General features: G+C 39.2%; 4 protein-coding genes across 5 annotated transcripts; 2 read left to right on the top strand and 2 right to left on the bottom strand.

Moving 5' to 3' along the window:
- Window positions 1–29,382: 29,382 nt before the first annotated feature.
- LOC124277269 lies at window positions 29,383–31,254 on the top strand. Its single transcript, XM_046712919.1, has 3 exons — window positions 29,383–29,996; window positions 30,325–30,846; window positions 31,089–31,254. Exons 1-3 carry the CDS (start codon window positions 29,383–29,385, stop codon window positions 31,252–31,254), a joined length of 1,302 nt encoding a protein of 433 aa, XP_046568875.1.
- Window positions 31,255–45,745: 14,491 nt separating this feature from the next.
- LOC124277234 (beta-glucuronidase-like) lies at window positions 45,746–54,621 on the bottom strand. 2 transcript variants are annotated; one of them, XM_046712882.1, is made up of 12 exons: window positions 54,402–54,621; window positions 53,919–54,095; window positions 53,606–53,781; window positions 51,348–51,490; window positions 50,776–50,972; window positions 50,039–50,179; window positions 49,733–49,908; window positions 48,930–49,079; window positions 48,151–48,235; window positions 47,142–47,318; window positions 46,321–46,456; window positions 45,746–45,959 (listed from the first exon to the last, which is right to left on the bottom strand). In XM_046712882.1, exons 1-12 carry the CDS (start codon window positions 54,591–54,593, stop codon window positions 45,841–45,843), a joined length of 1,869 nt encoding a protein of 622 aa, XP_046568838.1. In that variant the 5' UTR covers window positions 54,594–54,621; the 3' UTR covers window positions 45,746–45,840. The 2 variants fall into 2 exon arrangements, with proteins under 2 accessions (XP_046568838.1, XP_046568839.1); XM_046712883.1 differs by having other exon boundaries at window positions 50,776–50,969.
- A 35,733-nt stretch (window positions 54,622–90,354) lies between these two features.
- LOC124277268 (serine/threonine-protein phosphatase 6 regulatory ankyrin repeat subunit B-like) lies at window positions 90,355–98,585 on the bottom strand (the record flags this gene model as incomplete). The annotated part of the gene is made up of 6 exons (XM_046712917.1): window positions 90,355–90,939; window positions 90,972–91,385; window positions 92,770–93,031; window positions 93,063–93,134; window positions 98,033–98,137; window positions 98,169–98,585. Coding segments are annotated over 6 exons (1,314 nt in total), but the record flags the coding sequence as incomplete, so codon positions are not given.
- Window positions 98,586–102,206: 3,621 nt separating this feature from the next.
- On the top strand, window positions 102,207–143,891 carry LOC124277328 (ras-related protein Rab6-like). The gene is given in 7 exon segments (XM_046712983.1): window positions 102,207–102,395; window positions 110,080–110,138; window positions 131,387–131,440; window positions 133,670–133,775; window positions 134,018–134,129; window positions 135,026–135,154; window positions 142,315–143,891. Coding segments are annotated over 7 exon segments (621 nt in total). The 5' UTR covers window positions 102,207–102,325; the 3' UTR covers window positions 142,406–143,891.
- Window positions 143,892–144,179: the final 288 nt, after the last annotated feature.

Raw genomic sequence — 144,179 nt, 5'->3', positions numbered from 1 at the left:
CTGTTGTATGTGTCTTCTCACCACAGTGAGCACACACAACAGACAATGTGCAAGTACTAACACCATGACCAAACTTCTGGCATTTAAAACACCTTAAAGGTATGTAGGTGTCAACATTAATGTTACAATATCCTGCCTTTACTGATTTGGGAGCATTTGGAGAGGAAAACGAAAACAGGTACGTGTTAGTCTGAATGGTTTCCTGGTTTTTACGTGTTGTAAAACGCTTAACGTATGTGACCCCTTGATCTTTCATTTCTGAAACAATATCAAGTTCAGACATGTCGGCAAACAATCGATCTCTATCTCTGATGATTCCTTTGCTGGTGTTCAGTGTTCTATGAGGAGATACTGATATTGGAATGCCGACGAATGTTTCAGTAGTCATCAGGGCCTCCTAAGGTGATCGTAAGTCACTAAGGTAACCTTAGTGCAATGTTAGGGAATGGGAGTTAAGGTTAACCTTAGTAAAGGTTGCTTCGTGAAAGGAGTCCCAGGTTAGTAGCCTGCTGTCTTTTGCTGCACTCAACGAGTAATGCACCTGAACGTAAACGTTTGATATTTTTAATGTCACCGGCAATGCCTTGTATGCCTTTCTGTATTGCAAAAGGGTTCAATTTTAATCCTGTGCTATCTTGAGTCTCAATCACGAGAAAACGTGGCCAGTAATCAATGGATGTGGACAGTCGTTGGTCGTTACCATCTGGATCAGTGTCAAGTGGACGTACGCGTTTTGTTTTTTTAAGGGGGGTTTCGTATGCCATGGTTAGTTTTTAATGGTTTATCATCCGAGCTCCCCACCCACCACGGAGTATCACAAGGACAATGCTAAAACAAGCGGGTCTCCGACTTGCAGCACCAAGGATACCCGGATGAAATACTCCAGCAGAAAAATTAAAAGATTAATGATTCCACCAGATTGGCCCATGAGCCACTGCCTTCTGGGCATACGACTCTAGGAAAAACATACATGAAATTGGGCATTTGAAATTCGAAAATTCAAAGTTCAAAAATTTGCCAAGACTTAAAAATAATCACCTAATAATTCTCAATTTTTGTGCAACATTTTACAGTTGTAGAGCAGGGCTTGGCGTGACCAGCCGATTGATAGAACCGGGCCAGTTCTACCACCCGTCTAGGTGAAGTAAGGGGCAAAGGAACGCTGTTCCTGGAACCAGGACTCCCGTCCTCCACCGACACAGGGGCGCAACCCACGGCAAACGGATTGGTGGACCAAATATACCCCCGGGTCCACAACGGGGGGTTGAAGAGCGCTTAGCGTTACCCAGCACCCACCACGAGGAGGTGTCTCTTTAACGGGTGCCGCCTACGTATCGAAAGCTAGATGATTTCCCTACAAAATGAGCTATAAATTGTCACAATCGGATCATTATTTCAAAAGTTTTACGCCACAACTCACCGAAAACAGCTACATCCACAATTCCAAGCCAAAATCATGGATCAGCCAAGACAGCGAAAACTCACCTTTTAAATTCGTTTATTAATTCCGGCCACGTAGACAGCACCTATGTAGGGCTAGATTCGATCGGCGGCCATATTGCACGGGTCTAAAAACTGATTGCAACATCTACATATCATTTCTTCGACAGTAAGCAGGCATTTTCTACAAAATCATCGGCAATCTTACTCACTTGTCGGCCATAGATGACCTTGACATTCAAGTGACCTGAGCAGATCCGCACAAACTGACTTGGGCCCTCCGATTGGTGGAAAATAAATATCCTGTAAGATTTTGTCTGTTCGCTAATGGGCGCGAAATATGAACTTTGTAATATTCCTTCTATTTTGGATGATGTACGGAACAGTAAATAGGTACGAATAATTTTAGAGGTTATAAATATGCATTTAATATTGATTCATTTTTCGGAAATTATATTTATAAATATTTAACCTCTAAAATATTTTTACCAATTTACTGCTCATGTCACTTGAATGTCAAGGTCATATATGGCCGACAAGTGAATATGATTGCCGATGATTTTGGAGAAAATGCCTGCTTACTGTCGAGCATCACCCCTGTATTAAAATGACAACAAACATCTTTTTTTAAGGTTGTAGGTTCTTTTAATTTCCACTTTTATACTAAGTTGTAGTACATATGTAAGGATACCGATATCTTGTTTTTTCCATTAGCGTCGTACACACGGACACACGCACGTGCAAACACATATCACTTACAACTTACGTGCGCACCCTTGAAGTCCGGGTTAGAATGAACCTTCGATAACCCATGCTTGTCGTAAGAGGCGGCTAACGGGATCGGGTGGTCAGGCTCGCTGGCTTGGTTGACACATGTCATCGGTTCCCAATTGCGTAGATCGATGCTCATGTTGTTGATCACTGCATTGTCTGGTCCAGACTCGATTATTTACAGACCGCCGCCATATAGTTGAAATATTGCTGAGTACGGCATAAAACTAAACTCACTCACTCACTTACGTGTGTTTGTTGTCAACAAGGTCACAGCGGTTGCACGAAGGCAGTGGTTTGTGTATGTTTTGTCAAGACCTGCATTTCTACTGATGTCTTTCATGAACATTGCAAGAGAATGTTTGCCTACCGGACGAGTGTTGTTTCAGAGAGGGTCAGATCGTTTTGGCTGCTGGAAGAAAGCATTGTGATTGGGATTCAGGTGTGAAACATATTTTGCGAATGAGGATACTGGGCAGAACCGTGTGTTTGTGGCATATATTCTCTTGTTAGGCTCAACTTCATCTTTCAGGTCACCACGGTGATTTTTTGTGATTTCGGAATGTGTTATTTCAATATACTAGTACTGATTTTCATCCGTGGCGACTCTGAACGATGAAGCGACAAGTTCACGTTGGTTCTCCTTACCACGACGAGCGAAACCCAGTGTCAAATCAAACCAAACCTTCCGAAGTAGACCAAGAGGGCTATTTGTGTCGAAACTTTCACGGATTATATCAAGTTCACGTGATGGGATTGCGGCGTGATGTTTTGTGTTGTCAAGTCCTTCTTTTGTAGTTTTCTGACCATGGACAAAAATATATTGTTTGCTGTGTGAAAATCTTTATGTTGGAGGATATTTATGTTGCGTTCATAAGGAGACGCCCTTATGTGCCTGTGAATAGCAGCCCTGAGACCGACAAAGGTGGATTTGGAATACATCTGGCCATGGACGTTCCGAACTTCGGCGTAGAACAGCCTCAATCTCTCATTCAGCTCGGAACTTGTCAGGAACTCAAATTCTCTCCCATATCCACGGAAATCCAGCCATTCTGAAAATCAAATTGCCTCTATTTGAGCTCTCTGACTTGTTGACGCTTGTTTGATGAGACATTTACAGCCGATGCTTTCTTTTGAGAAGCTATTGCTTGAAAATAAATTCTTACATTTCCAAGTCAGGCAGGCGGTGAAATACAAAATTCCTGGGAATTTATAAAGAATGTGCAGATTTACAAGCGTCGACCAATCAGAGGCCTTGCTTCGACCACACCTCCGTCTTCTGCGGACCTATCGTCATCCATTTGTCTCTAGATCGTTTAGTTGAGGGTTTGTTCACGCAGACTCTGTTATCCAGCGCTGTTGGTGCTGATGACGACATTGAGAACATCCTCTTGCGCAGATGGGGAATGCCCAGTAGATTGTCACGTTGCAGGGCGGTCACTCTCGGTATTCCAGTTCTGGGACTGTCACATGTCTGGTCAGTCTGGTTGACGGCTCTCATTAGTCTGATGATGGTCTGTCCAGTACAACAGAACGATCTATCAATATGACTGTTCGAACCCACCTCTATGACATTCCAATGGCTCGTTGTCGCTCCGCTGATGGTATTTTAATGTGTGTCTATAACAGGTATACCACTAACATTCTCAGTCGTCTGTGTTGTATACTGTAACATACACGTGCCACGCTACAAAATCATAATTTTCATGATATCCCTCTCACAACACTGCAAAGGATATCTGTGATGCTTTGGCAACACGTACAAAATGCTCATGACTGGTAAGTCACAATCAAAACACTTTTCCAAATTTCTGTTTTGGGAAATACAATGATCAAAAACCACCAAGTGTGTACTTTCTTTTGAACGTCAGTTTGTACATTAAAATATGTTGGGAGAAGCAGCAGAGTAACATTTACATCAGGTGATTGATAACAAAGCTGTATGGCGACCGCCTGTAAATAATCGAGTCTGAACCAGACAACCCAGTGATCAACAGCATGAGTATCGATCTACACAAATGGGATAAGATGACATGTGTCAACCAAGTCAGCGAGCCTGACCACCCGATCCCTTTAGTCGCCTCTTTCGACAAGCATGGGTTGCTGAAGACCAATTCTAACCAAGATCTTCGAGTGATTAAGTCCCAATAACAAACAACACAAAGGAATGAAGTCACACGCACAGTAAGGATTACGGATTAGGTTGTTTAATGTTGTCATAAGCTTGACTGGGTATTAATGAAAAGTTCATTATTGATATGATCTTCAAATGAACAGGGGGAGGTAAAACTCTTGTTCTCTGTTGATCTGTTTGTGATGGTGAATGTATATGTCTTGCCTGGTTTTCCTCACCAACTTCTAGAATGCTAATGAAACAGATACCTAGGCAGAGTTGACCAAACAGCGGAATTTCTTAGTGATTTGGGATTTAATCTACTTGAAGCTCACTCTAGGAAAATACCAAATTTAATGCCCTGTGGTTATTGCTGTTCACAGTTTTGCCTAGACCAGGCATATAATCCCGACATGTGGATCTAACATTGACTAAATTTAAAAATCAGAAACAAATGACTTGTAGTATGAACACGAATTTTTAATCAGTTAAGAAGTAAATACATGTATCGTACATACAAAATCTATATTTACAGATTGCTTCTGCCACTGCCTTTGTATAGAGAACAAAATCTTCTAGATTACCAGATAACAGCTTTATTGTAAGAGCGGAAGCAACCGCCATACTGACAACTCTTAAACATAGAATCATTCCATAACATATGCTATTTTCAGGCTAACTTTCGTCCCTTCAGGCTATTAGAAATATGTCATGTACGCATCAACTTTTAATCGAAATATTTGAATTACATAATGTTCTTGCTACTGGCCGATACGACATCGTCTTCTCTGTTGGCCATGATGGATTTCTTGAAACACAATAGCTTATCCTGCTATTTAGACAGCATTCACCAAATATGTGACGCCACTTCTGATATCAGAGATCTAATGCAAAATAAGTGGGACACCCGAATAGGTATCAATAAACTATATGCAATAAAACCAACTATCGGTTACACCTGCTTGGACTGTCAGTCCAGATTTGAAGAGGTCATGTTAAGATGATTCCGGTCACAGCAAATATACTCATGAATATTTATTGAAACGTTCGGATCCTCCGTTTTGCATCACTTGTGAAGAAAGAAACACCGTCAATGTTTTCCATTACAAGGGATAATGTTACAGTGTCAAAGCTGTACAGGACCATTATAATAAAATTAATATTAATTAATTTTTGTTTTAAAGAAATAGATATCAGTAATAACATTCTATGGAGGATGGTTGAAGTAAAATTATTGTTCCCCTAATATTTTACATAAGGTCATGTTATTCAAAGTATGTTTATATCTACCACTTTTTAATAGTGGAATATGTATTCTTTTAATGTTCGGCTTAATTTGTCAATAATCGCCCAAACCTGAAGAGAAGGTGCAGATCTAGCCTGGTCCCATGTAGGTAGAAAAGGTCGTTCCTTTTGTCCTTAGTAAGGGGGATCTACCTTCATATGCTGGCGATCTATAGCCCGTTTATATAGTGTATTGTTCTCGTCACTTTATGGCTCAAGTATTGCCGATGTGAAGTTATATAAAACCTCACTCGCTAATGCTGACATACTGCCAAAGCAGTGTTTTAATTCCGCAGATTTTACCATGTAAACATGACAAGGTGAGTGAGTGAGTTTAGTTTTACGCCGCACTCAGCAATATTGCGACCACCTATTAAGACTATATGATAGTGATCGTAATATTAATGATAAAGTCAGAATCGTTAATCGAGTCATCTCTTGGCAGACATATTTCTTAGTGATGTGGAAAGGGCTTTCGTCGCTTCTTATTATTGTTATAGGGACTAATTCAGGACAACTATCGTCCAAATGTTTAAAAAGTCCAAAACTATGTTGTCAAGACATGTGAGACTTTATTGTAATATATATATGACACTAACCTGTATTCTTAATCACTACTGTACATCCTTATCACTACCGCATTGTACATTGACTTGTCAGCCCATTAATTAATCAGGATATACAATGTGTTATTGTTGATAAGTGCAACCAGGTATGGATGATCATAGGCCAGTACATTATTACCTTCTTATGTCGATACTACTATGTATATTTGCATGTGAACAGTGTGCTCCAAATTACTTCTGAAGAATGAAGTCAGATTAGAGATATTCTTGGGCCGCTCGTGGTGGTCACGCTAGATACTGAAGTCAAGAGTCTGAATGGACTGCAAACGTAACGTTATGTCTTCAAATTGTCTTGCGTTATTTATTGATGTGTCAAAATATTGTACACATAATATATGTTTTTGATCCGCTTATTATGTCCATTTCTGTAATGATTTGATTACAGTGCCTATCTAATTTTGAATTCGTACTGACGTTTTCTTTGCTGCTGAGTATATATGTATATGGGTGTGGGTGTGCGCGCGCGCGTGTGTGTGTGTGGCATAGATACATGTTAGAGACATGAATCATGAATGTGGAAATACTTTGTACCTCTAGGTGGTGATGCTTTGCTCTGAGGTCTTCGTACTTTAAGTGTAAGAAATGATGCCATTCACATTTTAATACTCACATTGGAAAAGCGTCCGAAGATCCAGCGTTCACAAAGACTTGGTCTTATCTGCAAATATGTCGAGCAAAGATGTATAACAGCAGTAGCATATGTAACACATAACAAATGAAAACGACAGGAGAACACACTTACGCCCTTGAAGGACACTCCGTTGCCTAATAAATTCACTCCGCTACAAGCAACCCTGATCATGTTCCTGCACTGCATTACTTTGCATAGCTTTTCTTTACATCAGTCAGGTTCCCCTTAAGGATTGTAGGGGAGAATACAATAGTTCCCCAGTAACCTGCACATGTCACATGCATCAAGTTTCGATTGCATATATGTACCTGACAAGTAGTTTAGCACCCCTAAATATGTTGATTGAAACGTTGTGTACTTGGTGGAAAATGTCTCCCCAACGCTCATTGTGGAACATGTCCAGAAGCAAACTCACGAATTTTGTCGGCATCAAAACGGATGGGTTTCAATGTTCAATCTTTTTTCAGCCACTATGGTACGAAGACGATGATCTGATGGCTGGAGATGGCAAAGCAATTGGTCGGGAAATGAATGTCCACCGCGCTGTTGTCAGTCGTTGGGTCAGAAAATACAATGAAAACACTGAGGTGACGGATCGCTCACGTTCTGGACGACCCAGGGTGATTACAATTGCGGTTGTTGCAGGATACGCTCACTTTTTTCACGAACACCTGCTATCATCACTGTTTCATAGTGATTCATAAACATATGCTGTCATCATATCGCATGGTGACAAAGGTTTATGGAAATGTATATTGAAGGGCATGTCTGGCCTGATGTGGACATCCAAACGGATCGAGTGACACATACTACCTTCAGCTTGGCAGTCCCCGACTGTTTTCTCCAGTGGGTTTCACGTATATGATGGGTATTCGCTTGATGTTGATGTTCGCAGGAGTTTGAATCCACTACCACTATGCATAATTCGCATGTATAGTTGTTTTGCATGCGGTGTGCACATTGGACATTTATTGTGGCGCACTTTTCATTTTCATGAACATGACTGTAGCTGGTTCACAGGGACATGTGTGTCTTCAACCATTTCCGATTTGGTGGAGCTGGTGATTTGCGAAATGCCGTCTTTAGCGACCTCTGACATTTTACGTCTCAGTAGCAATAACAATGATGTAAAACATTCTGTTCTCAACCTAGATATACTACAAACAAAAAGTATGGGAACATCCTAAAATCTGATAGTCATATATATACTTAAGCGTGGTGAGGTTATTTATACCCTCAAGTAAATGCAACTTTTTGTGTGCTTAATGGGCACTTTTAACGACATGTTGGAACATGCAGTGAAGACTACAATGTATGTGGAAGACAAGGTCATCTGCATATCATTGTTGTCATATAAGGTAGCGGAAGTGACCTCATGAGCTATATTTATCTCCCTGGGAATACCAAAAGTTGTAATTCATAAAAGAACACAAAACGTTAAATGATCCATGTTCACCGAAAACGATTTTGCAAACTCTAACAAAACTGAAATTTAGAAACGATTTCATTAAACTTGTACACATAATTATTTATTCTTATTATCACATTATGTGGAATACTATTTTGCATTGAAATATGGTTGAAATCATGCCTAAATTTCAACATTAAACCATACAAACAAATATTAAGAAATTCATGATGAAAAAGATATATTCTTTTGTGAAAATTAATTTTCTGAAATACTGTTTTCTTCAAATATATTAACAAGGATTCTAGTAAACCTAAAAGAAGATTGAATTTTTCTGCCGAGGTAAGAAGACAATATGATCCCAGTAATTTGCAACGTGCATTTGCTGCTGTCTGTTTATCATGCTGGACGTCAGAATCAAGTCTCCGGGACAGGACCAGTGGGTGTGTTCCACGAAGAGGGAAAAAAGTTAATTGATCATGGTAAATACACGTCTTCCACAGGCTATGCTAACTGCACACTTTGCTTCCAGTCAAGGAAAAAACCCACCAAGTGACAAACCTTTAAGTGAAAATTGGTTTTATGGTTTCACAATTGGTTTTACGGTTTCATGGGACTAGAAAGCTGTAACGTCAAGAAGGTCCTCAAGACTAACCATCATTGGAGGAGGTAATCACACACACACACACACACACACACACACATTTTGTATTTTCTGGAAAGAGATGGAACGACGAGTTCAGCCAGGTTTACCTGGTTCCCTTTTTCGCCTTGCAATCCGATTTTTGCAATATTGCACAGGTTCTGCGACAAATTCGTTTTGAACTGAACTCCTTGAATAAAAAGTTTGTCAGTGTGTACCAAAAACTGAAAGATGATTATGACACTTTGAAGGGTGAAACGCAGTAAAACGCACAGCTCAATACATATGAATTACTGATGGACAATCAAGAAGCTGAATATCAACGTAACAACATTGTGATTCATGGAGTGAAGGACTTGTCTACTGAAAGCTAGACCAAAACAGAAAAAGTTGAGAGACATTTTCTTGACAATACCATCGAGCTCGACAACGCTCAATTGGTACAGATTGAACGTGCACATCGTCTGAAATCGAGTAAAGTGGTGAAACCAATCATCGTGAAGTTTAGTCTTTTGGTATGACGCGGTCGGGGATCGAGCGAAACCGCGACCTTCCGCTCTCCAGGCGGACGCTCTAACCACTACACCACGGAGGCGGTCTGATGATTGAAGTGCTGTTTTGGGAAACATGAGCTGAGCTCATAGTCCAATATGTCAGAGAATGTCAGCGCTCTGCAATTCGCCCTGATGTTGCTGGTTTCGGGGAGTGGTTGTCCAACAGTATCGACAAGAACTTTGTATTCCTGGCTGATGTCATTTTCACATATGTCATGGCATTGTTTTTGCCATGACATAGTCAGTCCTTCAGCAGGTTCTCAGACTTGTTCTTTGGCCTTAACATGACCCAGTTCCAAGAGCTGTGCCTTCGATATCACCACATCCTGCGTTCTTACCCTGACGTCATCCAATCCTTCCTCAAGCACAGCCTGTCCTACTCCGCCAGTGGAGTAAATGACCGCGGAAAAGGAGGAGAATTCATCCTTGAGGCAAAGAACAGAAGGATTCAGATGTGGATGCCCCCTGGTCTTCCATCGGCTCAGCACTGGCAACGGATCTATCGAAACCTCGACACACTTGATTCGGTAAGTATTTCAAAATAACAAAAAACAACATTTTATCAAGTTCTATGTTTACTACAAAAGAAAGGAATTTTGGACAGAGGTTTCAGGTGTCTGCCTTTCACAACGAAGCCAAGGCAGCTGAAATGGGCCCAGTAGCTGCACTCCTAGACGTCACATCCTACCCATGGTCGCTTTTCCTTGTCCCCTTCCCCATCTCTTTCAATGCACCTATCACAGTCACCTTGCCTGAAGGATGACACAGCTGTGTGTCTGTGTCATCCTCTCGGTGACGGTAACCGTGCACCGAGTGGGGAAGGGAACTGATATCACGGGTAGTGGCAGTCTCTGGCACTAATGTTAGCAATCATTACATACATTGTGTCCAGACACGCTTCATCTATAAACGTATTGTTTTGAAATAGTCATGGATGAATTCCTTCGACACAGAGGTATACCTACGGCAACACTTGATGTCTTGCAACGAGAAAAGGTGCGTATGCATGTAATCTATTGGAAGCGGTGATGTAATGGGTTGTGTGGCGATCGAATCAAGCCAGAATGATTTAATCCACATTGGCTCAGTCCACCACGTTATATTAGTATTATTATTTAAATTGAGACATCACTGAAATCTGTTTTGAGTACCATTTTATGACTGTTTGTTTTACAGATTGATGCCCCCTGTATTGCGATTATGACAGATGATCAGCTTTCAACGTATATCCCCCAGTATGGCGACCGACTGGCACTACAAGCTTTCCTTAACAGGGAAAAGAAAGGTGCCAAACCCGAAAAAGCAGGGAATAAACGAAAACAAAGCTTACTTCAGAGACTGAGAAAGTAACTTAAACAAAAAGCAGAATCCGACAGTTCAGAAGACGAAGGCCAAACAGTGAGTTTGCAATTTGGAAACCAGAATGCAACAAAGACATCCAGGCAAACTGGTATTGGATTATCAAAATTTGAAGTGAAAAGAAAGGAGTACAAGCAGGTACGGGTCGTCTCTGGTGGAAGCGTGAGAGAAATTGTCATGTCAACAACATCAACGCGAAATGAAAATCTTCATGGGGCCAAGTCTCTTTCCTTCCCCAAAGGATATTCTGACAAGTTCGGAGCAGAACAGGAATACGAATTCGATGGCTTTGATTACAAACTCGTATCAATGCCATCCTATGTTGATATGTCAAATCTGTCAAAGGTGAAGTCTACCTGGGCATGAAACAGAAAGAGAACACTGGTGGAAAATCAGAAGATTCTGCACAACAGATTGCACAAGAGACTGTACTGAAGACATCATCTGTCACTGCTTCTTCCCATACTCCAACAATTGAAGAATAGGATGATGAAGACTTGCCAATGCCACCATTCAATACTTCAAGAACAAAACCGGTATTATCCACATCATCAGCAACTGTTGTGTCCTCAACATTGAAAGAACCAGAAAACATTGATGTGCTGGATACCATTGATGATCGAGACATATCTCCTTCTGAAGATGGTACTGCACAAGTATTACTGTTCTTTGATGCAACTTATCGGGATATGTTTCTTCCAGATATTCCAGATACAGCAGACGACCTACATTCCAGAGACACACTTATTGAGGAGATGGACAGGCAGCATCCCACCATAGAACATAATATACGTGTTCACAGAAGTCATGTATTCCAAAAGCTGAAACAGAATTTCAAAGAAAATACATACGGCCTCAACAAGGATCTGTTTAGTTTCGAAATGATTCTCCCGAACGGTAAGAGCGAAATTGCTGAGGACAGTGGTGGTGTCGTGCGCGAATTCTGGTCGGTTTTGTTTATGATAATTGGTGTTTGGGCAGAGAAATGAAGGTTCCATTCATCAGACATGACTTCAGTGATTCAGATTGGAAGACCATTGCAAGCGGCCTTTATCTTGCCTGGAAAACACAGAGATACTTCCCCATATATCTGTTAAAAGCCTTCATATCTTGCTGCCTCTTTGGCACTGACATCTTCTCAGATACGAAGAACAATCTTGTGACACAGTATCTGTCATACCTGCCACTCAGTGAATGGAGGGCAATGTTGATGACCAAATCCAAGAGGACATCATCGACATAATCTCAACACACGATGGACGGGTCATCCCAACTGGATTTACATCATCCCTTCAGCTGTCAGCAATTTAGATACATCTAGCCATACATAAAAATTACACATATTCTACGATTTAAAAGAAGGAATGTTTAAGTTTACCTTGAATGTTTTGGGACTTACGTACCCTCTCAGGAGGACAAACACTTTACAGTACTTTAACCCCCCTCGAGGATACAGCCACTAACAATCTTAGTTACTAATTAAACCTTCCGTTCATAAATTATTTATGTCTTTACAAATCATTCAACAAATCTAATTCTTTTAAAAATGCAACAATTAATTGAGAACTGATACTATTAAAAAGATCCTTCATAGTTCGTGATTTAAAATAGTTATCCCTTGTGAGGGAATATTCAACACAGTCAAGCAAGACATGCTTGACCGTGAATCTTTCATCACAAGGGATGCAAAACGGAGGATCCTCACCTTTTAATAGGTATCCATGAGTATATCCTGTGTGGCCAGTACGACATCGTCGCATGATGACCTCTACAAATCTGGACTGACAACCCAAGTAGGTGTAACCAATATAATGTTTTATTGCATGTAATTTATTGATACCAACGGATGTAGGTTCTAATGCTAGCTTTGTAATCAGAGTATGGACTAAGAAGTGGTGTCACAGATTTGTTGAGTGCTGCCCTAGCAGCAAGATCGGCCATTGTGTTCCCAGAAATGCCAACATGGCTGGGTAACCAACAAAAGACGATGTCGCATTGGCCAGTAGCAAGATCATTATACAATTCAATAATTTCTATTAAAAGTGGATGTTTACGGGAAGGGTTTTTAATGGCCTGAAGGCACGAAAGCGAATCGGAAAAGGTTATGTATTGTTTATATTTACGGTGTTTATTAATATTATCTAAGAGCTGTTAATATGGCGTTAGCTTCTGCTGTGTGAAAATATAGCTGTTATTTGGCAATCGGGAATATATTGTTCTGGATCCAATGACAGTGGCACAAGCAACCGCGCCACCATCCTTGGACCCATCTGTAAATAAGGATTTATATGTATTATATTTACTTTTAAATTGATTATATTTTGTTTATATTGTAAGTCATTTTTTTTTTTTTTCTAAATTTAGTGAGTGTTAGGTCGAGTTGTGGCCTAACCAATTGCCAAGGAGAAGAAAGAAGACGGGAAGGAGATATACTTTCCAGCTCAATGCCGGCAGCAGTAATGAATGGCTTAATCCTGAGCCCAAGAGGCGGAACAAGAGAAGATTTCTTGTTGTACAAATCCTCATAAAGAGGATTAAAGATACAGTGAAATGCAGGATTAGACTCGTTAGAATATAGTTTGGTAATATATTGTAATGATAATTATATACGGCGTTGGGTAAGAGATGGTTCATCTGCCTCGACGTAGAGACTGTCAACAGGAGATGTTCTGAATGACCCAAGACAAAGTCTCAGACCTTGGTGGTGGACAGAATCTAATAGTTTTAGGTTGCTTTTGCAGGCTCCACCATATACGATGGAGACATAATGAAGCTTCGAGCGGACAAGTGATCAGTATAGGTGTAGTAGGGTAGTTTGGTCGCCTCCCCACTTTGAATTAGAAACGACTTTCAATAAATCGAGTGCTTTCAGGCATTCAGTTTTTAGGGATTTGATATGCGGAAGAGAGGTTAAATGTGAGTCGCAAATCAGACCCAAGAACTTGGCCTCCTTTACAACCTTGATGGGAGTGTCATTTAAAAACAGTTCTGGGTCTTTATGTGGTTTATATTTACGGCAGAAATGTATGCACTTAGTCTTTGACTTAGAACATTTAAAGCCGTTTTCAAGACACCATTTACTTATTTTATTTAAACACAACTGCAGTTGTTGTTCAATAGTATGCATATTCTTACCGCGACAAGAAATATGAAAATCATCCACAAAAAGCGATCCATCGACTGAATCATTTAAAACTTTGGATAAGCTATTTATCTTAATACTAAATAATGTTACAGACAAAATACTTCCTTGTGGAACACCCTGATCCTGATTGTAATGGTCAGACAGGGTTGAACCCACTCGGACTTCAAATTGCCTGTCTGTAAAAAACTGTGATATAAAAAGGTAAACGACACCTCAAACTTAAGTCATGTAAATCCTTCAAAATGACATGCTTCCAGGTGGTATCGTATGCTTTCTCGAGATCAAAGAATATCGATACATCATGTTCTTTATTGACTATAGCATTTTTAACAAAGGATTCTAAACGTACCAAATGATCAATGGTACTACGATTTTTCCTGAAACCACATTGAATATTTGTTATAAGGTTATTGGTTTCAAGATAGCAAGTTAATCTATTGTTAACCATCCGTCCAATGGTTTTACAGACACAACACGTTAAAGAGATTGGTCTGTAATTTGATGGGTCAGTATGATCCTGGCCAGGTTTTGGTAATGGGACAACTATGACATTACGCCACGAAGTTGGGAACTTCCCTGAAGTCCATATTTGATCAAAAATTTCTAAAAGAATTTCTAAACATGATTCAGGCAAATGCTTCAGGAGCTGATAGTGTATATTATCAGCCCCTGTTGCTGTATCATGAGCATGCTCAAGGGCGGTATGGAGCTCATGTAACGAAAATAATTCGTTATAGTTTTCACCATTGTCTGAGTTAAAATTTATTCTTTTCTTCTGTTGTTTCTGATACTTTTGAAACTCAGGGACAAAATTTGATGAGAATGAATGCTTGGCAAGAGTTTCACCAAGTTTAATTGCAATGTCAGTTTTATTAGTTAAGATATTATCACCATCCTTAAGATGATGAACAGTAGATTTGGAACCTTTTCCCTTTATTCTTTGGATCATGTTCCACACCTTTGACATAGGTGTACGTGAATTTATTTTGGAAACATAATTTCGGCAAGACTGACGCTTATTTTGTTTAAAAGCACGTTTTACCTTGGCATTAGAAATTTTGACTTTGTCTAGATTATGAACAGTAGAATGTCGGCGAAATTATTTTTCGGCTTTCTTCCAACATTTTTAGGCCTGTTTACATTCATTATTGAACCATGGTTTACGAATATGTAGAATTGCAGAGGACTGTGGAATTGTTTTGTTAGCAATGTCATTTAGTATATCCGAAAAAGACTGGATAGGACCTTCACTGTTCCGAAAAGGATCATGCTTCAAGTGTTCAACACACAGAGTCTCATATAATGACCAATCAGCCCTGGCGAAGTTCCTTCTTGATAATGGTGGATCATCACCAGGGTTGATTTTTTTGAGAATGGTGGGGAAGTGATCACTCCCACACAGGTCATCATGGACCATCCATTCTAATTCATTATATAAAATGGAGTCAGCAAGCGATAAATCCAGGGAAGAATATGTTCCTGTAGCTGAATGCAAATAAGTCGCTGAATCATCATTGAAAATACATAAATCGTTATCAGAAATGAATTCCTCATTGATTTTACCTTCATTATTAGTATGGAACTTCCCCAAAGCGGATTGTGTCCGTTCAGGTCAACCATGATAACACATGGCTTTCGAAGCTGATTATATAGATTTTAAAGATCCGACTGTCGTATGTCAGAAGGAGGGATATACAAGCTGCACAGAGTCAATGCAATGTGCAAGGTCATTCGGACAGCTACAGTCTGAAGATTGGTATTAAGTGGGACGGAGCTATGTATAATACAATGCTGTACTAAAATAGAAGCGCCTCCAGTTGCTTTATCTCCTGGAGGAGAAAAGGAATGATAATCGCTGTACTGTAGTAAAGTAAAGGTATCTGTAGCATTTAGATATGTCTCTTGGAGACATATTGCCTATGGCTGTAGATCTTGGATCAGTAGTGTATCTCATTGAAGTTATTTTTCAGCCCTCTGCAATTCCATTGCATTAAAGTAGACAACTGAGTCATGGCGGCTGAATTGGTGATCTCTCTCGTGAATGTGAGGAGGATAAGCTCCTGTCCTGTGAGGACGGAGTAACCTCCATATCCAGAGGTCCAAATGAGTTTTCAAGAGGTACTTCTGGAGGTGAAGTGACAAGTTGTGATTTGGCTCTATTAATCTTCTTCCCTTTCTTCTTTCTGAGTTATCCACGGCTGGTTCCGAAACAGAAATTTGTGATGGTGTCTCAGATTCAGTATCATCTGTCTGAGACTCAGACTTAGAATGATTGACAGGGGCTATAGGTTTAAGAATTGAAGCCGATGAAGTAGGTTTTGATGACTTGACCCAAGTAAAATTAGTCTGACAGCCAGTAGAGGACACTGCTGCAGAACGAGTGACTGCAGCAGCGTAGGTAAAGTTTGGAGGAGTTGAAACTTGATTTGTTAAAAGTTTTTTGGCATCCAGGTATGAAACATTTTTCTCACACTTGAGTTTCATAATTTGAGATTCTCGTTGCCACATATGGCATGAGTTAGATGAAGCAGGATGTGCGCCATCACAGTAGGCGCACTTGTATTCTTTTTCACAATCAGAACCGTCGTGGCGGTCACCACAACGATGACATACCACGGAGTTACGGCAAGACTGAGATCCATGGTCAAAATGCTGACATTCATAACATCTGAGTGGACTTGGTACATAGACATCCACTCCGATATTGAAGTAACCTGCTTTGATCGATGTTGGAAGCGATGAACGAGAAAAGGTTAGGAGGTACGTGTTGGTTTGTGTAGTGATGCCCTTATTCTTAAAGGTGAAACGTTTCACTGCTGAAACGCCTTGATCCTGTAATTCTAAGGCAATGTCCTCCTCAGACATATCAGTGAGTCAACGTGCCCTATCGCGGATGATGCCACGACAAGAGTTCAACGTTCTGTGTATGGAGACAGTAACCTCTATATTTGTAAATGTTTTGATAGTCTCCGTAAACATTCCACCAAAAGTGAGCCACTACGGAGCAAATAACATTTTTCACATCTCCGCAAATACCAGAAATAACCTTTGAAATGGCAAAAGTATTGAGTTTAATGGGAAGAAAATCTGCAGCTTCTATCACCAGAAACCGAGCCCATGAGTCAAGACGTCTTTTTCTTTTCGTGACAAAATGAACCAGCTTGTTGTGCCATGATGAAAGGAAAATAATTCAGCATCCCTGCTCCCCACCCACCATGGAGTTTCAACAAGGACGGTGTCAAATAGCGTTGGACATCCTAGATGCCGACACCAGGGATTCAGGGATGTTATAGTCCAGTGAGTATGATACAAATAGCAACATTTGTATACCAAATTAAATACCAGGGTGGTTCTTACCATGACGAGAAATTGGATACATATTGAATTTGGCGGTCAACATCACCAGTTTGGCCCATGAGCCACCGCCTTCTGGCATAGGACTCTAGGCAAATGTGTAACATGTAATTTAAAATTATAACATTCATAATGAGCATTCCAAAACTGCACATTAATTTCAATATGAATGTTTCCATGCACAGAGCATGGCGTGACCAGCCGATTGATAGAACCGGGCCAGTTCTACCACCCGTCTAGGTGAAGTAAGGGGCGAAGTGGTGTGTTGGGCAAAAAAACAGGGTTCCATGCTCCCAGTGCCCTCAACCACCAGACTCCCGTCCTTCACCGACACAGGGGCGCAACCCACGGCAAACAGGTTGGTGGACCAAATATACCCCCGGGTCCACACGGGGTTTGAAGAGCGCTTAGCGTTACCCAGCACCCACCACGAGGAGGTGGCTCTTCACGGGTGCCGAATTTCATTCTGAAGCGATCAGATAATCAGTTATTGGTTAGTTATAAATAACCTGAATTAAAGTGGTACAATTAAGATAAAACATATAGTGTCAAAAAAACCATAAACGTGGTAAAAATAAACGTGTAAATGAAACAAAACTGCATCAGGTTTTAGCAAGGATGTCTCCTGTAAAGTATCCATCATGTTTGAGGTGAGTGAAAAGATCCATCCAGGACTGAATGCAATGCTTTCTCAATATGCCCCACCATGATTCTATCCTTTGGTTTGTTGTACTTGACCCATACCCGTAACTCAGTCTACCAGCGTATCTATCCACATGATCGTTCCTCAGAAAGTACTGCATCCGCTCAACAGTTGTATTTTCTGTGCCAGCATTAGAGCGTACTCTCTCTGGGCATCATTGATATGTAGATACAGCTTCAACGAAACAACTTGCTACCAGCTTGGATTGTTATTCGTGTTCCATGCATGTAGCCATATGATGTTACGTGAAAATCCATCTATGCATCCATGAATGCAAATTCCGTATGGCTTCAATTTGTTGTACCCATCGATATGCCAAACAGCATTAGGTCCCAATGAAAAGTACTTTCGGCGCTCCAGTCTCCTTTAGCTGCGACATTTCACACCCTGAGGGTCAAAAAGTACCAAGCAATATTACAGCTTCTTTGTCAACAGTCAAACCATTTTCACTACACCTTTGATGCTTCCATTAATAGCCATGTAACTTACCAGAGGTTTCACATTCAGACAGGATGAAGAGAGCGACATCAACCACTTTTGATTTTCCTTTTCTTCGATAGAGTTTCATTTTTGCAAGTTTTCTTTTCAGTGTGCGTTCACTTATCAAAATCTTGTGATCATGAGCCAGAAAATAAAGAATGTCCTTATTGCTCAACCCTAAGCATACGTATGTCCGAATAGTGTTAACGCACATCTCCATATTTTGATCTTTATATAGTTGTTACAATACTGCCGTTGGCTCAATTTATACCATTTAAGTGGAGATTTCCAGTTACTAAGTGGAAATTGCAAGAAACCTAAGTGGAAATTTCCACATACTAGTGGAAATTTCCAGTTATAAAGTAGAAATTTCCAGTTATTAAGTGGTTACCCGTAAAGGTCCGGGTTAGAATGTTCCTTCAGTAACCCATGCTTGTCGTAAGAGGCGACTAACGGGATCGGGTGGTCAGGCTCGCTGACTTGGTTGACACATGTCATCGGTTCCCAATTGCGCATTACGATGCTCATGCTGTTGATCACTTGATTGTCTGGTCCAGACTCGATTATTTGGAGACCGCCGCCATATAGCTGGAATTTTGCTGAGTGCGGCATAAAACTAAACTCACTCACTCACTCAATTTGTAAGTGGAAATCTCCAGTGAATAGGGATATGAAAAAAAATTGCGTACATTTCCCGCGCGTGCATTACAAGAATTGATTGAATAACCACCCCATTATCAGCACCATGTTACCGATGCATTATGGCAACAATTCAAACGACTGTTCAATAAATCAAATATTAAAATATCAGTTATTTCGCTATGATAAATACAATCAAAGTGCCACATTATTAGTTTCCACTGCTCTTGCTCTTTGGACGCCATGTTTACACTTGCTGACTCCTCGTCTGACTGGGTGTAAAATCGTGTTACCCGCGATGTGCTTTGCACGAGCCGTTCTTTAAGGCAAGTGTTGTCTAATCGAACGCACCTAAGGTGAGCAGGGGAGAGTTTATAGAAACCGGACGAGGTATTTGGATTGTTTGGATGAGTTGGTTGCGAGGTACAGGATGTGAATCCAGGACGTATACAGGCTGTCCCTGGTCCGAGCTTTGGGATCACGTCCGCAGGTCGTAGTCCCTCTTCATTCTCCTAACCGAGGTTTGAAGCCTTTCTCGAGCCGTGGCGTGAGCGCTCTCCATAGCTGCTCTCAGACCAGCGACATACTCACTGGTACCCCCTTCTTGTGATGTAGGCTTAGGTCCGCCGAACATCAGATCTGCGGGGCCATTTGACTTCGTGTAGCAGGGATCGATTTCGCTATTTGCAAACTGCACCAGTGCATGTGAAAATTGCTGAGTGCAGCCTATTTTGTATTTCAGGTAGCACCCAGTACAGGTTACTTTTTTCTGATAAAATAAGACTCTGTCACAAATCCGTTTAGAACGTGAAAGTTTACAAAAGCATCGTCGATTTGATCACTTAATGTTACTTCCGTTTCAACCAGAACGAGTTATTTATCGGTCACAGTTCAAAATGTAAAGAGAACCAAACCGGTTTCAGTAGCGATCCAGTTTGTAAAGCTAAACAGAAAATTTAGAAAGGCCCTCGAACCGGTTTGAAATATTCGTTTTCAATAAGTAAACTCCGGATTTTTCGGAAATATAAAGGTCAGCCAATCAGAGTACGAAACGTAAAAGTTCATCTTGAATATTTATCGTTCGGCTGCATTCGGCTAGTGGCGCGAATAGGTTATCCACTCAAACGTCTTTTGATCGGCTATGACGCTTTATTTGTCTGTCTCTGTGTCTCGCTAGCAGACGAAGTGAAACTTGAAGACGTTGATCGATTGTGACAAGCGTGTTTCGGCCTGAGTATCGTCATGGCAAATCGAAAACAGGCTTCATGGCAAAAGACGCTGCGGCAAGCACTAGTATAAGCGCTGATACCCGCGAAACTGTCACTGTATTACCCCAAACTGTTGATGATTCGAGTACAAAATCGAGTGACGCTAGTGCAGAAAAACGTCCAAGTTCTGAATCAAAAGATGAAAAGATACCTGATGTCAAAGAAGAGTATTCTTTTTGCGATTCTTGGAAAGAGGGTAGAGAATGGATGTTCTATTGTGAAACGGTGTATTGTACATTTTGTCAGAAACATGACAAAAGTGGTCGACATAATGCGTTCAGATCGGGTTGTTTTTCAATGAGGCTTCAAGAGATTAAAATTCACGAAACCAGTGAGTTACATAAGCGCTCTGTACACTCTGAATTAGCCACTATTTGCAGTACATCAAAACTACCACTATAACAAGCCGTTATGAATATTGACTGTAAAAATACAGAAATATTTATGAGATTATTTAGAGATGAATGAGAAATCCTACACAGATATTCCACAGATCGTTGACCTCTTGAAATCGCCGGGTTCGGATGTAGGTATTCTACAGACATAAAAGCTAGAGAATTTATCATATGTATCAACGAAACAATTTTAAAAGATATTATTTCTGAACTGAAAAGTGCTGAGTTCTTCTCTGTTCTATGTAATGGTACAACAGATGTGAGTACAAGTGAATAAGAAATAATGTTTATTCGCTATGTTCATGAAGGCAGACCCAAATCAGTATGTATGTGTGTGTTTCATCAGTAGCCAGATGCAGGTCACATCAAGGAAGCACTAGTAGACATGTTTACTTCTAAACTTAGCTATGGAGCTACTGAGTGGCAATCAAGTCTTGTTGGAGTGTACTTTGATGGTGCATCAGTAATGATATGCTGCCGAAGTGGAGTTGCAGTTACCGACTGAAAACATTTGCACCACATTTGCTTGCTATACATTCCTGCGCCCACAGACTGGAACTGGTGGTTAAAGATGCGGCAAAGTCATCCGCATATACGTCTGTAATTGACAATGTACTGTATGACATATATAGCTTCTACAAGTACTCTGCAAACAGGTGGGAGGGGTTGTAAGTTGCTGCTGAGGCCTTGGGTGTTATACTGTTGCGTCCTGTGTAAGTGTCAGGTGTGAGATGGCTACCCCACCATGAGCGAGCCATCAAAGCTGTGCATCAGTCATATGATGCTCTTGTCACTCACCTGGAAAATGAAGCCAAAATTGGAAATAAAGACAATCAGGATAATCACGGAAAATGCTGATAAAACCTGAAAACAATCAAATTTGTGATGTTTCTGAAATTTTACAATGTGGTTTTGAATATGCTTGCAAAGTTGAGTTTGGTATTCCAAACTGATGGTTCTGGTCTTCACAACATTCATGATGCAGTAGAGGCGACATATATCACTGTCCCTAACAAGATGTCTACTGATCCAGAATGTTTGAAAGCAACTATGATGAAAGGAGTCATTGTCACTGAAAATACAAACAAAATGAGTACAGTTTCAAGGGCCATGGGTTAGGGGTTCCAGACCAAGAAGGAAATCGGTCAAGAAAGAAAGTTGTACCTGAGGATGAGGTTGAAAGTGCAGTGTTTGAAGCTGAAAGAATTGTCACCAATGTTAAGGAAAACATTGCTTCCAGGTTTGATTTGAAAGATAAGGTTTCTGCAAATGCCCTTGTTTTGTATCCAGACTATTGGCCTAATGAACCTGATTCATTAGATGTGTGTGGTGATGAGGATATCAAAGAACTTTTCAATCACTATGAAGAACCCCTTAAAAGTAAAGGTTACTGCTTTGAAAATGTACTCAATCAATGGACATCTGCAAAAATTCAGATACTCAAATTTGCACCAGAACTTGGCTACCTTAGTATGTTGGAAAAATTAACTGTTTCAAACTCTATGAACAAGCAGCATAGAGACTTGCTAGCACTTGTCAGAATAATCCTCTCTTTACCTGTGAATACTGCAATTTGTGAGAGGGGATTTTCTTTGCTTAAGAAAAAGACTGACTGGAGATCAAAACTGACCACCAATAGCCTCACAGATCTATATCAAATAAATGGACCAAGTGTACAGGACTTTGACCCAGGAGAAGCAGTGGCACTCTGGATGGGAAAGACAAAACGCTACAGCAGACATGCCTACAAGAAAACAGTGACGAAGATCAAGAATGACCCTGAGAGTGACTTTGCATGGTCCAGTGATGAGTCAGAGAACACAGAGGAACCGCAATCTGAAATGGAGTAAACAGAATTATATTTCAAATTAGTGTAAGTTTGGTTAATAAATTACTTCATATGATTTGTTTTTGGTTAATTTTACAAGTGATGAGAAACAAGTAAAACTATAGTGCAACGAATGTTTTGTGCAACCGCGTTAATCATTAAGGTTGCACAAGGTGCAATCTATTAACTAAAACGAAATCGACCCTGTGTAGCCTCCGACCTCAAAGCGCAGTCCCAGGTAGTCTGTGATTTGGAAAAATAGAGTCAGTACTCCGAATATCGTAAACGTTTGGCCACCGAGTTCACCTGTAACGCATTGTACACATATACTACGTCATGACGCATGCTGTTTAAAAGGTTATCCAATCATCGTGCCTGCCCATTAAACCGGGCTTGTGCCACTGTCATTGGTTCCAAAAGAACATCTTCTCGATTACCAAATAACAGCCCTATTTTCACAGCAGAAGCAAACGCCATATCAACAGATCTTAAATATATTTTAAAACATTCTAAATATAAACAATATATCCTATTTTCTTGCCTTCGGGCTATTTAAAATCTTTCTTGCAAACATCCACTTCTTTAATCGATATAATTGAATTATATAATGATCTTGCTACTGGCGAATACGACATTGTCCTCTGTTGGTTACCCAGCCATGTTGAAATCTCTGGGAACACAATGGCCGATTTTGCTGCTAAGGCAGCACTCAACAAATCTGTGACATCACTTCTCATTCCATACTCCGACTACAAAGCAACCATTATATCGTACATCCGTGATACGATGCAAAAGAAGTGGGACACTCAGGTAGGTACTAATAAATTACATGCAATTAAACCAACTATCGGTTACACCTACTTGGGTTGTCAGTCCAGATTTGAAGAAGTGATCAAGCGACGATGTCTCATTGGCCACAGCAGGTATACTCATGTGTATTTGTTAAAAGGCGAAGATCCTTCATTCTGCATTCTGTGATGAAAAAAATCACGGTCAAGCATGTCTTGCTGGACTGTATTGATTTTGCCATCACAAGGGAAAAATATTTTGATGTAAAAACAATGAAGGATCCTTTTAATCATGTTGCTCCTCATTTTATCCTTGGATTTTTAAAAGAAATTGAATTAATTGATAAATTTTGATATTGTGTAGATAGTTGAATTTTAATATTAGTAGAGTTTAAGTTGCAACGCAGATGGTCAGAGGCTGTATCCTCGAAGGGGGTTAAAGCAATGTCCTCCTGAGAGGGTACGTAAGTCTCAATGCATTCACAGTCAATTTCGACCTACAAAATTATTCGTAGAATAATTGTTGTTTTAAATAATGGCTAAATTTCACTACAATCACCAGTGGCTGAAGGGATGGTGTAAATCCAGCTAGGGTCAATGCAGGTAGCCAAAGTACTGTAAGTCCCCATGGTCCCTAGCATGGTGATCAGCCTTCAGTTGCTGGCGATGTATAGCCCATTTTTACATTGTATTGTCCAAAAATAGTTTTCTACTTTTAAAGATATATGCTAGCGAGTTGTAACTCATTTTGTGATAATCTAGTATTTTTACTGTCTTTCGTTGACAGGGTTTTATATATTATAGGTATGTATTATGAATTTAGAACTAGTTTTAGTCACGATATGGCTGAAATATTGCCAATGTGACTTTAAATTTTAACTCACTCACTCACTCACTCATTAAACCGGTTGTGTATTCCGTTTTCCGTTTTAACCACACGTTTAGTCAAAGGATGCTACCCTTGATCATTTAAATTCGTACACAGTGACTTCAATACCGTGTTCTATTTCTATGGTGGCATAATTCACGCGCGGGAAATGGGATAGATGTCATTATTTTGGCTCGAGTAATATAGATTTAAAGTTAATTTTTGTTCATGCATTTACAGAAACAATGTCAAATAGATTCACTAATTTTAAATTAGAAGTAAATATCAGCGTGATATAGAAATTGATTATATTTTCTCTTTCTAAAAATGGTTGACTGTGAAACAACAAATAGCAAAGCCATTTCTCTCATGCTACAAGTATTTGACAAATGCAAAAGGCAAATGATTGCCCGATTTTCAGGTTTGATTGGTGGCTTTCCTAAATATCTTTTATGTTTAGAAATATCCACTTCCTGCAAAATTCTGTTAAAAGTCCAAGTTTAGGATGACGCTCGAAATCCTTCTCTGAATAAAAGTGTCACTGTGTCCTTCCAAAAACTGTTTACAGACAATACCTTGTCTCTCCTACACAGCGTTTCATGTTCTAAAACATGATTCATAAATACCGCATCTTCCTCATCATCTTCACTAATGTCATCCTCTAACATCTTCCTCATCATCTTCACTAATGTCATCCTGTAACATTGTATTGACGAGGCTCCCATTGCCATTTGTTCGGCTATCTTGCGTCACTATGTAAACAACACTTGACATTCGATTTACGCGACTCGACCAGTACTTACCGGTCCATACACGATCAATAAAATTGACAATATAATTGAATCAGTATGATTTGCACTTTTACCTATTGCCCAGCAATTATACAATAATACTGCACAATAATGTGTGCATTTGATAGATAACTCTCCTGCTGAAAACGTGGATTCAATTATTGCTCTGGCTAAAGCAATAATTGAAGAACCTTCAAGAAAAATATCCATAACGCTGCGTTTTCTTGCAACAGGGAACTCATTTTATGATATTATGGTTATCAGCGCCATCTCACCACAGTCAATCATTGGACAAATTGTGATAGAAACCTGTGAAGCTATCACCATCTGTTAAAGGACGCGGTTGGCGAGCTGGCTAAGGCGCCAGGCTAGTGATCCAGCGAGGTTGAGGTGTAGGGCTCGAGCCCACCTGTGACCGGGCGTAAAAACCTTGGTGTCAACTTTGTGAGCAGACTCTTTCAGTGTTGTCACAATCCCTAGTGTACAGTACACAACCCTGTGCACTTAAAAGAACCCCCGAATCCGTTGGTATATGACCAGATGGTGGCCACATGAATAGGTGCAAACACCTAGTTGCGGGTACAGCAACGTGCAGTAAAACTTGGACAAAGTACTGTGACCATGTGTCCCAGTCCACCCTGCTGTGAATGGGTACCTCGTAAGGATGAGAACGCCACAATAAGTTGTATACTCCCCAGGGAGTTGAGATTGATAATACGATGTGCCGTTGAGATTGACATCCCAGTGATCGAGGGAAAAAATACCAGCGCCTTGAGCATGCACTAGTTGCCTGGATATGTGCGCTATATAAATTTCTTATATAAAAAAAATCTGTCTCAAGTCATACATACAGGTAACACGTATGTTGCTTTGAATTTGCAACCTACGTAAACAGGAAAGTATGAATAAATGAAAACGTCAAACATTTTTAAGTGAAATACATTTGGAGTACTTGAAAATTGGACCAGGACATTTTAAAAGTAGCGTATCAGTTTGGTTTTGTTGAGGAACAAGTGTCATTTGATATACTGATCATGGCTGGAAATTTGAAAAGTTGGCATTGATTTGGTTCTTCCGCGGGCTGATAATTTGCAACATTGTTAGAGCCTGCTGAATATAAGCTGTAGGGTGAGCTGGTTCTACTGTAGTGGGGATTTGGGTTGGTGACATTTATCTGCATCCGTGTTGTCCAGTCACTGTTTACAAGTCGTACCGTGACTTGAGGCTACTAAACTTCTCGAACGATGACCATCCATTCTATTTGGCAACAAACACCCAGTTTGGGGTACGAACCGGGAATACTTGGTTTAAACGTCAACCAGTTGGCAGAAATAAACTGGGATCACTAATGAAAACAAGAAAAGCAGGGCTTTCTTATGACAAACGGTTGACAAACAATAGCGCCAGGAAGCGAATGATTCAAACTTTGTCCAACAAAGGTGTTCCAGCTCATCAGATAATGCAAGTGTCGGGGTACACAAACGTTTAATCCATCAACAGTTATTCCACACTGAATGAAAAAAACAACACCAAAACATCTGTCTTCCAACTGTGATTCTACGTTCACGCCATCAACAGTTATTCCACACTGAATGAAAAAAAACACACCAAAACATCTGTCTTCCAACTGTGATTTTACGCCACGTGACACAGGCCTGTCTCTCCCTTGTCTACAAAATGCACCGAAATGTCAGTCGAATCAGTCATGTCCCAAATGAATTCAGTTTCCCATGATACCCATGCAGTTTATACCCTTTCGTCTGGTCCAATGTACGGTGTAGTCTTCAAGTAGACTATTTCAAATAATTCTCCTTTCAACCAACCACCTGCACCGAAAAGGCGTATTTTGCCTTTTGTCGACTCGGACTCGGACTAAAGTTAGAGTTATCGTTCCTGACAAGGACAATGTTAAAAATGGCAGTGGATGTCGAGTCCATTACTTGCTATAGTCTATCCTTCCTGCGATTGATATATCTGGGCTGTTAAAACAAACTAACTGTACAATAGTCTTTGAAACTTGAACGTGTATGAAGTTGCATGCAGCAACCGAAAATGGATCAATATAATGTAAACAAAACATTCCGGAAGTCACTTTAACCGGAATGACAAGGGTGCAACACCTCCTACAGCTGTCAAAATGTGATGCAAGTCACAAAACCCTGATTAGAGCATACAGTGAAATGCATAGCTTTCGGCTCGAGAAGAAAACTCTTTGGAGACATGATTGATAACGTAAACATCGCAGGTGGGAATGGCCTTGGACCACCCGGACCGAGATAACGATCGGCGACTGTCAAAGCATACCCAGCCGTCTCCATTGTTCGACGTTCTGCTTTTTTCGACGGTCGTCTTTATCGCGATATTGTACGAGAGCACGAACGAGGTCAGATGTCACCGGAGTTGTAAACATCAACATCGGACCTCTGCAGCTCTCACACTGACTCGCTTGAAATATGGAAACCCGTAAGGTATTTACCCAAAAAAATACTCACCAAATAGCATTTTTTTCCACGATCACTTATGTGCAAAAATTAGAGCTGGGACGGGTAACCCGGGTACCCGGCACGGGTGGGTAATGATTTGGACCCGGGTACCCGTCACGTTACCCGGATCCGCTTTGATCACGTGACTAATAAAAGAAGACCTAATTGAATGTGTTTGTAATTATTATATATATCTACAACGAGATTGTTGTCTTATGTTTGAGATTGTGGACTAAACTAGCACTAGGTATCAACTGTCGACAACTAAGCATGTTGCGTGTAACATAGGTTGCAAGTACGCCAAGTAGTTCATTGTTTACATGTAAAAGACTCAAGAACGCAGACGTCCCCCTCAAATAGAGTCTGAACAAACCGCGAAGGTAGGCCTATTGTTACCGATTAGGTAACTCGGTTACCAAACTGTACGATGCATTACTTTGGCCAGTTATATTATAATAGGCATTTCAATCTATGGAACAGAGGACTATTCTTCAATCAACGCAATGCAAAACCGTGCTATGAGATTTTACCTAGGTCTCGGCTATTGAACTCGAGGCTAATGAAGAAGTTATTGGTGACATGGGATGGAACCCTGCCAGTAAGTGTACGACAAGATATATGCTTGATTCGTTACTGGAGGAGAATGATGAATATGGCCCAAGAACGTATAGAGCCCTATGTTTTTAATTGGGAAAATAATCAAGCCCGGAACAGACACAAGCCTTGGCACTTAGCTTTTTACCGGCGAATGAACACATTGGGCACCACCAAAGAAGCTCTTTTCTACATCATCATCATTGTAAGAGACTGTGAAGAACTATCGTTACAAGCTTTTATAAAACAAGTAAAAATTCATCACACCTGGAGAACGCAAAACGGGGATCGGGGAAACACAAACTCTGGCACCACAGAAAAACTGGCATTCGTGTTTTTGCAAGGATTAAAGATTTTTTAAATATTGTTTTTGAGATGACCCCCGACTCGAAATGCTTCACAGTACAATACATGTTGTATTCTGAAGCATTTCGAGTCGGGGGTCATCTCACATTTTATACATTTATAAAAATTCTTTAATCCTCGCATAGACACGACGGCCACAGGCCCCCACTGCGGGTCAGACAATCGATAAACTAGGCCCCGGTTTAGTATCAACACCCCCTACTATATAATACATAAAGGTTCATCACAGAAATACGGTGACATGATCGAAAACCGGACAATTACGCACATGTCAATGAATATATCGTATTTTAAAGGTCTCACAAGTATCAAAAGCTTTTGTCCATATCTCCGATGTATGTAGGAGGCATATACATCCGCTTTCCGTGGGGATGCATTTGATAGGTTTTATTAAATCGCCAAAGACTGAGTTGCTGTGCCGGAAGTGTACAAAACTAGGTCGTCAGCGCAATCAAATTGGTTAATAAAATGACAACAAATGCACGTGCGAAAATGAGAGGGAAACTCAAACGTCTATCATCCAAGATGTCACTATCTGATGTTTTATCTTGGTAAGAATAATTTTAAAAACGAGTACAAATATTTTTTAAAGAAACACATTCATTCAGTGTAATGTCTTCGCCAATCAGATTGCCGGAGGTAGTGAAGTCAAGTGCTGACGAACTAGTTTTGTATACTTCCGGCACAGCAACTCGGTCTTTGGCGATTTAATAAAACCTATCAAATGCATCCCCACGGAAAGCGCATGTATATGCCTCCTACATATAGTCCTTTCCAATAAGTTCTTATCTCCCCTTCCATGTGTTATCTCCCTTTATCAAGGACACTTCCAGAGATGTTTTCAGTTCAAAATGGCGTCGATAGCAGAGAAACAAGGCGGGAAAACTCAAGACGTGAATCTGAATTTTGATAAACTGAATGTGCGTGAACTTAAGACCTACTTACGGAATCACGGAGAACACGTTTCAGGGAATAAGTCTGACTTAATTTTGCGTGCCAAAGGTGTACGTGATCTTGGCAAACGATCGATTGAAGATGTCAATACATACGACGTGGTCAGCGTGAGACAAAGACGATTTGAGAAGTTTCTGTCACCTCTCGGGGAACTTTTACCAGACCCACTACGCTTGAAAAATGGCTGGGATAGCAGGGTTGAGCTTATGCCATCATTTAGTTCAAGTGATCTGTATAATTATTTGGTTTTGAGCAAGCAGCGGACACTAGACACTGACCCAAACAACGCTAAACGCCAGTTGAAAGCTAAAGTGTACTATGAAGATAGACACGTTCATTCAGTCCGATATCACCACATATCCGCGGACTGTTCTCATTGTTATGTCAATGCCAAAGTGATTCCTTCCATACCAACTCAGAATATGAAACAGAAACCAGATTATGATGTGTGGGTGTCCTTGTCAAAGGTTACAGGCCGGGTACATGCTGCTGGTTGCAACTGCACTGCCGGGTAAGTAGATCTAATAAATTACCGATAATCATATTATCTGGCAGATCTAAAGTATGAATTCCATTTACTGAAAACAAACTATACTTGTGTATATACGATTGTGATGAATGTTCTGGACTTGATTCAACTTTGAATGTATAACCAAATAACGTTTGAGCGTTTGTTGTCGGCATATGTAATACAGATGTGTTCCATTTATGTGTGCGGGACCGTATCCAAGTAAAGCGTATGCCTACAGTGTATTGTTTTACCTCATTTGATATGGAATTAGGGTTTTTTTTGTGTACATTTTCAATTTGACATTCAGTGAACAATTTATCTGTTTCAGTGAAGGAGAATCTTGCAACCATGTCGCTGCTGTCCTGTATGCTTTGGTTGACATCTCAGAAAAGAAACTTGAGGGCTTACATGCATCTACTTCACAGGAATGCAAATGGAACCAGCCACGAAAACGTAAATTGAGTCCTGTTAAATCACAAGATATGACATTCACAAAACACAAGTGGATAGAACATAAAAAGACAACAACTATAAGGCAAGATGCTACTAATGCTCCTGATAAATCGATGGTTAAACCCATAAATGTGGACAGATTTGCTCCAAAACTCTGTGAACATTTTCCACATGCAGGGTGGTTACTGACTCAAGAGTCTGTTGTCAATATGACTGAGGAATCCCATGTATCAGTACCTCCCCTCCATTCAGTTGATTTCAACTATGCAGACACCTGTGATTTGAAAAATGAAGATTGTATCAGGTATTTTTCAGAGTATTTCAGTGCCTTGTCCATCTCAAAAGAAGACTGTGTAACAATTGAGAAGAACACACGTGGACAAGCCAACAATAACATGTGGAGCTCAGCAAGGGGAAGGGCGATTAACCTCTTCCAATTTTGGCCTTGTCTGTAAACTGAAAACATCTACATGCCTTGATAATGCTGTAAAGACCATTTTTGCATATTCACCATTTGATAATGATGCTCTGAGATGGGGACGTACTCATGAGTCGGCTGCAAGGAGAAAATATGCAAATCTGATGAAGAAACATGATGTGAATGCAAAGGTTGTTACATGTGGTTTCATGGTGCATCAGGACTTTCCTCATCTTGGATCCAGTCCTGATGGTGTTGTTCACATTGGAAATGAAACTGGACTTCTTGAAATTAAGTGTCCTTACAAGTGGCGGCTTTCCACAGTACAACAGGCAGCGGGAGATCCTCAATTCTGTTCTTCGCTCAAGGAAGGAGAAATTAAATTGAAAGTTGGCCACACATACTATTACCAAATACAAGGACAAATGGCTCTATCCCAAATGAACTGGTGTGATTTTTTCATATGGACTCTGAAGGATTGTCATGTGGAAAGAATACACTTTGATTCAAGATTCTGGGAGGGCTGCCTCTCTCTACTCAATGACTTTTATATTAAAGCCATTCTGCCAGAGCTTTTCACAACTCGTGTGAAACGAGGAAAGAGTTTGCATCCTGTGTAAGGACATGAACGACTTTAAATGTACACATACACTATGTCCATTATATCATGTTAAAACCAGAGTACTGTGGTTGGTTTAGATTCTTTCCTTAAAACTACATGTATAGTGACTATTCACTTCAAACATTTTCATTCAAGCTTGACAAAATGTATGAATTGATAACACATACTATTCAAAGTTTCGTTCACTGAGTGGTTTTATGTAAATTTTACTACTTATGTGAATTTTAGTTCTTAAGCTATTTCACATTTCAATAATAATGTAAACATTTTCCTGTCTTTTCCCCCAGGTCTTTGTTTGTGAAATACTTCATATCATTACTTGCAATGTCACTCAGTGAAATGATTACCATTACAAATGTTGAAGTAAGGGCTTTATGACATTAAAACGTATCTGTTATAAGTGAATCTGTGTTTCATTTCTATTACCAACTGTTAATTTTAGTTATTGACAGTTGTAGAATTCAACTGTTCAATCCCTGGCTTGGAAAGCCTAATCAATTAAGGGTTGTTACTTCAGTGTACATGCTGTTTCCCAGATGCTGGCACTGAAAGTGATGAAGAAATAACTTGTTTCCTAAGTAAGCTTAATGTGTCTTAGGTCAGTGTGAGTGAGTTATATATGTATGTTCAAGTGTCTCAGTGACTGACTGAGCTATTATTACTATTATTAATTAGATGGAAGTCCGACCTGATAAAAGCAGAAAGGCACACACAAGACCTATGGGTGCATGAAATGTTTACAACAGAAAAGTTCTGTCCTAATACAGTAAGTAAGTGAGGGAAGGGTGCAATGCTAAAAGCAGCCAATAATTCATCGGTATAAGCCAGAGCTCTCAATTTTCACATAGTACCAGGTGTGTCCTGTCGTAAATGTCAAATCAGAGATAACTGAAATGCTGTTGAAAAATGTAAAAGTCAGTTTTATTTGGACCAATACATGAATCACATAGTATGATTGAATAGTTTAACCAGGAGACATTGGTAAGAATAACATGAACCGGACTAGTTACATAATCATGATTATAGATGCAAACTAATATTCCAGTGTTTAAATTAGAATTCCTTTGGACCACATGTTATGGTCTGAATCAGACAGCTGATGGTTGAGTTTGGGTGATATACCTTAATAATAATAATAATAATAACTCATTTACATAGCACCTAGTATCCATCTCACTAGTTGCTCACTGGGCGCTGTAATGTGAATCTGCTTATTACATTGCCCCAGATAACCCAAGCTGCCTGTGAGGCGCTAGAAGGTTAATAGTCACATGACTTATCTCACCACCGGGTACCCATTTTTTGCTGGGTTAACAGACGCAATTTTGAACAAACTCACTTCCATAAGGTGAGACCACATGTGCCACAGGTGCTTCTTTGTGGGGAAGGACTAATGTCATAGAAACTCTCAGGACTCAACTTCCAAACACCATCATTCATCCAAGGACTCTGCACTTAACCTTGATTAACTTCAACTGATTTGTGACCTCAGTTATATACACAGGACCACACTACCTTGCGCTGGATTTGGAAATACAAAGCACACAGCTCAACAGTGCAAATTTCTCAGTATTATTACTTCTTGCCAACAAGTGGAGGCTGAAGGTTTGTCAAGTGAACACACACTTTCCAAATTTTTGTGACTTTCTTTGCCAAAGTAATTGGAATGACCCCCTGTACAATCCTGAAATTCTTCACACGTTTAATTGCCATTTCAACGTAAATTCTTAAATTTGCAATGCGTCTTGTTTCTTCCACTTCTCTTCGTAAAAACCTTTTTGTCTTAAAAGGTGGATGTGTAATTTCACTCCTAAGGGGAGTAGTCAGATCCGAAATGGGAAATCCTTTATCAGCCATTATGGAATCCCCAGGTTCACACAGATGTAGCAAACCACACAATTTGGTAATCTGTTTATCACTGGTACTGCCACACCAAAGGTCAGATACAAACGTTATTACCCCAGCAGGACTAATACCAATCAACGATTTGTAAGTCATATGCGACTTATAATTGGAGTAAAGGAGGGTCCTATTTGTCAGGGACTGTGGTGTTTCGGTAAATATTTCTGTACAGTCAATGATAACTCTATGCTCTATGGCATCATCCATCTCATCAAATAAGGCTTTAAACACTCCTGGGTTAGGGATTCCTGTGTAAAATGAGAATTTTTCACTGCAGGAGACATCTTCATATGTTAGCACAGGCTTGTTACACTGAATTTCCACACTAACCATTTTGGGCTTTGATATCGGAATTTCGATAGCATCATTCAATGTTTGTGTTGAAACAGTCATATAGAAACTATCCAAGATATCTGTCTGAGTGGATGCATCAATACCTACAGGATGAAAATCAGTCTGTTCACACTTGTTTACAAGCTGACTTGTGATATGATCTTCAATCTGTCCACAATAGTCATGCATGACGACTGAAGCTTCCACCCTTGATCCCGAGGACTTCAAATTAATCTGCTGATGGTCTGACACAGAATGCTCATTCCCGTTTCCACAGTCACCTGTTGGTTTGGCTGCCTCCCTTGGTATGGTACTCTCATTAGAGCCGTGTTCAAACTGAAAATTTCATAAATAAAAAAGTTCACAATGACTGAGCCACACATCCTTACGAATGGTGTCCATTCCCATGACTAGCCAAAAAATTGGGAAAGTGTTCCGCATGTACCCCACTTTTTTACCTAGTACATATTTGCTCCAGGAGTCCTTCCACGGTGTATTATTCCAACACTGAAATAAGTTCACTGACTGTTTTTATACCTGTTCTAGTTCACTGAATTTATATTTAGGGTGAGGTATGCCTGTTAGTTCGTAATTTGGTTTTTCATGGGGGTGGGGGGGTACGGGCGGAGCTCTTTCCGAAAATTGTGATGAATCTCCTTTCAGATCAGTCATGATCATTGCCAAATACATGTAGTTATATTCTCTGTCCGAAGGTTGACACTAAACATTATATAAAAAAATGGTAAGATTACAGAATACCGGATACCTTCCGCCATCTTTGAAAGCACGCGAGTTTACTTTTGGTTAGGGTTAGGGTTAGGGTAAGGTTTAGGGTTAGAATACCGGATACCTAGTCAACAACAGCTCCTTCGGGTGCCTGTCACCAAACTTAAAACTTTCGGCTCCAGATCCTTTTCTGTCTCAGCCGCTACTCTGTGGAACTCTCTACCCGAATCACTGAAGTTGATTCCATCTCTTGAAACTTTTAAATCCAGTCTTAAATCCTACCTTTTCAAGGACTATACGTAAAAGATACATAACTCATACCATTGTGGAGAACTCAACTGCCTCTGTTTCCATCGTTTGAGGCAATGCGCTTTGAGCATACCTTCATGGCGTGGATATAGCGCAATATAAGTGCCATTATTATTATTATTATTATACCTTCCGCCATCTTTGAAAGCACGCGAGTTTACTTTTGGTTAGGGTTAGGGTAAAGTTTAGGGTTAGGGTAGGGGTTAGGGTAAGGTTTAGGGTTAGGGTAAGGGTTAGGGTTAAGGATTAGGGTAAGGTTTAGGTTTAGGGTGACGTCACACTAAACAATATGGCTGGTAGGTATCCGGTATTCTGTAAGTGTACCAAAAAAATATAGAGAAATGAATGTTTCTCAAGTGTCTGAAAACACGAAAATTGAGAACGTGTGTGTAATGTTTATGTTGACTTTACCTGGTATGTGTTAAACGTCTTTCTCCCGAAAATGGATGGTATTAAGTTCCGTCTGAAATGTCCATCCCTGAAGTGCTCAGAACAAAGACGTTGGGTGGTCTTGTGTTTGTAATTTTTTTTCACCAATTTGAGCCGCCGAATCCAAGCTTTCTTCAATAATTCATTTGCTGGAAATCTATGTAGTGTCACTACCCGTCCTTCTATCTCCTTTCCTCCATAGTTGGAGCAGACGGTGCAGTAATGTCGCTGTTTCGTGTTCGTTCCGTTCATTTTCAAAAAAAAACATCTCCGGAAGTGAACGTCAAGCGCCGTTCTATCTCTTCTTGCGAAAGAGTTCTCAAGGGGGTATAATAAAGCAGGGGGAGATAAGAACTTATTGGAAAGGTCTATATCGGAGATATGGACAAAAGCTTTTTGATACTTGTGAGACCTTTAAAATACGATATATTCATTGACATGTGCGTAATTGTCCGGTTTTCGATCATGTCACCGTATTTCTGTGATGAACCTTTATGTATTATATAGTAGGGGGTGTTGATACTAAACCGGGGCCTAGTTTATCGATTTTCTGACCCGCAGTGGGGGCCTGTGACGAGGGCCTGTGCTACAGAATCCATAAATCAATATTCGATATAACAGAGGCCTATGTTTTAACACCTCCCAGTCTCACAGACGTGCCCTCGTTTTGTTCAGGACGGGTACAGCGCCTCCGCGTATAGAAACCGGCCGTTATGAAGGAATCGAACCTACAGAGATATGTTTTCACTGCCCAAATCGAGTTGAATCGGAACAGTATTTTATTGAAATGTCCACTTTACGACGATTTAAGAGAAGACCTTTTAACATCAGAAAAGTTTTCATGCCACGTTTTACCCTCTTATCGGAACCTGAGAAGTCATCACTCCTTTTAAGCTTTCAAGATCTTATAAACGTACGTGCCAAAAACTGCTTTAAAACCCTTATAAGACGCCGGCAAAGTTTATTTAAATAAGTTTAACATCTCATGTTAAAATTTTTTATATATATTTTTTTAAGTTCAATTGTCAGTTTATCTACTCATATGCTTCCAATATATTGCTCTGTGATATATAATTATTAACCGTCTCTCATAACTCCATTTATAATATTTACTGTATATCTGAAACTGTGACTTTAATCGACGCTGTCAGTGCTACCGAAAACTCCATTCCACCGTATTTCATCTTTCCCGGTCAGCGTATGACAGAGGAGTTGTTGGCCGGAGTGTCCCCGGGTGTTGATGGGACTGTGTCTGAGACGGGTTGGTCCAACACGGACATTTTCAAGACTTTTCGTGACACATGTTGCAGGCGGCGATGCAGATTCACCTCTACTTGTTGTATATGATGGCATAAGATTCACGTCTCTCTCGGACTTATCCAATGGGCAAAGAAACACCACATTGTTTTGTTTGTTTTGCCGCCAGACACCAGTCACGTATTACATTCGGAAACGAGATAATTACGTTTACATACGGACTTTGTGAATGTTAATAGCATGCGAGCGCTATGTCTGACACAGTTCTTGACGCATGAATTTTCGAGAAAACGTTTACTTATGAAGGGAAAATAAGTAAGCATATATTTTATTCATGAAATAAAAGTAAGTCTATTTGCTTTATCTTTTAAATGCCATATCATTGAACTTAATAACAGCTATCTAAACGTTATTTGATCATGTCAGTGCGCCTGAACATCGTTCATTCACGACTGACGTGTGTCTTAGTGACGGGTGACGATGTTGTGTTGAAACGCATTGTTATATAATGAGATTTTAATTTTAGCCACTTTATGAATATTTTACGAGCGCTTCAGTAATCATAACATGACTAATCTTGATTTGCAAGTTATGGAGGTAATTTTTCCGATGTAAAGACTTTCTGCTGTATGTGAAAATAGACACTCATTATTATATTTTATAATATAATCTGACATGAATATATTTTGTTATATTTACATCAGTCAGCAGACAACCATTGTCACAATGATAATTGAGTGAGTAAGTGAGTTAAAATTTTACATCGCATCGGCAATATTACAGCCATATAGCGATGAAAACAAGGTAATCAATTTTAAATATTTATCGACAAAGGACAGTGAAAACAACTAGACAACAGAGATATATTTAAAACTAGTAACTAAATCTAAAATACTTTAACAATAGAGGAAGATACAATATAAAAACAGACTATACATCGCCAACAACTGAAGGTAGATCACCATACTAGGGACCACAATGATAATTAGTCTCATTTTTGTTTAGAAATAGTTTCTGTGTGTGCAGGAAATGATTACGTAATGCGTGATGTGTAGAAAATGGTGACGTCATGAGATGATGTGTGAAATGATGGCAGTCGAAATAAACTCAGAAGAACCAAGATCGAAGAATATATCTGTTTTTATTTTGAAGAAGAAGTATGAATCGATCCCAGTACTCACGTAAGGCTGTGTACATGTATATCGCTCGCTTTAACACTTTCGCAAAAGCCTGTCAATTTTTGGGGAAGTCAACTGTTAAAAGTTGGGAAATCTAAAAGACAACCATCCCACGAATACATCTAGGAAAAGTTTTCTGTCATGAAACTCAACAGGTTTGAAGATTATTCAACATTTTGTTCTGTAGAAGGCGTGTTACAGTCACGTCAATGGTCCCAGTAGAGTACAGCAGTTCCAAGAAGGATAACTCTAGTCGGAATCCGAGTCAATGGGAAGAATACGCCTCTTTGGAGCAGATGGTCGACTGACAGAGGAGTCATTCGAGATGTTGAAGTGGAATACATTCGCGGATCCAGATGGTGTGTGGGGGTGTTTGGGTTTCACACACAAACACACACACACACCCTTTGAAAATGACTAAAGACAACAAGTTTTGCGATTACACCCCCACCCCATTTACGGCATAGAATGTGGCATCATGGTGGCAGTCTGAGGCTCAGGATGAGTGGGCAGAGTGGTGGAGTTACAAGGGTTTGACAACAATTTATTGATGGACTGATGTTGTTACTCATTAATTGAAGAGTAACTGTTTATTGATTGACCATTTTTGTGCCCGGAATATTGTGCCTGGTTCTATGACATGGACGCCGTGGCAGAGTCACTTGTCACACTTTCAGGTAACACCTTTAGTCGGTATCTTGCTGATTCTATTTCTCCGAATTCAGTTTTAACAACAAACAAATGTTATATATACAACATGTTTAGCATCAAGTGGAAATTGATGCTTATATTTTTTGACAATATGGGATAACGTTGAACACATAACATGTTTAACATGTGGTGGAAGTTGGTGTTTGTGCTTTTGACAATGTATAGAAAATATTATACATATATGTGTGTATTTCAATGTCTGGAGGGCATCATGTATAAAACACGTAAAACATGAAGTGGAAATTTAAAAAATTTAAAAAATGAGACAAAAACCGTCCACAACCAATGCCAGCTTTGGTTTTTCTCCCACAAAAAGCAGCCATGACATTGTATCGGAGATAGATAGATCTATAGTGAGAATGAATCAAACTAACCCAGTTTCTCTCTTTGGATTCAAACACTGAGTAAAGAAAGTATTCAACTTTACACAAGGTTGGATGTCTCTGATGGGGGGACTCCTGTCCAACTATCAGATACGCATTTGTTTGCCCACCATTCCAGAAGTTGTCAAAGTAGATGTCTTGGAGGTTTCAAGCCTGTTGTATGATGTATGGTATTCCATAATAGAAAAATAAGCTCTCGATTTATGTCTTTAAAAAAAGAGGTTGTAGGAATTCAAGGGCGGTAAAATTCTTCTCACTCCTGTTAGGTCACCGTCAACTAGGTCATTGGCCTTGATCTGGGTTAGCCTAATAGCGGCCATGTTTGTTTGCAAACAATTGTTTTGGGGTTTTTTAAGGTTATTTATTTGGAAAAGACTACTATTTATAACGCAATTTTATTGCAAAATAATAATGTCTAATAAAAAGAGTATTCACATTCCTTAACTTTTATGTTTTATTTTTAAATCTCTTAATGTGTGAGTACAGCACGTTCTAATGGGAGACACCGCCAAAATTTTCACGCTAGGTGGCGCGGGTGTACTAGAGGTTAAAGCGCTAAACCGGAAGTCAGCTTTTATAGTCTCTCGTATCGGTAACTAGGTTGACAGTGGTGCAAACATGTTCCAGGTTACAAAAATAATATTGGGGGACACAAATACCCCTCAGACCCTGACCTGCGACAGAAATGGCGCGTTGCCGTAAGAAGATTTGATGTGTGGACGAAGAACCTTTGGAAACCAGGTACAATCGATGTCATCTGACGGGCCCACATTGCCGATGGTGATTTCGTGGATACATTATTAGGTTCGTAAAATACGGTGTTATTTTTGTTAAGAATGACACACTATTACCTTGTATTTTGCCCCAAATATATATGTTTGTTACGTAAACATGTTCGTTCAGCTGAGAATAATGATGAAAGAGTTACAGAAATAGAATACAAAGGAATGATATTTAGATGTGATATCTTGAAAATTATTGTATATTATGATTTAAAACTAGGTGCAGATCTATATCTGAACATAATTGCTGTATTTCAAAGGAGCATGTTTATAGAAGCATGTTTGATCAGTGTTTTCAGTGAATTCAAATTAAAAAAAATTGTATCAAGATTATGTTCTCAACTTTAGAGCAAATTACACACAAATCATACAAGTGTCTTCAACCATTGTTTATTTATTCCATTTTCTCAAATTAATTTCATTATGATTATTGCATGGTTTTTTGTTTAATATTTGTTCTTGTTGCTTTGTGTTTTATTGATCTTTTTAAGGACCCATAAAAACGATGACAAGCCTGAAGCTTCCGACTGAAGAATCACTCAAGGAAGCCTTGGAAACTAAGTTTTATATAATTTAATATTATTAGTAAATTCTAGAAGTAATGTTCAGAGAAATTGGAGGTACATCTACATATAATTTTTACATCAATTTAACTTTAGTTTCAATGCCTTTTGATATAAGTAGTAAGATTATAGTTAGTACGAAGTTCAATTTATAGTTTCCTACTGAGTGTTTAGAGTTAAAAACCAATGCCATTTGTGTTTTAAATTCAATAAAATTGTTACCTTTCATGTTTTGGTATCTTATGTTAAATCTGGTGAACGAAGTCGTCTTCCCTTATACATCGTGCATACCATCTCGACCAAATAGAGCACATCAACTCAAGGAAGAATAAGCTGACCAAGCTATATGGGATGAATCGGAAGAGGTGGTAATGGGTACCAGAGAGGATATTGATATTAGCACAGATAACTTGGATGAGCCTGTAGAAATATGCCGAAATATGCCGAAGTAACTCTCAGTCTGCTCAGTGCACTTTGTTAGGACATTCTTCAATAGAAGCATATATCAATAATCCCAAAGCTGTTTTGTACTATTCTGGTTTTCGTGATTATGAGCACTTTATGTTTTTTCTTTCACTCGCTTGGTCCAGTAGTTTTCAAACTGAACTATCGTTGTGAAATGTTGCATCCAAAAGACCAGTTGTTTCTAACATTAATGAAATTAAGACAGGCCAAAGATGACGTCGAATTAAGCTTTCTGTTTGGCATATCATCATCCACTGTTTCTCAGATCGGATTAACATGGATCAATGTATTATATTTCAAACTGAAAGAACTACAGATATGGCCAACAAGAGCAACAGTTGATGATCACATGCCAACAGATTTCGGTAAGAAATTCACAAACACCAGAGTCATTTGGATGCAACAGAGATTCCTATCAAAAAGCCATCGCATGTAGATGCCCAGAGCATGACATGGTCCAGCTATAAACATCAGAACACATTAAAAACCATGATTGGCTGCACACCCAGAGGGGCAGTTTCATTTATTAGTGAATCATATGAGGGGTCAGCAAGTGACAGACAGATAGTGGAGCAGTCTGCTTTGCTGGACCCATCACATGGTATGTTTGAGAAACAGGATAGCATTATGGCCGACAGGGGCATTATGGTTCAAGATTTTTTTGCAGCAAGTCGAGTTTGTATAGACAGCGAGCCAAGAAGCTACCTCAAACCCCCCAGGCGGCGACAGACTTGAAACAGACAGAGTGGACAAAGACCGAGACTGGTGATGATTTTGTACTTACAGACAGTGAGGTGGATGGAAACAGAATTTCCTGTCTTTGGAACCAGTTCAGATTTTGCCAGACTTTGTGTAAGCGAGACTGTTTCGATGAATGGAACCTTGAAGATCTTCCCTAAGATGTTTTACCAACTCAATGTTATCCACTCACATCATTCATACGGAAGTTTGCCTGAATTGTTCAGCTTACTTCCGGACAAGAAAACCAGTATCAAGACCTTGATTGTGGATTTCGAAACTACCGTGCACAATGTGGTTAGAGACGTAGGGATGTATACTAGCCACATAAAGAAACTGTGCACACAGAACGTTCCTTCAGATTTGGAATACAACACAGAAAAGACGAAATGATGTAGACACTTTATAAGCAAAAGTATCGGGCCACAACAACATGTCAAAAGAACATGAACAATATCCGTAACGATGACGTCAGAAGTTCAAAATTGAGTAGGGGGTCACACGTCGAAGTCACAAGTCAAAAACGGGTATGACCATCATGCGTGTGAAGCACAGCAGTGCATCGACGACGCATATAGGCTACCAAATGAGCATTGAAGGCCTAGGGAATGGTTTGGGACGTGGTCACTGCCTTCTGGAACCTGTGTCTGAGATGAGGCACCCGAATCCATCTGTCCTGTCATGGCGTCGTTACTCGGGGACACCCAGAACGTGGGTGGTCGGCGACGTCATTACTGTTTCCAGAACGCCTGACCAATGCAGATATCGTATTACGATGGCATTGGAAATGTGCTGCCACCTGTTGTTGGCTCATGCCTGCTCGAACCATTCCAATGGCTTCATGACGTTGAGCAGATGTTCATCTTGGCATGATGTGCATGTGACTTCTCATGTGAATTTGTGAACGTTTGAATGACCAAAGATTTTCTAGTATTTTTACTGTCCATCGTCAACAGGTTTTAATCTTCAAAATGTTTTCACTTTTTATTGTATAAATTGTTTTCGTCACGATATGGCTGAGATATTGCCGATGAGACGTTAAATATTAACTCACTCGCTCACTCTACTTCTAATATATCTACATTTTCTTTCAAACTTATAACATTTAGATGAATTATTTTCAGATCAGTATGGATAAGAGGTCCCAGGTGGGGATGTACGTCCCCACGGCACAATAAAAGGGTTGAGATAAAGATACTCACTGCAGCTTTCGACAGTGACAGCAATTTCTGAGTTTCACATGTTGTCATCAATGACGTCACGTCGCCTCGCACCTGCATGAGCGTTTGATTGTCTCCAATACGTGCTATGTTCACACCTTTATGTATGTATAAAGACGCTGTCTGCCTATCTTTATATTTTCTGTGTGCACAGTTTCTTTATGTGGCCAGTATATATTCCCTTTTTTGGTCAGGCTCTATTCCGCAACTTCAACAAATCCTTCCTGGACACGTGGATCAGTGGACAATTTCCCCTCAACATCTGGAATTACTACATACGTGGTTTCTACTTTTTATTGTATGGCTTGTTTTCGCCACGATATGGCTGCAATATTGCCGATGTGACGTTAAATATTAACTCACTCACTCATTCACTCACTACATACGTGAGACATCCAAAACTAATAACAGTTGTGAGGGCTGCAACAGCCGTTTGTTCAGAAGAGCAGTGAAGACTCTCTTGAACATTTTTGAATTGATCATTCTCTTCAAGTCTGAACACTCTAATAAACAAGTACATGTGATGCAGCTTGAATCCAAGCGTCGGCGAGTGGAGGAAACCTCTGCCAGACTTTTTAATCTTGGACTTGAGTTTATGATCTGTGAAAGAGCGTTGGCATCATCTTTCTGCTTGTGGCAGTGTGCTGGCTGGTGTGATTGAACATTAGAAATACTGTGCAAATGTTTTGCGAATAAAATAATCATCACCAATAATATTCTTTGTTATTCTGGTCTCTTCATCACTCTACATAGGAGTTGATTAAATCAATTTAGACTCATTCACGAGGTGTCAAAGGGCTAATTATGAGGTGCGAGTCATAAACTGCCAACACCGGGACAACTGTTCTAGCTCGTTAACCAGGTGTGAAAATTGTCTGCCAAAAGTGGGACAACTGTTCTAGCTCGTTAATCAGGTGTGAAAATTGACTGCCAAAAGTGGGACAACTGTTCTAGCTCATTAACCAGGTGTGAAAATTGACTGCCAAAAGTGGGACAACTGTTCTAGCTCGTTAACCAGGTGTGAAAATTGACTGCCAAAAGTGGGACTGCCAAAAGAGAGGATAAATCGTGCCTATATACGCATATCTAAGGAACAAAGGTATATTTCCATTGTTCAGTGTGTGAACATCTCGACAATGGCATAATATTTGAGGTATGGTTTCAGTTTTGTGCCGCTGTTCAACACGCAACTGAAGAGCGCATCATGGACATTAGCTAGTCTATATGGAAAACATGAAAACCCAAATAAATACAAATTTGAATATAATTTTTGGCTGGCCTTAGAATTCAATTGTCGTTTCTCTTTTTTATAAAAAAACGTATCGTACTGGCTCCCAGATCTTTCAGCGTGACGTCAATGTACAGACTGACTCCAGCTTGACCAATCCGAATGTGACGTCAAATAGACGAACAGAGCGTTTTAAATGGCGGTATATACCGGCTCCGAGCTTTAGTGCAAGGTGGCGCGCAAAGGGAGCTGGGAACCAGTTTACATAAGCGGACGAGGTAAAACGTAGTCACAGGTGATAGTAAGGTTACGTTTGTGGCGTCATCATGTTTTTGACGTCATAGTTATTAACAATAGTGGTGGACGTATGTGCACTATGATATATTTATATAGATTTTTTTTTTAAAACCACAGAGCCAATTTCACTCCTACATGTTCCTTTCTTCAGGGAGTAGATGACAGTTGTGACGTTCTGATGTCACAATCGCAGTGATATAACAATGATATGACGTCACAATAGGGCAAGCTGTAGGATGGACACATGTAATAGAATTGATCAATTATTTCATCAAACATTAAGTTGTGGTCTTAATATTTTAATGAAATATTCTTCTTTGATCCGTCGCAAAATTATATTTACACACACACACAGAGGGACATTATATATACATATATGTATATATAGAGAGAGAGAGAGAAAGAGAGATAACAGACAGGATATATATCAAACTCAAGTTTGTGCAGAAGCTCCGATATCCCGATGCATACCTCTAACGTCATACAAGTTCCTCATTCAACATTTGTGTCTCTTTTTAAGTGATAGACGTCTAGCTACCAAAAAGGGCACAGGATATATATACTCTTCACCAAAAGAAACTTGACATGCTGTTTTGGAGTTTACTTACTGAGTGGATATAACTGATTCAAACATGACATCATTGCTGAGTTACAATAAAATCATCACTTTACAAATTTCCAAAACATGATTATCCAGGAAGTGTTTGGTAAAACCACAGAGGGCTAATAAAGCCACTTTGTCGGAGTAAAAAGTCAGTATCTAGTGTGACCACCATGAGCATTGATAACAGCTTGGCAGCCGAATGCCGAATGCTGTCTTGAGGAATGTTTTGATACACTTGCTGAAGTGCTGTGTGCAGTTCTTCTAGTGTCTGAGGTGGTGGATTACGCTGGCGCAAGCGTCGATCAAGAGTATCCCATAGATGTTCAATGGGGGACAAATCCGGTGATCAAGAAGGCCAAGGAAACAACTGAACATTGTTTTGCTGGAAGAAGACCAGTCAAACACGTGCAACGTGAGGTCGAGCATTGTCATGCTCCAAAGATCACGTTGATGTAGGGAACGACGTGACGTTGAACTGGTCTTCTGACAAAAAGTCTGGCTTTTCATAGGCAATTGCGCACTGTCGTAGATTCGGAGCAGTCCAGGGATTTGGATTGTTGTGGATGATGCGGCCGTGGTGTTTGAACGAAAATGTCTCAAGCAGATGTAGCGATCCTGGGCGGCGGTAGTAACTCCAGGTCGACCTGACCTGGGTCTGACGTTAACAATCCCAGTATTTTTGTATCGGGTCCATAGGTTTGAGATGGTATGTCTGGACACGCGATGTCCGTCTTTATAAACGGCCTATGGCGTTGTGTCGTTGAGCATCTGTATAGTGGCTTAAAGCAATGCATGTGGAGTACCATTGATGTGGCTTTTTAAAGCCTACAGTCATAGGCTTCAGCACAGGGTGATACACAATTTCGTGTAGGGTGCGCGTTAGCGATTCACTACAGACGTGAGTGTAACGTTACGCTTTTGTAAAAGGTTTCTTTTTTCAAACGTTTTGTCGTCGGCAACCATTCCCCCACATGCTGGGATTCAGCATGGATTGGTTTGTGTCAAATATTTTCCTAAAATCCAAATTTGTCCTATGTCAAGTTTCTTTTTTTTTTTGAAGAGTATATATATATAGAGAGAGAGAGTTTTATAACCAATCATCTGATGTGGCTATTAGTATTCACATGATTATTTTGCGTTGGTTGTTACAGTCACAATGTTACTAAAAATCATAGAAATTAACCCATGTACATGTATTCTTATATTGTCTGTCCATGCATTTGAAGTCAGTGAGCTGTTCTGTTTATCAAGGCTTGGTACCTCTGACGGAGGAGGAAGGCAGCAGGTTTGGGTTGACGTTGACGGGTGAGAACTCCCTTCTTGTTGCCCACTACCCGCTTGACACCTGAAACCCATGACTGTAATATAACCTTAATACCGACCTCGATCACGACTATCGAAGTCAAGTCTTACAGGACAAAATGTCTTCGATTTTACGTCACATTAAGGATTATTTCAGCCATATAGGTCTCCGACTTGGTTGACATGTCAACGGATCCCATTTGCATAGATCGATGCTACGCTGTTGCCTGGTCTCGACTCGATTATTTACAGTACAGGTCGCTGTGCGGCGTTAAACAACAAACAAACAAACAAACAAAAACTACTGTTAAAGAAAACCCTACTCCATAATGAATTCTTTCTGTCCAAAGCCCCAAATAAATTAAGGTGTGAAGTGTACCTACAGTTACATTAAGACCACTTACCCTGAGCCGTTATGAAGTCAGAAAACGTCCACACCATTTCTCCAACTAAATCTTTTCCAATCCTTGAGTCAAACTGCTTGTGGTATTCGGCCATGAAGTCCACTTGGTATTCTTCTGTAAATGCAGACGATGGATCCTGAAAGTACAATTTAGAGACAGTGACAGTGGTATTCATTGTGTATCAATGTCCCAAGTGTAATATATTGTGTATGTGGATAGTCATGAGGTGGTGTGCTGTATTTGGGAAGTTCTGGAATATACTACAGGGTAACTAAGGATATATAACAACTTCTTAATTTACAACGAAGAGCGACGTTTCGGTGCAGACTCACACGCAGTTAGCAAGCAAGTGTATGGGCAATTCCAACCTATTCCTACCCAGTGAGTTGGAACCTGCAGCAGAACCTGCTCCATATTCAGTGACACTGGCTTGTCCTACTCACTCTGTGCAACCCAGCAACAGACCCAGCTCCATATTCAGTGACACTGGCTTGCCCTACTCACTCTGTGCAACCCAGCAACAGACCCAGCTCCCTATTCAGTGACACTGGCTTGTCCTACTCACTCTGTGCAACCCAGCAACAGACCCAGCTCCCTATTCAGTGACACTGGCTTGTCCTACTCACTCTGTGCAACCCAGCAACAGACCCTGCTCCCTATTCAGTGACAAACAGTGGCTTGTTCTACTTACTCTGTGCAACCCAGCAACGGACCCTGCTCCCTATTCAGTGACAAACGCTGGCTTGTTCTACTTACTCTGTGCAACCCAGCAACGGACCCTGCACCATATTAAGTGGCAGACTCTGGTTTGTTCTACTTACTCTGTGCAAGCCAGCAACAGACCCTGCTCCATATTCAGTGACAAACAGTGGCTTGTTGTACTTGCTTCTCCATCCGTCCATGTCACTTGCCATTTGGACCTGAATGACCTCTGTGTGACCCGTGTCAGTGTACCAAGCATAGTAGCGGTTGAAACAAATGATGTCTACAAACTGGACCTAGACGAAGATGTAATACATTAAATTCCGCATGGCGCTATATGAAAAACACCGCAGTAACACTTGCAAGATGACCCCGTAACATGACACAGGTACTAGTATATACTCCCGCAGTAAACACAGCCCCGTTAGACAGGCCTGTATCGAGCAGGGCGTTAGGACATATGCTTCTACTGAAAACGACCTAATGACAATTCCATGAATCAGGCCTGACCGACTCTGTGTCACATTTAGTATCAGCGCCAACTACCGGCTATGGCACAGTCATATATGCCCCAAACCTCAATGTGCGTGCATCTGAGAATTATGTGAAATAAAATGGGTGTTTTTTAGTGTAAGACTTCAAATACAAAGTACACCATATAACTGATACGTTATTTTTTTCTGTCATGTGGTGTCACAGGAGCTGTTAGCAGCCATGGTCAAGGGTCAAGTTGGGTCAATATAAGGACTGACTGAGTTTTACGCCGCTTTTAGCAACATTCTAGCAATATCACGACAGGGACATTGTATATCTACACATTGTACACATATGGGGAATCGAACCCTCTCCTTCGGCGTGACGAGCGAACACTTTCGCCACTAGGCTACCTCACCGCCCTAACCACCTTATATTGACAGGCGGTTGGCTAGCCTAGTGGTTAAGGCGTTCGCTCGTCACGCCGAAGACCCGGGTTCGATTCCCCACATGTGTACAATGTGTTAAGCCCATTTCTGGTGTTCCCCGCCGTGATATTGCTGGAATATTGCTAAAAGCGGCGTAAAACCAAAATCACTCACTCACTATAGGGTGGTTACGTACACTAATAGTACATTTGAATATTTCACTCACTGCCTTATCATCAATGTAGTTTTTGTTCGACACAAAAGAGACAGGTCTTGTAGGGTCAAGGCTTCTTGTATGTCCAATAACTGACCTGAAGAGAATATATCAGAATATCGTGACGGTACTATATGCATGAGATCAGATCTAGAGCTAACAGGGAAAGGGCGTTATTACTATCTCTCACCAACGGGCACATTACATTTTGAAGTGTTTACCTGAATTTTTAAAGCATACACAACAAACAGGATTAACACAATCGGAGAATGGAGTGAGTGAGTGAGTTTAGTTTTACGCAATATTCCAGCAATATCGCGGCGGAGGACACCAGAAATGGGCTTCACACATTGTACCCATGTGGGGAATCGACCCAGGTCTTCGGCGTGACGAGCGAACGCTTTAACCACTAGGCTACCCCACCGCCCCTTGGAGAATGGAGGGGTCCTGAGGGGTCATCGGATTTAAACAACACATTCTTGAAACGTTCAGTACAATTCCATCCATTAAATTCAGTAGTTTCTGATATAACCTGTCCATAATGTTGACAAGTCAAAAAGCTAGAAGCAAGAGTCATAGCTCTGTGCATAATGAATCTAAACCACCAATTATTCAACTCTTTTTGAGAACGTGACCACTAACATTATGAGTAAACTATGTCTAATTTAAATAGACTTTGAGAAAATGTGTTACCATCGAGAAGTGGAATGACAGAAGGACGGACGAGTTCCGTATCCACATCGTGGCGGGGATAATATTTTACAGCTAGTTAGATATACAATGTCACTCACTTGAAATATGGTATAGAAATGCCCTTGTCACTTCCTGGCTCATTAGCGACAGACCACATCATGACGGCAGGACGGTTCTTGTCCCGTCTCACAAGCTCATCCATCACTTCGAGATGATGGAACAGAGATGTGTTGCTGAAGTTTTCATCCCTGAAATAACAATGGAGTGAATGTTGTTTAACGACGCCGAACTCGGCCGGTTAGATTAACTTCCTAGTACTACACTTGTGAGATGTGTGTAAATCTCATCATCAGGTATACAGTGTGTAGTGTGTCAGGTTATACAGCGGCGCCACGGGGACTCCAGTTTATAACATGAGACACGGATGTCTGTTTAAAACAGATGAGGACGACCCTCATGAGTACATGCACTCTCATTATACTCACTCACTGTTATTGAAGGGAGAGGATTCCCCTCCATGTATTCCGTGTCACAGTCCTAGGACACTAGAGCACCTTTTGTTGGAATGTGTGGATTTTTATACAGTTCAAACTAATTCTTAACTTTTCAATACCGTTTCTAATTATTCTATTTTAGCGTATTTGAATGCGTATGTACATTTTAGAATTTATGAATGACAATCTATACTGTTTACTGTGATAATTGACTGCAGGTTTTGTTATCCTTGTCTCACATTTATTCTATATTTATTTCCAGAGGAAAATATTTAGTTTTTCTAGCCTCGAATAGCTGCAAAATGACTCACTCATTCACCTTGTGGTCAAAGGTTTTCAATCCCCATGAGTATATCCCTTGTGAAAGGTTTTCCGTCAAGCCTATGTTGCTCCAGTGTAGGACTTACTGTGTGATGCCGATACCTGGACTCTCGTCAATGACCATGATTCCTTCCTGGTCAGCCTGGTCCATGATCTCCTCCGCATATGGATAAACGGACGTACGGAAGCAGTTGACTCCCAGCCACTTGAACATGTTGAAATCCTTTGCAATGGTGGCATAGTCAAGACCTCTGCCCCTAATCTAGAAATATACACACTCCCAATGAGAGGTACAATAATATAGCTGACACTTTGCTAATTGAGGTGTTCAGAAATATATTTCAAGCGTTTTTCGCGTCATGAATCTGCATCAATATTATAACTCTGCTTACATCTGCGTCCTCGTGTTTTCCGATTCCATGGCAGTAGAACGGCCTGTTGTTGATGAGCACCTGGGAGTCTGTCACTTGTATGGTGCGGATACCAACTGGCAGCCGATACACATCCGTTCCTGCTTTAGAGGTCAAGGTCATCTGAGAATGAAGACGTTCCAAACCTTAACAATAGTTACAGCGCCATTTCTAATTACAGATACTCGTGACTTGTACCCACGAGCGAATATCATTGGGCTTTTGTTTTTTTGTGTGCTGCTAATCAGGACTAAGAACGGGTTTGTACTGCTAACCCACTGAGATACCATGTCGCACTGATACCCAGCTCAGATACAACTTCCAAAACAGCAAATTCTTGTTTTATCCCTTTGATTCGGGAGTACCATGTTGGGAAATAGCAATTAACTTATTTGGGTCTGGTTAGCCGGGGATCGAACTAATGACAGTCCGCTCTACTGACGTTCCGTCAGAGCTGTATCCACTAAACCATGGATGTAGTTCAACCTGCTCCGGGCGTATATTGGAACGCATATTCCGAAAGAGCAGATTTTAAGATGGGTCACCAGTGTGTATGGGTAACATATATTAGCCCATTTGGAGGCATGGGCGGGACACATCATGCGTGTAGTACCAGCATGTAGTAAAGGTCATAAGAGAACATTGCTTGTATGGATAGTGTGAATGCGGCCTCATGGTGTATGGGTACGAGAGATAGGCATTTACCGTAGGTAACCTACCTTTAATGTGTAGAGATAGGCAGGAGAGTTTGGCATCATGGTGTAGGGGTACCAGAGGTTGGCATTAGCCACGGTCACAGTGCCGGTGAAGTTGGTAGATGTTCCGACGACGTTGCCGTCCTTGTCCTCAACATCCACCTTGATACTGCTACCCTGGGCAGAACCACCAACGTCGATCTGGTACTGCATAATACCTGCTACATCCACGTTATATGTAAAGGCACATTTTGGGAAAGCATTATGAGACTTGGCTACATACAATTGTAATAAAATATCCACTTTGCCACTTTTCTAAATACTTTGAATTCCATCGTCTATATATCAAAAGTGATCAAACGCAGATATACGTACATTGACTGTCAGCATGTATTGAGGATAAGTGTGCACTCCTCTTCGAAATAAATACGTTTCAGAAAAATACCTCTTTTGGGCATCAAGGTAATGCAACCATGCTAGCCTCTGAATTTTAACCATTAACATCTCGTGTTAAGGAAACGCCCGTGAGTATTAAAATAAAGTAAAAAAGACAACCCGCAGGTGAGATTCTCTATTGTAATTAACCTTCAACAAACCTTTCCCGTTACTGATATTAGTTGTAACAGTCACATCATCTATGTAGGTGGTTGGGGTCGTGTACAAACGGACATGGCGATGAATACCAGCATAGTTGAAAAAGTCCATCTGGAGATTCTGGACAAAGTACCCATCTGGATATCTGCAATATTTCAGACGGAGAAGCTACCCATGAATGGTGGCTATTGTGCATACCATGACAACAAAACAAGTAATTACCATGCATGTTAACATATATTACAGGTAACACATACAAATGTTGTAAATCCTCTTTGTACAACAATAGTTTTTCAATACTCAAAACAGATCTGCTAAACCATTGTTCTCCAGGCAACATTGAGAGACCAACATCTTTGTGTCTGATTGGAAGTGGATGATGTATAGTGATGCGATACCCACCTCTCTGTGTCTGCCTGGTACTGGATGGTGTGTATACAGATAGATACCACCAGGTGTCTGATTGGAAGTGGATGATGTATAGTGATACCTACCTGTTTGTGTCGGCCTGGTACTGGATGGTGTGTATACAGATAGATACCACCAGGTGTCTGATTGGAAGTGGATGATGTATAGTGATACCCACCACTTTGTGTCTGCCTGGTACTGGATGGTGTGTATAGAGATAGATACCACCAGGATGGTGGATGTATATAGATAGATACCACCAGTGTGTCTGGATTGGAAGTGGATGATGATGTATAGGTGATGCGATACCCACCTCTTCGTGTCGGCCTGGTACTGGATGGTGTGTATACAGATAGATACCACCAGGTGTCTGATTGGAAGTGGATGATGTATAGTGATGCGATACCCACCTCTTCGTGTCGGCCTGGTACTGGATGGTGTGTATACAGATAGATACCACCAGGTGTCTGATTGGAAGTGGATGATGTATAGTGATGCGATACCCACCTCTTCGTGTCGGCCTGGTACTGGATGGTGTGTATACAGATAGATACCACCAGGTGTCTGATTGGAAGTGGATGATGTATAGTGATGCGATACCCACCTCTTCGTGTCGGCCTGGTACTGGATGGTGTGTATACAGATAGATACCACCAGGTGTCTGATTGGAAGTGGATGATGTATAGTGATGCGATACCCACCTCTCTTTGTGTCGGCCTGGTACTGGATGGTGTGTATACAGATAGATACCACCAGGTGTCTGATTGGAAGTGGATGATGTATAGTGATGCGATACCCACCACTTTGTGTCGGCCTGGTACTGGATGGTGTGTATACAGATAGATACCACCAGGTGTCTGATTGGAAGTGGATGATGTATAGTGATGCGATACCCACCACTTTGTGTCGGCCTGGTACTGGATGGTGTGTATACAGATAGATACCACCAGGTGTCTGATTGGAAGTGGATGATGTATAGTGATACCCACCTCTTCGTGTCGGCCTGGTACTGGATGGTGTGTATACAGATAGATACCACCAGATAGATACCACCAGGTGTCTGATTGGAAGTGGATGATGTATAGTGATGCGATACCCACCTCTTTGTGTCGGCCTGGTACTGGATGGTGTGTATACAGATAGATACCACCAGGTGTCTGATTGGGAAGTGGATGATGTATAGTGATACCCACCTCTCTGTGTCGGCCTGGTACTGGATGGTGTGTATACAGATAGATACCACCAGGTGTCTGATTGGAAGTGGATGATGTATAGTGATACCCACCTCTTCGTGTCGGCCTGGTACTGGATGGTGTGTATACAGATAGATACCACCAGGTGTCTGATTGGAAGTGGATGATGTATAGTGATACCCACCTCTCTGTGTCGGCCTGGTACTGGATGGTGTGTATACAGATAGATACCACCAGGTGTCTGATTGGAAGTGGATGATGTATAGTGATGCGATACCCACCTCTTTGTGTCGGCCTGGTACTGGATGGTGTGTATACAGATAGATACCACCAGGTGTCTGATTGGAAGTGGATGATGTATAGTGATACCCACCTCTCTGTGTCGGCCTGGTACTGGATGGTGTGTATACAGATAGATACCACCAGGTGTCTGATTGGAAGTGGATGATGTATAGTGATGCGATACCCACCACTTTGTGTCGGCCTGGTACTGGATGGTGTGTATACAGATAGATACCACCAGGTGTCTGATTGGAAGTGGATGATGTATAGTGATGCGATACCCACCACTTTGTGTCGGCCTGGTACTGGATGGTGTGTATACAGATAGATACCACCAGGTGTCTGATTGGAAGTGGATGATGTATAGTGATACCTACCTCTCTGTGTCGGCCTGGTACTGGATGGTGCCCGGAGGTAGAGTGTGTTGAGTAAGAGTGTTGTTCACGGCCACAGTCAGCAAATTGCTCCCACCAAAATGTAGATACTTGTTGATTTCAGCCTCGAATGGAAGATGGCCTCCGTTATGTTGAACCACCTCCTGAGCGTTGACCCACTGGAGGTATTAAGTAGCTAAATTGAATAACCATGTATGCACCTTGATAAAACAATGAACGGAACACAACATGACAACGTCAACTTCACAGACAGAAATATATAACTTTCTTTCAACGCTGCCATTCATTTACCTACCACAATAGCGTAGTAGTTAGCGCTGCCAAAGCGGAGAACCACTCTCCGGTTCTGCCAGTCTTGAGGCACGAAGAAATCACGATCGTACCACACCCATCCAACAAAGTCCCGCAGAGAGATGTCCTGGGTCACATCGTTGTAGCTGGAGGGGACAGGCATCGGAATCACGGGACCAGTCTAGGCAATAACAAAACGCCTTAAATACAAGCGGCGAAACTATTCCATGATCATATCTGATGTCGCAGTGTGTGAGCGCATCCTGCTCAAAAGGTGGTGCAAGTGGTGTTAACAGTTATGTTTATAAATTTGTCTCTATCATATACTTTGTACAGTCACGATGTGGCTGAAATACTGTCGATATGACTTTATAATCAAAGTTACTTGCCCCATTTCTTACCCAGAATCTACACGGGTCACACAATATTGCAAGGGCTGCCAACTGACCCTAGCGGATTACCCTTTAAGAATTGTTCTTGCACTCACTTTAGCTAAAGGTTGTTTGAACCAAGCCGCCTTCAGTCCAGCATTTCTGGTAGGGGACATGTCAGCACGGAAGTTCCACATTCCATCCAGGTTCCTGACCTCCCGACTCTCAGAGTCCCGGGGATAGAGCATCCCCACCCCCACAACGCCCGTGACACACAGAAACACTACGACACACACGCCTGCCCACATAGTGTCACTCCGGATCGAACATAATACATGGGCCTACTCACAGATTAGATGACTTGGCTGATGGTTGATAAGATACATAATCAACATACTGTACCGTATACTTAGCTTGGCGATTATCTGTGTTGTGTATATGGATGTCAAGGACAGTATCCAAGGGCAAATTATGTCTGATACGAGTACCTGTTTTCGGAGCACAATTCACTCCAACAATCTTGTATGTAACTGATCGATGTTTTCCTTGTCGAAACCCTTAATGTCACGTGAATGTCAACAGAAATGAGTCGAATATTCGAAGAAGAATACACTGAATAGCTGCCTACAGTTACTGAAACACAACTGTCAGACTTGAAATAATATTTTAATAAATATACTAACAATGAACAACAATACTGAAATAGACTTATGCTGTATATGTTCCTGGTGGCCGCCAAGAAAAAGCGAAACATTTCTCACTGTGTTGCCCGTCGTTAAACGAAAGGTACTAAATTGAAGTTATTTTGCCCCAGGTGGTGAATGTGTGAGTGAACATAATAATGATTATTGACACATTTATCTAATAATTATTGTAACTGCCGCGTTTATGTAATAATGCGCATGCGCGAGTCCAGCAGGTTGCCTTCCACTTGGCTCCGCCTAATCTTTGAAATATGTTCTGCATTTACAACGTTCTGAAGCATTATTACTCCTAAAATGTGGAGGAGGATGAAGACAGTGTGAAAATACTAAACGACAAGGTGGAGCAAGAGAAGAAACGCAAACGTGAATGGTCGACACCCAGCGATGACAACATTCAAGGTGGCGCGCTGCACGAGAAACTCGCCGACATGCAGGTCGAACTGAGTGAGGTGACAAACAGCCTAACTAAGGTAAATGAAACCTGGGACCAATGATAGAATTTTCACCATCAACTCTCATAATTGCGCTTTTAAACGTGTATCTATTGCAAAATGTACCAATTAAAGGTCACATGCAACGTAAAACACAACTTTGCAGATTCTGATACCTTTCGGTATGGACTTACCGAAACAAATCATCAAAAATGCAAATTCAACTTATACAGTTGGAAAATAACGTGATGAAAAAACCAATCAAACGATTCACAAATTTTCCCCCAGCGCTTGTGGGGAAAAGTGGTTTCAACAGCTGGGCTGCGCTGCGCTGCGCTGGGCTGTGCTCATAAGCACATGCGCAGTGAAATAGGTTCGCGCAGCTTGGAAGCGGGTTGTCCGATAAATACTCGGTGAAGGCTTTGGTGTGAGCTATTTTCCTAATGTTTTGTTGATATTTCACTGGCGCGAGCTTTTTATATGTTATGACAGCAGATTACCGATTTAACTGTTTATATAATTTCATATTGCACTTTTGATTTGCGATTGTACGCTTATAATTTTGTTTATATGTTTTTTCATAGTCAGCAATGTATGTTATATGTCATGAATAAGTGATGTTTTTGTTGCATGTGACCTTTAATAATGCCATCGTAACCTGCTGTTTTATTACACTTCAACTTACTAATTGACACATGTACTTCAACCGCAGTAATGTCACGCTCTAACTCGTCAACCCAGTGCTGGACCATATCATTGTCAGATTGCCTAATCACCTCGACCTGGAGCAATATCAGGATTCAACAACTTCTACAGTACAATCAGAAATTATTGAGAATTTAAATATTGTACATTTATTAATTTTTTTCACTCATTACTCACGTATTAAATGTGAATATTAGCAGAACATAACTCCAGATTCAAAGACAGGTGAAAGTTAATATTTTGTCAAGTCACCATGGGCAGCAATGCACGCTTCAATGCGGCGGGGCATACTACTGATCAAAGAAGTTAGAAAGTCGTGGTCCATGCTGTCCCAATATCCTCTTTCATTTCAGCAATATTTGTCAGATTTTTCTTATTGACACTTTCCTTCATAAGTCCCCAAAACATTTTCTATTGGATTTAGGTCAGGGCTATAGCTTGGCCAATCTAATAATGTCATATTTTGGGTACGAAACCAGGCCTGTGAATGCTTTGAACGATGTTTTGGGTCGTTGTCCTGCTGGAAAATCCAAACATGTCCATCGAACACGTGAGCAGATGGAAGTAAATGTCCCTCGAGAATATATGTGTACCGCTCACTGTTCATATTCCCTTCAAATACACAGAGGGACGTTGCCCCTAACACAGATATGCCACCCCACACGTTAAATTTCGGACTGTACTTTGGGCGCTGATTCAGGTTTTTCAGTTTGTTTGGTCCAGAATTTCAGTGTATTAGGAAACAGCCACACAGAACTTTCATCTGAGAAAATCACATTGTCCCAGTTAAAATTTCTATGCCGTAAGCACCAGTTCAACCTTCGCTCCTTTTGTTCAGGTTTCATGATCGGTGGTGGAATTCCTCGACTTTTCTGCCAACCCGTTGCATGCATCTCAGTTCTAATTGTCTCCTTACAGACAGCCACAGTTCCTCTATCAATCATATCCAGCCTTATGTTTTCTAAACTCCTTTGTTTGTTTTTAGAAACAAGAATACCAAGCCGCCTCCTGTCACCGACAGTCAATTTTCTGGGCCTACCTGCGCCTCCCTGGTGCTCAACGCCATATCCATTTGCAATATTTTTCAAAACACGTTAAACAGTGGACAAAGGGATGCCTGTTCTACTTGAAATCACTTTAGCTGATCTGATGTCCTTGTTATAATACTCTAAAATCAACTTACTTTTCTCTAACTCATCCATACTGAGGATCACTGAAAATGTCGTCAGCTAGCAAGTAAACAAAGGGGGATAACTCTTCACAAACTAATGAAAAAGGATTAACGGAGTTGTCTCTCTTGAATAAAACCAAGAACTTGATAACTGGTCAAGGTTGTTTATACTAGAAATCCAATTAAACATATTCCTAAAATTCTCAATAATTTCTGGTCATACTATAGTAGTTACACTATCTAAAAACGAGAGGTTTGTCCAGAGAGACGATGGGCGAGCCGGTATTGATTGACAGCTGAATATGCCGTGGGCATAGCCCGAGACACAATATTCAGCTGTCGATCAACAAAGGCTCGCCCATCGTCTATTTTGGACAGACCTCGAGTGATTGGATAGCATAACTGCTTCTACCATGCCCACATTGCGTGCTTTCAAAATCTGTGCGGGATGTTTGAATTTGAAATCATTCTGTGTCACACGGCCGCGATGTCAAGTCCCGAGTGGTATAGACCTTACATGGTCACATATAATGGATGAAGTTGACAATAATAGACTGGAATGGGATGATACAATCGAAGACACATTTTACTCGCAAGCTGCTGAGGTTATGGAAACTCAGTCGGCCGTGTTAAATGGGTTGACTCAATTGTCAGTATCGAACACAGACGAAGGTGCAACGTTTCCTGAACGTTAAAACTATACACTTTACTCAGGTCATGCAAAATTATGATGTAGGCACGAGCTCTCGTTTTAGAATGAAGTAACTACTACAAGGTTTACATTCGATTGAGTCTGTTTTATGTGCGTGGGAACAGTAGGTGTGGCTTGCTAACCTGTAGTGAGCCAATCAGAGAGCCGCGGTCAAAAGGAGACTGTTTCATGTGTGTGGAAACAGTAGGCGTGGCTTGCTAACCTGTAGTGAGCCGATCAGATAGCCGCGGTCAAAGGGAGACTGTTTCATGTGTGTGGGAACAGTAGGCGTGGCTTGCTAACCTGTAGTGAGCCAATCAGATAGCCGCGGTCAAAGGTTACTTCAAGCCGTGGTGTAACTTTTAGATAGACCACGGGTAAGATCAAAGGGACCGCCGCCAGGGCATGGTTACACAATGCTCAAGGTAAGTACATGTACATGTATAAAGGTAATGACAAGAAGACAAAGTCATCAATATCCCCCGCAATGGCAAAATACTCTTCATGATTATGTCTACGAGTTATGATTATGTCAAATATTTAGGTGTGTATATAGAAATGTGGAAGGAGAGTATTAAAAGGTTTTTTAAAGTTCTGCTCCAGAAAGCAGCACTATCACCAATTTCAGGCTAAGTCAAACTTGTTGCCATGGGAATGCCAAAAATATTTTATTCAGAATTCCAAAACTACCAAAGGGCACCAGTACACCACCAGACCAATCTATGTGCCAAGTTTGGTGAAGAAATATTGAACGGTTTTAGAGTTCAGCTCCGGAAAAGAGCACTACCACAATTTCAGGCTAAGTCAAACTTGTTGCCATGGAAACGCCAAAAATATTTTATTCAGAATTCCAAAACTACCAAAAGGCACCAGTGCATCACCAGATCCATGTATGTGCCAAGTTTGTTGAAGAAATATTGAACGGTTTTAGAGTTCTGCTCCGGAAAAGACAATTGTGCACGGACGGACGGACGGACGGACGCACGCACGGACGGAGTCCATTTTAATACCCCAAGCATATTCTGCTTGACTGTGTGGGCTTATCGTCTGCAAGGGACTCACATTACGATGCAACAAATCTGAAAGATCTGTTCTCCCGCGTGAGCGCTCATCTGATAGTGAACTACCTGAGGAAAGTTGATCTGTATCATAAATTGTTACTATGTAATGTGACTAACAAATTGCCTGTCTTTAAATTTAGTGCTATGACTTTTTCTGTTTTCAAATGACAATGTAATGAATATATATGTTTTTGAAATAAAACTCATTTTGACTCTGTACAATGTTTATTAATGCAGACTTGTTCTCGTCACTATATGGCTGGAATAATGCCGATGTGACGTGAAGCCCAACTCAACTCAACTCAACTTTGATGGGTATTGATGGCACTATTAAATCATATAATATTCAACCGATTTCTGTCTGTGTGTTACCTGTACTGCATGAGGCATGACGTGAGTGAGTGAGTGAGTGAGTGAGTTAATATTTAACGTCACATCGGCAATATTTCAGCCATATCGTGACGAGAACATATGTGATATTGAAATGGAATAGATGTATATTATAAAAACCTGTCGACGAATGACAGTAAAACAACTAAAATATCACAATTACAACTAAAACTAGAGTGGAAAATAAAAACTAATAGCACTATTTGGACAATACAATATAAAAACTGGCTATAGATCGCCAACAATTGAAGGTAGATCACCAAACTAGGGACCAGGTGAATTACAGTACTTTTGCTACCTGCATGGACCCTAGTTGGATTTATATCACCCCTTCAGCCGCTGGCGATTGAAGTCAAATTTAGCCAAAATTTAAATGACAAGAATACAACATTTAAATCAGCTGGTAATATTTAAATTTCCTTTGAATGTTTCGGGACTTACGTACCCTCTCAGGAGCACAATAATTTTACGCTATTTCAACACCCTTTGAGGGTACAAAGAGGGATGACGATTGCTGTAAATGACAGGCCAGTGTCAATAATGACAAAGTTTTTATTTTACTGGTTATAATAGATTTAACCCGTTTATTGCATAAGTCAAGGGAGGTTGGGCAGCCTAGTGGTAACAACCTAGTCTCGTCAGATTTTCAACATAGGTACAATGCGTTAAGTCCATTCCTGGAGTCCCTCAATTTAATATTACTGGAATATATCTAAAGGCAGCAACTCACTCACTCACACTAGTCTCTACATGGTGAGCCAGGAGAGTGCCTCTAACCCACTTCTGTTTTTGAGGCAATGAATACTATTTTGTCACATTCCAGATTGCATGGAGTACCAACAGATGACCACTTTTACATCATTCAACCTCTTGCTATTGCACAAGTCATTGTGAAATTTAACACCCCTCGGCCAATTTGACATCTTTGATAATTAAAATAAGTCCAAACGCGATATTAACCGACATTGCCTGTAACGCACTTCATCGTCAGTCTGTATGGCTCTTTGATACATTTAACTCGACAACGTTTTCGTTGTTTCTTGGTTTCACTCCGAGTTCCTTTATGTACTGATTTCTCGTTAGCTCGCCGCCTCAACTTGAAAATCAATACAAACATTTTATGTTTATTGATACAACACATGCTCCCTATGTATAATTAATAAATATAAAATGTTCTTAAGTTTGCATGGTATTTCATTCTAAACAGGTAATTTGGCACCAATGTGTACTGCAGTAAACTTGTTCATAATGTTAAAAATGTTTGTGTTCTCTCCCTTTCTTCCTCTAGATAATATTTACAGGAAACAAATCGTGTGAATGTTTTCGTTATGACCAACAAAAATTTACTTTTGTATGTATCTACATAATATTCTGCGGGAATTATTTTCGGAAATAACAAGTCAGTCTAAGTGTAAATGCTGCAGACAATGTATATATTTATGCATCAGTTAACGTATTTTACCCTTCATCAGAGACATGCACTACGTCAACACAGTGTGTAGCTAATTTGGCTTATGTACCGATAATTTATTTGTTTAAGTAAACTATGAATTATTGTAAACAAACGGAAACCAATTAATCATTTGTTGACATGTGATTTGTGGACCTAGCAACCAGCATGGCAACGGGCATTAACACCAATGCACATCATACCACATAGTTAGCTGGTTCATGCAGAACACGTTAAACCATTCACGCTTCTAGAAGTTAAATCAAACTTCGAGTGAGTAAACACAAACTTATTCAATTTCCTTCAACGACGTGGCCACCTCATAACGCATTTGTCGCTAACAGGTAAGTGAGTGAGTGAGTGAGTGTCAAGGTTATGTCAGCAATATTTCAGCCATTAAAGATGTGGCTGAGACACAGTGCTCTGCCAAAGCTTTGCGATTTGACGCTTCTTTGACCAGTATTCGAGATATATATCACAACGTGTCAGCTAAATGTTGGACGAAACCTGAAGTCATGCAGATCCCAGACGTTTAACACTCAGGTAAACCCACGGGCCTGGGCGTGAGGCTGACTGATCTAGAAATGTAATCAGGTCGTACCTGGATTGGAATCCGCAATGGTATGATTCTCGCATGAGACGTAACTCTGTACAGCGCCACAGACGACTTCCAGGGACATACTGTGTGGGAGGTCCAACACTGAAGAAAGAAAAGGAAGAGAAACGTAAGACCTACATATTAAATCATGTGTACCAAATGAACACATTGTGACTCTCTCTATAAGGAATAGTGAGTGAGTGAGTTTAGTTTTACGCCGCACTCAGCAATACTCCAGCTATATGGCGGCGGTCTGTAAGTAATCGAGTCTGGACCAGCATGAGCATCGATTTGCGCAATTGGGAACCGGTGGCATGTGTCAACCAAGCCACCGAGTCTGACCACCCGATCCCGTTATTTGCCACTTACGACAAGCATGGGTTGCTGAAGGTTCATTCTAACCCGGACCTTCACGGGGCTATAAGGAATAAACCTATGCGTAAAATAATATCACATCATTAGCCTTATGGAATACTTTGTTGTACTGGGGAAGATTAAAGGTCAAATTTAATTCAATTATTGACATCGCTCGCGTAAGGGTATTATAAAGTGCTATTTACATTTTATGGATGAAACAGAATCTAGAACTGAATTCAAAACATTTGATTAACTATAATGCCGTCCAAAGAACAACCTGCAGGGCAAAGCTCAGCTTATTCAGGTAACAACAGCGCATAGGACGTTTTCAGATCTTATACGCCATTAAAGAGTGTGTTCTAAGAATGAACGAGGAAACTGCATTTTTTAACGGGACTCCCTTGAGGCTATTCCTGTAACAGTGCTACTGTTACTTTACCCACGTAAAGCCTCAATCGGAAAATCAATAGAAAATGATGTTAGTTTGTTAAATGACTTTTTTTTATTTTGGAGACAAACTTTATGAAACCTATTCCCCAGAGTTGGTCTGATGTTTTCATTACATTCTGCGTTGAAATGAATGTTTGATCATGAACCGATTTGTCGTCCGTATCATTTGGACCCACATAGACTGTAGTCAAACACAGCGCTTTGTTCCGACATTTTTTACGAGCCAAATTTGATCAGAAATTTGTAAAAATTGATCAGAATCTCACATTCTTTCAAAAGTATGAATCAGACTTAAGGATTTTTCAGAAATTTAGAAATTCCTCTTTTAATATGCAGAAAATATTTTAACAATAATAATAATATTGCTGCAAGTATTTGCACATACACAAATTCATAATAAATTCAAGTCTTATTTAAAAGCAAATTAGATACCCCAGCACAGGACTTCGTTTGATTGGGACATACTGCAGGTTGCGTACACCGCCATGTTTTCTTCACGAGTGTTCATCTTTGAACATTGTTTATCAGGCTCAATGTCATAGAACATTGGGTAGTATTGATTCCTTGTCCAAGATTTCTTTCTATATAATGCCCATGGACATATATATTGATGCAATATGCACAAATTCCAGAACTGTCGTTCCGTATTAATACGGATCCATCATTTGCTTCATTTCAGACAGGATCGGTTGATTGGGACGTCCGTTAGCCTAAACATATACCAGCTATGACAAAGCTTCTACAGGCCTCTCTGATACTGCTTGTTCAGGCATTGGTCGTCTCTGCTAAACGAAGACGTGTTCCGTTCATGAACTGTCCAAAAGCAAAAGCAAACAGTGACTTACTGACAACCAACCCTGCTAGAAGCATTACTGAGTGCTCTGTGATCTGCCTGAATGACCCACACTGTCTGTCAGCCTCCTACTGCAAGACAACCGATGGCTACACGTGTCAGCTGAGTGGGTTTTATACAGACGGAAACTGTTCCGGGCTCGTTGCGGATGACGACTGCAGTCACACAGCAATTGTAAGTTCAGTAATGGTGAAATAAGTAATACAAGGTTTAAATGAACACACCTGTTAAATGAACACACCTTTTAAACGGACACACCTTTACACATGCCAGCTGTATAATGGCGACCTGTAAATGATCAAGTCTAAGTGAGTGAGTGAGATGACAGTAATGTGTTTACTGTGTTCGTGAGTGAGTTAAAAAGTCACATCGGCAGTATTTCAGCCATGTCGTGACTATGAAAGTTGTAAATTAGTAAATGTATAAATGAAATAAAAACAAACTTATATGCTTACCTGTCTGCAAAGGACAGTAAAATAACTTGTCTATCACAGATTTATACTTAACACTAGCATATAACCATACAAAATGGGCTATAGGTCGCCAACAACTGAAGGTAGATCACCATACTAGGGACTGTTTACTGTGTGAGTTCGAATACTTTTCTTTTCCAAATCATTGTAACAGGATTGTTTTGAGAGTGAAAATGAACGTTGGAGATGTTGTTAATAACACAAAAGACAATAAATAATGTTGTACAGTAAAGAACGGATTGCCCGAACACATCATGGAACACATCACATGACAACAACAAAATTCATGCACAACACACACGAAAAGCACAAATTGCATGCTTAAAACATGCTGTTTAGGGGTATAAATGACCGTCAGCAAAAAACCGTTCTCATTTAGCTGTACCTCCGCAAGTAAAGTTTATTTTGCAATGCCAAGATTGTCACCAGAGGAACGAGAACGGGCGTTGGGCATGTTGCAGGTTTGGACATCAAGCAGGATTATTGCCAGACCACCATCATAAGACTTGCCAACAGGTACCAACAAACAGGAACCACCAGGGACCGCCAACGTCCTGGCCAGGCACGTGTTACCACCCCTCGCCAAGATCGAGACATTGTTCGGCGCCATATTCGGGATCGTACGTTGCCGGCTGCCAGAACCGCCAACGCTGTCCAAGGCCGACGTGGCTTGATCAGTGCTTCCACCGTCCGACGCCGTCTCCGTGCGGCAGGATTACGGTGTAGACGCCCTTATGTTGGACCCATCCTGACTGATAGACATAGCCGTGAACGCCGACGATGGGCTGAACAGCATCGTTTGTGGTTGTTACGACGTTTGCATGGTGTTGTGTTCTCCGACGAGTCACGTTTTCACTTGCGAAATGCTGACGGGCGTCTACGGGTATGGCGTCGACGGGGAGAACGTTACTATCAGGACTGTGTTGTGCAAACAGATCGGTGGGGTGGAGACAGCATTATGGTGTGGGGAGGGGTCAGTTATCATCACAAAACCGCTCTGGTAGTTTGTCGTAGCAGAGTGAATGCCCTTTACTACCGTGACGCCATTCTTCAGAACAACGTCGTAACCTTCTTTAACACACATCAAGATCTGCACACATTCCAGCAGGACAATGCTCGAGCGCACACTGCACGTGTTGCAACACAGTTTCTGGCAAACAACAACATTCCTCTACTTCCATGGCCTGCATTGTCACCAGATTTGTGTCCCATTTAACACTTGTGGGATTACATCGGCCAACGCCTCTCACGTCGCCCACAGATCAAAACCTTGGGGAACTTGAGAATGCCTTGCAACAAGAGAGGAACGCATTGCCTCAAATCATTATTCAGAGACTTATCAGTTCAATGAGGAGACGTTGCACAGCTTGTGTTGCTGCTAACGGTGGTATTACACGTTACTGACTTTTCAATTTGACTCCATCTTTCTTTCATGGTCAGCTGAATTAAAACTTCACTGTTTTGCTGTATTGGTTCTTGTTTCTTTTCTTTACCAATCATTGGACTACAAAAGTATGTAAACTTTACACCGATTGCTCATTTATGCTCATGGAAATCCATTCTAATACAGGTGGTGCGTTTTCAGTGATGTTCAGTATATTAACGCCAAACGATAGTACTCAGTTCGTTGAGTATAGCGTCACTTGACCAGTATTATATCTAGGTCAGGTTGCTGTGGGGGAAAAGCTCGGAATGACCCAGCAAGTGTGTGTACTTCAGCGTTTTCACAATAATTTTATTCTCGTACAGGTGAATCCTTGTGAGAATGCTGGGACTTTCTATCGGCAGAACAGGACCTGTCACTGTGTTGAAGGTTTTACCGGGAGCAACTGCCAAAGGCACTATCGAGGTACGTGTTTGCTGGATAAGATACATATTGAGCATAAACGTTGCCAAGATGAATTAAGATGTTCTGATCTCACAATCTGTATATGTTTAAGGGATTTGGATAAAGCTATATGTTGATACCATTCTTGATAATAAAAGTCTTTGCAACGCTTTTTAAATTCTCATGAAAACATTTTTTGTTACCAACATCTTGTGCTTTACCGTATCTAAGTAATAAAATTCTCACTTTGATAACCAGTTCACATCCCCATTAACAGCTAGTCATCTTAACAATTCGTTACATTTCTTGTATACCTAAAGGGCGGTTGACATAGAGAAAGTAGGCAGATATATGCATATATTTCAAAAGGATAACGACCGCATTCTGCTAGAGCTGCTTTACTTGATGCCCCAGAACCAATCTGTAATACATATTTACAAAAACCTGAATGAACCTTTTTTAACTGGTTCACGTTTTTCCCACCCCCAAAGCTCAGCTCCTATAGTCTTAATCATGCCATCAAATAGTTTTAATGCTGCCTCAATTGGCAGATTTTTAAATTTGTTGATGAAACGTTTAATTGGGTTGAGAACCTTTTCTGCTTGTTGGAAAACATTCTTTTGAAAATATGTTTCTGCAGGAGAATACAATGCAAATATATTTATTAAAAGATGTAGTTCCAATTGGTTGTCCATTAACAAACCATTTTTCATATTTCGATGAAAAGAACCCCTTCTTAAAACCGACAACTTTCGTTTTATTCTTGTTTATAGTTAGTCCCCATTTCTGACAATATCTAACCAAAATATCTATTTTCTTTTGGAGATTGATAACAGAATCTGCAAATACAGCTACATCATCCGCAGAAAGCAATATTGATAATGCTTCCACAGATTCATCAATAAATATGACACACTGTCGTCAGATTTCATTATTTCATTTGCAATCAATATACATTATAAATAAAACTTGTGACAATATACATCCTTGTCTCACTCCACATGATGTATTGAACATACCAGTCATAGTTGTTTTACTGCACCTAACTGAAGCATTAACGTTCTTGTAAATATTTGTTAAAAGTTTATGTACTTTACCATGAATACCTCTTTGTAACAACAAATACAGCAGTTTGCTCCTATTCACTGAATTAAACGCTTTCTGGAAATCTATAATATACAAAAGAATTTACATCTCTTTTTTCTAATAAATTTATGAAAAACTCAATGTAAGATAAATGTGTGGCCACTGGTGGAATATCCATCTCTAAAACCAGCTTAAGATTCAGAAATAAGACGTTGTGTTTCTACCCACTAGTGTATACGGTCATTATAATGGGTAGAAATACATTACTTATTGTATCTAGTATTGAGATACCTCGGTAATTCCCTAGATCACTCTTTAGACCTGACTTGAATAAAGGTACTATTAACCCTAAGCTCCAAGAAGATGGGAAACATCCTGTCTCAAGGATTTAGTTAAATAATCTGTTTAACAAAGGCAGCAAAAGTCTGTAGCTAGAAACCTCCTGAATTTACTCGGCGGGTGTATCATCCTGCCCCCGCGTCTTAACACATCTCAACTTTTTAATAGCATTGATAATTTCCTGATCACTTACACAGCTGGCAATTTCATTATGACTCTTATTACAAATTTCACAGTCGTCCATATTGTCACTAGACAAGAAATCAGAAATATGTTCAGCAATGTCATTATTTGCGTTATCAGGGTTTAAAAGATGTTGAAAATATTCATTCTACGTCTCTGATGAAATAGCGTGTGAACAAGCATTATCATAACAATATCTTTTGATTACTCTCTAAAATCGGGTACAATTCGTATCGTTTGCTTTATCAATAACGTCATCAACGTCATAAAGTATATCTTTATCATATTCAGCTACCCCAACCTAAGATAGCATGCAATGTGAGTGATTTGGTAAGTTCAACATTTACATCGCATTACAATATTTCAGTCTGAGGGGCGATTAAATTAAGTTAATTATTAACAAATGCCACAATTAATACAAATCTTGTTTTACAATTTGATGTCTACATGGACTGGTTTCAATACATATACTTAATCTGGTCAGGTGTGAAAATGTTGCCATGGCTTGTTTAACAATGAGAAGGGATGTATCTCATACTGTTTGAATGTAATTTTTCAACGGGTAATGGATAATGATTAAGAATGAACAACTAGTTCATATTTAGATTAAACTGCGAATTGTTGATACGATGTGAAATGTTAATTCGTCCTCACTATTACAATCATTCTGAATGTAATCAGTTCATGGGCCCATGCCATTTACCAGCTACTCGGCGTCACATCTCATCTGCAATCAAACATTACCTTTAAGTTAATGTTCAGTTTGAAATGCCTCTACGTAGACCTGTGAAAATTCGGGTTAGAATATATTATCAGCAACTATGCTTGTAAGAGACAACTATCGGAGTCGGTCGGTCAGGCTCGCTGACTTGGTTGACATGTCACTATATCCAAATTGCGTAGATTGATGCTCATGCTGTTGATCAGTGGATTGTTTGGTCCAGAATCGATTATTTACAGACACCTTCATATAGCTGGAACATTTCTGGGTGTGGCGCTAAAAGTAAAGTAACAACAGAGGCTTGAAGCGTTTTTTTTGTTGTTGTTTTTTTTGGTTTTTTTGTCAATGATAACTATTTCCTCACATTCCAGATTGCGTGGAGGTACCAAGACATTATGACTTTTACATCATTGAACCTCTTGGGTCGGGCAATATACTTGAATGGTGGTGTGGAAGGAACATCTATTACGTGACAAGATTTGGAGCAGTTAACCCTATCTATACCTATACATGGCAGGCACTAAAACAGGCTGTGCCGATAGCATCAGGAACTTACTACTTTATCGGTCTGGAAAGGTTCCACCTGTTTACAAAACAGGGCAGGTACGATATGTGTGCGACTCTGATTATATCGAATAGGGAACTGTGTACGCTATGGTACAGAAACGTCCGTGTGGACTCAGAAGCCGAGAGATATGCGTTGCACTGGGATTACGTTGACATGGACGAAAATTTCAACAACACTATTTTTCTAGATGGTTTTGGAGGTGCTGGTGACACAACCAAGAACTTGAACGGAGCTCGGTTTGGAACATATGACAACGACATCAACGGGTGTGCCCGACTGAAAAACATTGGGTGGTGGTACAATCCAGAGGGCTGTATGGTGATGGATGTTGCCCCAAACGGAATGTTTTGGCCAGTTAACCGAAACGGAACAGTTGTAAATGAGTTCATCCGTTTTGTCGGACTTGGGCTAAGAGTTGTGCATTTTTATAATGAAGATGACCTTGTTTTGTAAAGGAATAATAATGACTGTATTATCAATAAGAACAAACAATTTCCTTAATGACATGTAATCTAACTAAAAGCAGTATCTGTTGTATGATATCAGACTGTATCATAAGTATATGGTTGCAAACCACTGTCAAGTGATTTCATTTTATTGCTGGTCTCTGAAATTTGAAGCTGTGAACCATACGCTACCCTATCAAGCTACCACATCTTGCAACCACGATCAAACATCTTGGGACAAGAGTCTTATGATGCTATTTGAAATCTTGCGGTCGAATTGGGTCCAAGAATCAAATGTTAAGTGTTAATCTTGAGTAATTTTATTTCTTTACCTAAAGTACAGTGGGGTAGCAATAGGTTTTGTGTATTTAAAGTATGTTACATATTAAGCATAATTTAAGAAATTTGGTTTCCTTGTAACTATCCTATTTTATGATATTGCTCTGACTGCTAAAGCATCACATAGCCACAGTCTATAGGAAACATGCTTCTTAAATCTCAATGCTCGTGCACTGTCTAACACAACTGCCTAAGCTCTTCCCCCCACTAAATAACCAGTCTAAATATACACAGTTCGTCATATTTTCAGATTCTCTCTCGTGTCTCCAGGCTATTAAACACATGTCTTCTAAACAACCAATTTTAATTGAAATTATTGAAATTATTATCATTAAATGGAAGTCGGACAACTGGTAGTCTAGACCACGGACTTTGTGTATCCCTCTCATAAGTGTAAATTGGCACGGCTCCGACGGCTGAAATCTATGAATAAATACACAATGCCATTTTGAAAATGGTTAGATGTAACATATGTTTTATTTATTTAATGTGGGATTACACTTTCTTAGTCAAGTACATATTCAACCCAACCCAACAAAAATACTAGAATCTGTACTTTCCTAAGAAAGTGTAACCTCAAATATAACATATGTTACATGACCACTTTCTAAATGGCATTGTGTATTCACGGGTTAGTGTTATTTATATTTCTAAGATGCCTAGCTGTTAGAACAATCGAAAAAAAAATACATTATGAGACAATAAAGGTATAGTTTTTTTATGACGTAACAATTGAATGACGTTTTCCCGTCACTGCGCCATTCTAGTGTGCCCCCCTCGTAATCGAATTATTTTACATTACGTCACAATGTAAGTGATGTCACGATGCATGTCAGTTGTCATCGCCTCGTACGGCCTCCTACAGTAAACTACTCCGTTGCATCCCGTTTCTTGGTTTGCAGTTGCTTCACGCAGCTAACATCACTGGTGGAAACATTACGTTTATGTTTTACGACGGTTAAAATGTGTCAATTCGACTCACAAGTTTTCAGCGACACGGAAACGTTCGCAATGTTTACATTCCCACAATGCAATCGTGGAATGTCGCTTGACTACTCCGCTTCATCTGGATGTACTGATCTAAACTTACGTTGGTAGAAGAAATGCGACGTTGATATTGCCCCATATGGTTTATGTTAATGACAGATGTAATTAAAATAATTCAGAGAAGATATTTAATCCGAACGTAAACCGTCATCAAACTGTTATCATTTGTTTTTTCTGGTAACGTTCGTCTTAACGTAGGGGGGCAGACACATCAATAGAACAGCGCACCAGTTAGCCCTGTGCGAGGATTCTTAATTTAGGTCACCAACACCGTCATTTGTTTTCTGCCTTAAATTAATCGTAATTATCCTTAGAAAGTATTAAATTTAGCATCTTAGAAAAGATGTAAAGTTCGCTCTACCCCAATGTGTTTTGTAATAAAGTATAGTTTTGACCTGAACTATTATAACATCAAAGCACTCGGACTACCGTCCTCGTGCTTTAATTATAATAGTTCAGGGCAAAACTATACTTTATTACAAAACACATTGGGGTAGAGCGAACTTTATTTCTGTAGCTTTAACCGGTTTATTTCAGGCTGGTAGGGTAGCCTAGTGGTTTTCTATTCTCCACATGGGTACAATGTGTGAAGCCCATTCCTGGTGTCCTTCGACGCGATCTTGTTTGAATATTGCTAAAAAGCGGCAGAAAATCTGAACTCACTCGTTCGCTCGCTCAAAGTCTCTTCATGGGGAGTTTCAATGGTGCCGTGCCTGTAAACCACTTTTGTTTTTGAGTCAATCAATACTATTTTCTCATGTTTCAGATTGCGTGGCGGTGCCAACAGATCGCTGTTTTTACATCTTTCAGTTTCTTGCCATTGCACTAATCCTTGTGAAATGAAATACCCCTTGACCAAGTTGACATCTTGCATGCTTAAAATGAGTCCAAAATACGACATTTACTGAAATAGCCTTAAATACAATTCATCAACTGCTTTCCTTGACATATTTAAATTTAACTGGGCAACGTTTTCGTTGTTTCACATCGAATTCCTTTACGTATTGACTTCTAGTTAACTCATCGATTCAACTTGAAAGTCAACACATAACACATTTTATGTCATTCCTATGTTTATTGACAGAGTGCGTCTTCCCTTTGTAAACCGAATGATACTTATTAACTATAAAATGTTATTACGTGTCGATGATAATACATTCTAACCAGGTAATTAGGTACCAATGTGATTATCAGCAAAACTTGTTCATAATGATAAATATTCCCCCTCTCTCTCTCTCTCTCTCTCTCTCTCTCTCTCTCTCTCTCTCTCTCTCTCTCTCTCTCTCCCCTCTCTCTCTCTCTCTCTCTCTCTCTCTCTCTCTCTCTCTCTCTCTCTCTCTCTCTCTCTCTCTCTCAATTATTGTAGACAAACAAAATCCCATCATGCAGTGTCATGAGACTTGTGGACATTGTTAGCCGACTTTCATATGTAGAACACGTTTTATGACATTCACAATTCACGAAGCCAAATCAAACTGCGAGTCACTCAAGAGAACCTAATTCCATTACCTTCATCGACTTCACCATCCTCACAACGCACTGGTCGTAACAGGTGAGTGTTTGAGTGAGTAATTAAAACTTCACATCAGCAATATTGAAACACACAACACTGCCAAAGTTATTACCACAAACACTGTGGTCCATGTAACAGGAAGTGGAGTCTTGTTTGATTTCAATTTCCTGGCCGTAAGTAAGCACAATTTGAAAACTCCAAAAGAGTTTGTGAGTTGGGTTTTACGCTGCTTTGACCAGTATTCCACTTCATAACGACGAGTCAGCTAAATGTGGGAAATCCCAGACGTTGAACACTTCAGGGAAACCCAAGGGCATGGTTGTGGTGCTGATAGACCTTGAATCTTAATGGGGGCAAACCAGGATTGGAGTGAGAGACTGAATCAGGATTTTAAGTCACATTGGCAGTATTTCAGCCATATCATGACTAAAACAGGTTATAAATTCACAATACATATAGTTAAATGCTAAACATCTGTCAACGAAGGCCAGTAAAAGCAACCAAAATATGAATACAGGCTATAGATTGCTGACAACTGAAGGTAAATAACTATACTAGGGATCATGGGGACTTCCAGTACTTTTGCTACCTGCATAGACCCTAGCTGGATTTCCACCATATTTGCAATTTTAGACAATTAGGCATAAATTAAAATAGCATATATATACTACGATACTACAGTTAAAGATAATAGTAATTTTACGTTTACTTTGACTGTTTTGGGACTGCTCATCTGCTCATGATATAGCCACAATTGTACAATCGACTCTGGTTTTGGCAGAGATTTCTTATGAACGAGGAAAAGGTCTTGTCGCTTCTATTTACGTACCCTCTCAGGAGGATAATAATTTTACAATATTTTAACCCCCTTTGAGGATACAGTCACTCACAATCTCAGTTGTTAATTAAAACTACCAATTCTAAAAAATGTATCTATCTACACAACATTTATCAAAATTTGTCTAATAACTCTATTTCTCTAATCCTTCAATGTTTTTTGACATTGAAATACGTATCCCTTGTTATAGAAAAAATCAACACGTTTTATCAGACTTTCCTGGCATCTGTCGGCTATTTTCATGAAGTCAACAGCTAATGTCCGAGTCTTTTCAGTTGGTTTTTGCACCTGAATGCAATAGCGCATGTTTTTGCATTATGATTCAACGTTCTCCTGTTCATCCCAAAAGATCTGCTAAGAACACGTCGTAATTTATACTGCCCCAGCAATGACTTGATTGATAAGCCTTTTCCTGCCATTACATTTCACAGCAGCAGCTGTTTAACAACAGTGTGTGGTACTTCAGATGGACTGATTCCACTATCAATCAGATCTCTCTGTGTTCTCCTTCTAGGGTTGAGATCAGTGCTGGTGCTGTTTTGCCTGAAGACGATTCACAACCCGCAAATGGCGTTTATATGCTGTTTATACTACCTTTTTAGATTTTAATTTCTTTCTTTAGTTTTTCAATTTCCCTCCTTTGTTTCGTTGTTTCTCTGCTGATTCGTTTTCTGACTCTGGCATACCCTGGGGATGAGAATGGCATCTTCGCTTGTAATGTGTCAGAAGAGCATCCAGTAACAGGGGCAGTGCTGCTTACTTTATTTTCATCACTTATGGTTTCATTTCTCTGGTCTTGCCTGGCATGAGGTTTAGTCACTCTTTTTTCTCTCCTGTGTTTTCTCATCCTCTCTCTTCTAGCTTTTGCATCCTTGTTTGATCTTTCAGAAATGAGAACGTAATATTTTTGCAGTTTTTCTCTCTCCTTTTAAAGGTAAGTTTCGGGTTCTTTTTCCAGTTTTCACATCCTATAAGCCCACTCAATCTTTGCTCTGGTCTTCCCCATTGCATTAACCTTCAATCAAAATTTTGATTTGTTAAAATAGTTCCTTGTAACTTAAAACATAACTTTGTAATGCACTGAAATGAGCGTAAACTAATTTCCCTAAATTGACCATCAAACTTACTACACATACGATATGTTAACTAAGTGTTACTGGAAATACATTTCACTTAACTTTTATCTGTATTATGTTGTGATAAACGAACAAAACTTGGTCATTACAAAATGAGTGAGTTGAGTTTTACGCCGCACTCAGCAATATTCCAGCTGTATGGCGGCAGTCTGTCAATAATCAAGTCTGGACCAGACAATCCAGGGATCAACATCATGACCATCGATCTGTGCAATTGGGAACCGATGACATGTGTCAACCAAGTCAGTGAGCCTAACCATCCGATCCTGTTAGTCGCCTCTTACAACAAGCATGGGGTACTGAAGGCCAATGTTCTAACCCAGACCTTCAAGGGTACACTCCCTCCCTGAGGTTCAAAAATGCATTTTATTCCAAGTGGCCTACAGTTATGGTTGTCTGCATAAACTCTACGTTTAGCAAAGCTTCCGATGATGCCGTAGGCTAGACTAGGTCGAATCTCCACATGGTACAATGAGTGAAGTCCATGTCTGTCTTCAAAAACCATGCATGTTCCCCAATGACAGTACACCCACCACTCTAGCAGGAGTACGTGACGGATCTTACCGGTTTATGATATTTACATTTACATCGCAAGTGGAACCAGTGGAAAAGTCATGGCAGAGGTAATTCAACTTTAGCAATCACGTTGGAATGTTCAAAATATGTTACTCTATGTGAACGTTTCAGTATGTTTTCATGACAACCTGTTAAGTTTGTTTCATTCCAGTTAAAGCTGCAAGTTCTCAAATTGACAGTGAAGCTTTTTCAGATATGTATGTCATTAGTTGCTCACACTTGGGTCATCTCTGTGTAGCCGTGTGCTAAAACAAAGTGTGGTATTTTGTATATAGTTGGGTATATGTCAGTTCACATTTTATTTTATTAGAAAAGATAAAAAAAGCATAAAATAAATAAACCAAAAACAAACTACCTTGTTATTAAATATTGAAATTACTTGTAGAAATTACCTGTAGTGTGTGCTGTAATAGCAGTCATGTCATATCATTGTCTGGTCTTGATTGTTTACTAACACTGGTCACCATCTTGGTTCCTCGGTTCTTCTAATTTTCAACCTCTTCTTTTTCTGAATTGGGAATCATCCCAATTCACTTCAATTCTTCTTTTTTTATAAATAGTAGACTCACCTTATTGCCACTTACCTGCCACTGATTGGTTTCTTGTGCCAAACAATTCTCTTCTTGGCTGTGATTGGCCCTATTGGTTTGCCATAGTTTTCTTGTTGCTCACCTGTAGATTGTTCCTCAGTGTGTACCTGTCCCTCATTGAGAGACCTTCTCATTCTTATATGCAGGTTAGTCAACTTTTCACAGTTTCAGTTAGAGATAAGTTAGGCATAGGTTTATTAAATTTATTAAACAGGTTAAAACATTTATTACAATTATCAACTATTAACTATTAATTATTAACTAGAATATATTTTAATTTAAATTAACAATTATATATCTAGTCAGTTTATAAACTTACCAATGGCCATGTGCTTGTTAGCGTCGGCCATGACAGTTTTCCATTTTAGTTATGTAAAGTCATAATTGGCACATGTGTTGGTACAGTACTGTGCATTGATGTAGTAATATAATATTCATGCAATGTTGCTATGATTGGCCTAATTGTATTGTATGTGTTGTTAAATGTGAGAGTGTGTACCTGTCCCTCATTGAGAGACCTTCTCATTCTTATATGCAGGCAGGTACACAGTCACTTCACCCATCACAAATAAAAGATTGTCATAGTTGGCCCTGGTCACTCTTGTCTATACCGCATCGTCCAGAGACCCGAACAATATACCCATGGACCACGGTCTCATCTGCTAAGAAAAGGCATATTTCGTTCATGAATTGTCCGCTAGCGGATAGTGTGTGTCAGCCTGCTACTGCAGGACTAATGATGCCTACTCGTGCCTACTGAGTGGGTTTTATGCAGATGGACAATAGTACAATAAAACACACATTACAGATCAGTGGCAGTCTCTGCCTAGTTTGAAAATAAAGTAGATAGGTGTACTGGAGGTTTAGCAAAATGTTCTTGGCATGGCTAAAAAGCTTGCAATCCTGTTTTCCAAAACCAGTGTTGCTATATTTGAAAGTCATGACTGAATTGATGTTGTTTTTTTTTAACCAAGCTAGCCCTGGATTGTCTGGCTAGCTATTCTCGAAACGTTCGTATCCCTACGAACTTCTTAAGCCCAATCTTAATACATTGGCACCGATCAAAGTTAAGAATTTTTAGGAGCTTTAGGTGATACCACCAAGATCGTGAATGGGGCACGTTTTGGAACATACGACAGTGATGTCAATTGGTGTGCCTCTGCTAAAAATTTCTCATGGTGGTTCAACCCACTTGAATGCGCAATGGTGACATTTGACGAGCATCGAATGTTTTGGCCTACCAACAGAAATGGAACCGTTGAAATGGAACCAATAGACTTCACTCGTATGGGATTATTTAATATGTATTGGTATGTGGAAGATGACCTAACTCTTTAGATTGATTTTGGCAACGTTTTTTATACTAGGCTTATATGTGATATCAGGCCGATGTTTTGCAGTCTACCCATGTGGGAAATCGAACCCATGTTTTTGGCATGAAGGCGAACACTTTAACCACCTGACTACCCCACCACCCTTCAACCATGTTGAACGCATATATTCGATATGCTAGACTGAATTTAATAAAATCTATGTGATTTGTAGTTTGAGGTTGTACATATTTTGTCATTGTTGTAATATTTCATCAAGCACACCTTTCTTCACTTGAATAAAACTTGACTCAATATTCGATTTTGTAATGTGTAATAATGCAGTTTAATATTGGTGCAGTCATTTCTGTAAATACAGATGTGACGGGGTTCAATCAGCAGTGCAGTATTTCAGTATAAAAAAGTTTTGAAAGTAATTGACAAATTTGATTCAAAGAGGAGGCTGGGGAGTACGGAGATATGCAAAAAGAATTTCATTACTGAAGCTGGTTCTGGCACAGCAAAATATTGCCAGACATGTAGTCAATGGTTTGTGACATGTCCCTAAATCGGTTATAACACTTGGACAAGATTGTAGGCAGGCACGTTGGTCTGTATGGCTATGACACCGATGTGGATTAGAATGTTACCGACTTGAAAAGCCAGGGGTTGAGTAAGTATAGCTTTATGCCGCTTTTAGTAATATTCCAGCAATATCACGCCAGGGGGCACCAGAGGCCGGGAGGTTGAAAATTCCACAGTAGCCTAGAGGGTCTTCACGGAAGAGTCAGTACGTCCATGACAGTCGTACCTTACAGACTGAAAGCCGAGGGTAGAGAGACTTTAAATAAGTGAGTTTAGTTTTACGCCACACTCAGCAATATTCCAGCTATATGGCGGCTGTCTGTAAATAATTGAGTCTGGACCAGACAAGCCAGTCATCAACAGGGCATCAATCTACACAATTTGGATACAATGACATGTGTCAACCAAGTCAGCGAGCCTGACCACCAGATCCCGTTAGTCGCCTCTTACGACAAGCATAGGTTACTGAAGATCACTTCTAACCCGGATCTTCACGAGTCGAGCGTAAAATGAAATCCACGCCCATACGTGTAATCGAGTAAATAGGGTCAATATATATAGCATTACTGGAAACGTTGCATGTGTGGCGTCACTGTCCAAGTCAAAGAAGTGTATGTCAGTCAAATCGTAACAATTCATATGACACTGTTATTTGATTCTTGTTCAATCTGTACACATAATATACACTGGGACAAGTAACGCAAAAAACATCAGATAGAAGTGAGTACATATATATATACTAGTGAGAAAAGTAAATGACTACACGATTCCTTAAACAGACATGACATGGTTATAACACTTGCACAAGACTGTAGACGGGTACGTTGGCAAGTGTGGATATCACACCGATGTGGATTAGAATATTCTTTGAGCAATATCCGAATTAAATGCCAGAGAGTATAGTTTTACGCTCCTCTTATCGATATTCCAGCAATATCACACCTGGGGACACCAGAAGCTAGGGATGTGCTCCGGAAGCCTATACGTCTTCACGGGAGGGTCACCAATTCTATGACAGTCGTACCGATCAGACTGACCGTCGAGAGTTGAGTGTGTTTTAATGAAATACATACCCATGAGTGTAATCAGGACATACAGTAAAATACACCATTACTGGCAACGAACCATTTACCTGAATAAAAGTTACTGATCAAAATTCGATTTTCTCATTTATAATAATCTAATTCAATATTCAAGCGTGTCACTTGATTACATACGCATTGGACCGAGGCGGTTTACCTTCAGATAGGTCACCAGTATCTCAACAATTTTGTGACTTTGTAACCCAAGCTAACATGACACTACTGGGCCCGTACTGGTATTATAAAGACCACGATATATGCTTGATAACGGATCTCAGTTCCGGACATTGGCGTTTTGCACATTGGCGTGGAAATGGCCCATTACAAATAACAACACACTGGCGTTGTACTGGCCCAGTATCAGATTATGTGTACGGGTACCACAGCACCTTTACATTCTGGACCCTTTTGTATGAAACCACACTAGACCTGTGGTCTAGTGGTCTAGTGGTAGTGCATTGGCCTCACAACCGAAGGGTCCGTAGTTCGATTCGGGTGTCATCCTTGACCAAGGAGACTAAATCTACATTGCTCCAGTCCATGGCCACCCAGCTGTTATGTGGGCACCGTGGGCGAGGCGACAAGCCTCCCCCAGGGGATGCACCCAAAATGCCATGTATCATGATGTAAATAAACAGTGCAAATTTACATGAACTATGTCCATAGTTCCCAAAAAGGAATCTCGGTTACATTTATCTTTACAACAGCAAACTCCCAAATTTTAACTGGCACGAGTTCAACAATTGATACAGTGCTAGGATTCATCTATAGACATTGTCACTGATGTCACCCCTTGGAAGCATCACTCCTCTGTATTCAGTTTGCTAAACATACTAAAAGGAAAACAACAGGGATAAAGTAAAACATCTTTTATATCTTCTGAGTTCATATTCAGCATATTGTAGTTACTCGGATGTGTTGTTATCGTGAGAGGTGGATGCAGCCTCCTTAACCAGTAGCCGCTTCTTGCGGCCCCCGTCCCTGTATTCCGAATTTCTCAGCCAAAGCATCATCTCACTGTGAGTCTCCTTTTCTGTTGCTCTTGTAAGCAGGGCATTTTTTAGAACAGCTCCTAAAACATAGTTGAATATGGTATGAATTTTCATAAACATCAAAACCGTTATGCGGAAAAATGAAGTTCTAATTATTTAACTGCACACCTGTCAAACTTAATATGTAATGCCTTATTCTTTAAAGAAATCTTTCACATTATTAGAATGGTTGCCCTGGAAACTTGATCTTTCTTCAGTTTTCATGTAACTGTACTTTAGCTCATCCGTATCAAAACGAAACATCACAGCCATACCCAGAACACTGACAGAGATCAGAGTATTTCACCCGTCCTACATACCAAATTTCTACTTAATCACTGCAGAAATAAATGATCAATGAGTTAAACTGGCATTTTCAGTATGGCCACCGTATAGTCGAAATCTGATTGGAATTACCACCATAAATTTCACATGTGGTTCAATATTGTGATTAGACACTCCAGCTGTAGTGCTAACTTTCATTGACATTATTTGTTTAATATTCTCAAATCTACATAATCTAGAACTATATATCAGAGCTATTATACTCACTAGTGATTGCAGCGTACAGCTGAAGATGAGCAAATGCTTTCTTGCTTGGTCCTTTCTTTTACTAACATTTCTTTGTCTCAACCAGTTATATTGAGAAGCAATGGTATATCCAAGGACATATTTCAAGGTTCTTTGGACGGTTCCTTTATTGCTTCCACCAATACGCTTTAGGCTATCAACCTTTAAAAATATCAGATGTTTCGGTCACTAAGTAAAGTTGCAGGGTATTAGGAGGGTAACATCATGAAAAGGCTGTCAAGACAATTATTTGCAAAACTGGGCAACAACATTTTAGAATGAGGTGAAAAGACTAAAAAACTTAAACAAGATGGGATCAAAATGAATACATGATAACAGTAATGTGTATTTTGAAATGATTTTAAGTAGGCCTGATACTTGTGAAAATGAGGACAATTTGAGCATGTCAGTCTGCTTACAAACAATTGCACAACTGGACTATATAATCTAGTAGTATAAGCTTGATGAGTAGTATTGCTACTAGTCCTTAATCTACTACTCCTAAAGTTATCACAAGTATAAAATGCCAGATGATTTAATGTATCTTAGTACAGAATATTTATATACATCAGTACGGCATTACTGTTGTTAGATTGTGGTCATGGAACTGCACACAGATTCTGAATGTGGAAGGGAAAACAATGTTGATTTGAGCACAACTGAATGGACCAAAAGTGGTAACAGACATGGATATATTATGTTCCAACAATGTTCTGGCTCTGTAGTGGCCCTTTTATGGCCCCAAATCGTATTTCATTACTGTGCCAGTACCCGACCAATAACGTTGACCTATACTGTACGCAGCATACTGGCCCAGTAACGTTACACTATGCCTTAAAACAAACTGTGATGTTGCGACTGGGCCAGTATTAAAACAATACAGTTAAGACAGTATTGTAAAATACATAATGGGCCATTTAGGTTAATACCTACTGCCGTTACTGAAGGGAGCCGTTACAGGCCCAGTTATGTCATGTTTGCTGGGAAGTTGTACGCTTCTTTCGAGTGTAATACGATCGAGTTTATACATTTAACATGGCGATAAGATAAATACATTGTCAACTTCTCCCTCGTGTAATACGGTCCGAAGTTTACAACGTATTTATCTTACCGCCATGTTAAATGTGCAAATTATCATTTTATTTTATTTTGAAGTTCTATAAGCTCGCTACCGACTATAGGACATGTAAACAAAATGGTGTCTGCCTCTCAACTGGATTTTTAATATCAGTGAAACATATTCTGGCAAGTTTAAAACTGCTATACAAGTGGTTAATTAAGTTTAAGTTGAGTGTGCAAACGAAGCAATGTTTGAAATAGTTTAAATAAAGTAGTGAAAGTCGGTAAAATAAACGTGTACATAGTGAACTCAAAAACAGCTAATCGAACGGTTTTTTAACTCCGTGCACTGCATGCATCATATTATGACGTCATATAAATGTTAGCGTTACAGCTTCTCGGCGGAGAGTTTGGTGGTTACCGTGGCAGCGGGTAATAGGGATGGTGACACGGAAACTTGTTAAAGCGATATTGACCAATGAAATTAAAGTATTTTACATGAAGGTAAGATAAATACAGTTATTCGTGAAAAAAACTGTCATCGAAACTGTTTGAAAGTTTGAAATAGCAATTGAAAAATTTCTTTCAAACAGGATTAGGATTATGGATGTACGCAACTTTTTGTCCTTTTGTCTGGCGAGATGCGATTGTCGTTACAGTGTAAATACTGTTATATCTTAGAGTTAGACAAATGGTTTCATTTTTTTAAATATTTGTAATTCACCAACATTACTTAAGAGAGAGGTGATGGTTAACTAATAATTATTTTATTAATATGTAATGTTTTAAGTCACGATATGGTAAAACATATTGCGGATCCAACTCAGAGTATACAAGTGCCCAACTACTGAATGTGATGTGTAATTAAGGAATAATGATAAACTGAGAGTGAAGAAACCCTGGTGACATGGTTTGTCAGAATTTCCTTACCATAAAGTATCTTTCACAGTTGTGTATAAATGCTGTTATTTCATTGTGAGGGTTGTTATGGCCATGTTTGATATTTACTGCATCAGATTTAATTTGTCATGGCAACCAACTGAACTTGTGGTACAATGCAATGTGATGTTTATCGGATTTGTAACTAACTAATGATTGTAAACTCAACGTTACAAAAACTTAACATGATGCACCATCGTCTCATTACTATAAAATACCTGTCACTTTTGTGTATAAAATACTGTCATTTCATTGTGAGGGTTGTTATGGCAATCTTTCAGCTTGTTATAGCAGAGTTAATTTGTTATGGCAACCAACTAAGCGCTTGTAACAATATAAACATGTGGGTTTTCAGCAAATGAAGTTCCATAATCGATTAAGTTTAAATCCACAAACAAACACCCTGAAGCTACTGAATAGCTCTGGAGTGAACGTTTCTATACCAGTGTATATAACTGTACACACTACAGACGAACCACGGAGAGGTAAGGAAACGTTCCGTTCTGTCAAAACATTTGATTTTGCAACATTATATACCACTATCCCAGATAACAAACTTAACGAAAATCTTCATTCCTTGCTTCATGGGGCTTTTGTAAACAAACGTGGTGAACAAGTATATCCCTAAATATCTATCTTCAGAGGTTCAGGACAATTTGTCAAAAATGGGATGATTTCAACTTTCCAAGTCAACTTCCCTTTCATGTCAAGCAATATTCCGACAGCTCCAACTTTCTGTGTTTACATTTCACAACGTTTGAGGTACAATCGTTCTTTTTATCAGGAATTCAAAGAGCGTCATGCCATACTTGTTCAGAAGTTGTTGATCAAGGTTACAACAGTCAAGGCCTCAGTCAAACTTTCAAGAAGTTTTATGGTAGACATGTGGAAGAAATTTCTAAATTTGATGCATCAGTGACAAACATCATGTCCGATGCAATCCCTTATTTTGACTTATACCATACATTCCAGGATTATTTCAGGTGAACAAATGACTAGACTTAGCATATGTTTATGACGGGTTCCACCGGTGGGGCAGGATACGCTCACCTTTTCGCGAACACCTGGTATCATCACTACTTCATGGCGATTCCTGAACACCTGCTCTGTCATTGTATCGCATGATGACAATCACTGGATTCCCTGGTTCAGAGCCGATTTGTTTACAAACAACATCATCCAGCTGTAATGCTGCTGAAACAAATATCTGCTCATGATATAGTCACAATTGTACAATCGACTCTGCCTTTGGAAAAGATTTCTTATGAATGTAGAAAGGGTTTTGTCGCTTCTATATAAGTTTGATACATATGTTTTAGTTTAGATAATACAACCCATTTGAACTTGTTTGATAGGAAGTAACCTGCCGTTTTCCTCTAGGTCATCGTCAAAACTAGGCATCACACTAACATGTCATTTTGCATTTTTCCAAGTGGACTGCAGTTATGGTTGTCGGCATAAATTTTGCATTTAGCAAAGCTTCCGATGCTGAAGACTAGACACTCACATCAGACACTGTTGATTGTGCCCTGAGTTCGAATCCCCACATGGTACAATGAGTGAAGTCCATGTCTGTCTTCCAAAACCATGCAAACCTCAATGACAGTACACCCATCACTCTAGAATGAGTAGCTGAAGGACCTTCCTGGTTTATGATATTTACATTTACATGGCAAATGGGTCTAATGTAAAGACAGTATTTGAGCCTACAGGACAGGGGTAATTCGTCTTTAACAATCACGTTGAAATATTCGAAATGTTTTACAAGTTTTGAACGTGTCAGTATTTTTTCATGACAACCTGTTAATTTGTTTCATTCCAGTTAAAGCTGCAAGTTCTGAAAGTGACAATGAAGCTTCTTCAGATATGTCTGTCATTAGTTGCTCACACTTGGGTCATCTCTGCTAAGAAAAGGCATGTTTCGTTCATGAATTGTCCGCTAGCGAAAACAAACAATGATTTACTGACGGCCAAAGTCGCTGGAAGCATTACTGAGTGCTCTGTGCTCTGCCTGAATGACCCACAGTGTGTGTCAGCCTCCTACTGCAGGACTAAAGATGCCTACTCATGCCAGCTGAGTGGGTTTTATGCAGATGGAAGCTGTTCTGGGCTTGTAGCTGATGCTGCCTGTAGTCAGATAAATATTGTGAGTATGAATATGATAAATTAGTACAATAAAACAAGGACACACATTACAGATCAGTGACAGTTTGAAAGTAAAATAGATAAGTGTACCGGAGGTTTAGAAAAATGTTTTTTGCACATATTTGAAGGACTTGACTGAATTAATGTTGTGTTCTTCCCAGCAAGAAGTGATCTCAAACATTGTTATCATTCATGACATATTATACATTGTCATTATAAACAAAATTATAAGCGTACAGACAGGAAACGAAGCAGCCTGGATACAGACATTTGCAGATGCACATTTTTTGGTGTCAATAAAACAACAAGACATTGAGTTTTGTCTGTGAGACAACGACATATCTATATCACAGTTAGAAATTCTGTCAACGCTAAATAATGACATTGTCTGTGACTTTATATCACAGTTATCCAACTGACATTGTTTTAAGAAAGTGACTCGGTAAGAAGAACGTGTGGTGAAATAGACAAATGAAATAATATAAACAGTAAGATCGGTAATCTACTGTCATAACATATATAAAAAGCTCACGCCTGTGAAATATCAGGCTGTCTTTCTAACTGTGATATAGAAATGTCGTTGTCACAGACAAAACTCAATGTCTATTTTATTGACACCTATGTGTCTGCCTGCCTGTCTGCTAATGACAATATTCAATACACAACTTCGATCACTGACCACATGCAATTTGAACTTAACACCTATCAGGCTATACACCATAAACAAAACGCATTGATGTATGGCCCGAGTTCGGTCTCTGTCACATTATGTAATTACACAAACAGGCAGGTGTGATACTTGTACACATGACATGTTATGATGTCTGTTGATTGCAAAATGTTATGCACAAAAAATGAGCATGTATTTACAAAACCCAAAATCTCTATAGATACACACACAATGAGCCGTGAGGGAACAACAGCAACTTTAAAGGCTCATTTGATCAATGCCAAGGCGTGTAGAAGCTTGCATTTGTGCTCATGATGGTCACACGCGTTACTGAACACTACTTCACTGTCCAAAACCGACTTTCGAATGCAGCACATTTTGCACGACTGTTTCACGGGCACACGCTTTTGATTGCTCAATACCATTTCATTTTGTTAATCGTGTGTACGCATGTTTCACCTTTCTATTGCATCATTCCATGATTTACAATTTCAATAAATGAAAATGTAATGAGACTAAACATTTATGTTGCTTAACTTCTGGTGAGGAGTATAGTTAAAGCGTAAGGTGGTGTGCCACACAGGATGAACATGTCTATATGGGGGCTGTACATTCTATCTTTTTGTACAGGTGAATCCCTGTGAGAATGGTGGGACTTTCTTCCCTCAAAACAGAACATGTCACTGTACCGAAGGTTTTACTGGAGTTTACTGCCAAAGACGTTACCGAGGTATGTTTGTATATGTGAAATACTGCTGATTACCAAAAACGTAAGTCAAAGTGACCATTTTTAATAATCATAAACAAATGTTTGTCACTGGAATCAAACAATCCCATTAAAAGGGGCTTAACATAGATCTGAAACTATGTAATAATATGTCATGCAATTCTTAGAATTTTCGCTAGATATTGTACAACCTACTGAACTTTGATGCATAGTGAGTGAGACAGTTCAACCTTTACATCACATCGGCAATATTGCAGACTGACGGGCCTTTAAAAGAACTATACTGTTGAGAAATTCCACAACTTAGTGTCAACAGGAAAGATCATTGTTGATTTGATGTGAAATGTTAATTAGTCCACACTATTACAATAATTCAGAATATCACTTGACGACACATATGATTTTCAATAAAATATGGCTTCTAACTTCTCAAAATATAATATTCAGGTCTCAAAGCATCTGCGTGATAAGTAACTATAGTGATTTGAAGCGGTTTTTGTTTCTTGAGTCAATGATAACTATGTCGTCACATTCCAGATTGCGTGGAGGCACCAAGAGCTTTCAGCTTTCAGATCATTCAACCTCTTGGGTCGGACAATATATTTGAATGGTATTGTAAAAAGGACACCTTTCCCGTGACAGGATTTGAAGCTTCCTATAACTATACTCGTACATGGCAGGCACTAAAACAAGGTGTGTTGATAGATGATAGAACTTTCTACTTTATCGGCCTGGAAAGGTTGCATCTGTTCACAAAACAGGGCAGGTACGATATGTATGTGAAAATGTGGAATTTAGTAGAAGTCGGTATGCTATGGTACAGAAACGTCCGCATTGACACAGAAGCAGAGGGATATGCATTGCACTGGGATTACCTTGAAAGGGACGTGTATTACAACAACACTATATTTCTGGATGGTTTAGGAGGAGCCGGTGACACAACCAAGAACTTGAACGGAGCTCGGTTTGGAACATATGACAACGACATAAATGGATGTGCCCGACTGAAGAACATTGGGTGGTGGTACAATCCAGAGGGTTGTATGGTGATGGATGTTGCCCCAAACGGAATGTTTTGGCCCGTTAACCGAAACGGGACAGTTGTAAATGAGAACATGCTTTCTGTCTCAATTTGGTTAAAGATTGTACATTTGTATGAAGAAGATGACCTTGTTTTATGACGGAATATTAATGGCTATTATCAGCGAGAACTGAAAAACTAGTATTGTGCAAATGTTTGCTTTTCACATTTTGCTAAAACCTGGTATCATCACTATTTCATAATGATTAATAAACACTGCTGTCATTGTATTGCATGGTGACAATCACTGGATTGTCTCGTTCAGACTTGATATATACTAATATATAGTCATAATACAGTCACAATTGTACAATCGACTTTGCTTTTATCAGAGATGTCTCATAGATTTGGAGAGGGTTTTGTCCCTTCCATTTAGCTACCAAAAGAGTTGATAATTACGTCGTGGCTGCCACAGATTTAATATATTTCGTGTATGTTGCATATGAACTATAATTCAAGGAATTGGGTTTTAACAATCTTATTGTTTGATATTGCTTGACCCGCTAAAACATTACATAGGTAATCACCGCCCATTTACAAAGCATGCTTTCTACATCTCAAAGTATTTGCACCTTTGACGTAATGAAACACCATGTTTCAGTTTGAAAAGGTTTTGCCAAAACGCAGCCAACATGTGAAGCATACAATACACTATTTACAAGCAGTATCTCTGACCGTTCAGGGTATTAAACTTGTGAATATTCCATCTGTTGCATTCATCCATGTAAACATGGCGAGACCTTCACTGGGACTGCGATGGCAGAAAGTGGGTATGCAATACTATGCATGCAACCGGCATGTCATTCAATTCATCCGGCGTCAGCTTTGCTACTTTCACTCCATCATCTGAGCCCTGTCAAGGATCGACCGAGGTCAGGGCAGCGCAGGAAGACCACTCCAGCAGAAGATCGCGTTAACTCTTGGCCTCGAGCTGTCGGTTGAAGCAGAGACCATATAATAGATGGTCTCTGGTTGAAGCAACTTTGGGTTTCCAATAGGCGTTTGTTAACCAAGACCGTGCGTAACCGTCTGAAGGCTCTTGGTATGAGGTCCCGAAGGGTCATCAGGTGCCCAACTCCATTCGTCACCACTCGACCTTTCCCGTAACCTCCAAGAAGACTCGTCCCCCTCTCGATGAGGTTCCAACAGATGACCACTTACGTGTTCCAATGTGTTCCCTGTGTAAAGCGACTATTAATTAATAAATGTAAATCGTCGTTACGTTTCCATGTCATTTAAATCTCTTCTGTTCTGATTCTTACCAAGCAAAAAATACCAACGTGTTTATCAGTAAACATATTCATAATACAAAATCTGTGTCTGCTCACTTTCTTTTTTTCTCTTAAGATAATATTTACACAAATCGAGTGAATGTTTTTTCGCAATGGCCAACCAAGAATTACTTTTTGTTACAATGCACATACTATTTGGCGGGAGTTAGTTTTACAAATATCAAGTCAGTCTAAGTGTAAATGAGAGAGACAGTTTTTACATTATATACATCATTTTTTTTTCAGAGGTATGCACATTTGGTATCTAATATGGCTTATCCTCACAACATACTGGTCGTAACAGGGAAGTGAGTGAGAAGAAATTCACAACAGCAATATTTCAGCCATATAGTTAATGAAAACAGAAAACTGTGTGTGTCGATAGACCTAGTTTATTAAAAAGAAAGAAACTATATGTTGGGGTATGGATGTACTGATCTACATTCAACGTCCACATGTATATTCTATGATAATGTGAACAATAATGTTCTGTACAACACCAATAATAGAACGTTCACGTGGACATTATCGGCCTGTTCCAGCCATCACAAGTCGGATCATAAAAGATCATTTCTCTACATAATGCAGAACCCGTCTCCATCAGAAATTTTACAAGTATACTTTGTGGGAACCTAAATTAAAGCTCCACACAAAAGGAAATTTTGGTGTAAATACAAAACCTGAGACAGTCAGTGAAAAAGCGACTTTTGATTGAATGCATTTCTTATGTTTACTGGTTTTCATGTTAATGTTAGCCGAATCACAGCCAATATAAACCAAAGACAAACTATCGACGTCATTGTTTGAGCATTACTCGGACGTCGGCAGCCTCAGGCCTTCAATAAAGTCATTCTGCAGTTTGTGATTTTTGTGAGCTATTTTATAGTTCGTTTGACTTCATTTTAGTCTTACGAGGGAGGACCACTTGCTGGTAGAAGAGCCAGGTAATCAACAAGCGTGTGCAGTGAAATTTCAATTTCACACGTACAACTCGCACACATGGCTGTTCTACCACCAAGTGGTCCTTCCTCGTAAGACATAGCGAAACCTGACAACACAATAATGATCGTTTGTTAAATAACGTGTTTATTCGGGTGTCCAAAATTATGAGACAAATCATCAGAGTTGGTCTGTCGATTTCATGTACCTGTGCAAAGTTTGATTTCGTTGCATTTATTAGATTTTGTGTTAGTGAGCAATTCATCGGTCTAAAATGAAGTCAAACGGACTATAATAAACTCCTCCCTTCATTCCCCACACATTCAGTGTAATATCGGTCTTGTGATGGGGATGATTGTGAGATTTTACGTGCGCTTTCCGGCATGATGCGTTATTTTGCATTCAGTTGGATGCATTCAAAGTTTGGTTTCCATAAAACAGGAAAACGTATTGCAACGTGCTGATATCACAGAGAAGACGCCATCGACAGGAAACCGACAAGGTCCAACAAATCAGATGAGTGGACAGGCTCCAGCATCACAAAACGAAGTTACCGTTTCCTTGTGCAAGACTATGCGTCAACCTGCCAAAAATCATTGCCACAGCCACAGACAGACAGCCAGAAATAAGCTTCACCCATTGTACCCATGTAGGGAATCGAACCCGGGTTGTCGGCGTGACAAGCCATGCCGTTACCACCAGGCTACCCCACTGCCCCCATGCAAGACAGAATATTGGCTCAAAGCTATACATCAGTTTCATCAAGTACTGAAGGGAAGTGCTCTTGTAGACCAGGGAAACTAATTTCGGGCTTGGTCAATACACCAACCGTAACATCCTGATAAATATCAAGATGCACCCACAATATGAAACATTTTTCGATACTTGCATGCAGTCTTTTTTTTTGTGGCGCATTCTCCAAAGGTGATGTCCAAATACCTCCTTCAGTGAAGATTTTCAGTTGGCAGGGATCATCAGACTGACCATTTTGCCATTATCTTCCCTTCTGCAAGCGGACAAATCAAATCACGTCATGATTGAACACAACCCTACTTTGCCATTGATAGAAGAATCTGAAAATTTACTTAGGTAAATAGGTACCTACAGTTTTAGCACACAGCAAAGCTGAGCTCATTGTTTGACTCAGCGGGAGCATTGGAAGGGAGAGAACCCTACACCAACCGTTTTGAAATTTTTCAATATTCAGTAGTGTAAAAATATTTTGGTTTCATTTCAGTTTGGTGTAAAAGTTAGTATCATGAACAATTACGAAGGGAGGTATATTTTGAATTTAGTGTGTGACAGTGATCGATTCTTGTACAGGGAAGTACAAGACCCACTGATGCATGGGTGACTGTCCCCGCTTTTTGGAGTACAAAACATCATCTAGGACCATTTACATCAAGTGTGCTTAATTTGTTTTATATTTTTATATACGTTCAAGCCATGATGAGTTTCAAACCACAGACTTTCTGATCTAAGCGACCTTGTCCACATGACCAAATAGGTCAACCTCGTCAGAAAGTTGACAAGGCAAGGATGTCATCTGTGGGATGACTTTTCTAGAGAGTATTTGTCTTGTCAACAAACTCAAATGTTCAGATCTATGCAAATTGACAAAGTGTGCCAACCCACTCGACAGAGGGTCAGAAGATTTCAGAAAATATAAAGTATCCTTAAGATGAAAACCTGTGAAGGTCCGGGTTAGAATATTGGCCTTTAGTAACCCATGCTTGTTGTAAGAGGCGACTAACGGGATCGGGTGGTCAGCCTCGCTTGACTTGGTTGACACATCATCGGTTCCAAATTGCACAGATCGATGCTCATGTTGTTGATCACTGGATTGTCTGGTCCAGACTCGATTATTTACAGACTGCCGCCATATAGCTGGAATATTGCTGAGTGTGGCGTAAAACTAAACTCACTCACTCACCTTAAGATGAAAAGAATACTGTAAGCAATAACAAGTCTGCTTTCTGAAGTGTATGATAATCTAAGTCAATGAACAGACATCCAATTCTGACAGACAGCGATATCTGGACAATCAATCTCAAGACAATTAAAAAAGACAATTTTCTCCTTAATGTCAAACCAGTTCAGATATTGTAAATATAGCGCCATGTCTTCATTGTCTTTATTTGCAACATGTCATCAGGCAAAAACAGACATTATCCTCCAATGCATAACACATCCTCTGTTTCATTGCTTTTTTGGACATAAAGACAGCTTTCCATTTAAGGATCTTTCGTAAAAATACCACCATGTCAACTTTACTGAGCTTTAAAAGACAATATTATAAACAGCCACAACACTTTTGATTGAGAACATTTTTTGGGAAAGCAGTCTGGGGATACCCATCTCCATTTACCCATTCTAACTGCATTGGCTGGCTGTCATTCATAAAGTAAAACACAGACTGGATGTTCCATCATAAAAAACACAACCAACCTTTGTCTCCTCAGAAGGTACCAGTTAGTGCCTTTGGGGATTTTACCAAATGGACTAGCTAGAATATTTCTGAACAACACAAAATACAACAACAGAAGATATGTGGTCAAGATACTTGGTTTAGTATATGACCTTTGTTACTGCATCTCTACCGATAAATAAATTTAAATCCACCTCAGTCAGTTGTGATCTATGAAGAGCTTTAACCATTAGGCGTCGTTAATATCCAACAGTTCTGCCAGGGCAATCCTTCCTAATATCCAACAGTTCTGGCAGGGATGCTTCCTCTAATTCTGGCAGGGATGGGCAGTTTCTTCACAGCTGATTTAACATTTCTACCCAACAACGTCCGACAAGAAAATATCACCAAATTAAATAGTGTATCTGGACAAGAAGCCTTTGATAGAAGCCAGTGAAACATTTCTGGATTCTGCTGAAGCATCTTCGGCAGTCGAGCCTGCTCAAACAGATATGGTTTGTGGTATTTCTTGTATCCAGCAGAAATAAGAATCTTGGCAATATCAAAATGTCCTTCCATTATTGCCAGCTCAAATGGATCGACTGTGTACTCCTTATCCTCACGCCGCTTGTAGATCAGACCGGGGATATCTGTGTGGACATTCCACTCCAGTAGTGTCTTCAAAGACAGGATGTCGTTCTTGCTGGTGGATATCAGTAGGCTGGATACTCCCATCACAGCTGAAAAACAGACACCAACTTCACCTTACCCTTCCACTAAAAACCAGCACATTGCAAACTATCTGTGTGAATATTACTACAGTAAGTCTGGAGCGTTTTGTGCCATGAAGTTATTGCAAGTGGATAACATCAACCTTTGCTGCATCAGAAACGTGCATGCTATATTGGGTGTTGGCAAGATGAACAGTAAATCCAGTGTCAGTCAGTGTTTTCTAACTATAGATGCATGTGTTGTTGCAGCTGACATAGGTACGTCTTGAAAGTATTGCCAATGTGTGTCACTCACAGTCTTGTTACAGTCCTGTTAGAGTGAGAAAGGGAGTGAGAGAGGGAGTTTAGTCTTATGCCGCACTCTGCAATATTCCAGCGATATTGTGGCAGTCTGTTAATAATCGAATCTAGACCAGACAATCCAGTGATCAACAGCATGAACATCAATCTGCGCAATTGGGATACGATGATATGTGTCAACCAGCGAGTCTGACCACCTGATCCCGTTAGTAGCCTCTTACAACAAACATGGGTCACTGAATATCAATTCTAACCCGGATCTTCACGGGTCTCCTGTTCGAGAACACAACCTGATATTTGTAAATCCCCATACAGGTAAACTGTACAGCCGTGATGTGATCATGCTTCTGAGCTACAGATAACGTTTTGGGTAACTGAGTTATGTACTCTCTTGTGTTCATCTCAATTGGGTATCCTAATTTTCCTTTGAGTAACCAATAACATTGTACTCACCTCACTCAAACTCAATTGGGTATTTTGCCATTTTCCATTAATTGTAAAAATATAATAAAGTTTAAATGTTAGTGTTTGTTATTTATATTTGATCTGTAACATGAGAAACAATCAGAAAAACTGCAAGTTGCAAAGTTCATATCCTGAAATAGAACCTCTCAATATTCCTAAGTTATTTATCTATCCACATGTACGCAAGCTAAGATTTGACATTTTCGTGTGTACGCATGTAAGAACACATTTATTGGGTATTTACAAAAATTCAAGGGTACTTGTACGCAATAGACTAAAAGGAATTGAGTTTTCACATAAACATTTGCATAATTTACGCAGCTTATCTGTACCTCTGATGCTTGATGTATTGTCACTTACTTGTCTGGTTTTACTTTAGGCTGCCACAATTTAAGTCAGAAATACAGGTCACACACAAATATTTCACTAAATATTTCACTGACATAAAGTCATATCCACATCCTTTAGTATGCTCAAGGTGCGATGTTATTTACCAGTCAATGGATCAGTGTACAATCCAAAGCATGAGGATGCTTTAACTGTAACAGTTCAGGGCAAAACTGTACTTTATTACACTATACATGGGAGTAGAGAGACCTGTATTTCTTAATTAACAGGAGCAACTCACATGTAAGATTGGCATCAGCACCATTGGCTTGGAACAGTCTGAGCAGTGGCTCGGCTTTCAGATTTGCAGCAGTCAACATGGGATTGCAGTACTCGCATATGTTGAGGTTCAGGTCGACTCCAGCTTGTACCATCATTACAATGATCGTCATGACGTCATCCGGAATGAAGGGCACTCCCTGCACGTTTTTAACCCACTCGGTCATCATGTTGGTGAGAGCTGTGCGACCGCATGTCGCTCCCTCAAGCAACATCTCCACCACCAAGATTGCAGCATTCAAGTCAGCAGGTGACACAAAATATCAATGATGTTTCCCCCTCAAGCAACATCTCCACCACCTTGATGTTCCGCCTTATTGCAGCATTCTGGGAACAGAACAGGTGACACAAAATATCAATGATGTTTCTTATATTTATATATTCTTCATTATTGTGACAGGGTGTTTAAGGTTTATCTTTCCCTAAGTACTTAAGGTGATGGGGAGATTCCTTAAAGACACATGTTAGGGGTTAAAGCTATAAATACTTGTCATCTGGGATTAGCATAAGGCTCTCAGGACAAGGACTGACCTAGACTAACAACTAGTCTCTGAAATGAACATATTTTACTGAAAAAAGTTCATAGTAAAAAAAATATAATATAATGAAAAGGAGCCCTGAGACTTTCTTCATGAAGCTGAGGAAATCTAGACTTGCCACATTTTCTAGACTTGCGTGGACTTTCTTGGATATATTTGCTTCAGTGTCTGTACGACAGACTAGGACTGACCCAGCATTGGTCCAGAGTTAAAGACCTACTGATAAGAGAGAGGGAGCCAGTGTCAGAGTGTAAGACAAGAGAGAGAGGAGCTAAACTGGGAGGCTTCTCCATGTGCTTCATCACACAGAAGGTTTCTGAATACAGAATGAACTGGATACACTCTTGTGTGTTATGTTGTTAGAGCCTCTCCACTTGGTCACAATATTTACCAGATTTCAAAATATAAAGACGTTTATTATATTTATAAAATCTTTGATTTTTAGTTCACTTTTGACTATCCCCAGTGTGAACCGTTTCTCTCAGTATTCATTTGTGTCCATTGTCCCAGAATTAAACCATAGACATGATAAGTAAACTTGTCACATGTTTTTACCCAACATTCCGGTACACAGAAAAAATATATATTACTTGGAAAATGTATTGCGGTGTACCAGTAATGCTGTGGACTCCTAGGTGAATCAAACTGTATCTCTTGACAACACTCTTATGAAGGTATTTTTAAACTGACAGTAATGTGATTACTGGTAGTTGTTGTGATAAATTAACACTGTCAACATGGTCAAAACATTGCCCAAAAATATATTTTGCTTTTGTTTTAATGGATATAATAAATATTATACAGCTGCTGCTGACTTGTTATTGTATTTATTAACCAACATTCATATTCATTGCCCAGTGTCTGTGATACATATCATATTCACTGTGTTATAATGTGACATACTGATCTAAAACAAAACAGAAACATGAAACAATTCCAGAGTAAACAGTATGATGACATCAAGCCCAAGAACACAGCATATTACACAAAATACAGGGGTGGAAATAACTTTAAAATTGCTAGTGTACTCCGGAACAGTGGCACATGTAAAATCACTTGCCCTGATAATTTTTCCACTATACCGGCCGTTTTCTTGTTGATTTTTAAAAATAAACAACATAAATAACAATGGAAAGTCAACTGGACACCGGTACAGTGTGATATACAAATCTGCTTGCCCTACAGAAAAAAACACTGGACTCAGACGTCGGGCAATGGGTTATTTCCACCCCTGAAAACACATGGATTAGTAGTATAGAATGGTAAATAGATGTTAGTGGTACTCATTGTGTTCAAACATCAATTGTTTTGTGGATCCCTATTTTAAATGCACTAAGTACACATAGACATAAAGATTACATAGTATTTTCCATGACAGGCTGCATAGGTTAATGTACTATAGAGCAAAATTGTCTACTGTTCTATATCAAAGATTGATGCAGGAATAAAACATCAGGGTTGGAACTGACGGGATCGATCATGGTTGCATGCATGCACGAGATGTCTTCAAAAGGGGCTGAGACAGGAGGGTTCATGCACCGACTTATTCTTGCATGTGTGCATGAAACGTTTTCAAAACAGGGTTAAGGTTTCGGGGACATTCATAGATTTAATCGCAAGATACTTTACTTATAATCTCTCATAAACTTATATAAAATCAGCAGAGAAACATGTAATAAACATGATGAACGTTTACAAACCTCAAGAAAATCGTGTTATGTTACACTCTTGTGACACCTCCCTGGAGTTCAACCATGCATCAAGCATGCACCACTGCAGTTGAAAGCAATGCTGTGTATGTTACCATGACTACATACAGGCTACTAGCTGGGTGATGATGAAGATGACTGACAGTACGTATGGCAATGGAGTTTTAGATATCTGAAAAACAAAACATGCAACAAGTTATCAAACATGCTCAAATTAATTCTTGTCATTTTTTTATATGCAGACATGCTGCCGTGGTCTATGTGTAATAGTTTTCTCAATATATGTTTTTTTTATGTTTAGGTAACTGAATAGGAAGTAGATGCATGTCTATTTGTTTACACAATTGTCTATGGCATAATTCATACCAAAATGATTAATTTGTTAGTCGTTCCAATTTAGTTCTTTTTATACCCTGTAATGTGTGACATCTGTTACAAAGTCTACCACAATGATGGGAGGGGAGACTGTGCCAATGTGGCCTGCCTACACTTGTTCACAGTAAAATATTGTGTTAATCAAATTCACTATCAAAGGGACGTAACAGCATAATAATAATAAAAATATGTAAAATGTCAAACTGGGACTGATTTACATCCTGTATAGTTCAAATAAACATTACCTTTGAATGGCATTGGAAGTGATACACATAAAAGCAAGAATATATGGATTCAGCATCTTTATTTTGAGGACATATATTTCGGAGTACGGGTATATTATCTTACTTCTTTATCAGGTGAATGAAAGTACTTGCATATTCACCTGATGGAAGAGTAAAAATCCACCCAGAAATGTTGTGTTTCTCAAAATATAAAATTTGACATCCCTAAATTCTTGCCTCTATTAAAAATACCACTGGACCTGTGATTTTGATGGAAGGAGATATAACGACTCCCCTGATGCTCCATGTAGCGACAGTTCCCATTGTTACCAAAAGCTAATATCTTTTACATTTTCTTTCTAAAATGTAGAGAGCAAAGAACAAACAAACAAAATCTAAATTTGAGTTTCTTGTAAGACAACAGCAACCCCCAGCAGGGAGGAGAGAAGTCTCCAGGGACGGCAGGGTCATTAAAAAACACAAGAGAGCTGTGTTATCATCAAAACCAACAAGCATGATGATGGTGCTGACAAACCAGAAACACAATCATGGCAATGTGGGATTTGATCCCAGCACCATTCTAGCATGCTCAAGGGAGGTAAATCTGCACAGCAAATGGCAGCATTCAAAAGACTGGGCCACATGTTTAATATCAAGATTAACGTTACCTATGAAACAAAAACTCTCAGAAAGTCTTAATAGGCAGTAGAGTGACTTAATGTCATGTTAAATCTGATTATATCTGAAATTAATATAGTATGGGATGATGATGTTGAAATGAATGCTAGTTAAAGATGGAAATATATATCATAAATGTGATGCTTTTATAATACAGATCTAATCAATATAATGAAATACCAGGGCCAAGGGAAATCTCAATGATGACCGATCAAGCTGTGTTATATGTCAAAACATATCGGGCAATAGTAATCAGTTGTACAAAAGTGGTACACTTGTAGTTATGAAAATAGTAAACATTGCAACTAAAATAACACAGTATTGGATTATATTATTTCTAATACAGGGTGCAACTTCATGGGGGTTTTTCAGTACCTGAACCAAGTGCAACCTGGCTTATAGGTCTGGCTTCACCATAAAAAATTTGGTTGCAACATAAAATAATGTCACTGGTTCTAAAATATAACATAATACTTGTTTAGCAATTTTCATAACAAGTACTCAGTATCAGATACATTCAACAGAACCAGATCCCATGATGATAATGATGAATGATTCTGTTTTAATTTTGTATTACCTTTATCTATAAATCTCAATTATATGATTACTGCTATGTAACTGATTAATGAGTACACACATGTTTGTGCTTGTAACAACTCTTTTTACTTCCAGACCCTTACTTCACAATTAAAACACATGATGACAGCTGTGAGATGTTAGAAGATTTATTCCTACCTGCACCGAGTGCAACCTCTTACTAAAGACAACCTACCAGCCATTTTTAACATGCACTGGTTCAGGTTGTAAATAGTGAAATTGCACCCTGTAATATCATAATAAATTCTGATACAATTTATTCTGGACATTGTGTCAAACTTCCTTGTGTTATATTATTGTTGTTTTAACTGGTACATTGGAAGGAAACATGTCCATATGATGCTATTATATTTTATTCATATTTTGAACATGCACTGGTGCAGGTTATAAATAGCGAAATATCATAATAAATTCTGATACAATTTATTCTGGACATTGTGTCAAACTTCCTTGTGTTATATTATTGTTGCTTTCACTGGTACATAGGAAGGAAATATGTCCAGATGATGCTATTTCACGCTTAGTTTTGTCTCAAATTTCACATTCATATTGACCAAGTTCCTTCATATGAAATCACTGAATGAATCCTGTGTAGTTTTTGACAGAGCATAAAGCACACATAATCTTCTGTATTACACAATAGTGGGTTGTTGTTTTATGCGCCTCCATAAATTGACACGGATATCTGGAAATTCATTTATTTGGACAATGGGACAGTGGGGTAGCCTAGTGGTTAAAGCATTGGCTCGTCACGACGAAGACCCGGGTTCAAATCCCCACATGGGTACAATGTGTAAGCCCATTTCTGGTGTCCCCCGCCATGATGTTGCTGGAATACCACTAAAAGCAGCGTAAAACCAAACTCAGTCAGTCAGTATTTGGACAATATTTGAGAAAATGCAAGTGTTTGCATAGGTATAAAATTAAAACCTTCTCAGACAAAACACAGTCAAACTGCCACATACCATACCATGTATTAGCTTAATTAGGAAGGATTAATATTCATTGCTCAAATTTCATTTATTTCTCTTATATCTAAAACCTGCTGTGTATAAATACTATTAATTCAGCCAATCAGCCATCATCAACAGAACTTTACACACCTGCAAAGCAGTCCTTTTACATCTCCTGTCTCGTATGTTCAAGTCAGCTCCACCTTCGATCAACATATGAACAGTTTCTATGCAGTTTTCCAAATCTCTCTCACAGATGGCTCGGCTCAAGGCTGTGTTCCCCGTCCATCATCTGACGATTAACATTGGCTCCATACTTCAGCAACACCCTGATGCCTTCAACATACCCGATCTCAGCTGCCGAGTGCAAGGCTGACTTCCCATGACTGTCTGAATCATCGATAATGTCACAATTCTTCTGCAACAACAGTTCTGCTACATCAGCATGTCTGGATGCAACTGAGTACATAAGTGGTGACTGTCCCCATTTGTCTCGCACAAACGGGGAAGCTTTGTTGTCAATCAAGAGTTTCACACAATCATATCTTCCCTTTTCGCAGGCTACGTGTAGAAGTGACTTTGTGCTGATGTTTTGATCATCAAAATAAAACTCATCTAAATTTCTGCCTTCGTCAATGAGTCCCTGAAGTTTCACCAGGTCGTTTTCTTCTACTACGTAGTAGAGTCGAGAATCAGGCGCGCTTCAAACATCATCGTGACAGATTTTCAGAGACCAAAGATCATGCTGATTTGTTGTCTGTAAAGTAAAACACACATTCTGAAGTATTATTACTGATTAGGGTCCTGTTCTACAGTTCTACAAAGTGATTTAGCGCAAAGTCTTAGAATATGGGAGTCACGATCATCTTAGTGCTATGACTGCTTTGTTGAACCGCAGGGACCCATTTCACAAGGTAATTTTAGAGCTATAGTATAACTGCCTTGTGTCTATGTTCAAGTATGGGAGTTAGGATCACCTTAGCGATAGGTTCCCTCTGTGGAAACCTGTGGGCCAATTCCACAAATCAGTCTTAGTGCTAAAGTAATTGTAAGTATTCATTGAAGTACTGGAGTTATGGTCATCTTAGCGCACAGATCAACCTGTTTCGTGGAACCCCTGGTGTACTTTCTGTAAATATGGTAAATATTATTGCAAACCAAGTTTTCAAAACAAGACAAATTTTACTCTGAGTATTGCAAAAGAATAGAAAACAGAAATCTTTGTTGTTTAATGTCACACTCAGCAATAACTAACTTGACAGAGGCCAGTAAATGATACAGACTGGACCAGACAATCAAGTGAAGAGCAAGGATCCAGGTTGTCAGGGTACAATGACACATCAATTCACAAAGCCTGACTACCTGATCCGATTGCCTCTTACAACCTCAATGGTGCCTGAGTCATCATTTCCAAAATTTCATATAAAAAATACACAATAGTATTGTTTCGTTATGACACAGCACATAGATGTACGATCTGGGTCAGTATAATTTGCATCAGTCAGGTGCAAAATTTAGTGAAATATAACATATGTATATCCCACATGTTTGTTTTATTGCTATATGAAATGTTATGGCTATGGGAACGTTGTGAAGAATGCATGGCAGTGAAAAAAGAATAAGAAATAATATTTCAAAAGAGCAGTTGTTTTATATATATTTACTGTGTAATAATTATATAACACTATTATGTTGAAAAAATTATTTCCAAAATGTGAACTTCTTTTGCTATTTCTAAAAAATTCTACAAATATTTCATATGTTTGTGTATGTTTGATGAATAAGTGCATTTATCTAAAATGCATAAATCAAAATGCTAATCTTTCATCTCTCATAATCAGATTTAAGAAGGAGAAAGATACTTGTATATTTGTGCCTGCTAACTTGTATTTCATTGCAGACTCTACAGGCATTACCATATATACGTGTATCAGCAAACTGCCTTTGCACTATTAACAAGGTCATGGCCATTATTAGTCATTTGTACACACCCCAGTTATCAGCCTTCCCTTGATTATCAAAAAGGAACGTTGTTTCACACTTTCATTCAACATGGACTTGGGTGGGAATGGTACTTTTAGCAATCAATAGTTATGTGGTTCACTACTGCAAACAATTATTTTTCTGACATTAATCTGTGTTATTGAAATTTCCATGTTAATTATAAAGTAGAATAAAACTCATTTGGACTTTCTACTTAAAATGTGTATTAATTCAGACTTGATCTCGTCACTATATGGCTGGAGTAATGCCGATGTAACGTAAAATCCAACTCAACTCAACTATAAAGATTTTGCAAAATAAAGTAACCCTTTAATGTAAAGTAGATTATTTGTGTGACAATCTTGGCTATTTAAGATTGGTCTGGATCAATATTGTAAGTTTCCATCTTGGCCTACAATCGCTTTGTGCAAGTCAATGGCTATTGTAGACAAAACCTAGAATTGTTTTCTTACGATTGTTTTGGCAAGTGGGCCCAGGTCTTCAGGGTGACAAGTGGACGCTTTTACCACTAGATTACCCCAACACCCTTGACGGGTAAGAAAATGTGAAGGACTAGTAGGCCTCTCATTTACACTCTATCAGGTGGTTGTTGAGCATTCAGGCATTTAATCTTTCTAGGAAACCATGTATTCTGCATCATCAAAAGTTTTCAGTTACCAATAAAATATTATAATCAGTTATATGGTTTGAGTACAACAGCAGGAATTTATCCAGGATTCCAAACAAAACATGGATATTGGAAAGAAAATTATTTTGTTCTTTTGTAGGTAAAATTTATTGAAATTACCAAACGTTAAATTTAAATTAAGAATTTGAACTGATATATGCTCCAGACTTTGGGCCAAATATATGCATGTGAGCTGATGGTCTCAATAAATCCCTAAGGTACAGTAATGAAGTGATAGGCTGGTACAAGGTGAGACCTCATACCTGGGTTGTATGGACAGTCATCATCTATTGTTGTACAGTCAACATATTATACAGTTACCATGGCAAAGCTAAACATTCATTGTGAACACATATGAATAGCCCCAATGAATAACTGAATATGAAAGTGATTTGGTGTCCTTCAGTGTACTTTCTATTGATGTGTTCTCATTGTATGTTTATAAGAACAACTCATTTGCACAGGAACACATCTTCGTATGTGATTAGCTGAATAGCTTCATTTATAAACGTTTGTTTTGGTCAGAGACTGTTATAAACTGCGCACAATTTTATGACCGTCTCAAAATAATGTCCATACTAAGTAGACCTTCTCCAAATGTATGTCCCTTTGTTTCATTAAGTAAAACGAATCCTAAACAACCCTGCAACAGAAAAAGACAACTCATGACAGAGTTGTACAATTGTCTACCTATTCTGTAGTCTGTCTAACTGTCGGTTCCCGGTTCCACCAAGTAAAGTTACTTAATTAATAAACAACACAAAGAAAAACAACAACAAAAAAACACCCTTTAACTTGAGTTGATGGTGACCTCCCCAGTTTAATTATGTTTTTCATCAACTCATCAAACACACTTGATTTTCAAAACAAATATAAGGAGCAAGTCCCACTTGAACATAAACTATTCTTCAACCAAGAGCACAGTCGAACATCATCTCACAAACATTGGTCAAGGCTAGCCTAAGTCATGTGAACATTTTCCATCTTGTTAAACGCTTCCAACATTGACATTTTTCGGATTTTCCACAACAGTCATTAACATTTCAACTAGATGCGTTGTGACGCCTTGGATACAACCGTGAATAAATAAATTAACCGACAACGCCGTATAGACACCACAAGCAATACCTACGTTGTCAGTCTCTGCATTCCTCGCAAATATTCCGTAGCAGACAGCCCAAAATAATGGACCAATCAGGAGCAAGCAAGTGCAACACTTCCGCCTGTATGCGCAGGTGCGCGATGATATTCACATATTTTCGTTACAACTAATTAGATTAGTACAATTTACGAGAATAACATTTTGTATGAACCCATGAAAGACACCAAATGTCAGTCTTTCTTATCGGTTAAACCAGTATAATTAGTTATGAATCCCCGTTTCGATATGTTTTACGCTCTAACAGAGAGATTCTCCCGTAAAACTAGCATGTGTCTGATCCTTACAACAAGCAAAATATTCATTTGAATGAAACGCTGAACTATCTTATATGACGCTTGTTTGTTTGAAACGGAATTTTGTACTCAGATTAGTCACACTAAATATTAAATGAAACCTATATTTAATTTTGGATCAATAGATGGCCATAAGAATACTCTGTATTTGAAGGAGTTGTGAGGTTACATATATCCGGCAGTAACTGAAAGCGAGGCTCCGAACGTGGCGACGGGTTTACGGTATATTGGTGTATATCGGTATTTCTTTCACACAGGTGTCTCCCCACCATAAAAGATTAATTTTTCTCATCTTTGTCAAACTTGGGGAGGAAAAGATGAGTTCCTCAGGCGAATTTGGTAATCCCCTTCGGAAATTCAAGCTAGTTTTCCTCGGTGAACAGAGTGGTAAGTCTTGGCATCGCCTGAATCACGTCACTGGTTACAACACGTAAAAAAATCATGATCTTGATAATTTATTTCCACCACACATTCATATAATATTATTGTTTTAGTAACATCTCAATAACTGATTATATATGGACATCAAATAACGTTGGAGAATGGCGGTGAATCAGTAGACATTGTTGTGTAAAATGGCTTATTTCGTTCAATATTTATCGTGTTTGATCCTTCTTTGAATCGCCAATAAATAGCCCCTCCCTTTTTCGTTTATTTCATGTCGATGCATTTTATGACTATGTTTTGTATCTTTTTTCCATACACAGTTGATTCTGTTGATTATTCCTCTTGTAAAATTTGTGAAACGAGGTGGAATGTATTAAGAAGCGTCATTACATATTTTGACAGCTTGGTATTGCCATGTCACACAGTGTCCTACACTTAGCATGAATCATTGTCAAAATTTAGCCACACACCTCATACGATTTAGTTTTGTGAAACTATCACGTGCAATTTCCAATGCCAATCTTAACTCAGACGTTTTAATGTTACTGAATATTCATGATCAATGAAAGTTCACCATGACTACTAAATTAGGTCAACCAGTACTTAAGTGTCCAGGAATTTTATGCATTTAGCGGTCTCGATAGCCTGCTATGTCAGACTAACTTTCTTCAGTAAACATGTAAAATGTTTATCCAGACTCAACAATTTTTCTTCAGTAAACATGTTAAATATTTATTCTAAAACTATATTATTAAGCATATTTATTCATTTTAAATGATATTGCATTGATATGATCATGATGAAATTAAATATACCGACACACTTTGAAAACACATATTCATAGTTTAGTGATGTCAGGAAACAGGAAACAAAAATTAAATGCCATGAGATAATCAAATACATCAGTGTTGTTGTACAAGCTCAATTCTCATTTCATGCTCTTAGAGATGGACATGAGCAAGAGAATGCATTTTGTGAGATGCTTAAAATGTTTTCATTGAATGTCAATATTGACACAAGGGGTGTCAGAACATGCCAATATTGTATATCAATGCAGTCGTATAAGTCTTACAGAGTTTACTTTGTACTGATTTTATTATAAACTATTTTATTATTTATGTTCATTGTTGCCTGGCTAACAAGAAATTGCTACAGACAGTTATGTTTATCTCTGATGACATATTAATTTAACCTATTAATGTATGACAGATATACCGGTAGCTAATATTATACTCTCACAACACACACAAACAACACAAACAACACACACACAACACACACATGGATCAGCTGTAAGGTAATTCTAACTGTAGCAGGAAATAGGACAGGTTATTGCACAATTTGTAAATATTGTAATTGATACTCATGTGTTTAAGTTGTAATCAATGGTAATGGTTCAAAACAGACTTGTGCCTCTAACTGGAAAGGCAACTGGCATAAGAGGGGACATTAGTTGCCTTCAGGATATTCAACCAGAGTCAGAAGATTTTGATACCAGTAATCTTTTTGCACAGGCAAAGTGGAAAAGTTTCATGTTTCAGCACCTCTGGTATATGGTACTTACATAAATATATAGAAGGCATGACTGTATTTATTACAAAAATATGCACATGAGTGGATAAAGACATGTCATGCTGTGGCTGTCCATGAGAAAGTGTAACCGTGATGTAAAGATGCTATGCTAAAGATCAAAGGCAGTACTATTCAGGTCAGTCATCATTGCCCAGTACAGTCTCCTACAATGCAACTAACTGCTTTGCACTACATTTCATGCCTTGCACTTGCTTCAGTCGGCTAACATCACAGGTGGAAACATCACGTTTAACTTTTTTCAAGAAAAAACCCTCATATTTGCTTTCATTTTAATTTAAACAGCAACACAGCAACGTTCACTAACTAGGCCTATGTCCACAGTTCCACAATGCATCCATGGAATGTCTAGTGACGAGTCTACTTAAGCATGATGTAATGATCTAAACTTGTACTGAAAGTGAAAATATGATATGCATATTGGCCAATATGGTTTACAATAATTACCAATTTAATTAAAATAACAAAGTGAAAATGTTTAAGCTGAATGAAAACCGTCTTTTCACTTTTTTTTCATTTGTTCTACTGGTAAGATGTTTCTTAACTTGGTGTGCAGACATCTCAGTAGAACAACACGTCAGTTAGCCCTGAACAATTATTGTTGTTTGATCACGACAATATCGTTTTTCTGCTTGTATTTTTTTGCCATAGAGTGACAGTAAGTATAAAATTTGGCATCTTAGAAAGGAAAAAATAGTTTGGTGTCATAAAGTACAGTTATGATTGCCTTGAACTATAATACTGTTAACATGGTTAAAGCACTGGATTTCAAGCATCCTTGTGCTTTAACTTTATTACATGGTACATGGAGGTACAAAGACTGTAAATAGAACATTAATTTTCAGCCTGATTTATATTTTACTGGCATATAAAGCAAACAAACTTTATATGTGTAATGTAAGCTTTCTACATGTTGTAGGACACCTTTTGCTCTTGAAATAAATTGTTTTCAGTGAGTGAGTAGGGTTTTACATCACTCTTAGCAATATTCCAGCAATATCACAATTTCAGACCAGAAATTAGCTTCAAACCTTGAACCCATGTACAATGTTTTAACCACCAGTCTACCCCACCACCCTAATAAGGATTTGAACTTAAAATACATTATAATTACTAACTGTGGTCAAGTGATAGCAATAACAAAGATCAGTCTGTTGCCCCAAACCAATGTGCGCAGTATTTATGAAACAGAGGACCTGGGGGTCTGGTTAATCATACTATAAAACACTGCAGGAAGAATAAACTATAAGGGGCAGAGCCCCAAGTGGTTGGTTCTTCCTGCAGTGTTTTATTGTACGATAAACAGTGATAATGAGACGTTTATTTCTTGTGAGAGATCAGCACTATTTACATAATACAAAGTACAAAATATACAGGCTTCCAACATTCACTCGTATTTAAACAACCTGATGCATCATGAATACAATCTAATCTCAGCAATGCTGTTCATTTCAAGAAGACTGGAGTTTGCTATTTCTTAAATATTCTCCCAATTTTCGTGTCAGTTGTCTGCACCTCTTGTCCACAAACTGATTACGATGTGTTTTCCACTTTTGGATGTGATTGTTCGACCATTGCTTTTTATCTCGGTTGCCCAGCTACATCAGTGGAGAGCATCACACTACCCTCTCAAAAATTACTTCCAATTTATGACAAAGATGCAAGCGTGTTTTCAAATCTCTCATGAAGATTAAAATATTCTGTTGCCTAAGTGAAAGTGTATTTAAAATGTTCAAGCATTTAATTCTTTGCCATGTCTTCAGAAATGCACTAATCAGTAATATGTTGCATAGAAACAGTTCAGAATTATAATTTTTCTTTCAAATTGTTTATCATATCAAAATCACTCACAGAAAACAAACTGTAATATCTAGGAAAATAGAATGTTTATGAAAAAGATTTTGTGTTGATAAAAAAGATACTTCCTGATTAGGGGCAGTGGGGTAGCCCAGTGGTTAAAGCGTTGGCTCGTCACGCCGAAGATCCGGGTTCGACTCCCCACATGGGTACATTGTGTGAAGCCCATTTCTGGTGTTCCCCGTCGTGATGTTGGTGGAATATTGCTAAAAGCGGCGTAAAACCAAACTCAGTCAGTCAGACTTTCTGATTATTGAGGAAAATTAAGTGCAATTTGATTTGTTCTCTAAGTAAAAAAATGAAACTTTCCTTTGACATATTTATTATCTCAGTTACCTCTAACCTTTTGACTGAGCATCAGCATGTGTTATCAGTATGATGACATGACCAATGTTAGGGTCAATAATGCCCATGGCATTGAATCTCCATAATGTGTTGGGAACATGGGCCTGTAGCAATAGGATGAGAAAGCCACAATAACTCGGTGCGCCTAGTGGCTGCAAGAGTTGTATACTCCCCAGGGAGTTGAGATTGATAATGTGATGTGCCGTTGAGATTGACATCCAATGATCGAGGGAAAAAATACCAGAGCCTTGCGCATGCTCTAGTGCGTGGATATGTGCGCTATATAATTATCCTATAATAATAATAATGATAATAATAATATCTTTGAACACTTTGATTTCAGAACATTGCAGGACTGAGTACTGTCATTGTCAGATTAGGTCTTGACAACTGTGTTGACCCGTTGAAAAATGCAGATGTAAAATTAAGTTGATTCAATGGGTTCCTGTTATCTAGAGTTTGTTTGATTTTCATTAGTATTATGGGAGAATGATCTTACATGTACATGTTCTAGTTGTCAGTGTTTTGGTTATTCTCTTCTATTTTTATCTGTTTACAAACTACTGAGTACTAATCAGCAACAGATAATATCTAGCTTGGTAGAACATTACCTGTTAATACCGCTATTGGTTTATCTGTTTGATGCCTTGTGTTTTATCACAATGGATTTTGTTGGTGTATATACTCAGTCTGCAGCGAATCCACTGTGAGGCAAATGTGATACATATCATGAATATCTGGTTACAGTACAATAGCAAGTAGACACAGTAGATGTAGTATTCTAATTCATTATGAAACAATATCAAAATAGAATTCTTGACTTGTTTTGATCATATCGACGGTGATAATTTCTCACAACAATGACCTGTGATCACATTATAGTCAATTCAATGTACATGATATATGAGGGTGTTGACAGTTTTCCATCATGGCTTGGACATATTTCATTTTTCATATCTCATTTTGATAAACACTCATTTTTATGACATTTTATGAATGCATATTCAATTGTAGTGAGTACGAATAATGAATTGAATTCTTGAAGGGATACAGTTTGATTCATGAATATGCGAGTGAATCGTTACAGTCCCAGTACATGCATGTACAATGTAGGATGCCTTGACTCAGAAATACACAACACCATATTTTAGAAAGTGGTCAAATGTAACGTATGTTATATTTGGGATTATACTTTCTTAGTAAAGTACAGATTCTAGTACTTTTGGGGGGTTGAGTCCCATCCAGGATTCGAACCCACGCCCTCAGAGTTAGGCACCTAATCCCCAGCACACAAAGTCAGACGCCTAGACCGCTCAGCCACCGTGGCTTCCACAAAAAAGGAAGTCAGACAACTGGTAGTCTAGTCTGCGGACTTTGTGTACCCCTCTGATAAGTGTTATTTGGCACGGCTCCCACGACCGAAAGCTATGAAATACACAACGACATATTTACTAAGAAAGTGTAATCCCAAATATAACATACGTTAGCTTTGACTCAGGAATATAATAGTTGAGATCACTTTAACCATGCTAACAGAGGGGTCGGATGAGTCTGTTGTCTGTGCCAAAAAAGTTTGCGAATCTGAAATTAGCTCTCAGCATTGTATGTATACATTTTACTGTAATCCCATTCTCTTTCATTAGCTTACTGGGCTAATCTCAGTTGACATGACTTTTACTTTTACTTCACAATCACCCAGTGGCGGATACCTTGAGCAAGACTTATTGCGTTTATTTGTTTCATTCCTAATTTTAAATTTAATTTTTTTTGTTATTCTACTGACAATATGGTTACTTATATATTAAGAACTGAAATGCTGTGGTTCATTGCCCTGAATGCAAAGTGCAGTCACCATAGTTACAGTAACTTGAATGATGAGACAACATTTACCAATGTTAAACACATGATAACAGGAATATTGCTGAAAGTGGCATATGGTTATTTTGTATGTGCATAGATACAATTTGTCTATGTATGTACACAAGCAATTATTCTATTTAATCCTAAATATTTTAATTCAGCTGATCCTTTGAATTTGTGATTTTAATAAATGTCGATTGTCTTTAATGAATTATTAAAAGAGAATCAATGTTCATAAATTTGTCTCAATACTGTATCAATATACAAATTTATTGATATCACAATACCCTGGTATAAATTAGACTAACATCTAATCTCTGTAATGAACATATTTTGCAGAAAAAAAGCAGTTCCTAAATTATAATCATAAAATATAATGAAAAGGAGCCTAGAGACTTTCTTCATTTTCAGAAACTGTGGAAATCTAGACTTGCCAGACTTCCATGGGCTTTCTTGGATAAATTTGTTTCAGGGTCTGTATGACAGACTACCTGGTAATATCCCTAGCCTAATATTCAGCTAAATCTTTGTTGCAGTACTGAGTCCATAAGTGAAGAATTATGTCTGTAATACTCTCACTGTAGGGCTTAATGACTGGCTATATATAATGTCTGGAATTTAAACTGAAACCATTTTTGATTCATTGACCATGAACGTGATGGAGAAATGCGGAAGCTAAAATTTGAATAGAGAAGTTGTTAAGATGGGGCTATGTGGCCATGGGGGACGTCAGCTGCTTCACATCCATGTCCCAGGGGAAGTGAGAAAAGGGGACCATTATTGATGACATTTCCAGGAAGCAACATTAGTCTGTACAATGTATTTGGTACCAGACTGGCAGCCAATTAACATGTATTCACTGTATATCATGGACTTACATCACTCACTGATGTAGAGGGTGACATGTCATCTATTGTGGAAATGAGCCTTTTCAAGAAAGAGGAAATGCATGTTCGTAAGAATTACTGAAATATATGAACCCTCAAGGGATCAGTTGTAGGCATGCTTAGAGACAAGTGTAATTTTGGTCACATCACAGTTCCATGTTACCATGGTTACCCTACCTTGATGGCATGAGACAGTGTGCATTACATCAGCCACTGGTTTGGCCTACACACAGTACACAGGCAAGATTATTTGTAGGCTGCAATGATATTGCTGGAATATTGCAGACAGCTGTGGAAAAGATAAACAATAGTCATTCAGAATATTAGAATACAATGTACTACATGATAACACCATCCAGTTATCATGATACAAGATTTGCCTTGTACTAAGTTGTAGTAGATAGCAAACTAAATCATAAACATGATTATTTGGCATTTCTATGGTTGTAGCGATGCAGAATGCCAAAATTAGGTAGAGAGGGTAATAAATACTTGCTCTACTCTCGTTTTTTGGCCTGATGAAGCTGAAAAATATGTTTATTATCATCAACAAATCAACTTATCATTTTTTATCATATTGGTGAAGTCATTTTGTTATTTACATTGACATTATTTGCAGTTTAATGTTAGAAGCAGCCTATTCCATCCAGAAATTTGAGTCCACTTCTCACAAACATACACACACAGAGAATATATACTTTGCATGCTGAGGGACACACAATTTATTAACTGTACCAATTTTTTCACTTGAAATTCCAAGTTTTTGTTTTAAATGTAATTATTTTGGGGTCCACTGGACCCTTGCATTAGTAGGACAAGGTACTAAAAAGAGTGTTAGCTGCCAAATTTAGCCATGTTGACAGGGGATCATGAAGGCTCTAAGATGAGAATGTTGTTTTCTACTGATACAATATCTACATTCTAGCTACTGGTAAGTTATCAATGGGCAGTTATTAGATAACTCTGTGACTAACTCTCATAGGGAGCTGGTGCTGTGGTAGCTGTTTGCCCACCTAGACCAGTTTGGCCAGTGAATCGGATACCCTCCCTAAGGAATGGTGTATGTGATAAGCATGGAGTGAGGTGTTTTTTGACATAAAGAATGTTATAAAAATATCTTTAGCTTTACCTTTACTATGTTTCAGTGGGAAAGACGTCACTTATCACAAGGTTCATGTATGACAGTTTTGACAACACATATCAGGTAAGAGTCTTGATTGGTGATTACGACGAAATATCTCCCACTCTCTGTAAATATGTGAAAATAGATATTGAATCATGATGTTCAAAGTGGAGCTAATGACATAACCTAAAGCAAGTCTGGTGTAAGAACAATAATATCGGGATGCAGCGACAACAGGATATTTGTTGTTCTCTTCTGAACTCTTAGTGGAAGTTATTGTATGTTTTGAAATTTATGTAACAAGTCCCAACCAAAGTCTCATATATTAGACACCCTATATAGTTCTACAGCTAAAGCATATCAAGTACATTTATGGTCTGTTGGCAAAAGTCAGTGCAGTTTTAATTGTCTTGTTTAGCAGTGATGCCATTTATCATTGGTTCAGCCCAGTTTCAATGCTTGGTCAGCTGCATGCTGGTGATGTTCATGGAGTGGCTAACATCACTGAGCAGCATCACTTCAGTGTCTTCATCTTACATGAAGCAGAAACATTGTCTTGTCGCTGAAGTATTGTCATGAAACACTACAAATGAACTTTTCAATCCCAGTCATAATAGTTTGATAGTGATAATCACTGGTAGTTATTGTAATTTGATACCTCTAATTGACCTATCAGAATAGAGTAATTTCCAAGCCCATAATAGAATTTGAGTGCAGTTTTGTACAGATATTTATTGGCTGAAAGTGGAATGATGTGAACTTGGTGTCAAGTCTGTCTTCCCTGTCCACTTATACCCGTGAGGTCCGGGTTATAATGAACCTTCAGTAACCCATGCTTGTTGTAAGACGGGATCAGGTGGTCAGGCTCGCTGGCTTGGTTGACACATGTCATCAGTTCCCAGCACAGGTTGATGCTCATGCTGTGATCACTGGATTGTCTGGTCCAGACTCGAGTATTTACAGACTGCCGCCATATAGCTGGAATATTGCTGAGTGCGGGGTAAAACTAAACTCCCTCACTCACTCACTGTCCACTTATATCAAGTGTCTGTGTATGCTTACCATATCATCCATGCAGTTTGTACCTAACCATTCTCAGAAGATATATGCGAAAGTGTTGGGGGCATTGCTCTCGATGGTGTGAGTCATTTCAGCACAAAAAATTGGCCAATCACTGGCAAGGATTTGATTTCCTTCCTGGCTTTTGCACAATCATGATCTTGCTGAACTTTGAAAAAGTGGAAAGTAAAGATGTTTCTGTTGCGTCATTTGTCCTCACATACAGAACCTGTGATTGTGGGTTGAATCTCAGTGTAAATTCCTAGCTTTGTCATCTTCTTACCTGTGCTTGTGAGGTACACCAAAGTTGTGTGTATCTGAGATCAGCATCACTTTCAGCTTTCCTCCAGTATTTAGGTGACACCCTGTTATATATCTGAAACACTGTTCAAAGTCATGTAGAACTAACTCTCGTACTTTCTCATGCTTATCATTGTCGCTCTTGTATAAGTTTAAGCATTCTACTTCTCACTTCTCATAACTGATGTGAACAAATTGTCTACAAGACAACAATATTCCTTATGAGCATACAAATTTATATCCCCTATATGTGACAGGATCTACTGAGCTTAGGTTCACTTCACCCTGTCATGATGCCTGTTCTGTCAGTTTTAGAGGCAGTGGGGTAACGTAGTGGTTAAGGCGTTCGCTCGTCACACCGAAGACGCGGGTTCGATTCCCCACATGGGCAAAATGTGTGAAGCCCATTTCTGGTGTCCCCCGTCATGATATTGCTGGAATATTGCTAAAAAAGGTGTAAAATTAAACTCACCCGCTCACTGTCAGTTTTAACATATTGGGGTTACATATTAAGTGGGTTTGGTTCAGGTTTTTCCTAAAACTGCTGTGTTGTTACATAAATGTGGTTCACAGCATGCTGACCATGGAAAAATAGCATCCCAGCCCACTCCCAGTTAGAAGGAAACAAGGGAACGTATTTGTACAGTAAATGTGGCAGTCTGTTAGAGGATAATCATTGATTCGGAACTTGTCTTCAAAAAACCTCAGGCAATGCTTGAAAATGACTTGGCTTCATCGCCACTCATCTTCCCATCGATTGATTTTCTTGTGTTGGATCGCTGCAGTGCACACTGGGTTGGCGGATCTGCAACGACTGAAGGTGCCGTTCTGAAACTGCACTGCCACTGCTATTGAGCAATTGGTCGACAAACTATGTCTGTAAAAGTATCTCTTATGTCAGGGCCAAGGTTGTTGGAAATAGACAAGTGTGAAGTGCCCTCTGGAAGAACTATTTTGGACTTGCATTGGATAAAGCTTTTGTTTAATGTGATGGTTTAGAGACGTTTCTTTTACATGTGAAAAGAGCAACTTGGTTGTTTTTCCTTTTCTGTCAGGCTGAAAAATGTGTTTTGCTTTGAGCATCCTGCGCACTTCAGCATGGTCAGAATTTATGGGTTTGTTTTATCAGACCTGCTGAAAGGTATTGATGAGTGTTTTTCGAAGCATCAGTGAGAAATTTTGGAACTGAAAGTTTTAGTAGAACTTAACATACCTTGAGATATTTTGCTTGGATGGAAGTCAGTTTGATCAGGTAATCAACAATGGGCTGTCCAAAGCATTCATAGTAAACATTTGGATCAATACACTTAAACTTGACTTAAGCACTCTGCCAATCTCTTGGAAACTCTTTGGCATTATATTTCAACCTTCTGGCTATGACAGTTATTCCTGAGTATTACAACAGATGCACTTTCAAGGAGGAATAGTCCAAAACAATGTTGTTGTGTGTGGGGTTTTTTTTGGGGAGGAGGGAGAAAGTTAACTGCCATCTCATCTTAATTAACAAACACACACACACTGAATTTGCAGAGTTTAAAATTAGGTGTACAGGGTTTCAGATAAGTTCGCTTTCTCGTAGGGATGACTATCGATATACATGTAGAGTTAACGATTACCGATCTCTATGATCTACAATCGGAAATATCGATCATCAATAAATATGGGAGAAGTGATTTTAAGCACAAATGGCAAAAAATATCTGATAGCAATGAATATGTTTCATCTCACTGGTAAGGGTGACATGTTTATACATGGGCTACTAACAAAAACATCGTCCTGAGCATAATTTAGAAGCAGCCCATGATAAAGACCTAACTTTGTGTATTGTGTGAGTAATAAAACTTTATTCTATCACAAAAGTTTATGTGTGATATTATTGATGACACTGTTTTCATTTCAATTATCTTTAATAATTTTTCCAATTGACAATATTTGTCGATCTTTTTAGCCAGCCCTACCTTCTAGGACACTCTCCGATGGTCACCCAAAGTGTCCTGATGATTTTTATTTATTTGGGTAATGATAAAGTCCTGTCAAGATTCATAAAATTATGACTGTAGTATTTTACGAGAATTCGCATAAGAAATTGAGGGGCCTTATGACATTAATATAGTTTCAAATCCTGGTCAGTTGTTCGTGCCCCCGTTATTGCTGTAGGCTGATTTTCTTGTACTAAAACCATTTTCTGAATGCTTGTGACAGTTTTGTAGTGTATTGTCAGTGTAGGAAAGATGTAGAAAATCTAGCCTGTCCACAGGACTGGCAGGTCAAATGTTTTAACAGTCGTGCCAAAATCTAGCCTGTCCTCCAAATATAAATAAAACACCTTCGGCAGTAAATATTCAAAAAGGTTATAATCATTATATATATGTCATTGGTTTGCTAAAATTGACCCGACATGAGGACGGACTAGATATTTTTTTAACCCGTCCTCCACAAAATTCACCTGTCTCGGACGTTGGGACGGGCTATCTTTCCTACACTGCTATTGTAAGTTGCAGGATTCTCATTTGTTCCAGAAGATACTTGGATTTAACATTCTTCTGTCTGATCTATATATATTTCTCTGTCTGCTGTTGTATAACTATAATATACCATGGTAACATATTTGTATCATGCCACTGGGTTTTATGTACCACATCATGGCTAATGACACTGACATGTGTGTGACACCTGATCTCATTAGACGTGGAGTGGTCACTGACATATGCTCATCACAGAAATATGTACATGGGAGGGTCGGTGGCTGCGTCAGTGTTGTATTTCAGGAAAGGGAAGGATGTCAGGAATATCTCACATCTATAACCTTGTATAATAAGACTATCAGGGACATCTACTGACACTCTAATATTGATCTGTGAATGGAGGAATGGAATGGCCTGACTGGGTCTGACAACAGAGCCACAAATTAGAGTAATTTCAAACCTAGTACCATCACACTTTCTACTGTCTAGTTTAGGCCAAACACAGAACGCATTAGAATAGTGTTTTCAAAAAACCCGACAAGCATTCAAGCTGATTATATTTGTATATTGTGCTAAAAGGATATTTTGAATTGGGTCACCTTCTGTATATATTTTGTTCCTTTGTCCAGGGTGTAGGGATAGCCTGGTGATATGGTTTCACTTGTAACCGCGAAGGTCCAGGTTTGATGTGGTCCAGGCACATTGTTTAAAAAACCTTTTCTGGTGTCTCCCAGTCTTAATCTTGCCAAATGAAAGTGGTGTGAAGTCATTTTTTTACTCACAACTTCTTCCTTTGGTGGGGGCAGTGAGGTAGCCTAATGGTTAAGGCATCCGCTCGTCATGCTGAAGAACAAGAATAGATAAGCCACATGGATAGAATCTTTAAAGCCAATTTCTGGTGTCCCCTGCCATATTATTGCTGGAATAATGCTGAAAGCTGCATAAAACCATAATCACTCACTCCTCCTTTGGTCCCCACATGGGTGCAATGTGTGAAGCCCATTTCTGGTGTCCCCAGCCGTGATGTTGCTGGAATATTGCTAAAAGCAGCGTAAAACCAAAGTCAGTCAGTCCTCCATTGGTGATGTCTGGATAGTTTCTGTTCCACAAATACCAGATAGCAGACTCATATTTTAGTTTTCCAAAAACATTTTCAGTCATGTCCAAATAGTTTTTCCTATTGCAAGGGTCCTTTTGGATTCAGCAAAAACAATGTCATTTGTCAAGATCTGACAATGCAGATGAGTCAAGATAGTGTCACCAAGTGAAAACTTTCACAAATTGTCAAGCAAAAGACCTCTTGAGTGCGCTACACATCTTACAGCTTATGGATTTTTTTTCAAAATGCAATGTTTCTTGTGCTTTTTATATTTTCACCCATAATTCTAATATTTTTGCCTTCATTTTCAACCATGCTACAATTGTTGGATTTGCAGGCGGTTAGTGTACATTACTCATGAGCTGTGTTGTAGTCCGTTATGCTCAAGTTGCCGTGTTGTTAGCACTCTGTATATGTTTATTTTCGCATGGAGTAGTAAAAGCTAGCCGTGTCATAATTGTGATTTCCTTGCATGTGCATGCTTATTTTTCACCAAATTGCTTCAACAGAAGCAGTATGGCCTCAGCTTGATCACTCAGCCACATTCTACAGATCTCTCCCCATTAAGAACAGCTCATATAACCTTAACTCTTTCAACACCAGTCAACCAGAGGCATTTACTGCCATGACACCGAGTTCCCAGAGACTCTAAGGTCATGATGAAGCCTATGTTTATGAAGGAAATTATAAGCTTGTAAAACGTTATCGCTACTACATCTCATACACCATTTAAAAGATCTAATCCTACTGTTGATAAATATGAAGTTTATTTTTATAATATTATTCAAATAATACAACTACAACTTAAATAAAATTATTTTGAATGAAAATGCAAGCTTACATTTATAACGTCCAGATAAACCACGAAAGAAGCAAAAACTAAGGCGATTTTTTTCCATTTGTGACATGTCATAACATGCCCGTGCCTTTTTCTTTTATATTTTCACTTTACGTAATCAGAAAATTATTATAAAAAGATTTCTTAAATAATATGTATGGTCAGCCTATTTCCCGATATCTGTCGCTTTCGCCGGTAACATGACATAACAACGGAAAATACCTCCGTTTTCGAAGCTTCATTATGAATAACGTGGGAGGCTTAATCGCTTGATGCCGGTATCGCTCGAAAGCTCTGAACATCAACAACATCACTGAATCCTTGCCGAGAGTATTTTCACAGTTGTAAGAAGCGATTTTATTGGATAAAAATTGGTTTCTAATGACGCTTTTTCGCTACAGTCTGCTATAAGGGTCGTGATTGGTCAAAATTAGACATGTGACCTAAGGCAGCCAATCATATTACGGCAATGGATACCGTCCTCGTAAACGAAAACTTTTAGATTTAGACGAAAGTTTTGGGTAAAATAATGCTATTCTGAACATATTAAGCAAGAAATCGCTACATATACGTAAATTATGGGACTTATTGGACGTATCGTGCTAGGTTATGACCTGTGACAAAAATGCTTCATGCATATATTTTCGCATTAAACATCGTGGTCCGAAATGTGAAGATTGAGGCGGCGAGCGAGATGTCACTTGTCAGTGACTTGACTTGCATTACATGATCGCACAAAAAGATGGAAAAAGTAATTTTATATGTACGTTTGACAACTTTTATGAATGCTGTTGTTGATTTTATTCATTAGTTTATTCTATTTATTTAATCATTTCCTCGAAACATCGTTACTTTGCTCTTTGACAATGTTATTGTGGACCCGCTCCCGAAGCATGTGTCCGAGAATCGTTGTTTTCAATTACATTGCGAAAAATAGTTAATAATTTTAATTCTGCCGATAATATATGATCATTTGAAATTTAATAAGTGTTTCCAGACATTGTGAAATGTGATGGATTTAATATATGAATCAGAAGTCAGGTAAGTTCCTAAAATTATGTCTCATTTTGACGTGACTACTGCCTGGCCGCTTAAGCGGCCTCCGGTGTCTGGGGACTCATAACGCTTAAGCGGCCTGCGGTGTTGAAAGGGTTAAGGGGAAACTGTGGAGTGGTTTTCTTGAAAAATATTTACCTCCAGGGACTACTTTTTGTCTTGACACTTTTGTGAGTTTTGTACAAAGTCATTTTTGTTAAGTCATGTTATCTGAAATTGTACTTTTTAATTCCTTTGAAAGCATCTGCTCAGTGTTGTCTTAATGTTGCTTGATGAGATGTGTTGCGCTCGTTATATTTTTGCTTTTCGTTATCAACCTCATCTTATGGCCTTGGCCAAACTTTGATAGAGTTGAAAATGGGGCTGGCACAGGTAGCTCACTAAGCCCTCTTATATAAAAGTCTTATTGTCAGGTTGATTTGAATCCCTTGTAAGAACATTAGTTATCCATTATTAGGACTCTTTGTGTTCTTAATGCCATGATTACCATGGATACTTAGCTGAATATAGCTCTAGTTGGCCACTGTGTATTGATGTTATAATTTGTCTGATCAAAGTGGTCATTTTCACCGTTAGCTGTTGGAGAAGATAGCAGGACACCACCGGGTCTGGTACTGATTAATGAACTCTTTGGCTGAGGAACATGGTGCAATATAGATTAGATCTGGAGTTGGTCTTGTTTGTTTAAAATCGTAGGGCTATGTTGTATCATGATACACTGTCTCTGGGAAACGTGGTCAGACACAATCAGGCTCTGATATTCCTGATGCCACTGGAGCAGTTGAATTACAATGGCACAGTTGAAATATGATACCTGATGGGCACAAGTACAAGCCATTATGTTGTAGAAATATTGGTGTATGTTATGATGATGTTTTTTAAACCATGCCAGTTGTAAAGTTCTTTCAGACCCATGAACATCAGTTAGAATTGGCCTTCAGGAAGTTATACTGTGATTGTGCTGAGACTGACACTGGCATGGTTGATGTATGTCAGTTTCTACCAATGGCTTAGATTGATGTTCATGATGTAAACCGCTAAATTGTCTGGTAAAGACTCGATTTTTTACAGATTGGCATAATGCAACTGGACTGTTGCTGAGTCAAACAGACAAACATATTCTTCCACAAAAGTAATGTGCAATATAATGTATGAAAAATACACCTGGAGATTATGAAACTAAATGTTTGAGTTCAAAGAATAGGAGGAAGTTTAAAAGTGCAACCCCTTTTTGTACCTCTAATGGTGAAGTCATTGAGCAAGTATCACAATGGATCATAAATATTTTTTCTTCATGGTGCAAATAACAGCATACTCAAACACCTTTGGAAGTGCCCTGTGGCACATGTGAATAGAAAATACATTTGTCAATGTCAGTGTATCATGTTCGTGTTTTTATCAGCACAAGTAACACGAGATGTGATACACTTCTAGATGCTATTCAAATACTCTAAGTAATGCACAGTTGTCAACTAGGGTCTATTTAAGTGGGAAGATGTTCCCTTTTACAGATTTTGTAGTTACACATGTAAAGTTTGGGAGCGGTGGGGTAGCCTAGTGGGTACAGCGTTCGCTCGTCACGCCAAAGGCCCGAGTTCTATTCCCCACAGGGGTACAATGTGTGAAGCCCATTTCTGGTGTCCCCCGCCGTGATATTGTTGGAATATTGCTAAAAGTGGCGTAAAATCAAACTCACTCACTCACACATGTAAAGTTTGAAAGTCATGAACATGTTTTGGTCAGGACATGCTGTTGCATTCTTGCAAACAAGCATATTTACACGATGATGGAAGAATCACTGTCCTCATAGGTTCCTAATGCGGATGATTAGGTAGCTCATGGATAAGTTCTGTTAGAGCTTAAGGTCCTCAATAGCTTATGCTACTTATGGTTCAGGGCCTCCGTTCACAAAGCACTAAGGTGATTATAAGTCACTAGGGTAACCTTAGTGCAATGTTAAAGAATGGGAGATTAACCTTAGTAAATGTTGCTTCATGAAAGGAGACCCAGGTCCCTTAATTAAAGCTGATTTCCCAGGATGATCAGTTCCCTTGAAACTGAGTTCTGTGGCAGATCAGGTACTTGACATCATAGGTCTGATAAGGCTTTGTCCCTGACAGATAAGGTTCCTCATGGCTGAGTTCCTTGACAGATTAGGACTTGAGAGGCGTAGGTCCCTGGTGGATTAGGTTCCTGACTGCTAAGGTCCATGGTGGATTAGGTTCCTGACTGCTAAGGTCCCGGATGGCTGAGTTCTTTACAGATTAGGACTTGAGAATGAGAGGATTAGGTTCCTGGTGGATTAGGTTCCTGACTGCTAAGGTCCCTGGTGGATTAGGTTCCTGACTGCTAAGGTCCATGGTGGATTAGGTTCCTGACAATTACTGGATTACGGTCCCTAATGGATAGGGTGACTGGTGGTTTAGGTCCCTGTTTAGGTCCCAGACAGATTAGGTTGCTAGTGGATTAGGTTCCCTGATGGTTTAAATGTGATGAATTAGTTCTTTGATGGCATAAGTATTTTGCAGATTAGGTTACTTGCAGTGCAGATTATATCCCTGGCAGACCATGCTTATCTATGAGCTGCTCAAACTATAAGATAACTTGTCTGTGTCATGCTACTTGCAGATGGTTGTTCATATTGCCTTAGACCGCCTCCGTGGTGTAGTGGTTAGAGCGTCCGCCCGGAGTGCGGTAGGTCACGGGTTCGATCCCCGACTGCGTCATACCAAAAGACGTTAAAATATGCTACTTGTTGGTCCTAGCCTGGCGCTCGGCATTAATGGGTACAACAAGGACTGGTCGGCTCAGAGTCAGTATAATGTGTCTGAGTGGGGTATTCATGCTTCACTGCGGCATGGTATCTCAGTGGGCTAGCACTATAAAACCAGCTTCAGTCTGGGCTAGTACAAGCAGCCGCATATACACATACACACGCGTGCGTGTTGTCATATGAGCGAACTTTTCTCAAGCACGACGTTAAACCCAATTCCACCTCATACTGCCTTGAGCTAGTGGGAATAGTTGATAGAGAGATGAGCAATATGCAATCACTCATTCATTGATGAGATCATGATGAGATATTATCATGGCATGTTAGATGAAGTGTTCTTATCTTTTTATGTTTTGTAACAAGTTAATATGTGGAAAAATTGGTGCACTGCCACTTTGCCTTCAGGCAGATGGCAAATCTGTAGCAGATCTATAGATGGATTTACCGACTTGTGAAAAAGGTATTGACCTCTAAGCCTGTTTCCTGTCTCATAAGCATAAGCAAAGCTCATTATGTCCCTTGTTAAACTGACTGAAAGATACCAGAAATATTGCAGATGAAAAGTTTGATTTTGACACAACCATACTTAGAGAGCACAAGAAACTGGAACATGTCTTAATCAGCTCTGATTCTTGATAATTCTCCTCTGGTCAGTAGTCAAAGCTTTGTGTGATGAAATCTTTGATGTTGCTCTTCTCTGTGCATGTTTCACATCAGCAGTTTGAAATAGGTTCATCTTTAGATGGGTCTGTATTGCTCAGGGTTTGGTACAGTGATTAAACAGGCATCCAGTACACATCAATGTGGAGAATTGTAGCAGAAAAGAAGGAAATATTGTTTCCTGACTGGGTGAGGTGAATTTGGGTTTAACATCGTGCTTGAGAATATTTCACTCATATGACAACGTTCATTCGTGTGTATGTGTATGTGCGACTGCTTGTACTAGCCCAGACTTAAGCTGGTTTTATAGTGCTAGCCCACTGAGATATCATGCCGCAGTGAAGCATGAATACCCCACTCAGACACATTATACTGACTCTGAGCCGACCAGTCCTTGATGTACCCATCAATCGCCAGGCAGGGACCAACAAGTACCATATTTCAACGTCTTTTGGTATGCTGCGACCGGGGATCAAACCCGCGACCTTCAACTCTCCGGGCGGACGTTCTAACCACAACACGGAGGCAATCGTCCTGACTGGGACACAAAAGTCAGATAAATTCTACCTGTTATACACAGCTTGTTATTGAACCTGTTTGGTTTTCCAGTAGCTATAAATAGCCTGAACTGCATTAAGCAAACACCATTAGTCTTGTGCCATCAATTATGCCAATAGGGTAATCGTAATGCACGCCCATGGACTGTTGTCAGTGCCAGCTAATGTGTTATCTCGTAATGAATAGAACAAGAAAGGTTAAGATCTAAGAAAATCTTTGTTGATGCACTTGTAGCCATAACTCAAGGATGACAAATCAAATGTATCTGGCAAAACCCACACAACTTTCATAGTAAGATTGGATCAGCTGCACCGAAAATATAATCACTTGAGATTTCTCAGGTTTAGCAAATGGCTAATGTGTGACTGGTGATAGCTGGTGTAACTGACAGTTGGATGGATGACCTGTGAAGCAACCACCATTTCTTCTAAGATGCAACAGACCGCCTCCGTGGTGTAGTGGTTAGAGCGTCCGCCCGGAGAGCGGAAGGTTGCGGGTTTGATCCCCGACCGCGTCATACCAAAAGACGTTAAAATATGGTACTTGTTGGTCCCTGCCTGGCGCCCGGCATTAATGGGTACAACAAGGACTGGTCAGCCCGGAGTCAGTAAAAGGTGTCTGAGTGGGGTATTCATGCTTCACTGCGACATGGTATCTCAGTGAGCTAGCACTATAAAACCAGCTTAAGTCTGGGCTAGTACAAGCAACCGCACATACACATACACACACATGCACGTCGTCATATGAGCGAAATATTCTCAAGCACGACGTTAAACCCAATTTCACCTCACCTCACCTCTAAGATGCAACAATGTTAGTTGTAACAAGCTTATGTGATCAGCATTGGTGAGGTTGATTGACTTCATTGTATGACGCCAATTGCGTCGATTGATGCTCATGATGCTGGTCGCTTGATTGTGTGATCCAGACTAGATTTTTTTACACACCTGTCATGTAGCTGGTATATTGCTGAGTAAGGTGCTCTAAACACCAAAAGAAAAATATAAATAACCAATTGATATAGAACTGACTAATACAGTGATAATTCTTTTAGATAAAGACATTCACAAGTTGCAGAGCGATCAGTTACAGAATTTCCTGCTTGAGTCACTTAGTGTCAGTGCACTGTTTGCAACTTTTGGGTAAATAAAAGGCATTCAGCTTCTGAAGATTGGAACAAATATTATGCATGGTTTCAGATTGTCATCGGCCTTCGGTCATAGTCCGATAACATTTTCAAATGACAGACTACTTTCTTACTAATTTAATGTTAATGTTATTTTCACATATTGGACCTAATAAATTACGAACCTTATCATTTACAAATTCATCAAAAACCACGAAATCTTGATCATGTTTCCGCGGCGTGTATGTATTTACGCATCCATTTTTATCACAATAAGCTGCCAAATGTACATGTAATGGATTGCGCGATTGGCTGCTATTTTAAGCATTGGACAATCAGAAACGGGTTTTCCCGACCCCACCCCAATGTAAAAATGTTTCAAGGAAATCATTATATACATTGAATAAACTAGTGAATAAAATCGACAATAGCATTCATAAAAGTTGTCAAACGTACATATAAAATTACTATTTCCATCTTTTTGTGCAATCATGTAATGTAAGTCAAGTCACTGACAAGTGACATCTCGGCTTTCACCGCCTCAATCTTCACGCTTGGACACGATGTTTAATGCGAAAATATATGCATGAAGCATTTTTGTCACAGGTCATAACCTAGCACCATACGTCTAATAAATCCCATAATTTACGTATAGATAGCGATTTCTTGCTTAATATGTTCAGAATAGCATTATTTTACCCAAAACTTTCGTCTAAATATAAAAGTCTTCATTTACGAGGACGTTTTTCATTGCCATAATATGATTGGCTGCCTCATGTCACGTGTCTGATTTTAACCAATCACGACCCTTATAGCAGACTGTGGCAAAAAAGCGTCAATAGAAACCAATCTTTATCCAATAAAATCGCTTCTTACAACTGTGAAAATACTCTCAGCAAGGGTATAGTGATATTGTTGATGTTCAGAGCTGTCGAACGATACCCGCCATCAAATGATTCGCCTTGCATGTTATTCATACGAAGCTTTGAAAACTTTGAAAGCGGAAAGCCACTGATATCGGGAAATAGGCGACCATACACATTATTTAAGAAATCTTTATATAATCATTTTCTGATTACGTAAAAATAAAAATATTTAAAAAAAGGCACGGGGATGTTATGACATGTCACAAATGGAAAACAATCGCCATAGTTTTTGCTTCTTTTGTGATATCTCCCGGACATTATAAATGCTTGCATTTTCATTAGAAAATCAATTTATTTAAGTTGTAGTTGTATTATTTGAAAAATATTAGAAAAATAAATTTCATATTTATCAACAGTGGGATTAGATCTTTTAAGTTTGCTGTATATCTAGAATCCAAGTTGCAACATTAAATGTCATTAACAATTTAGTTATATGATGGCATTGGGATTTAAAAAAATGTTAAGAAGAGCTTTAGGTCAATGGCCTATAGCCAGACACCCACTCAGGACATTTGTCCTACTGATTTTTATAGGCTTCAAAATCACTGTTATGTAAGCAGAAAAACAATTTTATTTGTTGAGGGTTTTTTCTTTAAGAGCTGTCATGGGTGTCTGTCATCCATCAATCATGACCACTGTCCACACGATCAATGATCCATCCCAGACTCTGCCTCACCAAGTGAGCAGCAGCAGCGGCAGCGGCAGATTAGTCTAGACACTGGAAGCACATACATAGGATACATTATCAAGTTAACACATGAGAAGATGAGATAGATTGTGGGGATCATACATTTTTCAATAATATTAAGATTGGCATAAGTGACAATAAATTCTTCAAGAAATATAAACAACATATAAATAGAAATAATTATCTAAACACCCTGTACAGTACTCTTGAAATTCATTCTTTGGGTCTCCTGAACCTGGCTATTGTAAGTCAGTTAATGCTGATTGCTGTTCTTGTTAAACAAGACCCTATTCTGCGTGTTCTCACAATGTTTCCAAGCCCTGTCTGGCTGTTTCCTTATGAGTCATAGCAACCTGAAGATGGTGTCTCACCATTGGCGCGCTATTAGGGCAAGTTCCACTCTGTGTTTGTACTGCATTTGTTCAGTATTTGTTATGTCAATAGTGATCGTCTTGTTGGACCAGCATTATAGTTGCTTGTGCTTTTATGAAATATTCACTCTGTGAACTATTGCGTGTTGTTCTTGCGCGCAGTGCATCTTGATCCAATAAAGTATGGAATTTCCTTGTTGAAGAAATTGGTGAATGAATCATTCAATTTCAGCTCTGGTAGATTCATTCATTCTGTGATATCACAAGAGCCGTGGTTAGTGCAGTTTGTAAGCAGTGTCAAGGACAAAGTTTTGTGGATGATTTCTAATAGCAATATCAGTTAGTTTTTTACCTGCAGATTTCTAAAAAGACAAGGCATGATCTGACTGTCTTGTTCTATTTTTTAATGATAAGAAATGGCAGTAATCAAGGTTGTGTTTGGCATTGAGTTCTATCCTCAAAGACAAATATGAAATAAATAATCCTGTCCCTCTGTGAACTGGTACCACCAGAGACCTGGAACAACTCATTTCCTCCAGAACATGCAGTGTAGTCCTTGTGTTCCCTGTCGGTATGGACTGTTTGTTTGAGTGGTCGTAAAGCTGTAGTGTCAACAGAAATTGAACTGCTAGGATGCCATTGATTGTTATCTGATGGATGTTGGCAACATTAAGTAACGGTAATGTTGTAGAGTGTGTTTGACTGTGAAATAGGTTCAGCCGATGTTGGTTGTAGATCTTGAAGGGTGTGAGAGTTGATCACCTTTATATCAACATTCGGTGTCTGTCTGCTGACATCGAGGTGGGAATTGGTGGAAATCTGATTGTCTAATCGAGACCAATTTGCAGGAAATGTTATTGATGGGTTTGTTGAATTGTTCTTAGATGAATTCCTACCAAGAACCACAAACCCTATATTTAACAGTCTGTCCTCATATGCCAGCAATGTGGATTGTTTCTGACTCTGTCAACCACTCATTGAGTACCAGTGTATCAGCTTACATTGCCCACAGTACACCAGGATATTGCTATGTTGTTGCTGACATTAGAATTAAGTAGCAGAAAGTCAGAGTTAAACTCGCCAGGTTATTGTTGTGTTTTTGCAGACTGTAAAATCTAGTAGCAGATGGATATTGCTGTGAGGGTGCTGCTTGTACTGTAGACACCAGCAGTAGAATTCATATACAATGCATCTTGCCCATAGAGATAGAGACGCCCCCGAATAATCGTGATGCTCAACGAGCACTTGATACCATTAACATTTGGTAACTGATTCTGGCAAGCAGGCTTATTATGCCAGTTTCCAACCCAGGTTCACTTGCTGAAGGACATTTTTTCACAGTGACCTAAACGGATCGATTTAGCTAGATAAAACATGGAAGACAATAACCTAATAATTATGTCTACTCGCACCAAGTGAATGTCAAAATCTTTCAAATTTGTGTCTGACTAACCTGTACTTGTGAACTCACGAAATCGATCATTGAATGCACTCAATACGTCCAAAGCTCATTTGCCATACTGCATCGCTAGTCCCTGTGTTACTTATAATGTTCTTAGGCTTGACATCAACCACTTGTGGGTAAGTCAAGATTATGTGCTCATGTTCCAGTAACGTTTTACTGCAATGATTCATTAATTATTGTGTGATTGGCAGCAGACCAGCTTAAGTTTTACCTTTGATAAATGTATGGGACTGGGATGCAGTCTGGTTTGGTTCGGTGCTAACATGCACATGGTGCAAGTCCTTTCAAGTTCGTCAAATTGATTCCTACAACGCTATTACTGATTTCAAGCCTAGTAGTGAAAACATACCCACAGCTGTACATTATCGACCAACCAGTCAGTGAACTGAACTGTGTTTCTGAAAGGAAGCTAGAGAATGTATGATTGTATTTTATGTGACCATACCTATGTGGTGTTGGTGAACTAGAGATTATTCGAGACTCAAGATTGCTGGGATCACGGAGACTGTTGTGGAAAAAATTGACAAATAATGTTTGAAAAAATCACTTCTTCTTTGAGTTATTTTTGGTAGTGAATAATAGAATTAACAAAATGTATTAAAAGGACACACAGCTGTATTTCCTTGGCACGAGTGATTCCTGTTGTCTTGAGATGGCTTGGAACACTGAGAGCATTGTCTCAGAAACATTCACAATAATCATATGTGAAAATAGTGCTTCTTCAGTGTCTTGTAGTAGTGTATTACCAAATTGAAACCATGTTTGGAAAGGACAAATAAAAGGACCAAAAGTTGTAATGCCTGGAGGAACCAGTTTTTCCTGACGTCTTGAGATGGCTTGGAATACTGAAAGCGTTGTCAGGACACGGTCACCTTGTCCATAGCAGTCTCATAAACCGAATGCACTTCGTTGGACGTAATCTGCCCCTCTGCCACCTGATGTACTGGCTGAAGCATTACCCTGCTGTCTCCACTAATCTCTGGATAATGACAGGTCATTCTGGAATGGACAGGTCACACTCTTCCTGAACCATTCTGATTTGTCCAGCTTATACAATATGGCAAGGTCAGTTCATGAAAGTTTGATGTTTTCTGCTTGTGTGGCAAAGACCTGGTTGTCTAGACACTGAGTAGCACGAATCAATGATGCCAACAGGTTAGGCCTGCTCAGAGAGCACAAACTGCTTATGTGGCAAGCATGGGCCAGGGTAATTAGCAACACAACAGATACACTGTCCAGCGATCTGACTACAGGCACCGCCCTGTTTGTGTGGAGAGCATCCGAAACATGGCTGTGTTATCAGCTGTAGAAAGTAACCTGTTATTACCTGAAGGGCGGTAGCCTGGTGGTTAAAGCGTCAGCTCGTGATGCTGAAGACCCTGGCTCGATTCCCCACATGGGTACAATGTGTGAAGCCCATTTCTGGTGTCCCCCGCTGTGATATTGCTGGAATATTGCTAAAAGCGGCGTAAAACCATACTCACTGACTATTACCTGAAACCTGAAAGTTTTTATTAACCCATTCAACACCGTAGGCCGGTAGACGTCACGAGTCCCCAGATACCGTAGGCCGGTAAACCGGCCAGGCAGTAGTCGCATCAAAATGATCTTTAATTTTAGGAACCTAACTAACATATGATTCTTTTATCAAATATGTCACTTTTCACAATGTCTGAAAACACTTATTAAATTTCAAATGACCATATATTATTGACAGGATTATAATTATAAACTATTTTTCGCAATGTTATTGAAAAAAGCAATTCTCGGACACATGCTTCGGCAACGGGTCCACAACAAAGTTTTCAAAGAGCAAAGTAACGATGTTTCAAGAAAATAATTAAACAAACTGAATAAACTGATGAATAAAATCCACAACAGTACTCATAAATGTTGTCAAATGTACATTATAACTTACTATTTCCATCTTTTTGAGCTATCGTGAAATGTAATTCAAGTGACATCTGGACTTTCGTCGCCTCGAACTTCACGCTCAGAAAAGATGTTTAATGCTAAAATATATGCATGAAGCATTTTTGTCACAGGTCATAACCTAGCACAATGCGTCCACTAAGTTCCATAATTTACGTATAGGTGGTGATTTATTGCGTAACACATTCAGAATAGCGTGATTTTACCCAAAACTTTCGTCTGAAACATTAGTTTTCGTTTACGGGGACGGTGTCCATTGCTGTAGTATGATTGGCTGCCTTAGGTCACGTGACCAATCACGCTCCTTATATCAGACTGTGGCGAAAAAGCGTCATTAGAAACCAATTTTTATCCAATAAAATCACTTCTTACAACTGTGAAAATACTCTTGGTAAGGGTACAGTGATATTCTTGATGCTCAGAGCTTTCGAACGATACCCGCCATCAAACGAATCACCTCGCATGTTATTCATACGAAGCTTCGAAAACCGAGGTATTTCCTGCTGTTGTATCACGTTACCGAGCGGAAAGGCACTGATATCGGGAAATAGACGACCATACATATTATTTGAGAAATCTGTTTTAAAATAATTTTCCGATTACGTAAAAATGAAAATATAGAAGAAAAAGCTATGGGGATATTATGACATGTTACAAATGGAAAAACTTGCCGCATTTTTTGCTCCATTCGTGGTTTCTCTGGACATAATAAATTTTTAAGCTTGTCAGTTTCCTTGATCAGTCGTAAGTTTCCTTGACAGATTGTAAGTTTCCATTAAGGACAGTAAATTTCCATTAAGGATAGTAAATTCAGTTGAGGATATTAAGTTTCAATGATCGAATATGTGTATCCCTAATGCAATAAAAGTCACTATCAGGATTGAGAGTTGCCATAATATAAGTATTCCAACGTATTTATCTTACCGCCATGTTAAATATACAAAATATCCTTTTATATATATTGTTTTTAATTTTTTTTTTAAGATCGCTACCGACAATATGACATGTAAACAAAATGGCATCTGCCTCTCGGCTGGATTTTTAAAATCAGTTAAACATATTCTGACAAGCTTAAAACTGCAATAAAAACAGTGAATTATATTTAAGTTGAGTGCAAACGATTCAATGTATAAAATTGTTTTAATAAATCAGTGAAAGTCAGTAAAATAAATGTGTATATAGTGAACTCAAAAACAGCTAATTGAATGGTTTTCCAACTCCGTGCACTGCATGCATCATATTATGACGTCATACGATTATTCACGATACAGCTTCTGGGCGGAGAATTTTGCGGTTACCTTGGCAGCGGGTAATATTTTTTGCCGTTGTCACCCTCCTGGGAGGGGTGACACGGAAACTTGTTAAAGGGTCATTGACCAATGAAGTTCAAGTATTTTACCTGAAGGTAAGATAATGGGTTATAACTTGCTGTGATAATGCGAAAGTTTAATTATTTTGTGAAGTCATGAAAAAGACACATACCTTGACATTTTGTTTTTGGAAACAGAACATTACATGGACAAGTATTAGCCATTATTGATCGGCCAGAAAAAGCTGTTTGTTACCAACGACCACTGATTAGATTCTAACAAATTTCCAATATTAGCTGAAAGACATGTTAATTTTATATCATATTTAGCCTCAGGGTTTTCAGCAATATCATTCAAGTGGATATAATTCTTGTTAATGACAAACTTAATCGTATTTATGGAGTCATTAGTAGCAAGGAACATGTATGGAGATGTGTAAATTTATGCAGAACACAACAGCCCAATACCATGTTTATTGCTCAGCAATATTTTTAGTCAACTAGTCCTTACGAGAACATATTCAGTAGACATGGCAAGGCGTATTGGTGATGATGATGCTTTACTAATACTATTGGGCAGTTTCAGAGAGAAAGAAATGATCTTTAAAGTACAACTGGCGAGGTCAATTGCAGTCAGAAAATGTTGTATTGGCTGGTATTTATACATTTGCTATCTGTTACTCTTGCTGTGAATGTATGATTCAATATATTCTGTATTCTTATGAATAATGATTCAGACATTGTCTCTTGTAGAGATGGATTTTTGCCCATATTGAATAATTCAAGAGTTTGGGCATGAAGCTGTTTTGTTGCTTCTCAAGGTTCAAGTCAATAAATTATTGATCTTGTTGCTTAAGTGAGGTTTGAAAATATAGTTGACTCGTCAGTTTTGTTTACTTACATCATTGTGAGGATTCAAATGATTACCTTGCTAGATCTGTTTCTGAAACCATGACAACCACGGTTGTATGGCTAGTGATAGGGTAGACTTAAAAATCTCTTGCTATATCTTTTTCTGAATCCATGACAACCGTAGTTGTGGTGCTAATGATAGGGTAGACTGTACCTAGTCTTTTACAGACATATATATTTCAGAAACCATGACAACCACGGTTGTATTGCTAGTGAAATCTCTATTGCTATATCTGTTTCAGAAACCATGACAACCAATATTGTATTGCTAATAATAAGGTAGACTACCTAGTGGCGGTGGGGTAGCCTTGTGGTTAAAGCATTTGCTCATCACATCGAAGACCCGGGTTCAATTACACAATACAATGTGTGAAGTCCATTTCTAGTGTCCCCCACTTGATATTGCTGGGATATTGCTAAAAGCAGCATAGAGCCATACTCGCTTACTTACTTAACATATTGCAGTACCCACAAATGTTGGAAATTCTACGGGGCATACTTTTAACATTAACAAAACTGGTGGAGGCTGGCTTGCTGGCCCTGAATTCCATCACTGATATTGAAGTCAGCGAAACATGTAGCAGAACATTTTACTGGTGTAGTAAATGAACTTGCGACATTTGTGCTGTACAGGAATAGCATAAGAAATGTCCTTGACATTATCATTTTTCTTCTGTAATTTTTGAAGAAATTAATGATGAAATTAGATTCTTTCTCAGTATTGTAATAGTGTCAAGTATCATTGAAGGGTTTAGTTGAATGAGAAATGTATACTAGACTTACAATTCTTATGTCACGAAACTTAAAATACTTCATGTCAAACGCGTGTACAAGGCAACATACAAATTTTTCTTTAGTTTATTTGAAAGTCATCAGGAAATGTCAGTCAGTATTCATAAATTCATGTTTTACAAATCAGAAAGTCAGTTGTCTGTCATCAGGTTGATTGTAAACAAGAAATTCATTCTAAGATGTCAGCTATTCCATGGATTAAAAGACTTGCATGTCAAAAAGGTTTGAAATGTGTAATTACTCATTAAGCGTAGTAAAGGTTTGTCCGAAGTACACATACATGTGTCAAGTACATGGTACACCTTGAAAAAAATAGTTCCTAACTTATAATCATAAAATATGATAAAGGAGCTCGCAGACCTTCTTCATTTTCCTAATTGTGGTAATCGAGACTTGCCACATATTCTGGACTAACATGGGTTTTCTTGGATAAATTTGTTTGAGGGTCTGTATGACAGACTAGGAGGCGAAGTGCCTTAGCTTGAATGATATTGCTGTTACTTTACAAACTACAGTTTCAGGAGATTTCCTTTCATGCCAGCACAACATTTGTACATTTGCTGATTGACTGACTACCCGCTGTAATTCACATAGTAACTGACTGACAACAGAGAAATCTAATGTTTTGGTGTGTTTTTGTTTCCCTTTACACAGATGATATGTCATTTGCACAGTTGTTGGATTCAAATGGTTTAGATTTCTCCAGGAAATGCTCTACACCAACACATTTAAAGAAATCTTGAGGACAGTTTGAGTCTGTATCCTAGAAAATTAATATTCATCTTCAAGAGATTTTAAGCACAGTGAATATCCACGTCCTAAAAGACCTGAAACCCTGTAGCTCAAGTGTTATGTTATTTTCAGTGTTAGAGAGAGTTCTCCTGCAACAAATGCACCTGATTTATAAGTAGCCAGCCAGTATTCCTGGCTATCAGTTTGTGTGCATCACTGATTGTTTTATGCATGAAGTATTGATTTCTGTCTCTCTCTGTTTCCGCAGGCGACCATAGGTATAGACTTCCTGTCAAAGACAATGTACTTGGAAGACAGAACGGTGAGTATGCTTGCCTACAGTCATGTAGATGAGAGGGTGTTTTTGTCACTGATATGTAGTGCTGGTCAAACTTAGGGGGACAGCTGCTTTCTCCATACAGCAGCCCTGTTGGAACTTCAGTGTCAGGCCTCAATGTTTGTCAACTAATTAGAGCGGGTGTACAGACCCTGAGACTGGTTTGTCTGTCCCAGACTTGAACAGGCTGCTGTGATGTGCCTGGAAGTTTGTATACTCTCAGATAAGGACATATAAACAGGGGTTCAAAAATCCAATCGCCCGATGCCCGGGACAAGTCAGTTTTCATTTTGGGCAATCAAATAATGGTATCTTACTTGTCCGTGGGCTACTAGATAATTTCCACTTATGGTTTCAAACCGCAAATAAAGTTGGATTTAATTTCATATCTGCTCAAATGTAGCTATTTCATTTTGCAATGATAATAAAGTGGAGTTACCTTTCTTTGCTATTTATCACTTTTCAATAAATAGTCCAGTAAACATTAACATCAAATACCATGTTGATTTCTTCTTTCATAATTACATCATCATAATTATGTCATAAAATCAGGGCAAGTGGAAAATTAGTCAGGACAAGTTACTTTCTTATAGTCACTTGCCCTGTGGCAAGTGGCTGTTTACAAAAAAAATATGAACCCCCTGATAAATATCCAGTGCGTCAGTCATCTCATAAATGATGGCTAATATGTTATGTGTATTGTATGATTGACTGATGGTGGTTATACTATCAACCACTGGTTTGAGTGGACCTGTTTAGGGACAGCATTGATAGAGCTGCAACAGTAAAGAACATGTCATAGATTCCTTGAGCCATTCTAACTCACTCACTCACCGACCCTCCCACTCTCCCACTGAATTACATCAAGAAACTATACATGATGCAAAAAATGTTCAAGAAAGTAACCATTGTAACATGTATATTTCATGTAATATGACATCAAGACAGGGTTGTCATGTTCAAGGAAACATTGCAATGTTGAAAGAACCAGGGATTAGAATGGTAACAGAGGTTCCAGATTCTGGTAGTGTATTGCGATGGTGTTTTGAATGTAGCATGACAATGTGATTGTTGTCGTCATTCCTTCACAGGTTTATATGCTTTATGTTCCTCTATCACCAGCGTAGACTTAAGGACATTTGGCAGTGTAGTTCATGTTTTTAACCAAAAAATCAATGTCCAGCAATGGCCGAGTTCACACAAAGGTCATCCACAGAGTAATGCTTATTTGACTTACCGGTATACACTTTCTCATTTCACTATCTTAGTAAACTAGACAGATCGCTACTTCAGTTAATATCAGCTCAATTTGTACCAGGGTGATGGAGGAAGGTAATTTATCAAAACTGGCTTCCAGGGGAGATACGCTTGGATGAGATGAGATGGGGCAATATTTCTAGATGATGTCGCTACAATGAAGTTGGATTACTTTGCAGACCATTGTGATTTCATTCTTTGCCAGTCAAATAACATCACTAAGATGTCTGCCACTGTAGCTTGTTAGATTATTATTTATGTTGAAGACACTGGGTATTACAGTTTGTGAGGAGAAAAACTGGTTGGAATGATTTTTGGATGACAAAAACTTGAAAGATAATCTCTTGTTGTCTTTTGACACAAACATTGGAGTTTATAGCTCTTATCCATATGTTTAAGAATTCACCTACTGTTATTTGCATGGTATGCACACCTAGGTTTTCATTTATACCTGACCGCGTTCGGCATTAATGGGTACAACCAGGACTGGTCGACTCAGAGTCAGTATGATGTGTCTGAGTGGGGTATTCATGCTTCACTGCGGCATGGTATCACAGTGGGCTAGCACTATAAAACCAGCTTCAGTCTGGGCTAGTACAAGCAGCTGCACATACACATACACACGCATGTACGTCGTCATATGAGGAAATATTCTCAAGCATGACGTTAAACCCAATTCCACCACCACCATCATTTATACCTTGATGAGTGGAATAAATTAATGAAGTCATTTCTTGTAAATATATACATGAACAATAATAACTTAATATACACCAACAGTATGGTATCAGTAACAATATTCAGCACTGCAATGTAACACAATTGCTCATGATGTCAATCACTGGATTGTCTGTTCCAGACCATTTTTATTTGCAGACTGCCATCATGAAGCGGTAATACTGCTGATTGCATTGATGAATGACATACTAAGGCACAGTTATGTTTTCTGTTGTCCAGATCCGGCTACAGCTGTGGGACACGGCAGGGCAGGAGAGGTTTAGAAGTCTCATCCCTAGTTACATTCGAGATTCCTCTGTAGCAGTAGTTGTGTATGATATTACAAGTGAGTACATACAGATCATCATGATGATGGTTTGTGACCTGATTTTTGTTTTCATGCTCTGATAGTGTAAGACTAAGACTTTCCAATGGTATTCCAGTGGTTTTTGACATGCAAAATATCGATCATTTACCAGCCTCAGATGTTTATCAGAGTCGTCACAAGAATGTTTTTTAAAGTAACAGCAAAGGGTCACAAGCTAACTTATCCTTAATGTTTCAGCTAACGTGTACCTAATGTTTCAGATGCAAATTCCTTCCACCAAACATCCAAATGGATTGATGATGTGCGGACAGAGAGAGGGAGTGATGTCATTATAATGCTCGTAGGAAATAAAACAGATCTGTCAGATAAGAGGTTTGTATATTGAGAGTCAATTTATAACTTGAGTTTAGGGCACAATGGCAGGACATTTAATGTCAACAGAGCAAGCCAAATGTTGTATGTGGTACAAATGTTGATTTGATTGGTATAGGTTACCATAACTTGTATCTTGTGATTGAACCTCTTGTGACAGTCAGGAAGAGGTTGTACAGCTGCATTACTGATGTAGGATGTTCCTAAACAGTTGTGGTGTTGAAGAAAACCCTTTTGGATTGGACCGCCTCCGTGGTGTAGTGGTTAGAGCATCCGCCCGGAGAGTGGAAGGTCGCGGGTTCGATCCCGGTCGCGTCATACCAAAAGACGTTAAAATATGGTACTTGTTGATCTCTGCCTGGCCCTCGGCATTAATGGGTACAACAAGGACTGGTCGGCTCGGAGTCAGTATAATGTGTCTGAGTGGGGTATTCATGCTTCACTACGGCATGGTATCTCAGTGAGCTAGCACTATGAAACCAGCTTAAGTCTGGGCTAGTCAAGCAGCCGCACATACACATACACACGCATGCACGTCATCATATGAGCGAAATATTCTCAAGTACGACGTAAAACCCAATTTCACCTCACCTCACCTTTTGGATTGTCACAAATGCTACCTCAGCAATCTCTACAAATCTGTTCTTGGAACATGAATTCGGAAATTTAACATTCCACTTTTTACGGAAATTTGCTGCATATCAAGAACATTGATTAGGAGTATTCATCTCTTGATTTTCCTACATACTCAACATGTGACATGTTATGCTTAGAGTTACTTCCTCGTCACTATATGGCTGAAATATTGCCAAGGTGACGGTAAATTTTAACTCACTCACTCACTAGAGTTACTTCCCTTGTTGAAGTCATAACTCACCCTTGCTGCTTTGTTTCAGACAAGTGACAACAGAGGAAGGGGAGAGGAAAGCAAAAGAGTTAAATGTCATGTTTATAGAAACCAGCGCCAAGGCCGGGTATAATGTCAAACAAGTAAGTAGGAGCCAGCCTCTCCCATAGATGGGTTGGTGTGGTGGCCTTGTGATTAAAGTGTTTGCTCATCATCCTGAAGGCCAAGGATTCAATCCCTACAAGGGGTACAGTATGTTGAGCCTAGTGGTGTTCCGATTAATTGAAATAATCGAAGATTGATCGTAGTGACTAAACGACTAAGCAATCGATCATAATTTCTCATAATCGAACACAAACAATTCTGGAACACTTGTTTTCATTAACTCTTTCAACACCAGTCAACCAGAGGCATTTACTGCCATGACACGAGTTCCCAGAGACCCTGAGGTCATAGATGAAGCCTATGATTATGAAGGAAATTATAAGCTTGTAAAAGCGTTATTGCTACTACATCCCATACACCATTTAAAGATCTAATCCTACTGTTGATAAATATGAAGTTTATTTTTATAATATTATTCAAATAATACAACTACAACTTAAATAAATGTATTTTTGAATGAAAATGCAAGCTTACATTTATAACGTCCAGATAAACCACGAAAGAAGCAAAAACTATGGCGATTTTTTTCCATTTGTGACATGTGATAACATGCCCGTGCCTTTTTCTTTTATATTTTCATTTTTCGTCATCAGAAAATTATTATAAAAGATTTCTTAAATAATATGTATGGTAAGCCTATTTCCCGATATCTGTGGCTTTCCGCTCGGTAACATGACATAACAACGGAAAATACCTCCGTTTTGAAAGCTTAATTATGCATAACATGCGGTGAATCGTTTGATGTCGGGCATCGTTAAAGCTCTGAACATCAACAATATCACTGTACCCTTGCCAAGAGTATTTTCACAGTTGTAAGAAGCGATTTTATTGGATAAAGATTGGTTTCTAATGGCGGCTTTTATACAGTCTGCTATAAGGGTTAAGTGATTGGTCAAAATCAGACCGTGACCTAAGGCAGCCAATCATATTACGGCAATGGATACCGTCCTAAATGCGAAAACCTTCAGATTTAGACAAAGTTTTGGGTAAAATAATGCTATTCTGAACATATTAAGCAAGAAATGCGCTACCTGTCGTAAATTATGGAACTTATTGGACGTATCGTGCTAGGTTATGACCTGTGACAAAATGCTTCATGTATATATTTTTAGCATTAAACATGCGTGTCGGTGAAGATTGAAGTGAGCGAGATGTCACTTCGTCAGTGACTTGACTTGCATTACATGATCGCACAAAAGATGGAAATAGTAATTTTATATATGCGTTTGACAACTTTTATGAATGTTGTTGTTGATTTTATTCATTAGTTTATTCAATTTATTTAATGAATTCCTCGAAACATCGTTACTTTGCTCTTTCACAATGTTATTGTAGACCAGCTGCGAAGCATGTGTCGAGAATCGTTGTTTTCAATAACATTGCGAAAAATAGTTTATAATTTTAATTCTGCTGATAATATATGATAAATTGAAATTTAATAAGTGTTTTCAGACATTGTGAAATGTGATAGATTTAATATATGAATCATAAGTCAGGTAGGTTCCTAAAATTATGTCTCATTTTGGCGTGACTACTGCCTGGCGGCAAATGCGGCCTCCGGTGTCTGGGGACTCATAGCGTTGTGGCGGCAAAGCGACCTGCGGTGTTGAAAGGGTTAATGATCTGGTTTTTGTTGGGATGTTTGGAAACCCATGCTGGATTTCCTCCAAGTGTGACAGGCCTGGTGGCCCTGTGGGGTACTGTGTATTTGACTCTAGCGTGGTGGACTTGGTTTTACTCTGTTGGGAGTGGCCTAATTTATGTCTGTTTGACATGTTTATGGAAATATATTCATTGATGTGTATTCGCCAAAATAATTGCTTGACGAGCCAATCAAATGATATGAAATCACTTGCAATGTGTTGAATAATTCACAATCACAAACCCATTTCCATTCTCAATCTGTATTTTGAAAAGCAGCGAGTAAGCCATTTTAGAACTTTGTACGTAACGTTTTGAAAGAACAAGTTCAACAAGGGCCTGGTCACATTGAGGTAAGAATTATACAGCTTGATTTACATATCATGTGTGACATGTCAAAGAACAGACAGTGTCATAGGACTGACCATTTGATCTTCAAGGGTAGGGAAGGGTCTGCTTGTAAATGCTTGAAATTTATTTGTATTACTTAATACTGATGGGGAAAAATGAAATTGTCACAGAAATTTACATTGTTGCTACAACTTTTCAACAAAACAATGTTTAGGCTTGTTTAAATATGAAAATATGGGATTTTGCATTTGTAACTGAAAAAACATACCTAGCCTCCACACAGTCTCAGGCCCCTAGAATATTAAAATGGTCAGTCCGATAGAGAATCTGTTGTGGAAGTTGTCATTGTGTCCTCAAGTGATTTTTGCCTTTCAAAGAGCAATGTCTGGAAGTAAATACTTTGTATCTTCAGACACAATACAACTGCAGCATCAGCTTGCCTCACAATATGTCACATATGGTAGTTCATGTGAAGTATTTGTGGTTGACTGTTTAAGCTGTTTTTATTTTGCCATATTGAATGGCAGTAACTTCATGGAGCTCCTATTTCCAGTCCCAGGCTTATCGTTGAGGGTGTGGTGGTGTCCTGTGTATATACATGTGTGTACAAGTGTCTTGTAATGGTGTCTCATTCCACAACACATCTTATGGTTCAGTGCTTAAGTTTTGAAGGGCACTTTGTTAAAAACTGAAGTGAGGTGGTGATCTTGTGGTATTTTCTAAGATGCCTAGCGGTTAGAACAATCGAAAAAAAAATACATTATCAGACAATAAAGGTATAGTTTTTTGATGACGTAACAATTGAATGATGTTATCCCGTCACTACGCCATTTTAGTGTGCCCCCTCGTAATCGAACCATTTTACATTACGTCACAATGTAAGCGACGTCACGATACATGTCAGTTGTCATCGCCTCGTACGGCCTCCTACAGTAAACTACTCCGTTGCATCCCGTTTCTTGGTTTGCAGTTGCTTCACGCAGCTAACATCACTGGTGGAAACATTACGTTTATGTTTTACGACGGTTAAAATGTCTCAATTCGACTCACAAGTTTTCAGCGACACGGTAACGTCCGCAATGTTTACATTCCCACAATGCAATCATGGAATGTCACTTGACTACTCAGCTTCATCTGGATGTACTGATCTAAACTTACGTTGGTAGTAGAAATCACGGCGTTCATATTGCCCCATATGGTTTCACGTTAATGACAGATGTAATTAAGATAATTCAGAGAAGATATTTAATCCGAACGTAAACCGTCATCAAACTGTTATCATTTGTTTTTTTCTGGTAACGTTCGTGTTATCGTAGGGGGGCAGACACATCAATAGAACAGCGCGCCAGTTAACCCTGTGCGAGGATTCTTAATTTAGGTCAGCGACACAGTCGTTTGTTTTCTGCCTTAAATTAATCGTAATTATCCTTAGAAAGTATTAAATTTAGCATCTTAGAAAAGATGTAAAGTTTGCTCTACCCCAATGTGTTTTGTAATAAAGTATAGTTTTGCCCTGGGTGCAGTTCCACTAACCGATCTTAGGCCAATGCTAATCGTAAACCCCTAAAATCCCAATCTTAGCGTGACGTTACGATCGGCATACCGTTCCACTAACCAATCTTACCTAAGTCAATCGTAAAGTTAAGATTCAAAGTCTAAGTTGCTCATGACCAACTTAGGATAGCTAAAATCAATCGTAGAGAAACCAAAATGGTGACTTTCCTATTCTTTGTGAAAAATAAGAGCGAGCATTTCACCGTGAGCGTCCCCTAAAGTCCCCCATGAAATGAATTTGTATATTTCTGTGATGTAAACAAATACTGCACTGAAGCCTTACAAATGTCAGGCCAGTCTGACCACTGTCGTCATTGGAACACAACCGAGCGAGTCGGTGTAACACATTTGTACAACAATATTGCAACGTCATGGGACAGCCGTGAAGTGAACAATGTTCTGAAGCAAAAAGATACAAATATGTTTGATTTCACTGCGCATATTTGGTGTGGGATTCTAAAGACAGGCCGCGTGTTATTCAAGACCACTGACAGATTCTACATACGTTATATATAGCCTCGTCACGCCTCGTTTATTCTGATTGACAAGGTTCAGGCACATATTAAAAGCTCTGACACAATTGACATTTTTAAAGTCCAGACTTAAAACCTGTTCTCAGTATATTACTTAATTATAATCTCGGCTGTAAATATTCTCGTAAATTATCTGTACACAGCTTTGAGCATGCCCAAGGATGTGGAATAGGCACTATAAATATGCATTTATTATTATTATATTATGCTTGATACCCAGCGCTTCACGCACTTGCACCTGAAACCAAGGTGCTCACTACCCTAATATTTTGCTCTAGTTTTTTTTCTCCACGTTTACACTTGGTTGGAAAAATACCCGTGAAGGCCCAGGTTAGAATATTGAACTTCAATAACCCATGCCTGTCGTGAAGAGGCCACTAACGGGATCGGGTGGTCAGGCTCGCTGACTTGGTTGACACATGTCATCGGTTCCCAACTGCGCGCAGATCGATCCTCATGCTGTTGATCACTGGATTGTCTGGTCCAGACTTCGATTATTTATAGCTAAGATACATAGCGTTCACTAAAATGAACGCTCATGTTAGTGAACGCTATGCATCTTAGCTAGATTATTACAGACCGCGCCATATAGATGGACTATTGCTGAGGGCAGCGTAAATCTAAACTCACTCACTCACTCAGTTGGTTCGTAAACTACTTCCATCATTTGCTAGACTACGCAAAGGGAGATAACTCGTGCCTCGCATTCCTCTATCTCTCGCACGAAAGAGTCTCGATCTAAGCTTGGATCGGATCGTAAGATCGGGACCGGCTACGAATCGATCGGCCTAAGATCGGTTAGTGGAACGGGTGTAACTTTTAGCTAAGACGATTGTAAAATTGGCATAACTTGCTAAGATTGATCTTAGATAAGATCGGTTAGTGGAACGGCACCCTGAACTATTATAACATCAAAGCACTCAGACTACCGTCCTCGTGCTTTAATTATAATAGTTCAGGGCAAAACTATACTTTATTACAAAACACATTGGGGTAGAGCAAACTTTATTTCCTAAACAGTTTCCTCAGGGAGAACGCTGCTTTGTTTAACAGACAGTACATTGAGCTGCTAAAAGAATCTCATGCCTTAACCTTGAGCTACAAACTTGTAAATATGTTGCCCAAACAGTAAGGAGCTACATAGTCCTGGGCCTATATTTTCGAAGCTCTCTTAGCGCTAAGATAGTCGTAAGTGCCATACATTAACATTAACTTGCGCCTATCTTAGTGCTAAGAGAGCTCGAAAATCTAGGCCCTGAATTTCATGTGCTAACAGTCAGAACATTCATGTCTATAGTGTTTGAGCTACCAACTTGTAAATCTCCTGTCCACAGATGTTTAGATAGTTGTCAAGGTTACCTCTAGGCCATGGCGATCTGTGGTGTAGTGGATAGACTGTATGCCAAGTAAACTGAAGATTCTGACTTAATCCCTCATGTCTTGTTATATCAAAAGACATTGAAAGACATTCTTGTCGGTAACCTGCCTAGCGTGCAGCATTAAAGGGAGAAAGCAAGGACTTGTCACCTTGTATCTGTATGGTGGGGTAACAGTGGTAGAATACAGCATTACCTTATACAAGACAAATATATGAGTAACAACTTCTTTATTTGTTTCTCACGATGTTTCTGGGCTAGTTCATGCCCCTTTCTTCAGGTTGATAATGGACAGCATTATCTGTCAGGCTTTAGTCAGGGCAAATACAAACAGCAACCAGTGCAACTTCACAAACTTGACAAGAGTACATTTCCAGCTTGCCCTTTTAGCAAGAAAAGAACAATGCATCAAATGGTCTTTATTATTCCATATTATGGTGTCAGGTGATAATTCATTGTCAAAGGGAGGTAATTCTGGGGTGTCATTTGGGAAGGAATTCATTTTATATAATGCTTGCAGATAATGGTTTCATGGATGTCTAGGTCTGATAGTCATGGTATATTAATACAGGGTCTTCCTAAATTGTAGACTGTTGCCATGGTAACCTGTTCACTTCAGCTTAACAAGCCTGCATGATGGACAAACCTTACCTTTAGACACCATGAAAGAGACACTACACAACACAAGTCTTTGAAAGTTGTTAACTGAAAACCAGTTGCTTGTTTCTTCATTCTTTCAGGAAACCAATCCACACAGTTTACTGCTCATTTTGTTACAAAATGTGTGTAATAAGTAACGTTGTACCTGAAAACAAGTCCTTTCACAACTAACACAGTAACTCACTAACTCCTAATTCACAGAACATTTCCCAGGTGATTAAGGGGCCGTGTAATTCCTCTTTTTTTACAGTGACCCATTATTTTCTAATATGTCTGGTGTAATTGTCAGTGTGATTGTGATCCAACCAGTACATGACCTTGATCATCCTCATCGATCCTCTGTGCACCAATCGTCCTGCATGCTAACATCACTGCTTGAATGTTCTTGTGCTGTCCTCTCTGTGTCTGAGGTGCTGGTTGTAGTGTACTGATTAACTGCTAGCTGCTATAATAAGCATGGTTACAGTTGGAAAGTACACCTCTGTACATTTCTGAGGGAACTTTATCTGCTTGTCATAATATAGCAATATGGTGTTTGACTTTTTTTTTATTGAATTCAAATAATTCTGGAAAAAAGTAGTTTTAGATATTAATTGATCTTTAAAGAAATTATCACTCAACTATTCTACCTGATGTAATGATAAATTATAAAAAAAATAGTATTTATTATATCTGACATGGTCAGAGTACCTAAAAACCCAAGGTTTTCCAATTGTGCTTGGACGGTGAACTGTAAACAAGTAATCGACAACCTAGATTGTGCTGGTCACCTGGTGCTTGGGTTTTCAGTCTTCATTTCAAATTTTTACCTTGCATTGCTTTTGTGTCACCAAGGTCCAAACTAGGCCATCATCAGAGGTTATTTTTATTGATACCTGTCTGAAGGAATACCGAGTTAATAACTGCAATGTAGACAATTACTAAAAACGTCTTTTTGATAGTTTGTTTAAGTTTCTTATCTGAGACTGGAAATAGAGAGGCTTTTAGGTGCTTGATTAACTTAATGAAACTCTTTTCTTTATTTAATTTATTTGATTAATTGCTGTGATTTGATTGAGTTTGACACCTTAACCCTCCCCAGTGACTGAGGTGAAACTGAAGGAGACGCCGGCCGAGCCTCAGACACAAGAAGGAGGCTGTGCATGCTAGATGTGTCGCTGTTTCTCATTGGCTACTCTATTTGTATGAGCTGTAACCATTGGTTGTATTTTTGTACATAGAATCACTGATTTCATTGGCCACTCAGTTTTGTATAAACTGTTATCATTGGTTGTATTTTTGTACATAGCTCAAACTGGAGGAAAGCAAGAAATAGCAGCATTCATTTCCAAACATAAAGACTGTTAAACAATATTGATTGTAGAGTATTATAAGTGTATGGCAAGAGTCATCATTATTCGTTAGTAGTGTAGTGTACAATTTGTATTTTAATGTTGAAGAAAATATGAAATCCTCATATTTTAGGAATAATATCATTAAACAAAATCAAGTCTAAATTGAAACTGTATACTCTCTTGTGCCCCTCATAAAACAATATCTTTGAACTGAACTTCTCCAAACTTCTTGTTGAAGATACGATCATTTGTCTTTTTATTGAATTTAAAAAAGGCATGTCAAATTTTCATTTCACTGAAAGATTTAATGTTTAAGTGATTATTTATCTTTCCTAATGATAACTTCAACATGATAATACTAAAGCCATGTACCACACTGTAGGTAGGAAGTGGGTAGGGTGTTCACCTTGCAGGCACACAGACCTGGGTTTGTGCCCAATCACTCACTTACTTTGCAGTTGTTTCTTGGAACTAAACCTGAATGACACATTTCTTGCTCTCCTTCACTGTCTAACAGGTTTGCCAGTGATGTGTTTTGAATGTGTGTATTTTTAACATCAAAATTTGCCACTATCTGTTGTACAGTTGTATGCTTTGAAGAGACCAATGAACATGTCCATACTTTGTGACGCTCAACATAGACTTTCCATCATCTTAGCACTAAGATCTCTCTATGGTTCATGGCTGAGTACTGATAAGGCATGGACATTCTCAGATGAGGATAGCCTCAAGTCCTTTCCAGATCCTACTGCAATTAATGCCTTGTGCAAAGCGCCTGATTTGTTGAGCATTTGCCTCTTGTTCATTTTCAGCCAATGGAAGGCCATTGTGTATTCAATGGAAAGCCTGTTCTGAGGGTTATGATTATAACTTAGAGGAATGGCGAAATGGACATGATGATGACTTTTATGGTAAATTTTGTTACGTCATTGGATCGTGAGTAGATAAATAATCAAAGTGGGTGTTAGAGGGTCCCTGATAACTAGCAAAACAGATGTTCTTCGGTCTGTTAGTAGACAGTTCACTTTGTTTGCTTATAGAGGCAGAGAAGTAGCTCGGTTGGTACTTTGTCACTCTTCCAGCTAACATGACTGGGTTTGATTCCATTTTTCAAGGCTGGCCATGATAACAGCCATGACATTTTTGATGAATGGTTCTTCATAGTATAAGATGTCTTCAAGATAAAAAACCCAATCAAGAATCACTGTGATACTTGTACACAGACTAGAAGCCTTGAGTCATCCATGGCTCAGAGCCACAAAGCTTTCAATTGCTCTACAACAGTCGTAGTTTTATGATAACCAGCAAAGTTACACAGTGACCATGGTCCTATGCCTAGACACAGACTTAAAACAGTCAAAGTGTTGCAGTCACTTTGTGAAATGGTGCCCTGGTTTATACTTGCCTCATTTGTATAGAGGACTGATAATACCTCCAACCTGAGGGGACCAAGTGGAACAAGACGAGGGAACACATTGAATGTGTAATGTTGTTTGGGGGCACATGCAAAAGTCTTGCTTTTCCAGTCATTTACAGTGGCTCTTATGATACAGGAGAAGCTTTAACTCTGCATGTAGTTTGTATTGGTA

The sequence above is a fragment of the Haliotis rubra genome, unplaced genomic scaffold, assembly GCF_003918875.1.
Source record: "Haliotis rubra isolate DU_JTF1 unplaced genomic scaffold, ASM391887v1 Scf22, whole genome shotgun sequence".
Lineage (NCBI taxonomy): Eukaryota > Metazoa > Mollusca > Gastropoda > Lepetellida > Haliotidae > Haliotis > Haliotis rubra.
This window is presented reverse-complemented; position numbering and strand designations above follow the sequence as displayed.

Coding starts and splice junctions, on each gene's coding strand:
- LOC124277269 (XM_046712919.1), top strand. CDS start 29,383: ATGGCGTCGATAGCAGAGAAACAAGGCGGGAAAACTCAAGACGTGAAT. Junction 29,997..30,324: donor GGTTGCAACTGCACTGCCGG/GTAAGTAGATCT, acceptor TATCTGTTTCAG/TGAAGGAGAATCTTGCAACC. Junction 30,847..31,088: donor GGACAAGCCAACAATAACAT/GTGGAGCTCAGC, acceptor ATGGTGCATCAG/GACTTTCCTCATCTTGGATC.
- LOC124277234 (XM_046712882.1), bottom strand. CDS start 54,593: ATGTGGGCAGGCGTGTGTGTCGTAGTGTTTCTGTGTGTCACGGGCGTT. Junction 53,782..53,918: donor CTAACTACTACGCTATTGTG/GTAGGTAAATGA, acceptor TAATACCTCCAG/TGGGTCAACGCTCAGGAGGT. Junction 50,180..50,775: donor CCTATCTCTACACATTAAAG/GTAGGTTACCTA, acceptor CTTCATTCTCAG/ATGACCTTGACCTCTAAAGC.